Source organism: Zosterops lateralis (assembly GCF_965231275.1).
Source record: "Zosterops lateralis genome assembly, chromosome: 6".
Taxonomy (NCBI): Eukaryota; Metazoa; Chordata; class Aves; order Passeriformes; family Zosteropidae; genus Zosterops; species Zosterops lateralis.
In genome coordinates, this window is record NC_139761.1 from 53,755,460 (window position 1) to 53,884,535 (window position 129,076).

General features: G+C 62.6%; 19 protein-coding genes across 27 annotated transcripts in view; 7 read left to right on the forward strand and 12 right to left on the reverse strand.

The window, feature by feature from the left end:
* Nucleotides 1-2,504: 2,504 nt before the first annotated feature.
* CNTF (ciliary neurotrophic factor) lies at nucleotides 2,505-3,357 on the reverse strand (the record flags this gene model as incomplete). Its single annotated transcript, XM_083862684.1, has 2 exons — nucleotides 2,505-2,996; nucleotides 3,247-3,357. The coding sequence occupies 2 exons, from the start codon at nucleotides 3,355-3,357 to the stop codon at nucleotides 2,505-2,507; spliced, it is 603 nt and encodes a 200-aa protein (XP_083718810.1).
* Nucleotides 3,358-4,099: 742 nt separating this feature from the next.
* Nucleotides 4,100-20,076, reverse strand: ZFP91 (ZFP91 zinc finger protein, atypical E3 ubiquitin ligase; the record flags this gene model as incomplete). 3 transcript variants are annotated; one of them, XM_083863408.1, is made up of 11 exons in its annotated part: nucleotides 4,100-7,703; nucleotides 8,015-8,114; nucleotides 8,617-8,731; nucleotides 9,002-9,080; nucleotides 9,616-9,666; nucleotides 11,186-11,308; nucleotides 11,653-11,745; nucleotides 12,187-12,223; nucleotides 12,433-12,648; nucleotides 17,575-17,600; nucleotides 18,258-18,598. In XM_083863408.1, the coding sequence occupies 11 exons, from the start codon at nucleotides 18,596-18,598 to the stop codon at nucleotides 7,193-7,195; spliced, it is 1,692 nt and encodes a 563-aa protein (XP_083719534.1). In that variant the 3' UTR covers nucleotides 4,100-7,192. The 3 variants fall into 3 exon arrangements, with proteins under 3 accessions (XP_083719534.1, XP_083719535.1, XP_083719536.1); XM_083863409.1 differs by having other exon boundaries at nucleotides 4,101-7,703; nucleotides 11,653-11,742; XM_083863410.1 differs by lacking the exon at nucleotides 18,258-18,598 and adding an exon at nucleotides 19,875-20,076 and having other exon boundaries at nucleotides 4,103-7,703.
* Nucleotides 20,077-21,503: 1,427 nt separating this feature from the next.
* On the forward strand, nucleotides 21,504-24,489 carry LPXN (leupaxin). Its single transcript, XM_083862906.1, has 9 exons — nucleotides 21,504-21,600; nucleotides 22,356-22,459; nucleotides 22,573-22,628; nucleotides 22,843-22,948; nucleotides 23,024-23,173; nucleotides 23,250-23,423; nucleotides 23,491-23,572; nucleotides 23,759-23,907; nucleotides 23,984-24,489. The coding sequence occupies exons 1-9, from the start codon at nucleotides 21,588-21,590 to the stop codon at nucleotides 24,254-24,256; spliced, it is 1,107 nt and encodes a 368-aa protein (XP_083719032.1). The 5' UTR covers nucleotides 21,504-21,587; the 3' UTR covers nucleotides 24,257-24,489.
* Nucleotides 24,490-24,683: 194 nt separating this feature from the next.
* On the reverse strand, nucleotides 24,684-51,780 carry CTNND1 (catenin delta 1). Of its 7 annotated transcripts, none has more exons than XM_083862962.1 (21): nucleotides 51,733-51,771; nucleotides 38,220-38,338; nucleotides 37,155-37,468; nucleotides 36,067-36,138; nucleotides 35,659-35,817; nucleotides 34,946-35,478; nucleotides 31,475-31,938; nucleotides 31,198-31,381; nucleotides 30,823-30,940; nucleotides 30,360-30,513; nucleotides 29,959-29,976; nucleotides 29,643-29,711; nucleotides 28,903-29,030; nucleotides 28,640-28,790; nucleotides 28,210-28,402; nucleotides 28,005-28,119; nucleotides 27,392-27,479; nucleotides 26,998-27,045; nucleotides 26,779-26,876; nucleotides 26,516-26,632; nucleotides 24,684-26,332 (listed from the first exon to the last, which is right to left on the reverse strand). In XM_083862962.1, exons 3-21 carry the CDS (start codon nucleotides 37,347-37,349, stop codon nucleotides 26,324-26,326), a joined length of 2,913 nt encoding a protein of 970 aa, XP_083719088.1. In that variant the 5' UTR covers nucleotides 37,350-37,468; nucleotides 38,220-38,338; nucleotides 51,733-51,771; the 3' UTR covers nucleotides 24,684-26,323. The 7 variants fall into 7 exon arrangements, with proteins under 7 accessions (XP_083719088.1, XP_083719086.1, XP_083719087.1 ...); XM_083862960.1 differs by having other exon boundaries at nucleotides 24,684-26,335; XM_083862961.1 differs by lacking the exon at nucleotides 51,733-51,771 and adding an exon at nucleotides 43,029-43,044 and having other exon boundaries at nucleotides 24,684-26,335.
* A 6,240-nt stretch (nucleotides 51,781-58,020) lies between these two features.
* Nucleotides 58,021-59,332, reverse strand: SELENOH (selenoprotein H). The gene is made up of 5 exons (XM_083862669.1): nucleotides 59,151-59,332; nucleotides 58,670-58,884; nucleotides 58,449-58,594; nucleotides 58,265-58,378; nucleotides 58,021-58,189 (listed from the first exon to the last, which is right to left on the reverse strand). The coding sequence occupies exons 2-4, from the start codon at nucleotides 58,819-58,821 to the stop codon at nucleotides 58,278-58,280; spliced, it is 399 nt and encodes a 132-aa protein (XP_083718795.1). The 5' UTR covers nucleotides 58,822-58,884; nucleotides 59,151-59,332; the 3' UTR covers nucleotides 58,021-58,189; nucleotides 58,265-58,277.
* A 30-nt stretch (nucleotides 59,333-59,362) lies between these two features.
* TMX2 (thioredoxin related transmembrane protein 2) lies at nucleotides 59,363-61,554 on the reverse strand. The gene is made up of 8 exons (XM_083862668.1): nucleotides 61,355-61,554; nucleotides 60,885-60,945; nucleotides 60,610-60,723; nucleotides 60,399-60,475; nucleotides 60,218-60,324; nucleotides 60,065-60,130; nucleotides 59,827-59,956; nucleotides 59,363-59,731 (listed from the first exon to the last, which is right to left on the reverse strand). Exons 1-8 carry the CDS (start codon nucleotides 61,541-61,543, stop codon nucleotides 59,591-59,593), a joined length of 885 nt encoding a protein of 294 aa, XP_083718794.1. The 5' UTR covers nucleotides 61,544-61,554; the 3' UTR covers nucleotides 59,363-59,590.
* Nucleotides 61,555-61,748: 194 nt separating this feature from the next.
* Nucleotides 61,749-63,149, forward strand: MED19 (mediator complex subunit 19). The gene is made up of 5 exons (XM_083862839.1): nucleotides 61,749-61,962; nucleotides 62,310-62,566; nucleotides 62,649-62,745; nucleotides 62,827-62,921; nucleotides 63,038-63,149. The coding sequence occupies exons 1-5, from the start codon at nucleotides 61,764-61,766 to the stop codon at nucleotides 63,098-63,100; spliced, it is 711 nt and encodes a 236-aa protein (XP_083718965.1). The 5' UTR covers nucleotides 61,749-61,763; the 3' UTR covers nucleotides 63,101-63,149.
* ZDHHC5 (zDHHC palmitoyltransferase 5) lies at nucleotides 63,110-81,001 on the reverse strand. Its single transcript, XM_083862838.1, has 12 exons — nucleotides 80,951-81,001; nucleotides 74,788-76,061; nucleotides 69,307-69,428; nucleotides 68,794-68,951; nucleotides 68,536-68,708; nucleotides 68,329-68,431; nucleotides 67,873-67,964; nucleotides 67,659-67,791; nucleotides 67,116-67,239; nucleotides 66,265-66,377; nucleotides 65,241-66,121; nucleotides 63,110-64,945 (listed from the first exon to the last, which is right to left on the reverse strand). The coding sequence occupies exons 2-12, from the start codon at nucleotides 74,889-74,891 to the stop codon at nucleotides 64,780-64,782; spliced, it is 2,169 nt and encodes a 722-aa protein (XP_083718964.1). The 5' UTR covers nucleotides 74,892-76,061; nucleotides 80,951-81,001; the 3' UTR covers nucleotides 63,110-64,779.
* Nucleotides 81,002-81,296: 295 nt separating this feature from the next.
* Nucleotides 81,297-83,462, reverse strand: CLP1 (cleavage factor polyribonucleotide kinase subunit 1). The gene is made up of 2 exons (XM_083862568.1): nucleotides 82,826-83,462; nucleotides 81,297-82,102 (listed from the first exon to the last, which is right to left on the reverse strand). Exons 1-2 carry the CDS (start codon nucleotides 83,429-83,431, stop codon nucleotides 81,431-81,433), a joined length of 1,278 nt encoding a protein of 425 aa, XP_083718694.1. The 5' UTR covers nucleotides 83,432-83,462; the 3' UTR covers nucleotides 81,297-81,430.
* Nucleotides 83,463-83,530: 68 nt separating this feature from the next.
* Nucleotides 83,531-86,236, forward strand: YPEL4 (yippee like 4). The gene is made up of 5 exons (XM_083864035.1): nucleotides 83,531-84,150; nucleotides 84,761-85,065; nucleotides 85,502-85,545; nucleotides 85,651-85,759; nucleotides 86,008-86,236. The coding sequence occupies exons 2-5, from the start codon at nucleotides 84,919-84,921 to the stop codon at nucleotides 86,095-86,097; spliced, it is 390 nt and encodes a 129-aa protein (XP_083720161.1). The 5' UTR covers nucleotides 83,531-84,150; nucleotides 84,761-84,918; the 3' UTR covers nucleotides 86,098-86,236.
* A 140-nt stretch (nucleotides 86,237-86,376) lies between these two features.
* Nucleotides 86,377-90,592, reverse strand: SERPING1 (serpin family G member 1). The gene is made up of 9 exons (XM_083864164.1): nucleotides 90,461-90,592; nucleotides 89,624-89,693; nucleotides 89,383-89,452; nucleotides 88,803-89,268; nucleotides 88,579-88,716; nucleotides 88,310-88,513; nucleotides 88,051-88,193; nucleotides 87,531-87,750; nucleotides 86,377-86,965 (listed from the first exon to the last, which is right to left on the reverse strand). Exons 3-9 carry the CDS (start codon nucleotides 89,449-89,451, stop codon nucleotides 86,718-86,720), a joined length of 1,488 nt encoding a protein of 495 aa, XP_083720290.1. The 5' UTR covers nucleotide 89,452; nucleotides 89,624-89,693; nucleotides 90,461-90,592; the 3' UTR covers nucleotides 86,377-86,717.
* On the forward strand, nucleotides 89,644-91,593 carry LOC310910198 (ubiquitin-conjugating enzyme E2 L5-like; the record flags this gene model as incomplete). Its single annotated transcript, XM_083862644.1, has 4 exons — nucleotides 89,644-90,041; nucleotides 90,750-90,839; nucleotides 91,194-91,380; nucleotides 91,445-91,593. The coding sequence occupies exons 1-4, from the start codon at nucleotides 89,745-89,747 to the stop codon at nucleotides 91,591-91,593; spliced, it is 723 nt and encodes a 240-aa protein (XP_083718770.1). The 5' UTR covers nucleotides 89,644-89,744.
* Nucleotides 91,594-95,718: 4,125 nt separating this feature from the next.
* TIMM10 (translocase of inner mitochondrial membrane 10) lies at nucleotides 95,719-97,323 on the forward strand. Its single transcript, XM_083864228.1, has 2 exons — nucleotides 95,719-95,938; nucleotides 96,448-97,323. Exons 1-2 carry the CDS (start codon nucleotides 95,868-95,870, stop codon nucleotides 96,647-96,649), a joined length of 273 nt encoding a protein of 90 aa, XP_083720354.1. The 5' UTR covers nucleotides 95,719-95,867; the 3' UTR covers nucleotides 96,650-97,323.
* Nucleotides 97,324-97,830: 507 nt separating this feature from the next.
* On the reverse strand, nucleotides 97,831-101,731 carry RTN4RL2 (reticulon 4 receptor like 2; the record flags this gene model as incomplete). The annotated part of the gene is made up of 3 exons (XM_083864037.1): nucleotides 97,831-98,674; nucleotides 99,064-99,551; nucleotides 101,698-101,731. The coding sequence occupies 3 exons, from the start codon at nucleotides 101,729-101,731 to the stop codon at nucleotides 97,922-97,924; spliced, it is 1,275 nt and encodes a 424-aa protein (XP_083720163.1). The 3' UTR covers nucleotides 97,831-97,921.
* Nucleotides 101,732-103,623: 1,892 nt separating this feature from the next.
* SLC43A3 (solute carrier family 43 member 3) lies at nucleotides 103,624-110,226 on the forward strand. Its single transcript, XM_083862565.1, has 13 exons — nucleotides 103,624-103,650; nucleotides 106,265-106,496; nucleotides 106,844-106,973; nucleotides 107,137-107,183; nucleotides 107,267-107,343; nucleotides 107,433-107,525; nucleotides 107,721-107,860; nucleotides 107,973-108,079; nucleotides 108,476-108,634; nucleotides 108,711-108,824; nucleotides 109,034-109,220; nucleotides 109,465-109,588; nucleotides 109,998-110,226. The coding sequence occupies exons 2-13, from the start codon at nucleotides 106,310-106,312 to the stop codon at nucleotides 110,151-110,153; spliced, it is 1,521 nt and encodes a 506-aa protein (XP_083718691.1). The 5' UTR covers nucleotides 103,624-103,650; nucleotides 106,265-106,309; the 3' UTR covers nucleotides 110,154-110,226.
* Nucleotides 110,227-110,371: 145 nt separating this feature from the next.
* LOC310910199 (proteoglycan 3-like) lies at nucleotides 110,372-111,710 on the reverse strand (the record flags this gene model as incomplete). Its single annotated transcript, XM_083862645.1, has 5 exons — nucleotides 110,372-110,430; nucleotides 110,712-110,823; nucleotides 111,109-111,243; nucleotides 111,388-111,479; nucleotides 111,650-111,710. 5 exons carry the CDS (start codon nucleotides 111,708-111,710, stop codon nucleotides 110,372-110,374), a joined length of 459 nt encoding a protein of 152 aa, XP_083718771.1.
* A 1,713-nt stretch (nucleotides 111,711-113,423) lies between these two features.
* On the forward strand, nucleotides 113,424-114,627 carry LOC310910200 (proteoglycan 3-like; the record flags this gene model as incomplete). The annotated part of the gene is made up of 5 exons (XM_083862646.1): nucleotides 113,424-113,524; nucleotides 113,610-113,788; nucleotides 113,863-113,997; nucleotides 114,265-114,376; nucleotides 114,569-114,627. The coding sequence occupies exons 1-5, from the start codon at nucleotides 113,464-113,466 to the stop codon at nucleotides 114,625-114,627; spliced, it is 546 nt and encodes a 181-aa protein (XP_083718772.1). The 5' UTR covers nucleotides 113,424-113,463.
* Nucleotides 114,628-114,940: 313 nt separating this feature from the next.
* On the reverse strand, nucleotides 114,941-122,848 carry TNKS1BP1 (tankyrase 1 binding protein 1; the record flags this gene model as incomplete). The annotated part of the gene is made up of 11 exons (XM_083862650.1): nucleotides 114,941-115,219; nucleotides 115,401-115,467; nucleotides 115,579-115,745; nucleotides 115,911-116,047; nucleotides 116,131-116,260; nucleotides 116,482-116,800; nucleotides 116,920-118,928; nucleotides 119,228-120,460; nucleotides 121,237-121,309; nucleotides 121,992-122,631; nucleotides 122,755-122,848. The coding sequence occupies 10 exons, from the start codon at nucleotides 122,846-122,848 to the stop codon at nucleotides 115,407-115,409; spliced, it is 4,863 nt and encodes a 1,620-aa protein (XP_083718776.1). The 3' UTR covers nucleotides 114,941-115,219; nucleotides 115,401-115,406.
* Nucleotides 122,849-124,920: 2,072 nt separating this feature from the next.
* SSRP1 (structure specific recognition protein 1) overlaps nucleotides 124,921-129,076 on the reverse strand; it is a 6,300-nt gene continuing 2,144 nt past the window's right edge. The window contains exons 6-17 of the mRNA XM_083863176.1: nucleotides 128,884-129,076; nucleotides 128,691-128,794; nucleotides 128,453-128,581; nucleotides 128,072-128,293; nucleotides 127,916-127,988; nucleotides 127,381-127,519; nucleotides 127,243-127,288; nucleotides 126,645-126,768; nucleotides 126,085-126,255; nucleotides 125,769-125,851; nucleotides 125,465-125,645; nucleotides 124,921-125,203 (exon numbers count right to left, since the gene is read on the reverse strand). The exon at nucleotides 128,884-129,076 is cut by the window's right edge and continues 38 nt beyond it. Of these exons, the coding sequence (XP_083719302.1) occupies nucleotides 125,135-125,203; nucleotides 125,465-125,645; nucleotides 125,769-125,851; nucleotides 126,085-126,255; nucleotides 126,645-126,768; nucleotides 127,243-127,288; nucleotides 127,381-127,519; nucleotides 127,916-127,988; nucleotides 128,072-128,293; nucleotides 128,453-128,581; nucleotides 128,691-128,794; nucleotides 128,884-129,076 (1,534 nt within the window). The 3' untranslated portion in view covers nucleotides 124,921-125,134. The remainder of the gene's footprint in view (nucleotides 125,204-125,464; nucleotides 125,646-125,768; nucleotides 125,852-126,084; nucleotides 126,256-126,644; nucleotides 126,769-127,242; nucleotides 127,289-127,380; nucleotides 127,520-127,915; nucleotides 127,989-128,071; nucleotides 128,294-128,452; nucleotides 128,582-128,690; nucleotides 128,795-128,883) is intronic.

Genomic DNA, 129,076 nt, shown 5'->3' on the forward strand with positions numbered 1-129,076 from the left:
TTGAAATTAAACACGTCCATGGGTTGCTTTTGATAGCTCCATCCCTGCTACAATTTGGGAGTGCAGCCCTCCCCCCCACATTCCCTTTCCCAGCAGCACTGCAAATGCCTTCTCTCTTCCCAAAGCACAAAGCTTTGGATGGTTTTGGTGGGTTCTCAGTTTGCAGGAGGCCATTGCAGGGGTTCTCAGAAGCATTAGCCACACGGGTACAACTGTCCTCCCCTCAAACTCCTAATTTCTGATTCCAAAATGAACAGCTTCATTTGCCTTCAGCCACCCGGATCAACTTCCCTTCAATTCATGGCAAAGCAAATCCAAGGGCCTCCTGGCACCACAGGAGCTCAGCTGTCGGGTGTCCCTGTCCTCGCCAAATCACTTCACTGGTGATTCCCTCAGGGCTGCAGCTGAAAAACAGCATTAAATCCCAGCCAGCTCAGACGTCACCGCCTCTGCACAGCATGGTGGGGGCTGGCTGGAGGGAAAGGCCGGGAGCTGGAGCCTCTCTCTCAGCCACAGCGTGGAGGTTTGGATTAATGGACTGCTTTTTCCCATTGTTTCTGGTTAGGGTGGCCATTCCCAAGCATGGTGGCTGCTCCACAAGTGTAGGTGCACCCAGCTGGCAAGGTAACAGGGAAGGAGAAAGGAAAAGCCCAAGGAAATCCCTGGGGCAACACCATCGTCCACCTTGGGTCTCCATTGCTGCTTTCACCCTGGAGTGCAAGGGCAGCACTGAGCTCAGCTCTCTGCCAGCAGCTGGGATCGGATTGCAGCCCTGGCTGGCTCCCGGATCTGAAGGTCACCTCGTACCGGCCTGTGCTGCCGGAGAAGAGAGGTCTGTTCCCACCTGGTCGGGTGGTGAGGTTCAAGGACACACTTCCTGCCCACCCCCAGGAAGGTGAGGAGAATGTGAGCACCCGGCCACTGCTGAGCTGGAGGGTGCAAGGGGAGAAGAGCAAGGTGGCTTCAAGCACACAGCAGCGGGCAAGATAAATACTTGTCAGAGAAGGGACTTGCTTTGACTAATCCTGAAAAAAAAATAATGGGCAATAAATTGTTATTCCCGAGTGCAGGGAAGCATAAAGATTGAAATAATCCAGTCTGAGCTGCAAAGCTGAGGGCAGGCAGTAAGTGGTGATGAGGAAGGTGCACATTTTTCCTCTCAGGCATCACCCATAAAAAAACAAATGCCATCAAATCACCCTTGCCCCAACCCTGCTGACTCCGTGTGGTCAGCGGGGTGGGCAGGATGGCACTGGGGGCTCATCCCCGGCCTGCTCTTTGTGCTCCCAGAGCCCCTGTGCCCGTGCAGACGCTGCTGGTGCTGGGGCAGGCACTGTGCCCGGTGCCGTCCCAACCTGCCACCACAAAGCCGCTTTGTGCAGAGCCGGCCGGGCACATCCCCACCCTCCTCCTCCCTGCTCTGTGACCCCGCTCTCCTCCCATGCTGCCTGTCCTCTCACAGGCCAGGGAAGAAGGCAGGGTGGCACCAGGACAGGGCAGAACCCCAGTGACCCTCCTCATCCTCCCTCCATCTCCTTTGTCTTCCCCACGACCTCCAAGTGGGTCGCATCCCCCCAAACCTCTCACCCCACTGGGATGGTCCCTTGCCTGGAATGGGAACTGGGCAGCCCAGGGTCTCTGGTGAGGTGACTGCCCCACCTCCCCCAAGAAGTACATCACCCTGGTAGATCTCCTAGCCCTTTTATTCACTCGGCAGCCAGCAGCCATCACATCCAGTCGGCAGGAGAACCGCGGCCCAGGAAGCTGTGAAACATCCCAGCACTCCACAGGGTGAACGATGTGGCTGGGGCTGTCAGATTCTCCCATGCCATTCCCAGTCCTAAAACAAGCCTTGCAGGCACTAACCTCCTTGCAGAGGGGCTTCTGAATCACTGCTAAAAGATCCCCTTTCAGTTAAAAGATCCTCTCCATTATCATGTCTAAGCAGTTAAGAATTCCCCTCCTGATTGCTCCCCCCCCTCCCCAAAAAGCCCCCAAGCAGTTAGAGCAGAAATTCAAAGAGCAGCCAACCCAGCTGGGTAGAAGGAGAGTCCACGTGCAGGAGGCCAAGCCTTGTGCCTTGCAGCTGGCGGGCAGGTCCCAAGACTCCTTTCACCAGGTGATGCTTTTCTGTCCCTTCGCTCCTGCCCTGCATCCGCAAGAGCCCCGAGGCAGCATCTGCCTGCCCTGGTCCACATCCCAAAGACAAGGGCAGTGCCGCTGGTCACGGCCTCTAGGCCCGGGGGCAAGCAGCAAAGCCGCTTCCTGGGGGATAATTCAACTGCCCAGCAGGAAGAGCCCAAGGACCCCTGAGGATCCCCGCTCCCTTCTAGGGCAGACTGCAGCCTGTGCCTCAGTTTCCCCACGGGGAGCAGCACTAAAAGCACGGGGATTAATGACACGGTCCCTCCCCTCCACGTCCCCTCCTTCGCCGCCAGCTGCCCTCGGAGAGGGCGGGCTAGGAGCCCCGACGGCACCCAAGACCCCCCGCCCTGTGCTCGCCCTCAGGGGCTCTCGGCCAGGCCGGGGGCAGCGCCGGTGGCCGGGCTGGGCTTGGCGAGCTGCCGCAGGTCCCGCACGGACCTGACGGCCCACTGGGCCAGCTCCCGCAGCACGCCCAGGCCCCGCAGCTTCTGCTCGAAGAGGCTGAGGCGCGGTGGGGGCGGCGGCCCGTCCTCCTCCTCCTCCTCCTCCTCCTCCTCGCCGGGGACCCCGCGGCTCTCCAGCCGCAGCAGCTCCTCGAGGTGGTAGGCGAAGGCCGAGACCTGGAGCAGGAGGGCCGCCAGCGCCCGGCCCAGGCCCGCCTCGGCCTCGCCCAGCTGCTCCCGCTGCTCCTCCAGCATCTGGGCCAGCAGGGCGCGGAAGGCCCGGTAGGCCGCCAGGTTCTGCAGCAGCCGCTGGGTGCCCGTCTGCTCGTCCCAGCGCTCCACCGCCGCCAGCGGCACCCCCTCCACCGCCGCCACACTGGCCGAGGCGTCCAGGCCCTGCTGCTCCACCTGCAGGGTGAGACCCGCCGGCCATCAGCGGAGGCAGGACAATCGTGGGGGGAACCCCCAGCCGAGCCCCGCAGGTGTCGGGGCAGCGCGAACTCCCGGAGTCTCGCCCAGGTGTCAGCAGTCAGATCCAGCAAGAGCCCGTGCCCCATTCCTGCCACGGCTATCAGAGTCCTCGCACCCCAGCGCGGCTGCCCGGATCCCACCAGTGCTCCCAGCCCCGCGGCAGGCGGGAGGAGCGGGGCAAACTCACGTAGGCGTCCAGGAGGTCCAGGACATCCGCACGCATCTTGCCGGCCAGGCGGATGCCGCGGGTGCAGAGGTCGCGGCGCAGGGCGGCGGAGGGGCTGTCTGCGGCCGCCATGCTCCGGGCAGCTGTCACGGCCACCGGGCTCCAGGCGCGGCACCCGCCCGGCCCGGCGAGGACAATCCCTTGCTGAGCTGGTGCATTCCAGCCGGGAGCTCCGCTCACACGTCTGCTGGCCTGGTTCTCCCCCTCTTCCGTGCCTGGGGCCTGGCACCGCGCTGCAAATTCCCGCCTCTGGGATCAACAGCGACAGATTATTTCCCTAATTCCCCCACGCATCGCTACTCCAAGAGCCTTGCCCAGAATTGTCTGGCCCGGCAGCAACAGGCTCCCAGCCCCGGCTGACCCACTCCTCCCTCCCAGCCACATAGCGAGATTAGCGGCACGCTAATCCCTCGGTTCATTCCAGAGCGCGGGAAACCACTGCCGGGAAGAGGTGAGCAAAGCCCGGACATTGCTCAACACCTCAGCCCGGGCAGCCGGCTGGAGCCTGAGCAGGGCTGAGCAAAGCTTCAGGGCAGCCCCCAGGCTGGAGATCCCGCAGCAGCCCCGAGCCAAACTGCAACCCAAATCCCGGCAGAAAGATCTGTGCCAGATGCTTCCAGCCCCACTTTCCCAGAGGGGTCCTGTCCTAAAGAGGGGCTGCAGATAGGGAAAGACATCTCAGCCACCCCAGGACAACACTGGCCACCCCACAGGTGAGCTGCACGCACCGAGACAAAAACAGCCCTTCGGGTTGGGTTGGTTTTTCCTCAGTATGTTTATTTTGGTTATGCATTACCCAGATCAAGAGTGAAAAAAAATCCCAGGAGTTGAAAAGCAGCTTCCCATGAATACCACAGTGTGCCTGGCTGGGGGTTCCAGGGCTGGGGGGTCCCCATGTGCCCAGCAGCTTCCTTGTCATCCCGTGGCTATTGCAGAAGCTGCTGAGCTTGGGGAGCCTCCAGCCACAGCAGCCCCCAGTCCCAGCCCGGTGGCTCAGGGCCCCCAAAGTGGTGCCTGTGCCAAAGGGCCTCATGCCCCCTCCGATCCATCCCCGGGAGGAAATAAAAAAATAAATACAGGGGAAAAAAATACAAAAAAGTTTATTGCAAACTACTACAATAATTTATTGAAGCAAACTGCATGCGAGTGAAGGAGAGACATCGAGGGGAGGAGGAGCTGCAGGAGGGCTGTGTCAGTTTTAGGACTTCAGAGGGGCATGGGAAGGGAGCTACACATCTCTCCTGCATCAGGGACGAGCAGGCTGTGGTTAGAGGACAGACAGGCACCTGGCCACGGCCAGAAAAAGAAAAGGGAGAGCTACAAGAGGTGTCATGGAAGGACAAGGCAGGGAGTGGCAGGGATCAGAGGTGTCCAGGCCGGGAAGCAAAGGAAGTGTTTGATTTTGCATCCCAGAAGTGCAGCCAGGGGCAAACCTTGCTCCACTGGGGCAGACATGGGACATGAAAGCCTTTCCCAGCCCGGTGCCAAGTGCTGGGTCACCAGAGGTGAGCATGCCCTTGGCCCAAAGGCATTTTAGTGCCACCCCTCAACCAACAAACCCCTGAGCTCTCCTTTAGTGTTCTGTGCAAGGCTCTGCCCACCCTGCACCTCCCACAGGCACAAGGGTCTGCAGAGACACAGCTCCAGCAGCACCATGTCAGGAGGACACAGCCAACCTGCCCCGAGGGCCACCAAGTGTCCTCAGAGAGAAGCCCCACACTGCAGGGGGTGAAACCATCAGAGCTGGGCTGAACTGCTGGCCTCAGTGTGCTGCCCCTCTCTAGCCTGCAAGGGGAGGGGACCAGCTGCCGCCCAGAAAGTTTCCTGCTGGAAACCACAGTAAAGCAACCCAAGCAAGACACTGGATCATCTCAACTGAAGGAATTGGTTTAGTTTAACACCATTCCACCATGGACCTGCCACCTGGTGTGCTGGGCCCTCACGTGAGCCAGGCTGCTGCCACAGCCTGAGGACGTGGGATGCCCACACCCAGGGCACGGGACACCCAACACCAGGAAGTGCTTCGACTTGCTCTGACAAAGGTATCAGTGTAAGGGGGTAGGGAGGGGAAAAACCAGGACAAACAACCTGAGAAAAGCCAGTGTGTTTGGGCCACAGCTGGATTTCCAGGCATCACAGGGGACAGAGTGGGTGTTCAGAGTCAGTTTCCTGTTAATCCAATTAAACTCCACATTTTATTGTGGTTTTCCAGACCCCAGGTACCCAATTTCAACAAGCTGCTGTGTGCTACAGACCATTTCAGCTGATCCTGTGCTCAGACAAGATACTTCAGTTCTGCTCCCAACCCCAGAAACCCAACCAAAAAACAAGCAAACAAACAAAAAACCAAGTTATTCTTCACCTCTTCCAAAACTGCTACGAATTCAAGGCCACTGAATCTCCACACAAAATTTCAGAGAAGAGCAAAAAAAAATCCAAGTCTCCATAGCAGACACTTCTTATCCTATGTAAACTTTTCCAAGGGCTCAAAGCTGCCCTAACTACACCAGCAGGCAACACCTGACCTGCCACATTACAGGGAAAGCTGGGGTGTCTGTGCAGAAAAGAGAAGCTTTCAGAACACCGCTACACAATCCCCTCCCCCCAAAATGAGGGCAGGGAGAAAAGCTGACAGCCCCTTAGTCCCACATCAATCTATTGCCTTGGATAAACAAGCCTGAGAAAACCATATCTAGTCCCTGCTAACTTGTCTAGACCTGGAAAGGAGAGGCAGAGTTGGATGAGGAGCACCACATCCCCCAGCAGCAAGTAGCTCACGGCTGTCCCGAGTCACAAGAACAAGTTCCTGGCTAACAACGTCCTTCCCCAAAAGGCTGGAGGCAAAACAGGCATTTAATGCAAGGAGCTCACCCGGAGCTGGGAGGGAGGGAGAGACAGCCCATCACTCACCTCATCCTCCTGCTAACACGCTGCTGCAGAGACTCTCACTGCACACAGGCTCTTCTCCAGGGGCTCTCCCTCTACTCTGGAAAAGCTGCGAGACACATCTGACTCCAGAGCACTGCCTTCACCTCGGCTCTCCCAGCTGCTGGCACGTCGGCACTGGAGCTCCCTGCACCGGAGCCTACTGGGAAACAGCCTGAACCCCTTCCACCCCCGCCCCCTAAGAACAGAACTAAAAAATACCGACCCTTTTTTAAACAATAAATAAGGAATCTTGTTACCACAACACAAAAACGAAGCATGTTCAAAGTGCAAATTACTGTCGTCAAACTGGGATGCTCCTCCTTGCCTCTCCCACGCAGGGCTCCTGTAGCCCCCGGGCCTCTCCAAGCAAACATGATCTATGAGCCAGGGCGTTCCCTCCCTCCACTTCCTGCCAGGGCTGGAGCAGGGGAGCACGGTGGGAGCGGGACGTGCACTGCTGCTTCACAGCTCACCCTGCCGAGGGGCTAAGGTGCCAAACTCCCAGCCCCGGCAAGGAAGGAGGAGACTGCAAGGACCAGAGTGCAGTGGTGCATAGAAGTCGGGACGAGGGGCAGAGAGAATCCTAAGAACTTCTCCAGAGCATGTCCAACGCTTTTTAGTTTGCCAGTGGGGCCACTCCAAGGAGCCAGAAAGGCAACTGCTTTGGGGTAGAGCAAAGGGCTTCAGCAGTGCCCCCTCCCTTGGAGAAATCCGCCACTCAATCCAGCTAGCTCTGGCCAATGGCAGCACGTGCCCCTTTCCACAAAGGGGCCGTGGGAGAGAGAGAAGTGGTTGGGAGAAAGAGGATGTGCTGTGATCCGCGCTGGAGGGGAGCAGACCCTTCAGTTATTTACTAGTATTGTAAGTTTTGTTTAACTTTCCTCTCTTTCAGTAAGTGCCTCCTCCTGTTTTGTTTTTTTTCCTTTTCCTTTTAAATACAGAGTCCCAACTGTCCCAGCACCCAGGTGCTCCCCTGCCACTAGGGTCCAGTGGAGTCTGAATCTTCAATGAGCACCTCTGTGCTGGCTCCCAGCATCTCTGTGTTCATGACCAGCCCCTCTGGGTTCGCGCTGCTGCCGCTGCCCACGAAGAGCTTGCCGTCAGCCACCAGGCTCACGCGCTCTGCCCCGCCACAGTAGGGCTTTGGCATCCCCTCTGGGCTCAGCAGCAGGCAATCTGCTGGGGGAGCACTGCCCAGGGGGTCGGGGAGCAGCGGGAGACCCTGGCCATCTGTGGGCGGCACGATGGCCTCGGGATTAGTGCCCAGGATATCGGTGCTGGTGATCAGGGCACCCGCGTTGGCAGCCAATGCTTCAGCAATGAGCACTTCGGGGTGACTCTTGGCTTTGTGGGCAACAACGCTGTCCTTCTTCTCAAATTTCTTGCCACAGATATTGCAGGAGAACTGGTAGAAGGAGTCTGCATCATGCTTCTTCATGTGCCAGTTGAGGGAAGCCTTCTGCCGACAGGTGAATCCGCAGATCTCGCACCTGGGAGGGGACAACGAGGAGGTCACAACGAAGGTCACATCCACACATGCTCATAGGGACAGTAGCAGCAAGGTGGCAGCCCAGAAAAACAGCAGGGGCTCTCTAATGTCACTGCAGCTCTAGCTCTGAGGGCTTACATACCCCCAGTCTGCACCAAGACACTGCCCCAAGGAGAAGGTGACACAAGTGCGTGTTCAAAGAGAGCTGGGACACCAGGAACAAGCTGCAGCCCCGGCTTCAGAGCTGCTCTGAAATGGGTGTTTCAGGGGTCCCTCAGAGCAGAAGGGCGAGGCACAGGCAGAGGTACTCACTGCAAAGGCTTCTCGCCCGTGTGGATCATCCGGTGCACTGCCAAGTTGTGGGAGCTCTTGAAGGCCCGGGCGCAGTACTCGCAGATGTAATCCCTTTGATCTGAAAGACAACAGCAGTTGCAGCATTGCTCTCCCACAGACCTGTTCCCTTTCCCAAATCCCAGGCGGTGCAGGTAAAGCTACTCAAGAGGGAGCAGAACTACAAGTTCTGTGAGGAAGAGGTGTCCCACAACACACCACAGCCACTGATCTGGAGAGGCGAGGCATGATTAAGACTCTCCTAAGAGCTAATTATCCACTCTGACCAATACTGAAAGACTGGCAAATTGGGATAAATCACACTTTACCTGTAGAGGTTTATTCCTCTACAGAGCCACTCAGTGATGCTTGCCAGAAGGAGAATTAAAACCTCTATATTCTATTTCTTCCATTTATTTAAAAGATGGTAATCCAGAAGACAGTAATACCCTGCTGCTGCTGCTGCAAATCTATGCCACCTGACTTGGCTTCACTCTCCCCAGAAGTCCCAGAGGCCTTTTCATTTTCCCCATCTGTTCACTGACCCGAAGTGGAGTTTGCATGCATTTCCCACTCCCCTGTACCTGTATGATGTTTGGCATGCCGCAGTAGCTGCTTCTGGAGCCGGAAGAGCCGACCGCAGGAGGGATGAGGACACACGTATTTTTTCTTCAGTAAGTGCTGATATTTTATGTGATGCTGGAAAGAAAGAGTGGAAGTTTGCAGACTGTTCATGGCTGAGTGAACAGCTGAGGTTCACCCAAGTTTAGATCTCCACTAGAAAATAAAACACACGTGGACATCCAGCAACCTGACAGACACTCACACACATGGCTGGCCACAATGAAGTCTTCCAAAATGCCAGCATCAGGAAGGGGTGTGCGTGCCAGTGGAGGCTTAGCTGCCTGTTCCAAGCACCCCTTCCCTGCCCTCCCACATGCCACAGAGGAAGTGAACACCTCCACCAACCTGCAGGTATCGCGGGTGAGCCAGGACCGTGCCGCAGCCTTCCATCTCACAGCGGACGTACTGGATCGGAGGCTTCTTCCTGGGAAATCAGCAAGGAGAGGGGCAGAGTGCTTGGCTGCTTCTATGATCAGGTGATTCTATAGATAAAGATTCTATATATATTCTATTTAGAATAACAATTCTCTGTGTCTGCGAAGGGCTGATGTGTCTCATGCCACAAATAACAAGCGCAAGCATAGCAAAACACTATTGCTCCAAAACCCCTGCCTGGGCTGTGACAGAGCTGCTGTCCAAGAGCCACTTCTCCTGCCACTACTTGAGGGCTCTTCCTAGAGCTGGGAAAACCTCAGGAGACCCAAAATCCCCAGAATCTTATTGCTGGGCAGAACCACGGGAAGGATCAACTGAGAAGTGGGGCAAGGGCTGGTTCACGTGGAAGAAATCAAAGCCACACCTATAGGGGAGGGAAGAGCAGGCAGACAAGGCATGCTGCTATTTTTGTTTTTTATTTCCTTTAAGGCAGAGAGATGGCTTTGGGATAATCCTTGTCTGCATGTAGGACACAAGGGAAGCAAGTCTGCAGAACAGAATTGTGTTCTGAGAGGATCACTTACCTTCTCTTGGGCAGCCTTGGGCTTTTGTCATCCTTTCTCCTCCTTCCCCTCCTGTAACAGGGATACAAAAACAGAACTGAGAGAAGCTTCTTTACATTAGCAGTGGGCAGAGATTTTAAGTGTGTGATGTATTGCCTCATTAACAGCATGGTCTAGAAACAAAACTGAGTGCAAGCTGGAGACAGATTCAGAGGACAGAGAATTCCAGAGAAATAAATGCTTCACATGGTTTACTCTATCAATACCTCCCATTTCATAATGCATTTTTCATAAACATGTCATTTCACCAACACAGTCTAGAAATGACAGTGCAACCTATTTCCTCTGCTCTGTTGGGGAACATTCCACACTATGGGAACACATCCACCTGCCTGATCAGGAAGAATGGGATTAATGACCAGCAGCTATTTTACAGGCCTCTGAATTAGCCACAGCGGCTTCTGTACCTGTCAAGACAAAAAATCTAGGCTCTGTCTGAGCAGACCTGTGCTCACATGCAAACTGCAGCCTCCCAAGCCACAGCTCTGCACAGCTCTGCCTGATCCCTTTGCTGCAGAGACACTTGGAGCAGATTGATGGAAGTGTTTTCTAGACTCTGCTGAGACATCTGTATTGATGGCAAGCCAGGAACACACTGAACACGCACTCAGCATTCAAGCCAAGCCTTCAGAAGTGCCACAGGTTTTATTACGCACAAAAAGCAGTGTACTGATTCAAACAACAAAACCTCAAGCCTCAGAAAGCAGTCTCCAACAGACAAAAATGTTCTCAAAATATCAGCCTCCTCACTCCTCTCCACTGTGAATCAGCAGCAGCTCAGGAACAGCAAGAGAAATTACACTACCAGTGTGCAGCAGGTCAGCAGAGGGAGCCCGGGCTGTTCCAACCACTCAGAGAGGAGCTGAGGTACAAAACCAGCTCCTTTTTCTTTTTTTCCCTTCACATTATCCCGAAGAATGGCTTTGACACAGTCACATAAACCAATCTCCCTGTTGCCAGGAGTAATGCTTCAGCCATGAGTTCCACTGACAGCACACTTGAAGGTGTCGGGCCACTGGTGACTGACTGGGTGGCAAAAGTTTGTTGTTTTAGTTCTCAAAAACAAGGGAAAAACAGCTGATTTTCCTGAGCTCTGGTAAAATCCCAACTGTACAAAAAGGACAGTTACTACACACACAAGGTTCTCCAGTGACAAGATATCCCAGTGTGCCCCCAGCACACAGCAGGAATGCTGCCCCATCCCACTGGCTTTCAGAATCCACTTGAGGCATCACAACGAACCCATTGTAAGGACACCCTGAAGTATTTCCCACTGTGTGGTCACACCCAGGGAGACTGACTAACCACAGGATGATGAAAATCCCCTCTACTTAAGCTAAACTCTGATTCTTTTGTGGCTGAACACAGGCAAGATGTGAGGGCACAGGATAAACAGTGCTGCCCCATCATCTCTCAGGCCCAGAGGAGGAGGGGGATGGGGGAACCAACAACAATTAAACACTGTTGTACACCAGCAAGAATGCAAAACACACAGCACACACTGGCATGTGTAACTGCAGAGTTTACTCACTTCCTTGGTGGTTCTTCATCCTCCTGAAACTCATTCTCTTCTTTCACTTCCACTTTAATATCTTTCTGCCTTTCTTTTTCCTCCTTCCCCTTGCTAGCTTTTCTCCTTTGCTTTGGTGCTTCCCTACAAAGACACAAATACAACACATTACTCCAATACTCTTCCCACTGCCTGCTTTTTACAAAGATTTAAATAAAAACTGGGCCCAAGTTCAGGTCTATTCTTCAAGCTCCACTTTCAAGCAGAAGTAAGAACCAGACTTAGGGAACCACCCAGCAGGCAGCAAGGCTCTAAAGGCTTCAGTCCCTGAGAGAATAACAGTTCTGGCCAACGCAGGCAATGTTTAGAACCATTCCACCAGATCAACTAGCACAGGTGCTTTGGGGCATATTAAGCTAATTCAGGTAACATGCCCATTTTTTTTTTTTTTTGGTCTAAACCCCCAGTAAGTACATAATCCAATATACTTCTCTAGGTGGGGCTTGTAGGTCTCATCTCTGGGATCATCTTTGAAGGGAACTTCTTCCTCACTGATGAGCATCTCCTCATCATCATCGCTGCTAGGAGAAAAGAAGAGAGGACTTTGGCAGCAACAGCTTGGCCACCACTGCAAGAATATCTGTGCACCATCCCCCAGCATGGGAAGGACACTATTACACGGCACTTCCTCATCCAGCATGACTGGGACAAAGTAACAGCTTGCACTAACCAAGGAGCACAGTGACAACCAAAACAGGCCAGGCAGTGCTGTGTCCTCTCCTGAATCCACCCACCCACGGCAACAAAGCTACCAGGTGTAACGCCCAGATTAAATCTTACTATCCATTTCTCCACAGTATCTCCTGACATCTGTGCACACTGGAGCTGCAAAGACGAGGGGCCAAAGGAGACAGAACTACTGTCGGTCCCACGGAACATTTTGCACAAGCATTTATTTTCCAGCAACTCAAGCCCACCTTGAGACACTGAATAGGAAGAAACACCACAAAATAACGTCCTACCTGACTCCATCTGGAGACTGATGCTCTTCTGTGACCACTGAAAGGAAAAGTCACCATTAGGTTTCAAAGTGTGTTCGCTGCATTGAGCTCATCTGTCTCACGGTACCTCCGTCGACATTCAGAGCGGGGAGTGCTGGTGGCAGAAGGCACCCGTGACAAGCAGCACCACGCCAGCACCAGCCACACGCCCGGAGTGACACCCACAGCCGGCTCCCTGACTGTCCCCAGGCCTTCCGTGCCACGTACCGTACTCCAGCTGGTCGGCGTTGGGCTCTGACTTGCAGATGAGCTGCAGGGAGCCAGCCTTAGAGCGGGAGGCGCGGGAGTTCTCCGAGTCGCGCTGGCGAGCGGCGGCCGCCGTCCGGCTGCTACGCCAGCTCCGGCTGGGCCGGGCCGTGCCCACGGGAGAGCCATGGCTGAGCGCGCTGGACACCTCCTCCTCTTCCTTCTCTTCTTTGGGAGCTGAAACAGCCGTTGCAGTTTCTTTCATCATAGTACAGAATGCCTAAATCCCGCTATTAAGTCGCACCTTAAATCACAGCAGCCCCTGCCTGCTGTGGGAACCTGCTCAGCCCTCTCTGCTGAGCCAGGACGTTCCCCAGGCCCTCACCTCAGCAAACCTTCCCTTAAAACTCTCCTCACTTTCCCTCTAAGGAAAGACACTAACATTTAAAAACAGCTTATATTTCCCTTGGATAAAGGCTTCTAAGACAATGATTTGCTGGCTCTAAGCACACTCATTAAGCTCAGCAAGTGCTTTATGAAAGGCCAGCTTCAAAGTTGGGCCATGTGAAAAGTCATGTTTAGAGAATCCCCCAAACATATACTTCACTGGAATTGTACACCTGGCAATACCCCTGAGGGATCTGAGCCAGATGTTTCTGGTGCTGTGCTAGAGCAAAAAGCATCACAAACGCTGTTAGCCCGAGGTCTCCACACTTATTTACAGCTTGTACAGGTGGTTTCCTTTTGGCTCATGGATGATCTCCAAACATGCTTTGGCAAGATAACAGAACTGACTGAAATGTCTTGTGAGCAAGTTAATCCCTTAAAAACTATAATTCCCAAGTACGGTTCATTTGATCTCACTTTTTGGTGCTTGCTGTGACACTGGGCCTTCATGAACTCGATGTCTTTTGAAATGTTACAGATGATCACAGAATGGTTTGGGTTGGAAGGGGCCTTAAATCTCACCTCATCTCATTCCAAACCCCTGCCATGGGCAGCAACACCTTCCATTAGTTCAGATTGCTCCAAGCCCCGTCCAGCCTGGCCTAGGATACTTCCAGGGATGAGGAATCCACAACCTCTCTTGCTTCCTCCCAGCCTGCAATCTCCAGTTTTGCATCAAGTCTTCTGAACTGAATGATCCTTTTTCCTCTAGCATGTAGCTTGCTTTGCATTAATCACTGTCTGATCCTTGATTACCAGGGTCAGAATAAGCAACATTTGGCTGGAAAAGCCTGACTGGAATCCTGGATGTGAGGCATCACACTGTGTTGTAAACCATCAAGCTGTTGTCTTGCCTGTATAAACTTCACCATCAGAGCATGAACTGCACCTTTCTGGCTTTCTTTAGCAGATCTCAAGGTGACTGCTGCATGTTCTCAGTCCTCATGGTGAACATCTCAGATTTTTGAATGCCAAATCAAACCCAAAACCACTTAAAACCATCCTCTAGAAATTCCCCCCTCAACCACTACCATGTTGCCAGGGATAGCACACCCCGCTGCTCTGGAAGAGCTGTATTCCCTTGGCAGATTTGGCATTCAGCTGATTACTTATCTTAAAAATCAGCCTCAGACAGCTGAAGCAGACCTGCCTCAGAACATACCTGGACAGAGCACACTCCTCACCCAGCAGCTCTGCTTCCTTCCTCTAAAGTGAAGGTGTTTGATAAGCCTTTTCCCAGGATTTCTCCTTCCTACTTCCTCTGCCTCAGCACAGCTGTCTAACAGATTCAGGGCATTTTTGCATGCTGAGAATACCCTGGTACCTCCCAAACCCCATCCTTAGGAGATGTATCGAGTATTTACTTTGCCACAGAAATCACACTGATACAGACCTGAAAAATCTCCTAGTTCTAGACCCTCCCAACATGGTCCCTGGTCCCTATCCAAGGATCAGGGCTGCACCAGGAAACTTCTGTCTGTCAAGTGTTCAGCTGCAGGAACAGCTGGAATCAGCAATCACCAAGGCCTTGCCCAAAATATGGGAAGTCCAAGATTTGGAATAAATTTTTGTCCCTTTTTTCCTCACAAAAAAATAGCTTAAAATTTTGACTGAAAGCCAGTCCCTGGGAGAAGGGACAAGAAAAGGAAACCTGGAAGAGCACTCACAGTGAAGTTGTGGCTTTGTTTAGGCAACCAAAAGACGAGACTCAGCTCAGCTTTTAACAGAGCTGAACTTTGGTTTATAAGGCATTTGAAAGCTTCTAACTGACCCTGCAGACAATTTCAGGAAACACACATGTGTAATTAAGTGAAAGGAAAATAAACTATTAATTGCTAAGTTAAAAAGCTTCATAAAAATAAATGCAGCACGCCATATGCACACCGTTGAAATTTAAGGCAGTAACCACACAACAGATAAGGCACGAAACACCTGGTTTATAATGGCATGGACAAAAATGAAACTCAGGAAAAATATCCAAGTGCAAAGCTCCATCCAAAGGGCTCTTCCCTGCCACAGCACTGTGGAACTGTACAGATGGGACACAGGAAAATTCTTAGAGGGTTTGGGCCGTCTAAGCTATTTAAATTCAGTGCATTTTATAAGGTTTGATTTTAAGTAATGACATTTCTCTCTCCAAACACTGATAAAGCCTTAAGGGAAAGCAGTCACTCCCAAAAGGAGCATGAAGCATTAAGAATAAAACTCTTAGGTATTATGTGAGTCCTCTCTGTACAAACCCATTTGGTACTACCTGAGCCTCAAAGTTTTCCATCTCTTTTTAAATCTGCCAAACCTGAGTGTTTCCTTAGCAAAACCCCTGGATTTGAGAACGGGCTTCCAGGGAGGTGACTCTCCTGACTAAAATGAAAATTATTCCCAGAAGGATGCAGAGTGCTGTAGGAAGCCAGACATAAATTCTACTACACGGCAACTGTAGCTACACAAATTCATTTGTAAGCTGAGATTAAATGTTCTACTTATGCATCCAATATTCCTGCAGGCACAGGTTGGGAAATCCTGCGACTGCATGACTAAGCAGGCGACAGGGAATAGCCAGGGAACGCAGGCTGGCACTGCAGCTGCCCCCCTGCACGCCACCGTGGTGACAGTCACACCCAGGGCTGTGACACAACACACACACCTTTGGCCCTCATCTCCCTCTAAACTCCCCATCAGGCCTGCACAGCCAGAACTCTCAAGAGGATGTTGGAGAAGCCTGATCCCATGGCTCTGCACCATGGCTATCCCAGGGAATATTCCAAACTGGATTTAGCAGTTGACAGTAAAATACTGCAATGCAAAGAAAAAAATAAAATCAATTCCATGTCAGGGAACACTAGCACAGAATTCCAAGCCTTCACCAGAACCACTCAGCACCTTATCCCAGCTCCATCCAGGGTGAAAGGACAAATGGGATTGTGCCTTCCAGGCTCACGGGGGACTCCTGGCTACCAAAAACCCTCTTGTGCAAGGAAAGCTGCTGCTTGTTTACACTGGTCTGACTCCTTCAAAAACTTCTGCTACAGCCCAAGAGGAGAAGGAAGAGGGAGAAGCCTCTCTCCTGCTCCTACACAAGCTGTCAAAGGAAGACACTCCTCAGCCTGTCTCCAGGTCCTCTCCAACCAGCACAAGGTGCACGAGGGCTCCATCCAGCGTGCAGCCAAGACACAGGAGTGCAGCTTCCTCACTTCTGTAGACTAAAAACCAAACCAGAAACAAACAACCTCCACCCCCCACAGCACAGATTTCCTCTGGCCCGGAAGAAGTCAGCACTTCCCAGTGCCAATTTCCACACAACTATTCCTACCATCGTTTGGGCTGCAAATCTAATCAGGAAAAAAAAAGAGCCCCAGAAGTTTAACAAATACTTTTTCCACCCTCACCTTCCAGCACAGCTGAAACTCTCAGAGTCCAAGTTAAAGGCTAAAATGGTTTGAGTGCAGAGAGCCCCCAAACCTGGGAATTTCATTCTGACAACTTTTACTTCCTGGGGTAAAAATGGGAATATTCTGCCCATTTTCTACCACTACCAATAAATACTTCTCCTTAAACCAAAAAACCAAGCATGACCATTAAAGCCTTAACTTCATACACATATAAAGCTAAACTTTTTTAGACATTTCACCAACTGTGCTTTGACATAAAAGGCTGCAACTCCGACATTACACTACACACCCTTTACACAGTGAGGGGTAAATACACACAAGCAAGATCTGGGCTCAACACAGAGCAGTTAATTCTGCTTCAGTCTGTAAAAACACACCTTCCCAACTGGAACTGTGATGGATTTCCACACCCAAGTGGAATAAAGACTTGTAGGAGGAAAGCTAGAGTTACCAAAACAGGAGAGTAACTGCAGCCTCGGAGACACAACTGCTGGCAAACAAACCCAGACAGCTCCAGCAGAAAGGGGAATTCATCTGCACAGGTGTGTGACCTCCTTTCCTCAGTGCTTCATTCTGCCACAATTCTCTGGTGCCAGATCAAAAACAACACTACACAAAGCCCTTTACTTGGACCTGTTTCAGAAGTCATCACCAGGCAAGGAGCAAAGCCCTCTAACTTTTTTTCTTTTCTTTTTGCGGTTGTTTTTGATTTTTTAACAAAAAATTGTTCAATAGGTGCACGAAGTTCAGAGTGCACTGGAAAACAAAAGTTCTGCTCCAAGTTGCAGATGCCCACAGCTGGGGTTTTTGTGTGGAGACCCTACTCACGCCCCCAGTTCTGAATAATTTTCTCTTTCACCCCTGAAGACATCAGCCTAAAAAATCTGTAATCCACTAAAGCTAAAAAAGAACAAGTGTGAATATCTGAATACTCTGATTTCCACACAACTTTCCCAGGTCTCTCAAGGATCTACTCCTATATTTCTGAGCACAGAACAGAAGTGAACCTGGGATTTGCCAACTACTTGGATCTGCTGTGCAACAAGAGCAGTCAAACCACGGAGCAGGCCAGCCTCACGCTCCAACAGCCATGGAAAGCCCGAGTGCTTTTTGCAACAGTAAGATTTTGCAGGTTAGGCACATGCCAACAGTGGCAGCTTATCACAGTTCCACAGTCTTGAGAGAGATTTAGAAAGAAACTGCACATCACCCAGCGCTAAAACATTCTCTAAAAGGAAGATCCAAAAGGAGGATTGGGCTAACCCCTGGGACAGCCCAGGCTTTCTAAATGGAACACAACACCAGGAGTGAGTAATTCAGCTCTTACCTTTACCAGCGACTTTATCTGCACACCTGAAAAAAAAAAACAAACACAAAAGCAAGTGTAAGAGCCAGCCTCTGTGGGATGGGGGCAGCAACAAGGAACTGAATGACGTGGAGATGAGCCTCTGTTCCTCAAAGTCCCGGTGCCTCTCTATCGGATCATTGTTTTCAACCCCTCATGCCAAGGTGGACTGTTTCAGCCACAGGAAGCTGAGGGGAACTACAGGAATATCCAGCAGCAAAGGCCCAGCCATGCCCAGGATAGTTATGACCGATCCAGGTCGATTTTGTGCTTAGAACAGGGCAGAGCAGCTGCACTTCCAAAGGCCCCGGTGTTCTGTTCAGGATCGAAGGATTTCCCCCGGGAATGCAGACCCCACCGCCTCCCTCACCCAGTCTTTGGGCAGACGGCGCTATCGCCGCGGGGCACCGGGACAGCGGCCGCTGCCCGAGGGCGCTGCGCAGCCGGCAATTCCCGGGACACTGCCCTTCCTGGGAAGGGACCGGCGGGCCGGCCCAGCCCGGCCGGAACAAAGGGGCGGCGGCGCGGGCACCCCGCGGGAGAAGGCGGCCCGAGAGGCCGGGCCCGTCGGCGCGGGTCGGGCAGAGGCGGCCCGCAGCCCCCCGCAGCCCCCCGGCCGCGCTCCCCGGAAGGCGCGGGCGGGGCCCGGCGCTGCAGGGACTCACCCGGCCCGGGGGGCCTTCCTGACCGCGGGCGGCGTCTCGGCGGCGGGCTGCTCGGCGGCGGGCCGCGCCCCGGGGCTGCTCCGCCGGCGTCGGGGATACTCGGCCTTACGGCGGCGGGACGCGGCGGCGGCGGCGGCGGCTCCCCCTGCGGCCGAAGCGGCGCGGCCGCGCTCCCTGCCGCCCCTCAGCACCCGGCTGCCGCCGGACTCCTCCCCCTGCTCGGCGGCGGGCGGCGGACGGCGGCGGCCCGAAGCCGGCGGCCTGTCTGCGGCGGACGGCGGTCCCGGGGCGGGCGGCGGCTCGGCGGCGGCGGACCCCGGCTGCTCGGTGCCCGCCGGCATCGGGGCGGCGGCGGCGGCGGGGCCGGGACGGCCGCGCTCCACCCTCGGCCGGGCACGCCCGCCCCCGCCGCCCGGGGCCAATCAGCGCCCGCCGCCCGCCTTCACGCGCGGCCCCTGCGCCCCGCCCCCTGCCCGCGACCACCAATCCGAGGCGAGACGCGGGGAATAGCCCCGCCTCCTAGGCCCGAGTCCCCCCGCCCGCCGCGCTCACGCCTTTCCCCGCCGCTCGCGCGCCGCCCGGCCAATGGGCGGCCCGGCCGCGGCGGGGCCGGCCCCCCCACCGCCAAGCGACCAATCGGCGCGCTGCCGCCGCGCGCGCCCCGGACTCGCGCCGCCTTTCGCGCAGGCGCCGCCGCGGCCGCTGCGCTCGCGCTCCCGCTCCCCCCCCGGCCGGCCCCGCTCGGCGCCCACTCGAGCGCGGCCCCCGCCGCCGCCGCCCCGCAGGCCCCGCCGCCCGGACCGCCCGTCCGCCGCGCGGCCGCCGCCCGGCCCCCGGCACCGCCGGGCTCCCTACCGCCGCCGCTGCCTGCGCCCCTCCGCCTGCCCCCGGGCCCCTTTGCCCCTCGGGCGAGGCCTGGCAGCGGAAGCCGTTCGCCGCCCCGGCCCACGCGGCCGCTCCGTGCCCCGGGGCCGCGGCGCCGCCAGTGGTACCGGCGGGGCCTGGCGGTCGGGCCGCTTTTGGCTACCGCTTCTCCTTTAAGAAAAAAAAAAACGCCCCGTCGGGCGGCGGGTGAAAGTCGGTGACAAAATGGTGGCCGGCGTAAGGGGGGCGGGGCACACGGCCTTGGCCCCGCCCGCTTCCGTCCCGCGGCCGCGCATGCGCGGTGCCTGCCGGGAGTTGTAGTTCCACCGGAGCTGAGGCCGCGCCGGTTCCCCGTTCCCGGCCCTGTCCCCGCCCCGAGCGGCCCCTGGGCAGGAGCCCCGGGAGCGGCCGTGCGGGGGGAGCCGCCCCCGTAGCCTTCAAGAGCCGAGTTCTTCCCCAAAACAACGTCAGCCGCGCCTGATTCTCCCACGGGAAGTGCGCTTAACACATTAAGCCCACACAAACTCCCAAAACTTGGCCCCCACTGGCGCTGAAGGCGCCACCCGGAAGCGGGTTGTGTCACGGTCACCGCTCTGTTCCTTTCCATCGGTGCCCGGGCTCCTGGGCCTGGGCTGACCCTGCCGCAGTGTTCCCTTGCCCTGGCTGCAGCAGGGTGTGACACCCGGCCAGGACTGAGGGCTTGGCCTGGGGTGTGCTTGCTCTGGAGAGGAGGGCTTGGCTGATCTTACCCACCGCTTTAGGACGGGAGAACAAAGGGTGACTCTTCCCCAGAACAAGGTGCTCCTCATTCTCCCTCGGGAGACAGCAAAAATCGCAGGGGTTCAAAGAGCCCACAGCGTTCAGCTGGAAAATCCTGTTTGCTGAGCTGGTTCCCACCAGTGAGAGGGCTCCAAGTGCCTGCCTGGTGCTTCCTTCTGCTTCTGCATTCCAGGTCCTTCCTGCTTCTTCATTTCAGAGCTCTGGTATGTTCCTAGAAAACAAAAGTGTCTCCAACAGTTGCTGAGAGTGTGCTAATAAACCCCCTCAGTGTGGAGAACCACCTTCCCCTGACCCAGACACTGGGAAGGAGGACAATGTCCTTGCATGACAGTTAAAGAAAACCTCGAGATCCTTGCACAGGGACTCCTCCTGTCCCTGCATTTTGTCAGCCCCATGGCAACCTGTCCCTGTCATTGCCATGGCCGATTTCCCCTCTGCAGGCAGGGCTGGGGGCACTCAATTCTTGTTAGAACAGGGGAGCAGTGATCAGGGCACAGCTCAGCATTTGCCCTCTGGGTTCTGTAAGGACAAGTTTTTAAGAAGTTCCAGCTCCAGATGCTCGTGTTTGCTCGGGCTCACACATCACTGAATCACTGAGAGAGCTAAAAATAGCCCGGAACCTTCCGCAGGCAGGAAGGCTCTGCTGTGGGCAGAAAGGGAAGCGCCTGACACAGCGATGCCATCGCCCAGCAGCCCTGAGGAGTGACACCAGCAGTGCCTCCTCTCAGCTTTGGGAGGCTCTCAGCATTCCAGGACAGCCGGACACAGCAGGTTGATGTCCAGGGGGCCTTTTCCTGAGGTGGGGCTGGGCTGGATGTCAGGAATGAAGTGACCCCTGATGGATGGGCTCAGCTCCAGCCTGCCCCACCCTTGGGGGCTCAGCAGTGCCCGGGAGCAGGGCCAAAGCAGTGCCAGTCTGACCCTTGTGAGTGCTGCTGTCTCCCCACAGAAAGGATGGAGTCTGTTGCTCTTAACTTTTGCTCCCAAGGTTTTTCTGGCTGGACTAAAGAGGAGCCAAGCCAGGACGTGGTGAAGCTTTGGCAGGGCTTGTGGCCAAGGTGATAGAGATGTTGGTTACCTACCAGGTGCTGCCTCCTCCAAACACCCAGAGAAGAGCCCAAAGAACACGCCAAGCCACGTGCACCCACTTCTGGCATTAACATTCCCCCAGTCCCTTGGAGCTGTTTCCACATTCACTGCCTGCTCCCAGCAGTGTCAGGAGATTTCTCTGCCAAAAAGGGATTTGCTGGTACCTGGAAATCGATGACAAAGCTGGAGAAGTGTCCCTCAAAGGCAAGGTTCTGCTGCAATGTGACGGCACTGCTCCATCACGCTGCCACAAATCCATTTCCACCCAGCACAAGGATGCCATCCCTTGTCACACATAGCCAGTGGCTTCTGGAAAGGGTCTGGGTCAGCAGGACATCCACATCTTGCCTTCTGGAGCTCCTTGGCCGGCCCATTGGCCAGTTTCTCCCCTGCGCAGCCCCAGCCTGGGCTGCTTGTGGCTCCCTGTTGCCCCAGCCGTGTCTGACACATGTGGTGCAGCCCAGAGAGGAAACCCTGGGTGACAAACCCCGGCGCGGGGGGCGGAGGCGACACCGGAACAGAGCTGGCGCAGCCTTGACTGCCATCTCAGCACCCCGGGGTGCTGCCCCTGCCCTGGGAGCCCCACGCCAAGGCAGGATGGACGATCTGGGTAAGTTGGGCTTCTCCGGAGCTGATCCTGCAGCCAGGCCTGGCTTGGGGTCACATTTCTGGGACCTTTGGGGAACCTTTTTCTTCCTGTACCTAAGGACTGAGAGGGGATGCTGCTGAGGGGCAGCTGTGGAGTCCTGCTCTCTCCTGTGCCTCCTCCATCCCAAGGGACTGATGGGGCTGGTGGTTGGGCGAGCACTAGGCCAAAAATGGAGCAAGCTTGAGAGCAGGAAATGAGCTGCGGCAGCACTGCAGCTCTGGCTACACCCAGTGGGAGCTGGGAGCCGTCCCTGGCCTGGGGTGGGGGAGCCAGGGCCAGGGAAGCAGCACACTGCTGGGGGCATTCCCTGTTTCCCAGTGTGAGGGACAGCCAAGGCAGAGAGGCAAAAGCAGAAAGGAAAAGAGTTAGGCCCACCTTGGGGGAAGTGATGCTCTGGACATGCAGGATGGGCCCAGAGTGAGCTTTTCCCTGCCAGGGCTTGTGCTGGGTCAAGTTGAGGACTGGCAGAGGTTTGTTCGCTGGCCTGGGATGGTGTGTAGGGGCAGGACCTTTTGCCTCACTTTTTGGGAAGGTGGGCACATCCTGCACCGGGATGGGGGCCTCAGGGAGGGTGCTCAGGGCCCCTCGGGGCACTGGTAGCTGGCCAGCAGGATGTGCTGTGACACTCCTTCTGCTCCTCAGATTTTGGGAATGGTACAAGACCTCAGGGTGGGCAGCCAGTGACTCTGGGGCCTGACCCGGGTGTCTCCGTGCAGATGCTTTGCTGGCAGAACTGGAGCAGAGCTCCTGCCTGGCCTCCAAGGACCGTGCAGTGCAGGGACCAAGCTCCTGCCAGGATGCCCAGCATGGTACCCTGAAGGTAATGCCTGGACACAGAAACCCCCTCAGGTCATGATGGGATGGTGGAGCTGGGCAGGGGAAGCTGCCAGGGGAGCATCCTGAGGGCTCTGCCACAAGGGCTTCTCTTTCCAGGTGCCACTGCCACCTCGAGCTCAGCCTCCAGGAAAAGGTTTGGATTCAGTGTACAGGTAAAAATGGCCATGGGAGGGCAAAGCCATCTAAGGCTGTCCGTGCCTTGCTCGGATCTGCCATCCAGGGTTACCTGGGACAGATTGTATCCTGCATACCTGCACTGTTCCCTGTGGTGGTCGGTGGGAAAGGGCTGTGTTGGCAGGGGTGGAGGGGTCTTGGTCCCTGCCTTGGGGTGGACACCACAGTATCTCCCCTCTCTGCCATGTTCAGCACCCCTGTGCCAGTCCCAAAGCCGCTGCTCCCCTCACCCACACCCACGGAGGCCACCTGGCAACTGGATGAGCTCCTGGCTGACCTGGGCCACACGCAGAGCAAGGTGAGCCTTGTCCCTGGGGCAGCAGGCTGGGGCCCTTGGCCCTCACCCAGACTTCACCATCCTCCTTCCTGGCAGCTGGCAGCTGCAGGGAAGGGAGCCGGGGTGCCCACGGAGTCCTCGCTGGACAACATGCTGGACAGCCTCACCCGGGACCTGCAGGAGCTGGGCATCAAGGCCGCACCTGCTGGCATCTGTGCCGCCTGCCGCAAGCCCATCGCCAGCAAGGTGAGCCCCCACTGCCACCCTGGCACCCCTGGGCAGCCCCTGGAGCTGCCCTCACAGCCCCCATGTCTCCTCACAGGTGCTCACAGCCCTGGGCAAAACCTGGCACCCCGAGCACTTCACCTGTGCCCACTGCGGGAAGGAGCTGGACAAGGGGCCCTTCTTCGAGCAGGGCGGGCGGGCGTTCTGCGAGGAGGATTATCACCAGGCCTTCTCCCCACGCTGTGCCTACTGCGCCGGCCCCATCCGCGAGGTGAGTGCGTCACCCCCCCTGCCACTGCCCGCCACTGTCAGCCCCCTCACCTCAGCTTTTCCTGCAGAAAGTCCTCACGGCCCTGGAGCAGACCTGGCACCCCGAGCATTTCTTCTGTGCCCACTGCGGGAAGGTGTTTGGAGATGAGGGTATGTCCCAAGGAACAGGTGCAGGGGTCTTGCCCCATCCCAGGTATTCCCTGATCTTGCACTTCTCTGAGAGCTCCCCATGGTCTCTCCCTTGCCTCCTATCCTGGGTACCATTGTGTCCATGTCCCACTGTCCCCAGCGTGAGCCATCCCCAGCTGGGTGCCCATCCCAGTCCTCTCCCTACAGGGTTCATGGAGCGCAATGGGAAGCCATACTGCCACCAGGACTTCCTGGCCATGTTTGCCCCCAAATGCCAGGGCTGTGGGCGCCCCGTCCTGGACAACTACCTGTCGGCCCTGGAGGCTGTCTGGCACACCGAGTGTTTCGTGTGCACGGTGAGTGGGATGGCGGGGATGCACGTAATGGGGGCGTTCCCAGGGCCGTGCCAGCCTTCCCCTTTCCTTTCCCTAGGAGTGCATGAGTGGCTTCGCCGGCGGGTCCTTCTTCGAGCTGGAGGGGCGGCCCTACTGCGAGCTGCACTTCCACCAGCGGCAGGGCACCATCTGCCACGGCTGCGGCCGCCCTATCACCGGGCGCTGCATCACGGCCGCGGGGCGCAGGTACCACCCCGAGCACTTCGTCTGCGCCTACTGCCTGGGCCAGCTGCACAAGGGCACCGTCCGCGAGAACGGCGACAAGATGTACTGCCAGCCCTGCTATGACAAGCTCTTTGTTGTAAGCTGAGCCCCAGGCACGGCCTCCCTGCCTGGCTGTCCCCATCAACACACCTGGCATTGTCCCTGCTGACCCGAACGCACCTCGTACCCCACCCATCAACATCTCTGGCACTGGTCCCACTCAGCCAACTATCCCCAGCCTTGTTGCTGCCAAGCCAGGCATCATTCCTTGTCCTCCTCCCTGAAAGACATCCCTGGCATGGGCCCTTGGACCTGAAGCAATAAAATACCTGGTTCTGCCTTTCTCTGCTTACTGGTGGCTTTGGGGACAAGGGTGCGAGGCAAGGTGGGAGGGCTGGGAAATACCACGTGGTTTGTCACACCATGTGATGTGACACCTCTGGGAACGGTAGCGACCACCACCACTCCTGGAAAAGGCACCTGGGCCCAGGAGCAAAGCCAGAAACACCAAAGGGGCAGGCATACATCACACTTTAAAAACTTTATTTATATAAAAAAATCATTTTGTTTTAAAAGCGTTACAAGAGTGTGCACAGGAATCAGACAAGGAACAGCTTGGCGCTTCCCCCTCCTCACCTCCTTGGCCCCCCCTCCCCACCAGGGCCAAGGAGGAGAGAAGGGGGATGCTGGTTTTTTTGGTTCATTTGGAATTAAAAATTAAAAAAGGAATTAGTGTTTTACATATTTAAAGGAAAAGAGAAGAGTTAGATCCCAGAACAAAACCCAACCGAGCTGAGGTGGGGCTGGAAGCAGGGCAGGCCCAGCCAGAGCTGGGGGGGAACTGGGGCAAGAGCAAGGCACCAACTCTGCCCCTGCCACCTCCCCGTGCCCTGAGAGCCCACCCTGGGAGGAGCCCCGGGCTGGGAGGGCTCCTGCTCCAGTTTGCAGCCTCCTACAGAGGCTTCCAGTTGCACAGGGAGCCCCAGGGCGCCCCGAAAGATCACAGCACATGGATGTGCCCCAGCACCACAGCCAAGAGGAGGAGGAGGAGGAGGAGCACATCCCAACTCCTGTGGCAGCCCAGGCCAGGATGCAGATGAGCACCCTGCACCCTCTCAGCGAGGGAAGGGGGTTGGGTTCCCCCCAAAACAGGCTCCCAGCCCCACTGCAGACAGTAAGGCTCCCAGCGGGGAAGGGAAGAGCTCAGCCCTGCCGGAAGCCCAGGAAACTCCCCTTTCCCAGGGAAGCAGCTGGACAGTACGATTCAAAGATCTATTTCACAGTGGCAAAAGAAAGGCACGTGTCAAGAGAAAGTCAGCGGGGCAGCGCTGCAGGATCCCGGCTCCAGGTGCCCGGCACAGTGCGCCCCGAGCCGCCCGCTCTCCCCAAAATCCTGCCACATCTCCTCCCTCCGTGGGGACCCTGGCCCATGGCCCAGCATTGACCCCCTTCCTCACAGAAGGATCCTCCTCACACAGGCAGTGGGTGGGAGCCAGGGCCCCATCCAGACCTCTCCGCAGGATCCAGAGCTGGATCGCCCTTCCCATGCCCCTAAAGCCTCATCTAGAGAAAAGCAAGAGACGTTATTGCTGGTTTTCCTTCCCCTGGCCCCCATGCCTCCAGCTCCTGGACTCTGGTCCTGTAGCCCTCAGGGAGGAGGGATGCTCCTGTTGTCCCCACAGCCCTGGTTGAAGAGTGATCCTGCACGAAAAAATATATCCTATAGGCAACAAAACCAAACCAAAAACAAGGCGGCGGCAAGTGAGGTCCCAGTCCCTGTCCCTGCAAGACACCTCAGAGCAGGGGGAAGGCGTGGGAGAGAAGGCAGCTCCTAGTCAAGGCAGAGATCCAAGTCCTTGTGCAGCATCCACGCCGGCTGATCCGGCAGAGTCAGGCAGGAAGGTTTTACTCTCAGGAGGAAGGAGGTGGTGGAGGACAGGAGGAGTTCTCAGTGGTGGTGTCCCAGAACAGGGAGGTGCAGCGGCCCGGAGGAGACCGAGTGGCCCGGGCTGCCCTGGGGACCCGGCCCAGGCATTTGGCTGGATGGTTGGCACAGAGAGTCCAGCAAAATTCCAACAATAAGACAAGGTAAAAGTCGGTCCATTCCACCATGAAGAGTTATATATTTTTATATATATTATCAACCCAAACGGAGCAGAGGCAGGGAAGCCAGCTAGATCTTCTGCTGTGGAGAGAGAGAGGGACAGGTGTTAAGGCTGGAGCGGGAGTGAGGGTGGAGACAGGATCACAGCACCAGTGATTGCAGCAGCAGTGATTGGAGCAGGATTTGGCTGGCCAAGCACCCCTAAGAGCAGAGCAGGATCTGTCACCACAGTCAGACTGGGCAGGACACCGTGGGACATACCGACATGGGGGAGGGCACAGCAGCATCTTCCTCCACCTCCTCTACCTCAGGCTGCGCCTCCTCTACCTCAGGCTGCGACTCCTGCCCCTCCTCCTGCGACTCCTGCCCCTCCTCCTGCTGCAGACACATGCGGTTAGTAGGGGCCATGGCATGGGGGGTGTTAGTTGTGGGAGTCCAGCTCTCCTCTCCTCCACCAGACAGGACAGTGATGTGGCACTTCCTGCACCCACCCCACTCTTCCCGAGTTAAAGAGAGCTGCTCACCATCAACGGTGCTGCCTTCACCGACTCCATCTCTCCGAGGTCACCGGATCGGTCCAGCGTCCTGCTGTGGTCCCTCTCATTGAGTGTGGAATAGTTGTCTGCAGCAGGAGAGGGGACAGTCAGTCAGTCGTGTCACCTCCATGGGAGGCTGCACCACCCCCACAGGAGATGGGAACTCTGCCCTGCTCCCCACATACCAAGGGGGAGGCCCTCTCCTACCTGGTCCCATGTTGCTCATCTGGATCTCCTCCCGGGAGGATTTCTTGTCTACAAGCATAGAAGAGCACATCAGGGACAGTTCCTGCAGCCAGGAGCCACAGAGGGAACTGCTCCCTGCCCCAGCTGGGGGAGCCCAGCCCCAGCTGCAACTCTGTGACCCAAGGACACCAGAGGACCTACAGTGCCAGCCCCAAGAAGCCATCTAAGGCCCACATGAATGGTTCTGATGGCCAGGAAAGCCACCCAAGGCCCATACTAATGGCCCTGTGTGAGCAGCTGTGGCTGCCAGGGAAGCCAAAGCTGAAGAGCGGGGAGGGGACAAACAGGAGTTGCCCTGAGTACCCACGTGGCAGAGGGATGATGGCAGGCACAGGTGCTGAAGGGAAGTACATACCTGTTTTTTGGTTCCTGTCGATAAGAGGCAAGGTGCTGTCATCAAAGGAGTTGCCTCCCTGGGTCCGAGAGGCATTGCTCAGGTTCACCTACAGGAACACACAGTGACCACTCAAACTCTGGGCTCAGAGGTTCCTTCCTCACCAGCACATCCCATCCCTCCAGTAGCAGCATAAACCAGGACCCCTCCCGTAGCCCTTGAGTAAGGGCCCCAAAGTAACCAGAAGGTGCTGAAGCCCCCACAGCACGCCTGTCAGAATGGGGAGGCCTGCCTGGACCATGGCAGTGCCTGGCCCTCCAGCAGCAAGAGCAGGCCCTGCTTTTGGGAAGGGAATTGAGCCTTAGAGAACCCTGTTCTTCAACACTGCCACAGCAGCACTTAAGAGTGACAAAATTCCTGCCTCATGCCCATGTGGGACACTTTGCAGAGTGTTCCTAGCAGCAACCGCCTGCTGGCCATTGGCTGAGAAACAGCACAGGGACACCTCTGTGGGTGCCCAGTGCCATCAGCAAGGTGAAGAGCTGCAGGGCAGTACTGCCAAGCTCCAGGAACACCCTTCTCCCTGCTGCAGGACCCCACCTACTGCCCTGGCCACCACAGGGCATCCCCACACCTGGAAATCTGACTTCTTCCAGCCTTCTTTCTCAAGTGGCTTCCGCAGCTCCTTATAGCCCCAGACTGTCTGCAAGACAAGGGCGGCTGCTCGGACTTCTCTCTCTGAGCGGTTCCTAGAAAAAGGTGAAGGAAGAGATGTTTGGAAATCCAGAGAAAGTAAAGCCCCTCTCCATCCCTGGCATCATCCCTTGAGCAGAACCTACCCAGATTTGTTGATCAGCACAAGTTTCTCGATCCCCTGTGTTTCCCGGAGCTTTTTGGCTGCCTCAAGGTTGTCCACGATCACTTCGTTGATGGTGTTGAGGATTGACACCACTGTGTCCTCAGAGAGGTTTTTGGCTGGGGTCTGCTGGCCTCCAGGCAGGTTCTTCACTAGGTTGGGGATGGCATGTTTGCCTGGGAAGGATAAAGAGCTGAGCGTGAGCAAGCAGGGAACAGGACTGAAGGGAAAATCACTGACAAGTGACCTGTTTTGCTGTCCCTCTCTGTGGAGTGCAGCACTCTCTACTCTGGGTGAGGGCAGCAGACAGAGGCTGGGCTGACACTGTGCCCATGCACTTCCCCAGCAGCCAAGAGCAGAAGAAGGAAGCTCCTGGGTAGCCTGCAGGGATACAGGGAGCGTGCCGTCCTCACCGATCAGCTCCTTGTTGCGCAAGTCCACAGCCAGGTTGCGCAGGGCCCCGGACGCCGCTTTCACCACGCGCTCGCTGTCGTGGGTCAGGAGGTCTGCGATGGCCGAGAGCCCCTTCTCCTGGCGCAGGGCTGAGCGGATGCACCGGCCGTACTGCGGGGAGGGACACCGTGTCACCCGGGGCTGGGGACACCCCTGCCAGCCCCCACGGGTGGTGCTCCCTGCGCCCCATCCCTGTCACACCGCCAGCTCCGTGGGCACTCACCGTCCAGCTGCCAGCACACAGGTTCTGGATGGCTCCTGCTGAAGCCTCCAGGATAGCCGGAGTTTTGCTTTCCTTCAGGAGGGAGATGTATATCCGCACCACTTCTGGCTGGAAGAGGAGCTCATAGCCTGCCAAGGAGGACAGGAAGGGTTTATCCAAGGGCTCTGCTAACATCTGCCTGATCCAAAGGGGCACTGCTGGAAGCTTCTACCCAGGGGATGGGATCCTTGGCACAGAGAGGGCCAGGCTGCCCCAGGGTACCAGAAACCCCAGCCACTGCTTGGTATGCAATTCACATTCAGTGAGACACTTGTCCCCAGAAGCTTCTGGGAATGACCCTTCCTCATTCTCATGGCTGGGGAACACTTTAAGGCAGAGATTATAGCTTTAAATCATGGCTGTTCTTGATCCCCAGGAGAGAAGAGCAGGCAAGAGGGCAACTGTACTGGCAAGACTGAGATCACTACAGAGGGCTGTGTCACTGTGCTGTCCCTCAGCCCCTGGGGCAGTATTTGCCTCTGAAGCAGCACTGACCTCATCTACGCATAAGATCCTCACAACTACTGGCAGAGCTTATGTTTTAACAGGCCCTTGGGCATTCCTGCTCCAAACCCAGCTTCTGCCCATTGCAGAGGCTCACTTCAATGGGAAACAGCTCCTCTTGTTCACTCCTCTCCCAGGCTGCTGTGGCAAAAGTTGTCCTGACACCCATGCCCTGCATAATCACTCAAGGAGCATACCTTTGGCTGGAGTTGTTCTTTTGGGAAAATCCACTGTGTCAGCACCAGGGTCTTCTGGGAGCTTTTTACCTTTGAAGGGCAAGTGGAGAGGCGTGAGACTCCTCTCCCCACCCACCTTGGCCCAACAGCTCTTTGCCACTTGCAGGAACAAGCCCAGAGGCGAGCTGAAGCCAAGCAACGAGCGTGTCACAGGAGGGGACACTGGGGGCATTAGCCACACTGCAGGCAGAATGTGCCCAGCTGGGGAGGGGGAGGGCAAAGAGAACTGGAGAAAGCACCCAATTAAATCATGGAAAAAGTACAAGAGTGCACTCACCTCTGGAGAACCACTCGTCTATTGGTGAGGCGGAGAGAAGGACAGGAGAGAGGGGAGGCAGGAGAAGAGAAGTGCCGACAGCGTCATGGGCAAATCATTTGGCAAGAAAGCAAAGGGAAGGGGAAGGGGCAACACAGGAGAAAAGGGAAGGTGTGGAATTAGTGGACATGTACCCGTCACCATCCCGCCACCACAGACACCCACCACAGCTTGTATCAAACGCTTTGGGCAAGCCAAGCAACAGCTCCCAGAGCCAGGGAAGCAGGGACCACTGCGCCTCCAGAGAAAGCTGCCCTTCAGGCTTCACATGAGATGCCCAAGTAGGAGCACAAAGACCCCAGACCACCCTCAAGACCCATCTCTGTTCCCCTCTCTCCCTTCCCTGCTGCTGGCACACAAACCTTTGCCTTTCTTGGCCCCGAAGCAGCTGGCATTGTGGGGCCCAGTGTTGTTGGTGGGGACAAGGGGTGTCTCCTGGTAGCGCTCAGCATGGGGGATCTCACGGTGGACTTGGTAGGACAGGTTCCTCAGCAGGCACACACAATTCTCCACCAGCTGCAGAGAGAACCAGAGTGTCTAACTGAGAGACTGGGAGCAGCACTCCAGATCTGTGAGTGAGGGCCTGGCCCAGCCTTCAGCTTAAGGCTCAAGTAAAATTCAATCCAGGACTTTATCCAGGCTGATCTGGAAGCCCCAAGCCAGGGGACAGTGTTGTGAGGATGAGTGACACAACCAGGCCCCTGTTGGGGGGCCAACATTCCTACTTCAAACTGCAGCCTGAGTGCCAGACACTTCCTAGTCCAGAAGTGCCAGGTGCACCCCACGCAGGCTCTCCCTTTCCCAACACCAGTCCTGCTGTAGTACCTTGCTGTCCGAGTCCTTCTGGCCAATCTCGGACTGCACGATGTAGATGAGGGCATCCACCAGCCCGTCACATTCCCGCAGCTTCCGACGGGCCTCACTCCGCTCCGAGCTCACATTCCTGGCAGGCAGAAGAGAACCATCATGGGAGAGACAGCTGAGAGCAGGCAAGGGGCAGCCCACACCCCGCAGAGCTCAAGAGAGAAAACAGCTCCTGTAGCTCCCCTCACTGAGGATAAATGCTTCCAATCTCAAGGTCTGCACCACCAGCAGCTGTCTTACGAGAGCAGCTGCTCTGCAGTCCTCTGGAAGTGCCAGAAACAGCCCAGGAGGAGTGCTGCAGCCCAAACCCATGCCAGTGCTCTGCCAGATCCATACCTAAGGCAGCCAGCAGTGTTGGTGAGCACCGACTCCCACTCTATATGGCGGGGTTTGGAATCCTCATTGGGCTCCCGCTCCCAGCCGGAGCGGGGAATGACCACCTCATCGGTCAGGGCATGTAGTGCGTGATCCACAATGGCCATCTTGATGGAGTCGTGCGAGGACAGGTTCCACAGCGTCCCTGCAATGCCACAAGTGGAATGTGAGCAGCTGGACCCTGACCACAGACCCCACCCCAGGGGCCAGCCTGTCCTGCCCTCCCTGGAGCCACTACCTGTGATGACCTCGGTGAGGTCCATGTCGTGGGCCTTGCGCAGCAGGCGCACCAGCGCGGGCACCCCATCGCAGTTCTTGATGGCGATCTTGTTATCCTGGTCCTTGCCAAAGGAGATGTTCTTGAGAGCTCCACAGGCGCCGTAGTGCACCTCCTTCTTGGGGTGATCCAGCAGCCCCACGAGCACGGGGATGCCCTTCAGCCGGCGCACCTCCGTCTTCACCTTGTCGTTGCGGTAGCACAGGTGCTGCAGGTAGGCGGCCGCGTTGGACTTGACGGCGTCCAGCCGGAAGCTCAGCATGGCGATGACCTCCGGCAGCTCCGGCTGGCGCCAGTTCCCCGGGGCCGGGCCGCCTTTCCTCAGGCTGTCCAGGCTGGCCAGGCTGCCTCGCTCGTGCTGGGCCAGCGGGGCCCAGTAGTACCGGTCGGGGGCCACTTCATCCACCAGCATGTCTTCATAACTCCTAGGAGAGAGGGCAGAGGGCATCTGAGCATGATCCTGGACCTGGGGGAGGCAGTGCCCCTTCCAGGCCACCAGAAGGAATGAAGCTGGATCTTGGTCTCTGATCCCTGCAGAAAAAGGAGCCAGCCCTGGGGCACAGGAAAGAGCCAGCCCCAGAGGCAAGGTGTGCTGCTGCCCTGGGGTCAGGCCGAGTTGGGCACCAAGAGACACACAGGCTCCAGGGATCAACCTCATGGCTCCCAGGGCAGGCCTGGGGAAGAGCCATGGTCCCAGCCCCCTGCCCTGGTCAGGAACAGCTCATCCACGGACTGGCAGCACTGGGAGTGAGCCCAAACAAGCACACAGAAGTTTAAAATGTAACTACTGTCCGTCATGCCAAAGTGACATTTCACACTCCCAGAACATACACCTCTTAAATCCCAGATTCTCCCATTTTTGCAGTCACTGGCACTATAATCCTTCCTCCCCCAGGCAGAGGAATCCAGTGATTTCCAACAGAAATGGATGGGAGGGGAGAGCTCAGTCACTCCTGCTGTGCCAGGACACTAAGGACATTCAAACAAGACCCAAGGAGAGGCTTCTACCTCCACTCCAGCTCACACCTGCCCCCAGGGGCTGCTCAGCCTCCTCCAGAGCTCCTGGATCAGGCACAGGCAGCTCCTGCCCTTCAGTATCCTGACAAGGATGGTGGCAGGTCCTACTTCTGCCACCACTTCCCTTCCTTCGGCCTCTGGTACAGGACTTGCCCAAGCCACCAGCTTTAGAGCCATTTCCACAGTCACACAACCCCCGGGCACTGTGGCACTGCTGTGGTGTGGTGGCAGGCTGCCAGCCTGGCTTCCAGCAGGTCCCAGTGGGGACATGCCCCATGCCTGGCTGCTCAAAGGTGCCGAGGAGCAGCAGCACGAGGCTGGAGCGAGACACAGCCACTGACACTTGCCAACATGGCTAGCAGCTGATCCCACTCCTGTGCCAAGATCTGCACTCCCCAAAAGGGCGCTCCCATCCCACCATGGTGCAGGATCCCACCCTGCAACTGTGGAGGATCCCACCTCCCAGATCCCCTCCAGGTAAGATGGGGCTAGCAGGGAATGGGAAGGACCCTCTTCCCTCCTTCCCTGCAGAAAGGGAGCTCTGACAAGAGCCCCAGAGCAGAGGCCAGAGCTCTCTGCAGCCAATGGCAGCCAGCACACACAGCGTCCCGCAGCTCGAGGTGCTCCTTTGACTCGGCGTGCCTGGCGAGCTGCCTCCCCGAAGGAAGTCGTTAACAGCCCGGCTCCTGCTCAAGACAAACACTGAGGCAGGAGATGCTGCTCTCCCTGTTCCCATTCCTGTGAGCTGGGCGGCCAGTGTGGACGGTAACTGAGAAGGTGGGGGACAAGCCAAGTTCAACAGCGCCTGGATTCCACAGATTGCTGTGATCTTTATCGCTCTGCCCGGGGAGAGGGAGAGCTGGCTCTGGGGCCCACCAACCCATCTTTCACACCCTGAGCCATTCCTGTAACTCCAGAGCTGACCTCCTCCCTCTACGATTCCCCACCCAGTCTCCCACCCAGCTGCAGCTCCTGCACTTGACTCCTGTAACCCCCTGCCTCCAGGACATGGAGGAGCAGGAGCATAGACACCTTCCTGCACAGCAGTCTCAAAGTCTCAAAGGACACCCAAGACGCAGCCCAGGGAATGTACACAAGCCACAGTCTCTGTCTGGATAAGCAGCCAGGGATTGGACACACCTGTGTAACCCCTTTCTGCCCAAGATGCTCCCTGAGGGGGACCTTATGGCCGTGTGTTCAAAACTGCCAACGCTGGCTTGTCCTGGGTTGCCCAAGGAGGGAGAAGCCTGGAGCAGCCCTGCCTGCCCTTCTCCAGCCAGCACAAGCTGCACAAAGCGAGGAGGCCGAGCAAATCCATCTGGGTGAGCAACTGCCCCAACTGGTTCACCACAGCCCAGAAGCACTTGTGCTGGCACCAGCCACAAGGACAGACAAAGCTGCTCCTTCAGTCCCTCCAGCAGTCAGGAGCTACGATGAATTTATAGTGCGCACCTGGACTGGGCAGATCTCCACAGGGGCTGGCAAGAGCCTCCTTTCTCCCATGTCTCTCCCTCTTGCTTCTATTTTATGTCCCAGGAGCTTAGGCTACCTGTGCTGAGCCTTACCTGTCTGCCTGGGCCCACTCTGGAGCACTCAGGAGGTGTTGACACAGTCCCTTCCCCACCTCCAGGACTCTGGCTCAGCCCCTCACTCCACTGCTACCTCACCACCCCCAGAGCCATCCCCCAGCACCTGGCCAAAGCCCTGCTGGAGCAGAGCCAGCCAGGAGCAGAGCAGGAAGCAGTACTTCTGCAGGGACAACTGGCACAAGAGACCAATGGGCAGGAGTCATGGCCTCAGGCAGGTGACATTCTGAATTCCTGGCAGGGCAGGAAGGACCACCAGGACTCTGCTCTGGCCTCCAAGGGCTGTATAGCCCAGCAGGCTGGAGGAGTCACCACAGACATACAAGGGGGAGAAGCTGCTGCCAAACAGGTTGAACAACTTCTCCCTCCCTGCCCTGCAGCAGGGTCGGGCTGTGCAGGAACACTCCCGGGGCACTGTGGGGCCGAGCCCTGCTCACCCCAGCCTGGGCTAAGCTCCCCTTCCCAGGGCTGCTCTTAGCTCGGGGAGAGCACAACCATGGCACTGCAGCTGCCCTTGACACACAACCCACACAAGCACCACTCCTAGAGGGATGTGCCTTGCTGGGGCACACACAGCCCTGGTAGCACAGAGGGAAGGGCCTGGAGCTACATCCAGCTGCCCACTGGATCTCCTGGCTGCAGAATTACTGGCTCAATTAGCACCCAGGTTTAACCACCAATTAAGCAGACAATTAGAAGCGGATGCAAGTTTTCTCCTGTGTGAGCTGCATGTGACTCAGCTCACAGTGTTGTGTCCACGGTCCTCCTTCCTCCAAGGATGGTAAAGTTCAAGGGACCCCAGAGCACCCCAAAGCCTCCTGCCACATACCTGAGCCGCCGCCGAGCATCAGACGGGGTCCCCGCCCTCCTGGCCGTGCCATAGTCAGACATGAGCCCGTAGTCCACGTCTTCAAAGCCCACACTGCGCTGGTCATCCTCCAGACCATAGGGCTCGGGGTGGAAATGGTTGAGGTCCATGTTGCTGCCCCCAACACGCACCTGGGGCTGGGGGCCGTAGATGTCCTGGCGGCTGGGGGCCCGGTAGGTGTCCATGGAGGGGCGGTAGCGCTCGTCGATGCGGGTGACGCGGGACAGGCTGCCATAGCTGTGGTCGCTGCCCGGGTACCCGTCCTCGTAGGGGCGGCCGTAGCCGTCGGGGTAGTGGTAGTTGCGAGGGAGGGTGGCCGTGCCCGCCTGGCCCAGGTAGCTGCCGGGGCCTCCGTTGCCGTTCTTGCGGAAGTTCCTGTCCATGGTCTGGACGTAGTTGCTGGTGACGGGGGACGTTTCCAAAGGCAGCCCGTCAGGCCCCACCGGCACCTGCTGCACCGTCCGTGTGGTCACAGTCTTCACCACTTTCTTCACCTGGGTGACATATGTGCAGGGCACACTCACATCAGGAAACCCACCACGTGCCTGCATCCCCTGGATTCCCCTTCCAGCCCAGCACTTTACTTCAGGAACATTTCACACCCTGTTTTAGCTCATGGCAGAGCACCCAGCTACCAGGGTCCCCCACCATGCCCTGTCCCCCCAGGCCCATACCGTGGTCTCTGTACGCCGAGTTGTCCCATCATCTGATGTCTCCACAGACACGACCGACATGGCCCCTTCTGGGTCCTCCTCCATGGTGTACGTCTCCTCCACGATCTGGCCCGGGTCCTGCATCCTGGGGATTGTGCTGTACAAGAGGTGGCTGTGGTCCTGAGGGGAGAAAGCAACAGGCAGTCAGGCCCTGTCACCAATCTGTGCCTTCCTGGTGTCAGCTGGACGAGAGATCTTTCTTCACAGGGAGCCCTGATAGCTTTTGGAAGAAGGTACTTTTAAGTCAGGATCGCCACATGAGGAGCCCAAATCATCCTCTCCCAGTTGGAATGGGGACACTGGGGCACTGTCCTACACCCTCCCACAGGAAGCAGGCTGCCCACAGCCAGAGGGCTGAGCTCCCCCTACCTGTGGACCGTTGAGCTTCAGATCTGAATACTTCTGCCTTTCCAGGTCAGCATCGCCCAGGAAACGTCCGTTCTGAAACACAGCAGGGCAGCATGCCTGTTACTAAACTGATCTCCCACATACCCATCCTCACTTCCTTGCAGGGCCCGGAGCAGTCCATCTCATGCATCTGACAGAGACATCCATCATGCACCCCATGGGAGCCCCCAGCAGAGGAACACACTCCTTAGGGGTCTGTGCCGCGTGCAGCAAATCTCCTCTGGGTTAGCCCGAGCAAGAGTTGCAGGAGACACCCCAACATCCCAGCTCTCCTGCATCCTCCTGATGGAACAGCCATGACCCTTCCCTGCTCCCCAGCAGGGCCTTGGACACCTTCCACAACCCCTGGCACAAGAGCCACCAGTGACCCCAGAGGCCCCCCTGGGCCCAAGAGAACCACGCAGTGGCCGACCACAGAGTGCTGTTGTTTGACACTTGAACTCTTCCTCTGTCCACCCTGCCCTGCCTCACAGATCCCTCCTGGCACCACCACCTTCCACAGCCGGAAGGGCACCTGGCTCCTGCACACCACCACACACCAGCCCTCCAAGCACCCCTCTCCAAGACTGAGCCTGAGAAAGTGAGGAGACGCCTCAAGCCAAGGGAAGTGAAACCACATTTACAGCCCTGTAGAGAAGATCTCTCCCAGCCCTGGTTTACCCATGTGGGGACAGACAGACTCCAGGGATTTGTCCTTTGTCACACAGAGGGAGACACACACACCCCAGCCCCAGCATTTCAGCTGCCCTCCAAGCAGCCGAGTGGGATGGGGAGCAGAGATGCCCCGGAACCAAGCAGAGCCAACCTCTAACCTTCCCAAAACCAGAGCAGAGCCAACCTGGCAGCAAGACCCTCCAGGCTGGCCCCTCCTCTCCTGAAGCCTCTGTCTGCCAAGGGAGGTCTGCACACCCCCAGACCAACTCCGGTACACCAGTGCCACAAAACGGCCGAGCCCTCCTCCACCTCCCATATCCAAGGAGGGCTGAGGGGAGGCAGCTCCGGGGGCTCCAGGAGCCTGTGCACGCCCCTCTGCCGAGGGGGTGTTTTACCTGGTGCCGCCGGGTGAGCGTGCCGTTGGCCAAGCCCGGGCCGGCGTCCTGTGGGGAGACCCGGACTCGCTCCAGCTGGGCTGAGACATGGCGCCGTTCCTCCTCCAGGGCCCGGGTCAGCTTCTCGAACTGTGCCTCCTGCTCCTTGACAGAGGCAAGGATGCTGGCGGTCGACTCCACTTCCGAGTCGTCCATGGGTGACGGGTGCCCAGGGTGGGCAGGGCGGGGGGCACGGGGAGGCACAGGCAGAGGCGGCTTGGTGTCAAGGTGAGGGTGGGAAAAATGACCCAGAAGGGCAAGAGCCCCTCGTTTCACTGCACATGATTTTGGGGGAGGAAAGGAGGAGAGAAGAGCGGTCAGAAGAGACTGATTTCATTAAGACAGATTTTCAGAACAGGGGAAAAAAATATCTTATGGCATTAACACCCGCTCCCACCCATCACCAGAGAGCTGGCAAGAGGGTCCTGCAGCAGGACTCAGATGCAAACTGTGCCAGCATTAAAGCTTGGAAAACTGGCACTGTGCGGACAGAAGGTCCCTCCAGCACGACAAACAGCTGGGGCTGAGCCAGGTTCAGAAGAGCTGCTGTGGGCTGAGGGAAAACCTCATGGGCAAGGAAAAGCTGTGGGCAGACAGTGCAGGAGGGGAAGGCATGGCCCTGGGGTGGGGCAGGGGACACTCCTCAAGAATGAGAAGTGACCCACATCCTACTGCTTTCTCCAGGGAAGGGTGGAGGGAGATGGCCATGTCACTTATCTGCTCCCTCCTCCCTGGTGCAGTAAGAGATGGGGAGACAGCCCTGGCACCACATCTCCTTCCTAGCCAGGAAAGAGGATGGAATGTGATGGGATCCCCCTAAAGGGGATTCCATGAGTCCCTTTGTCTGCTGCCAAAACTCACCACCCTCCAGATATTCACCAGGGCTCTCCTTCCAGGGATCCTCAGGCCACAGACCTGGGGATGGGCTTCAGCCTGGACCCCTCCAACACCCCCGCCCAAAGGAGAACAGCAAGTGAGCCACAATCAACATTTTGGTACAGAAAGGCAATATTCTTCCATACAGACCTGTCAGAGGAGGAAGCTCAGGTTTGATTGGCAAAGGCACGGGACAGCCAGGTCTAGACGCAGAGAGTCATGGGAGAAACAGCCCAGCCACCACAGTGAGGAAGCAGGAGGGAAGAGAGCTGCAGGGACAGCGGGAGCAGGTCAAAATCACACACAAGAACCCCTAAACGGGAGGTGGGGGAGGCACAGAACTGGGAAACAGGCACCTCTCTCCCACCCTCTCCCCTGAGGGATGGTCTGGAAGGGCGGTGGGGTGGCAAACACGGCGCTGCTCCCACAACAGCCCCCCAGCTCCACGGAGACTCCAGCATCCCTCACTGTTCCCACCGACAGGAGAAACAGCAGAGGCGGAGAGGAGCGGCCAGGGCTCAGCCCTGCACCCCTCCCGCGCAGCGCCGCCGAGTCCCTGCAAGCCCGAGAGGTTTTCCCAAAGCTGAGCAGTCATGGCAGGCATGTGGGGACTCGCTCGAGCCGGGCAGGCAGCACAGAGGCTGCTTTCCCACGGTCTCCAACCCCGGCTCTGCCCACTCCGCTCCCCGGTGCCACCGCCCCAGAGGGCTGATAAGGACGACCTGGGGCTGAGAGCTCGCACAGGCAGCATATCCCTGTTCCCAGCACCTCCTGCAGCCCCTCCAGACCCAACCTGCAGCACATGCTGGTGCACAGCAGGTCAGTAAAGTCTTCTGATCTGCTAAACCTCTCCTCACTCTTCCTGTGGCTCTACTCCCCAAAGCCTCCCTCAGGTACAGGCGCATCAGCCACAGTGGCATCGCTGCAACAGAGCCCAGCCATGCAGGGTGAAAGTTTTCCAAGTGCTTTGGAGGGCACTCACAGCATGTCCCACCATCTGGTCACTGCCACTCTCATCTGCCTTCATCAATAAAAAGATCCAGTTGCTCTACTCGTGCCCATGTGGTGCCCAGCAGGAGAAGGAGCCGTGGCACACCCGGCTCAGCCGCGCACCCCGGGAAGAACATAGCCCACCATCCTCCAGAGTCCAAGCAAGCTTTTGGAGGCTCCCAGACACGACTCCTGGCTCATGCATGCAGCTTTCCACCCCTCCCACCTTGCAACAGGTACTCCCTGAGGCTTTTCCAACACATCAGCTCCCCAAGCCTTGTATGGAAATGCAGGGAAGGCTCTGACCCTTGCTGCTCACCTGCCCTGCAGATTTGCAAGATTCTCCAAAGGAGAGGCCTGGTGCCTCCCAGAACAGTGCTGACGCATCCCAACTCTCATCCCTGAGTAACACTCCCTACCTCTGGTGGGCTACCAGCCACTTTAAGCAGGGACACAGATACTCAGCCTTTCCAGGGCTCCTTGATGGAAGGGGAGCAGGCCCTTGCCACATCCCAGTGTTGTCCATCAGGACATAGAGCAGTCCTATCACCCCAGGCACTCTATGCAATGCAGCATCCAAAATCCCAGCCAGCAGTCCCCCTGGCTTGTTGGGATTTGTTTCCAGAATGGTATTTCAGCAAATCCTTTAAAAGAGGGGAACAGCCCCCTGTGGAGAAGCAAGCCTCCACAGCATGGCCTTGTCCAAGCAGTTGTGCTCCCTGGCTGGCCCTCATCTGTCCTGATGCAGAAGAGGCAGAGTTTTAAGGCGCAGGAGGGCAGAGGCAGCTCCCTGAGTCCAAGGAGAGACTCGGCTGGTCTGGTTTCATGAAGAGGATCATGCCTGCAGCAAGTGTAGACTAGCAGGGTCTAGCTCTGTGGGAAGCACGGACAGGAGAGACAGGAGCCCCAGAAGATCCCTTTGGTCCCACAAGGCTGCCAGGCAGGGCCCATACAGCCCACAGGGATACCCCAGCGCCAAGTCCCCACCTCTGCTCCTTCCCTGGGAATGGGGCTGGGAAACATGGACACTAACAATGAAACTTGCAGGGCTGTTAGGGCCCCAGATAAGGGGACAGAGCAGCTGTGAGGCTGTTTCCTTCCCGTCCCTTCCACAGGGAGTAAACACAACAGCAGGGGAAGGAACAGGACAGGTCCCGCACCCTCTGGCTCCAGTGGCTGTTCAAGGAGGGGCCACCTGGGGGTCCCCCAGCAGGATCAGGCCACGTTAAGCAGAGAGAATCAGTGTTGGGGGGCTGCACTGCCTACACAGTTCATTCCTGCCCTGAGCACTGGACACGGCTCCATAATGTGCAAGAAGTGCCAGCAGAACAGGGTCTCTCCCAGTTTTCCTCCACCACGAAGACAGACCAGCTCCCTCCACCCTCATTCCAGCCATTGTCTTCATTGATCTGGGATTAAAGACATAATTACAGAGAGGCAGTGCCAGGTCCAGGGAGGTCAGCAAGAGCTGTCCCTGCAGACACAGCCAGAACCATCCCAGCTGGAGCACGGCCATTCCCTGGGGTTTGCGCACAAACTCCAAACTCAGCCCTACACCCCTCAGCTGTGAGAAACCTGCCCCACATTCAGGGATAGGACCCCTTGACACATCCCAGTGCTGTCTGGGGCATTCAGTGGCCATCTCTGGAATGAGACAGGGAGGGCAGGAACGGGAGAGCCTCAGCTATGCATCCTGCTCCCTCCAGCCAGTGAGCTACTCGTGACAGTGCAAAGCCAAGTACACAGGAACCCGCAAGGGTGAAATTCCAGGGATCGCTTTGCGCCCACTCCCCCCCTCTTCCCCCCAGCCTCTGAAGATCCAACTACAGAGCATTCTTCTAGAGCCAGACCCTGACCGGCTCTGAGGATGGCTCATGAAAGCCTTTTCATCATGAGAGAGGCACTTGCTGACACACCCGTTACTTAAAAACCCCAGCAAGCCAAAAATATTTCAGCTGGCTCAGTTCAGGGCAAACCAAAAAGCTTAAGGACAAAGCACGCCCTGAGCAGCTTCACCCCAGGGGCAGAATCCTCTCTATCCCCCCAGCAATCAGTACGAGGGGACTCCAGGGAACAATGCAGTGACCCAAGAAGTTTCACACCTAAATCTCCCTGGCCTTATCTCCCAACTTCCTGGCACCAACCCCACCCTGCGCTGTGCCCACAGGTCCCAAAGCCAACCCGGGTCCACCCAAGAGATGTCACAGAGCCTTGGGAGCAGAGCCCACTTGCTGGCCAGGTGGCAGCTGCCAGCCCACCTGTGTGCATGGAGCTTCCCCACTACAACCTTCCCATCTGGATAAAGGCCTGGACACAGCTGGACAGGCACCCCAAACTCTGAGCCTTCCACAGGTCTGCTGCTGTAGCCAGCTGTGACATGGCAGATTCTTCCAAAACCTCTCAACCCAGCTTCTCCAGCAGAACTACCTTCCCAAAGAAAAAATCCCTTGCCTGGAAAAATAAATTTCCAGGGCCAAACCACAGACATACCCACCTAGAGTTCATCTGCACCCTCCTCTGCCAGAGGATGCAGTCCAGGCCTTGAAGGCTCCTGACAAGGAGTGTTTTCCTGGAGTCTGCCACAGAAAGATTAACCCCAGAACTCCGACCAAGCCAGCAGATGGGGAATTGTACTCCACAGGCCAGGGAAAATGGACAAGATCCAGCAGGTAAGATTCAGGCTGGAGGCTTGACAGGCAGCACCGCTGCAGCACAGAGGATCTCTGGAACAGTCCTCTATGTGGATTTTTCCAACAACCTTCTCCAGCCCTGCTCCATGCCCTGATCCCTGCAGAGCTGTCACCCAAAGGTCTTGGGGATCCCTCGGGCTAAGGCTGCTGCCTCAGCACAGAACACTTTGGGCAAAGTTCAACCCAAGCACCTACAAAGTCAGAATCTCCTCTGCCACATCATCCCTGGCTCAGCACCCTGCTAAGGGACACACCAGGTGTTCACTGCCATCGTCCTGCTGTCACCAGGAAGGGGAAACAGAACCGCGTCAGCTCTCTCTGCCATGTCCCAGCCCTTCGCACAGCTTCACTGCTTGTTTGTGACCCCCAGACACCTGTCCAGCACATGGCAAGGTTTGTCACCATGGTCAGACACTCTTGACAGCCCTCCACACCATGAAGCACGAGGAAAGCCCTTCTCCATCTCCATCAGAGCCAGGACAGACACAGCCCCTCATCCAGGCTGGCTGATCCCCTGCGGGGCTCCTGGGCCAGACCCACCTGCCAGGCTGACAAAGAAGGATGCGCTTCCTGAGGAATTTTGCAACACAGTCCCCAACTCCACTCCAATAACTGGCTTTTCTCTCTCAGCCCGAGGGCCTGAGGAGAGCCAGCTGGCTGCCCACTCTCTGAAAGATCTCAGCACCAGACCCCATCCGAGAGAGAGAGAGAGAGGAAGCAACAAATTCTCCTGGTTCCAGCTGCCTATCATGATGCACTTAGGAAAAACAGAAACTCCATCAATAATTCAAGCCTGCAATTGTCCGAGTGCTTGCAGTGCACTTGCTCTGCACAGGCCCACAGCCCTGCTAATTCACCACAGGTTTCTGGTCAGTCTCAATTACCTAAAAAATAAATGAGCCGGCATCCTTGGCATCTTTCCCCATGCCAAGCACAGGGTCCAGGCTCACACATCAATCCTTAGACCTCAGCCTGGCTGAAGCAGCAGGGCATGGGAGGGGAGACCATGGGCCCAGGCTCATCTGCTCCTGTGTCCAGCTCAGAGCACCCATGGCCCTCAGGCCATGGGGAGAAGCAGGACAGCTGATGGTGAGCAGTAGATCCCATATCCCTGCGCAGGTGAAGGAGAGTTTTGGCTGTTTCTCTCCCAATCCCAGAGGCCAGAAGGTGCCCACAGACATCACCTCAGAGCAGCCCACCCTTGAGGGACCCCTGCCCAGGCTGATACATCTTGGATGCCAGGTTGTGTGAGGCCCCTTGCTCCCACTCTCCAGCCTACCTTGGCTTTGCCAGACCCTACATCAGGGGACAGGTTTCCCCACCTTCTGCCCTGGGCTCCAGCTGCCTCCCTGGCTCAGAGGAGGGCTCTTCCTGCTGGCAGGTCACAGAGCACAGTGGACTTCGGGCAAGCTGGCAGGTGGCCAGGAAAGGGCTGCTCCGGCAGCGGCAGCAGGTTGGACACCGCCTTGGGCGCCTGCCTGCCCCGGCCCAGCCCCACCTTCCCCAGAGGGAGCCATGCCCCAGGTGCCAGTCAGGGCAGGAGCCCAGCGGGTGAACACCCAGGAGCGGTGCCGCCGGCAGGGAGCCGTTCCTCCTCCACCCTTCACACCCAACTGGTTGAACTGGCAGTGGGATGGCCACCTGACCTACCTCACCTGCCGCCCCCAGTGCCAGGATGATGGCCACGTAGCCAGGATGGGTTGGGAAAGCCTCCCTTGGGAGAGGGGAGTCACCTGGAGATGCAAGCCCGGCAAAGATCTCACCTTATAAGGCAGCGGGCCGGCAGCCAGGGAGCAGGATGAGGAGGCAGTGATAAGGGGCAGGGTGGGGCTGGAGGGGAGGAAGCAGGAGGAAGCTGGAGCGTGGCTCCCTCAGCCAGAGCAGGGGGCTGAGAACGCAGATACTGATCAGGTCTGCGGGACGGGTCCGGACACAGCGGACGGTTGTGAAACACGGGCAATCCCCTGGAGAAGGGATCTGTCCCCGGCTGCGCTGAGGTCACCAGGCCGGTGCCACTCCACCAGGGCAGAGAGTGAGGCAGCTGAGCACGGAGCAGTGCACAGTCGGCTGTGGAGAGCTGAGATTGTTCTGCTGGAATGCCAGCAATCCTGTGGCAGGGCAGCTGTTCTCCCAGGCATGCCGGAGGCCACTCGCTTCTCTCCAAGCACAGCCAGGACACAGCACGCCAGGAGCTCCTTCCCTCCAGGAGAGCCGGGAAGCTGCCGACCCTCTGCCCCGGCTGGATGGAGCACCATGGCAAGAGGAGGGGAGATGATCTTCCCTTGGCGTTTGCAGGGAGGAGAGGGCCGCAGGAGGGCAGCCAAGCCGCTGGGCTCCAGGCAAAGACTCTGTCCACCCACAGCCCCCAAGCGGCATGGCCACAGGGCTGGAGCCTTCCTGCCAGCAACATCCTGCTGCATCCCACTGCCCACGGACACCTCAGCAGCCCTGCTACCACAGGGCATTGCTGCGAGGGTCCCCACCCTGGGGACAGTAGCAAGCAGGGTCCCTGCCACCCCTCCTGCACCAGCCCCACGGCTCACACCCCCAGGCCCAGGAGATTCACATGTCGGGAGCCCTGCAGCAGCACAAAGGCAGCTCTCTCCTCGCTGTGGGAATTCGCAGCTGAGCGCTCGGCAGGGACAAAGGGATTTCACAGGCACATCCCCAGCCGGCGGCCGGCCTCCCTCCCCCCGGCGTCCCCGCTTCCTGTCACAGTAGCACCAGACCTCGGGGGCGCAGCAGCAAACAAACACCCAGCGCCGGATTCTGGGAATGGGGCCAGAGCATTCCTGGGGCAGGCCACGCTCTGGCTCCTGCTTCACCCCAGCGGCTCCCGGGCAGGGGGAGGCAGCAGCCCCCCAGCTCTGCCACCACGGCCTGAGGCGAGCAGGTGGGATTGCAGGGCAGCCCCCTGCTCCACCCAAGGAACAGTGGCCACCTCGAAGGGGGACAGGAACTGTCCCCACGGCCACAAGGCTCGGTGGACGCTGGCGCTGGGCTGAAGGTCAACGTGGCCCCCCCCAGGCTCCAGCCACGCCAATGTCCCTGCCCTTCACCCGTCCCCCCACCCTCTGCCAGGCTCAATTTTCCCATTCAGCTGCCTCTCTCCTGCAGGGAAAACAAACACACCAAAGATAAGGGCCATATTGGCAGAGTCCAGGGAGCAAAGTCCTCTCAGTGAGATTCGAAGCTGCCTGCCCAAGCCGAGGGCACAGCAGATGGGGGAAACTGCTCTCTCTGGCTCCCCATCCCCGGGGCACATGAACTACTCCAGAGCTCAAAAGTGCTGCTGACTGTGCCCAAGCAGAGAGGCCACACACAGTCTGGTGGCCAGCACTCCCAGCAGGATTAGGGGCAGCCTTGCCTCATCAGGCCACGGGCACAAGCACCTGCACCTACCTGTGCCAGCCCAGCACCTGAACACATGGATCTGGGACCCTTCCTGGGCACAGAGCCCTTCCCACAGCCCTCTTCCCAAGGAAGCCACTTGAGATCATTTCCTGTCCCACACCTGCAGCCCCAGAAACTGATCCTGGCTTCCAGGCCCTGCTCCAACCAGTGGACAAAGGAGCAAGGTCTGGAAGCACAGGGGAATCTCACTGGCACCAGCACAGGACATGCACCACTGGGGGCAGCCAGCACTATCTGCCTTTCCAGCAAGAGCAAATCACTAAGGAACCGCGACCAGGAGTAGGGAGAAGGGCAGGAGACAGAGGCCCCCCAGCCCTCTCAGCAACCTCACATGGGGTCTCCCCATCCTAAGGGTACCCAGGCACCCCTGAGGCAGACAGGGCACCCTCTCCTCTTCCAGGAGGAAACACCCTCCCCTCCCTACACTGCGCAAACAGGTGAAGTAGCGTTTGGTGAGGGAGTGGCCAGAAGGGAATTGCCGAGATTAAGCCAAGCCGGGCTGAGGGAGCGGCCCAGGAGGAGTGAGACCCCCTGCCCCCCCTCGCCCCAGCCAGCCCGGACTCCCTGAGCAGGTAGGGCAGCCACGGGCTGAGTCAGAGCACAAACCACACGGGGCTGGGCTGAAAGCCTCGGCTCCGCTCGCTCGGCATGACCTCATCAGGTGCCCAGCTCTCTAATTGCACGCGTGCGTCTGCTGGAGATGGTTCTGAGGGCCCTGCCAAGAACAGTAATGAATGGGTGAAGGAAAGCCGCTGGAGAAACATCAGGCAGGAGCCAGGGAGTGAATCATGGCTGGAGGTTGGGAAACGGGGGGCTGCAGCAGGGTGACAGCAAGCCCCCCAGAGCGCTCCAAGGCCCCACGAGGTACACACACAGGCTGGCAGGAACGCTCACACAGAGCAGCAAGGGACAAACAGGACAGCGGGCCAGCAGGACTCCATCCTAACCCAGCCCCCTGCCCAAACTGTTTGCACCCCCAACTCTCTCACTGAGAGGCACCTTCCCAGGCTCCTGTGCGAGCCAAAGGGAAGGAAACCTGTGCTTCCTAGTCAGACGGGAGATGACATCGTGGCTTCCCTTTCCTGCAGGTTTCTAAACACGACGTCCTGCCAAGGGCCACTCCCCACTGCTCCAGGCCTGCATTCAGACTATCTGGAACCAGGCTGGGAATGCCAGGCATGGGCACCACCACCAGCCCAGCTTCAGCTGGTTGTGCCAGCCAGGAGGTCAGCATGGCCCACCCAGGAGACCAGAGGCCTGGCCTTCCAGCTTGCTGGAACAGGTCTGCCTCCAAGGAACACATCTGAGAGTTCCTCACCCATAGTGCTATCACATTCCTGTCCAGGGCTGGGAGCATCCTGTGAGGAGAGGGTGGAAGATGTTGTTTTCCAACCCCATGAGGCTCTGACTGTGCCCACCATACTCCAGAGAGATGGGCTGGTTACCTGCAGAGCTACGGCAGCCCCAACACCATAACCCCAGCACAACACCTGCCCCCTAGTCCAGCTCTCCAGCCTCCCTCACACACCTCATTTCCTTGTCTGCACAACTCCCTCGGAGCTCCCTGACACTGTGGGGCTGCCAAGGCTCCTGAAGGCACAACAGGGCTCCCCTGGGAAGCCAAGCAGGAGTCCCCTCAGAGCTCTCATTGCTGTCAGAGCTTTGTACTATAGGCCTATCCAGCTGCCCCTTCACAAGGTGGCTCTTCTTGCTCCCAAAAGGAGAATGGAGAAGGGAAGTGAGTGGTCTCTCACCACAGCCAGCTGCTGGAGACAGACCCTGGGCAGAGATCAGGGGAGAACAGGTGGCTCCGCCACACCAGTGTGTTCTGGAGCTAAAAACAGGCAAAAAAAGAGAAGAACAAGTATGGCACAAAGCCAACCTGGAGAAGGCAGGCTCCCCACATCAGAGAGGATTTCTCCCAGAAACACCCTGGGCTCTGCACCTCCTCCCCCTCAGACCCCAGTGAGCAGGAGGAGGACAACATCTCTCCCCCTGGAGCGAGCCGGCCTGCCCGAAGCCAAGCCAAGCATGGCAAGCAGCAGCCCTGCATGCAGCAACACGCTCACAGGAATGTGTTACTCCACTGGGCAAGGGGCCTGCCAGCAGCATGCAAACAGCCCCAGTGACCCACCCTTCCAGGTCGGAAAAACTTGTCTTTGCAGTTCCACACACTCCCTCCCACCCACAGCAGATACCCACACGCAGCCCAACACCACTGCCTCCCCTTTCCGATTGGGGCAGGACCAGGAGCACCGGGAAGCAGCTGAGAGAGCCGGGGCTCTTCTCGGAACAGACCAGCCCCAGCGCCACACCAGGCGGGGGTGAGAGGAAAACGTATCGTCTGGGGACAGCGAGACGCCTTCCTCCTTCTGGACAGGGCGGGAACCAGTTCCCCACATTCATCCAGTCCAAGGCCATCCAGCCCACACATGGGGCCACCTTGCTCCCTCCCCCAGGTAACCACTCTCCTATGCAGGAGGTGCTTTCACAGTTGCAAAAGCTGAGATGAGGGGAGAAGAGAGAGCTGCCCCCCCACTGCTCACTCCTGCATGCTCTGGCTGCTTTCTCCCCATGCCTGATGCCCACAGCCCAGCCCTCAGTGACCCAGCAGTGGCAGGTACAGCTCAGGTGTGCCCAGGAGGGCCAGTGAACTTTGAGCAGCATTTGCTGTGACCAAGGCCAACGCCCAGAGGAACAGGAGCAGTCAGGGCCAGGACGGAGGTGCGGGAATAGCTCCTGCCCTCACACACGAGACCAGCACTCTGCTGCCACCAACCCCAGCCCACCCAGAGGCATCTCATACAAGCCCTGGAGCTGCAGATGCTTCCAGAGCACCACCACCCTGGCCAGGCTACAGAAGAGCTCTTCCCAGGGCTGGGTCCCGACCCCAGGTTACCTGGACCCTTCCTTGTTTGTGCTGGAAGGCCAGGCACACCTGGAAAAGCACCCCGCCAAGACTGGTACCACAGCAGAAATTCCCCATCCCATCAACAAATATCTGGGCACAGACCTTCTAAAATCAAGCATGGGGTAAGCCTGGCTCAGGTCCTCAGGCTTGCACAGGCATAAGCATTCTTGCAGGGGGTAAGAGTGCTGCAGTGCAAAGTCACCATGGACCTGCAGCATGAGGTTAGGGACACTGGCACAAGTTTCTGGGCACCCACTACTCCTGTCAGCACCTCCTGGCAGGGAAGCACATCTCCCTCAAGGCAGCAGGAACAAGCGTGGAGGGCTGGGCAGCAGGGACCAGTTGTTCCCACCTCAGTCCAAGGTCTGTACACAGCAGATGTTCCACTGCCAACCTCTGACCAGCAGCTGCTCCAGGCTGGGAAGAGCAGACGAAAGCAAAGGTGACAGGCACCCTGGTTAAGGGTTGGCCCATCCTGGCACCACGCCTGTCAGCTTGTGCTCCTTAGTCACTGGTTTGCCCCCACACCCAGCAGAGCCACCTCATCTCACCCCTCCTTGCACAGGCCACCGCAAGGAAGCAGTATTCCTCAAAGGGAAAAGTTGCTTCCTCCACAGGCAAAGGGAAACAGGAGGATCACACACACTGGCAACCACTGCCACCCTAAAGCCCCCAAATGGGCTGAGGACACACGGGAACACAACAGAGCACATTAATCCAGAGGTTGGGCCCTGCATGCAGGAGCCACCAGACAGGGCAGAGGGACAGGCACTCCTCTGCTAAACCAACACCAGCAGCCTTCCCGGAGGGAAGGAAGGCGGATTAGCAAAAAGCACAAGACAGGCAGGAGCTGGATGGACTCATCAGCCTGCTGCTGGGGGTTTCCAGCACAAGAACTGGCTCTAAGAAACCATTTCCTCCTCCAAACAGCCTCCTCAGATGACATAAAGCAAAGAGAAGGTTGTGGCCACCTCAGAGAACTCGAGGACTTTGGTCGAGAGCCCGTAAATCCAACCCCCTTCCGACAGCCTAGCGCTGAGGCACATTCCTGAGCTCCGTGCCAGAGGACAACCTCCTCCGCTGGCCAAGCCCTGTGTCACACAAGGAGTGCCTGAATTGCCCAGGTTCGGGTTTTGTCATCACATCCAGGCAACACCTGTCGTCTTCTATTGACCCAAACCAGCTCCGGGTTCCGCTTCTCTCTGTCAGCGAGGCAGGGACGGGACACAGCCACGGTGCTGCAGATTCATGACTGTTCAGAGCCAGGAGAGCTCTGTACTTCCCTGGAGACAGCATCACCACAGTCTTGGGAAAGGGCTCTATCCTTGCCAGCAGTAAATGAGAGACAGTTATGAGGGGTTGTTGGGAAGAGAAACCAAGAGCTTTACCCAGCACTCTCCCCCTAAGGCCACAGACACTGGTAAACTATTTTGAGAAGCCAACAGCCTTCCAGGCATGATCCAAGCCACACTATTATTTTCTGGATGTCCTAAAGCCACCTCCACTGCAGATACAATGGGCCAAGGTCTTATCTCCGTGCCAGAGGCTGGAGGAGGGAAGAGATGAGAGGCAATCCAGGGACAGACGCCGGCTCCGCGGTCTGGGCTGGACCATTCATCTGACTCCTAGCCCATCTTTAGGGAAGGGATGGCCTCAAGGGCTCCTCAACCACAACCATCAGGCCCTGACCTCTGCGTCGGAAGGGAGGAGGCTCACCCCTCTGCGGCAGCCCAGGCAAGCCCAGCACGCTCCACTGAGCGAGCGCTTTCATCCTCCCACCGCTTCCAGGAAGGTTCCACGCGAGATTCCAGCAACGCTGCACACGGCAAAGGACAGTCTGCACACTCCAGAGTCTGGCCAAACTCAGCCAAGTGGAAGAGCAGATCCTTAAAAACTGCCTTTCTGCTGTTGACAGAGCGTGACCAAACATCAGCAGGTAAAGAACCTGCCTCAAGAAAGCCTCAGGAGCAGGACGGAGCAGACAAGGTAGCCCTGGGGAACATGACTAACCATTTTCCTGCCTAAGCTCTTCCCACCGAACTGGTGGACACTGCCCGCTCCACTGGCAGGAGCCCCAGCAGAGGCAGGAGCGTGGGAGTCACCAGCCACCCGCTGACCCCACCTTGCCACATCCAGGAGAGAGGGCACAGAGTTGGTAACTTCAAACACGAGCTGTGAGCATGGCTTACAGGATCCCAGCACGCCTCCAAAGCTGAGGACAAGCTCAATTCTCCACATTAAAGACCTGGACAGCCAAGTCCAAAAGCATCTGTGCGAGGCAGGGAGGGCATCAGTGAAACCACGGGTAGCTGCAGTTCAATACCATCACAAGGCTCCATGCACCCACATACTCCTCTCTGGCTCACCGGGAGCTGGGCAGAACCCTGGGTGCCACAATCCTGGGAGAGAAGCCTCCAGCTGCTGGTCACAGGACAGCCCAGGCCCCCCAGATAACGCCCCGTGAGCCCCATCGTCACTGGCTCCCTGTAAGGGCAAGGGCACCGAGCCCTTGGAGAGAGAGGGAGGCACTCCAGGAGGTCCACCCCTCTCTCCAACAATCAGAGGAAGCTTTGTTGTCCAGGCTCCTTCGACCAAAGCCCAGGGCCATAACGGAGGTGCCCCACCTCCTTTCTGCAAGCCCGCGGGTGCCTCGCAGATGCCAACAGCCCTCATGACTGAGAGGCACCCAAAACTTTCTCCACCAAGCTAAGTCTCCTCTCTGCAACGCTCCGAGGAGACACAGGAATGCCCTCGGTGCAGGGGAAAGCGATGCCGGGGAAGGTCACTGGAGAAGGCACGACGAGCGCTGGGCAGGGGGGAGACAGCCGGGCCGTCGCTAAATGACAGTGTGGCCAAAGGAGACTCAGAACGAACCGGTGGGGCTGAGCAGATCACCAGGACCGGCTCCGGCACCGTCCTGTCTCCTCAGGAAGCTTTTCGGTGTCGCTTGTGAGCCGGGGCGGACGGGCCTGTCGGGCTGTTTTGAAGCTCAGAGCGATTCCATTAGGAGGAGCCGCAGCCCCACCCGCACACTTGACCCCCCCGGGCACACCGGCCCCTTCCCCGCCAGAACAAAGGCGCGGGCGAACGACACACCGGGCGACGAGCCCCCGCGCAGACCGGCAGGGCCGAACCGGGGTCGGACGCGGAGCCGGAGAACCGGGCCGTGCCTCGGCCGAGACCCCGCGGAGGGACCCGGCCCCGATCCCCGCCCGAGGGGGCCCGCCGGTGCCGGCCGCGGGAAGCTGGCACACGGGCCGCCTTTGTTCCGGGCAGGGCGAGCGGCGGCGGCCCCGGGCGGGGAGGGGAGCGGGGCGGCCGCCCAGCCCAGCCGCCTTTGTGTCGCTCCCCGCGGGCTCCGGGCGCCGCCAGCGCCCCCGCCAGGGCCGGGCCCCGCCGCCCCACCGGTCCCGCGGGGCGCGGCCGCGCCTGGCACGGGCTCCCGGGCAGGACGGGGCTCCCGGAGCCCGGTGCCGACCGGCCCCGGCAGGAAAGCGCGGCCGAGCCCCGATCCGGCCCCGCCGGGCGAGGACCGTCCCGGCCCGCCCCGCCGCCGCCGCGGGGGCGTGTGGCGCCCGGCAGACGCCGGCCCGCACCGGCACCGGTCCCTCCCCTCCGCCCCCCGAGCGGCGGCACGGACGCCGCGATCGGGACTCACCGTGGCCGGGCTCCTCGGCGGACGGGCCAGGAGGGGCGGTCCCGCCCCGCGGCGGCACGGCCGCCCGGCCCGCTCCGCTCCGCGGGTCCCGCCGCGGCGGCGAGGCGAGGAGAGAGGCGGGCGCCGGTGCGGCGGCGGCGCGGGTCAGGCCGGGTCCCGCCGGGCGGCGCGGGGCGGTGAGCGCGGAGCACGGGGCCGGTCGAGTCCCGCCGTGCGCCCGCGCCGCTCCCGCACCTAAAATGGAAGTTGCTCCGGCGGGCGGGGCGGGGCGGGCGCGGGGCCGCCCCCGGCGTCAGCAGCCGCGACAAGGACGGGCGGGACCGGGGCGGGGCCGGGGCGACCGTCCCGCAGGGGTCTGCCCCGAGGATCGCGCGTTCCCCGCGTGCTCTGTCCCGGTGAGATCTGCCCCCGCGGCCCGTGTTCTCCTAACCGGGGCTACCCTCAGATGGGCTCCCCTCGGGGCCGCGCCGCCGGGAGCAGAGCAGCTCCTGCTCGCGGTCCGGGTCTGTCCCGGCACGGTGCGGCAAGGGGCTCTCCGGGACAGCCCCGGGGCACAGCCTCCTCCGGCCTGGCCCTCTGGAGCGGCGGGAAAACAGGTTACCCTGTCCAGGGTGGAACTTGCCCAGAAGCAAGATTCCATGGCGGGATGGGCTGCAGTACGTCCCAGGGAGGTCACCCGGTCCCCTCTGGCTCAGGGGAGCAGGTTCTGGCAGGAACCCAACCACAGCTCATCCTCAGTGATGGAGGGGTTCCCATTCCCTGGGAGGCAGGGAAGTAACGCCGAGCCAGCCCCCATCGCGCGTTCCCGGCTGCTCACCTGGGAGAAGTCCAGGTCCCCCGAAGGTGGCAATTTTCTGCCTCGTCCCTAGTCAGGCACCGGAGAGAACTCTGCCTGCTCCTGACTGCCAGACTCTTGGTGAGATAATGATAGAGGAAAAGAGTTGAGGACGGTTTTGGGTGGGACAGGTGATTCCTGGGGTAAATATGCACTGGGAGGCAGGGAGGATGTGATAACAGCCTCCGGATGGAGGTGTGAGGGAGGTGATCCCGAGCCGGCAGGGGGTTGCTAAAGGTGGTACAGAAAGGTGTTATGGGGCGAAATGGGATTTGATGCATACAAAGGGCACATCAAGGGAAATTATCAGGGCGTGGGACCCCCAAACCCTCCCTGATGTTTGGTTAGTAAAATAGGCCATCCAACCAGCTGGCAGCAGAGGGAGAGCTGGTCTCTCCCCTCCCAGGGAGGAGAGGGGCTCTCCATTCCACAGCAGGAAAGTGGGACCTTCTCTCTGCATCACTTCATCTTCGTTGTCACCCAAAACAAGCAAGCTGGGTCCCCTCTCAGCCTTGTGCCTCGAGTGAGAACTGCTCCCAGATTAGAAATAATCCCCATTTGCCCACACAAGGAAGAAGGGCACATCCTTCCTCTTGGCCCACACAAGGAAGAAGGTGGATACATCCCCTGAGTTTCAGGAACAAGGAGGGAGAAGAAGTGCTCTCAAAATTCCTTCTGGGAGGAAGAGTTTTTGCCTACTTGACACCTCCCAAGGGACAGTTCTCCCTCTGGGAAGAGGCATCGGAAACACCTTGCTCCTCCATCACAGCACCATTGACACATCCTTTGAGGCCTCTGCCTAGGCAGTTGGGGCAGCAGGGTCTAGGAGGTTCATGCATGGTCCCGGCACAGTCACACCCTCCCTCTGCCCTCTTCAAAGACTAAAGGTACTCTTGCAAACACGGCTCTGACGCCGGCAGAGTGCCTCCTGTCCCCGGGATGGAGCTGCACAGGAATTATCCAGGCACTGGCCCTGCCCCAGCCCTGCCCCGGCAGCTGGAACACCCGGCAGCGCCTGCTTACTTTGGAAGGCAGGCTGGACCCCGATCCTCCGGCTTCGGCTCACTCCGCAGCAGATCACGCTCCTGTTTGACTATAACTCCTGCGGCAGAGGAGTCTGCCCCACTGCGTCCTGGGAAGAGGAGAGATGTGTTACTAGCATGGGAAAGTTTCCCCTCTTTTACAGTAATTGCTTGTAATAACATCTTGCACTTCCCCTTTCATCCTACAGCTGATGCCTTTCCCAGATGAGACGCCCAGAAGTGCAGCTGCCACCGGAACGGAGCAAGACAATTTGTTTACAAGGCAGGCTCGTGCCGAGGGCAGGAGGAAGGGGAGGCTGCCGTCTCCGTGTCCACACAAGCAGCTCAGGGGGATGGCCTGCATTGTTCCAGGTCAGGATAACAAGGCCCTTCCGCAGCTCCTTTCCTATGGGAATCCCGACAGGTTGTTGTCCCTCCCCGTAGGAGGGGAAGTGCGGCACCAGGGGGTGAAGCGACTCATCCGTCGGACACCGGTGCTGAAGGAGGGAAGTGGGGCCTGACAGAGCTTTCCAGCTCCAACTGGAAGACACCAGCCCACAAAGCAAGCCTAGAACCCACCCTGACACCTTCCCAGTGCAGCTCCATGTGCTTGGTGTTGCCCCTGCTGCCCACTAGCCTCCCACCGTGCTTGGGCTCTCCCATGCCCACAGACCATCCTGCTTTCAGCCTGGCTGCATCCCACCGTGCCCTCGGGATGTCAAACTCCTGGTACATCGTTTGCCCAAATGTGCAGGTGACTGAAGCATGCACAGAAATCTCCTTCCCTCCCAGCTCCACAAGGATCTATTGCCACTTACAGTCTCTCCTTTCCCAGTGCCTTTCCTGGCCTCAGATCTTGCCTTCATCCATCCCTTTTGCCACTGTGCAGGGTCCAAGGTCCCTCTGGAGAGCAGAGACTCAGAGGCAGGTCCTGCCCTGCAGCATAGGAAAAGGGGCATAGCTGAAAATGATCCTCACTGTGAGACTTGAGATGGGAATTTCCTTTCTCTTACAGAAACTGGCTCAGAAATTGCTGATTTGAGGGCTTGGGAGACACTGGAAAAACGAGATTTGTCCTGTAAGGAGGCCTCTCTTCCTATCAATAGTAGAGAGAGCACAGTTTAGGCCTTGCCTTCCCCTCTGCAGTGAATCCCACCAGGAGATAAGCCCCACTGGACATTCCCAACCCTCTGAGTCACCCAGCACTGCGCCCAGCCACACACCAAGGGCCAAGGACACAGGTCTGCAGCGTCTGAGCACCTGAAGGTGGACAGAAGGATTCAGGGTCTGACACATTTCGCAGTGAAAACTGCAATCCCGTACTTTTTTTTCCCGGAAAATCTGGCAGCATAAATGGAGAGAGGGGTCAATGGGACAAAAGGCTGCTGGTGATTTTTCAACTCTATGTTATTTGGCTTTGGATACTAGTAAAAATGACACTCATAAAAGGTCTCTTTTGTGTACCTGGAAGTGGTTGCTGGGGTGCCAGTTCAAGTATCAGTGAGTTTTAAGAGCAGACGAGGCCACTGAGGGGAGAGCAGCGCTGCAGCTGTTGGGGTACAGTGGAGTGGGGGCTTTGCCTGACAGGGATTAGTGCTGAAACATGAAAACCCCAACACCCCAGTCCTGCTTGCTGGAATGTGGCTGCCCTCTGTTCCACTGTGGTCCCACTCACTGTCACAGGGCACTCCACAGCATCTGGATCCATGTGCTCCTAGTGAGGTCAGGCTTTCCAGGCGGCAGCTCTGATCATTGTAATTCCAAAGGATTGCAAGGGGTGGGGGAGGAAACATCTCTATTTTCCTTCTATTTTTACGAACATATGATAGCACTTTGATATGAAATTACTTGTTTTGCTGCATCCCTCAGTATTCCAGGCTGGGCTCCAAACCACCCGGGGGCAGTGACAGACTGCCAGTGACCTCAAAGGCCCAGCACCAGCCACTTTCTTCCTTGGTTTGTGTCCATTTTGCACACAGAAAAAACAGAGAAGAAAAACCACTCTCACATGTCCGACCAGATGAAAATCCCTCTGCAAGACCACATTTGAAGACTTCGTAGAGTTAAACTCTATGGCGACATTCAGGCTCCTGTCCTTCTGCAGCTCCTGAAATTTCCTCCCACTTGGGTTGTTTGTAGGAACAGCCACTGTCTCCAGGCGATGGAGATGGATTATAATCTTTGTTCGCGTATGTGGAGTGACTGACGCAGATGTTTGTACAATGGGTGCTTTATAAAGTGACAAAATACTTTCAAACTAAGTGGGCAGCATCACTTGCTTGAAGGATGGCTTCCAAAGTACCATCAATCCTCCCCTCCAGAAGCTTGGGGCACGAAAACACTGTTTCTCACATGCGAGGGCACAGTGGAGTGTGAAATCCAAACCAAGGTGCATCGCAGGGCTCTGAGCTCTTGAACCCAGGGCTGCTCCAGAGAGGATGAGCCCCAGGCAGCACCGTCCCCACTATCGACCTCGTGTTCTTCAGTGCCACCTCTGCGGTGACCACGAGCAGCCCTGGCCTGGCTGCCGTGTCCGTGGGGCCATGAGGATCAGGGTGGGATGAGGGGCAGGCGGTGACCGCACCCAGGCCGCCCTCAGCGCCGCCGCCATCACACGACAGAACACGGGCCGTGCCTGCAGCGCCCGGACAGAGCAGGGGTACCGCGGCTGGGGCGGGCTGCGGGAAGGGCTCGGTCACAGCAGGCGGGTCCCGGTCCCGGTCCCGCCGGTGCCGCCCCCAATGCTCCGCGCCGTTCCCGCCACGCCGCCATTGGCTGCCGGGCTGCGATTGGCGGAGGGACGGGACGGGACGGGGCGGCGGGCGGGGCGAGGCCGCCGCGACACGTGAGGCCGAGGGCGCGAGGCGAGGCGGACAGGGCCCCGATCTCGGTCACCGATCCCCGCGGCCGCTCCGCGGGTTCGGGACGCAGCCCCGGGGCGCTTCGGCGGCGGCCCGCGGCCCCCTGGGCAGGTAGGCGACGAGCCCGGGGCGGGCGGCGGGGCTGGGCCGGGGCCGCCTCACAGCTCCCGCTGGGGCGCCCCCTGGCGGACGCGCTGAGGGCGGTGCGGCGGGGCTGATCCGGGCCCGGGCGGACACCGGGACCGTGCGGGGACAGCGCGGGCTCTGCCCGGCCGGGGCTCTGCAGACATCGGCCCCACCACATCCCAGCCCCAAACAGTATGGGACAGGCCGAAGAGGGCAGGCGGGCGCGGGTCCCCGAGTCCCCAGCACGATGCTGTCTGTCCCCGCAGGACGCCCATGGGCTCTCCCACAGCCGCCCCGCAGCTGCTGTACCGCAGCACCCGCCTGCTGCGCACCGCCTTCCAGCACCTCCACCAGCAGCAGCAGCGAGCCGACGTCTTCTGTGATGTGGTCCTGTGGGCTGAAGGTGAGCGGGCAGCATTGCCGAGGGAGGCCAGCACGCCTGGGGAGCTGCAGGCAGGGTCTCTGCAACCCCCTAGGAAGGACTGGGGTGAGCAGGAAGGGTTGCCGGGCAGTGACAGCCACTGTTGCTTTGCAGGCGAGGCAGTGGTGGCCCACTGCAGTGTTCTCTCCGTCTGCAGCCCCTTCTTCATGGAGCAGCTGGGCCGAGAGCTGCCCCCCCAGGGTTGCAGGGTGGTGCTGGAGCTGGCAGGGCTGAAGATTGGGGTGCTGCGCAAGCTGGTGCACTTCTTCTACACTGCCGAGCTGGAGGTGACACAGGAGGAGGTGCACGAGGTGCTGGCGGCCGCCCGCCGCCTCCGTGTCACCGAGCTGGAGTCGCTGCAGCTCTGGGGAGGACGCCTGGTGAGACTGGGAGCCCAGCGGCAGCTCGACCGCTCCTGCCTGCAGTCCGCTCAGGAGGTCTCCACCGTGGCGGCACCTGACACAGCTGAGCCTGCCAGTGCCAGCTCTGGGGCGTCCCCCCAGAGGCAGCCACAGTCTCTGGGGCACGCACAGCCCAGCCCCATCGGGCGGATGAGGCTGCGGAAGGTGGAGAGCTGGGGGTGCTGGGAGGTGGTGCGGGAAGTGCAGCCCTGCCCCACGCCTCGGGCAGTGCTGGTGGGTGATCTGGGAGTGACAGAAGCACAGCCCCCTCAGGATGTGGATGCACGGGAGCAGGTGAGTGAGTTCTCCCCATCCCAGCAGCCTGCCAGTGCAAATGGGATGCAGCAGCGTGGGGACTCCCCTGTGTCCCAGCATGGCTGCCAGCAGGCAGTACCCCCAGAGACCCCTGGAAGTGACACTGAGGAGGAGGAGGTGGATGTGGGGACATGGGAGCTGTTCCTGCCACCTGGCACAGTCTGCCTCTGGCCTTGTCCCTCATCTGAGTCAGAAGAGGAGATAGATGTCCTCACCTAGAGGGGGTTGCCTCTGCCTCTCCCCCCACCACTGCCTGCACCCGTTGCACTGTGTGTCCTTGGAATAAAGGGCTGGAGTTGTACTGTGGAGTACTAAACTTTATTGGAGATTGGGAGGACAAGAGGGTGTGGAGGGAGCCAGGTGTCTGGCAGTGGCAGAGCTGCAGCATCAGGGACGAGACTGGGGCTGGCAGGTGCCCCCCACTTGGTCTCGCCTCTTCATGGATGCTCGTGCCGCCTGCGCCGGTCCTGGCTCGGCTGTGGAGAGAGGGAAGTTGGTCCCTGTTGGTCCCAACCTAGTCCCTGTCCCATCCTAGTCCCATCCCCACTCACCTGGCCAACACCTCTATGCCAAGCTGCTCTTCAGGGCTTCCACTACAGTCTCCGGCTGGGGGAACTTCAGCTTGCGGGGGGGCCCCTTCCCGATACCGCTCCACAGCTCCACGGCTGCAGAGATAAGGGGGATTATAGGATCAGGGGTGCGGGGAGCCCTGCCGCCCCCCAGCCCAGCACTTACTGCTGCCGTCCTCCTTCACCAGGGACACCTCGAAGCTGTTCCTGCGCGGCGGCCGGGGGTTGATGTCCACGGGGAGGTGGGCCATGGCCCCGCGCAGGGCCTCGCTCACCGCCGCCGCGTTGCGCCCGTACACGCGTCAGCTCTTGCTGTGGGGACACGGCGGTCAGCGACCCGCCGGGCACCCAGGACCTCACACCGCCCCCGGCACCTCGGCTGCTCACCAGTGCTCGATGACGACACGGGGGCCCATGTCCCCGGGGCTGCCCTCGTCTTGAGCCTGGGCCCGCGCCCGCTTCTTCGGGGCTACCGCTGTCTCCGGTGCCTCGGCCGCCGCCGGCTGCTGGGCTCCGCGCTTCCTCCCTCGGGGAGCCATCCTGGGAGCGCCGAGGCGGCGGGGCCTAAGCCGGAGCAAGAAAGGGGCTCCCGGAATGCCGCCCTGGGGTGAGAAGGGGTCTCAGGTACTCCGCTTTCAGGGGAGTGAAAGGTGGGTCCCTATGAGGACACTGCTGGGCCAGGAAGGGCCAGTCCCCGCTGATGCGCCACTGGGGGAAATGACGGTCCCCGCTGGGATGCTGCTGTGGAGGGCGGGAAGCGGCTCCCCAGGGATCCCGCCAAGGTGTGTGGCTGGGGAAAGCAGGGAAGCGAGGCCCCGGGGAAGGGAGGGGACAGACGCGGGTCCGGAGCGGCCGCGCCGCCTCCTACCTGCCGCTGGCCACGTGCCGCGAGCGCGCACCGCCGGGGGCGGAGCCGGAAGAGGCGGAGCCGAGACGGGCACCGGGCCCCCCTGCGGGCTCCGCTTCCGGCAGCACCGCCCCGGCCAATCAGAGCGCGGGGGTTCAGAGGGGCCCCGCCCCCGGTAAGCCCCGCCCCTATACGCGGTCCGGGACAGGGGACACGGAGACGGGACACGGGCACGGCACGGACCGTTTATTGTCAGCGATGGATGAGAGCGAGCGTTAACCGAGGCGGGGCCCCTCCTACCGCCCTGCTCGCACGGGGCTGGGGGGCACCGCTGCATTCCCGGGGCTCAGCCGGGAAAAGTCCCCACGGAGAACGGCTCCGGGCAGGGCCGGGCGGGCCCGCGGGGCCGGTGCCACCAGGCTAATGGTGACATAGTGATGGGTGACAGTGCAGGGCAGCTTCTACTTGTCCTTCTTGGTCTCCTCCTGAGGCGCAGCCGCTGGCACAGCTGGGGGCTCCTCAGGCCCCTCCTCCCGCGGCTTCGACTGCTTCTTGGCCTTCTGGTAGAGCTCGTTGAGATTGAACTCCCGGATCACATTCTCCTGTGGCCAAGAGGAGCATCAGCACCACTGGGACCTCGAGCTCTCCCCTTCGTCCCAGGCACAGGGTGGGCAGGGGAACAGAGGGTCCCACCCACCTCGGAGAAGGTCCAGGACACAGCCCGGCCCTTCTTGTCAATCTGCGGTCGCCGCATGATCTCTGTCCCACCCTGGAAGAGGATGAGGGTGGGCAGCTGCTTGGTGAGAGGCGAGGTGCTGACCTTGTACCTGTGTCAGGACAAGCCAACAGTGACCCTCAGGCAGCCTGAGGGAGCTGGAGGGTCACAGGGACGGCCCCAGAGTGGGCCCTGCTTGCCCAGGCTGTGCTCTCCACACCTGGTGCTGACGTCTGTGTACCGGCCAACATCCACCTTCCCAAACTGGAGTCCTGAGCAGTTGTACCTGGGCAGGATGGGGACACATGGCTGTGGGGGACACAGGGGACCACAGGCCCCGTTACCCACTAAGATCCCACTGGGTGCCACTCACTTGAGAGAGAGGTCAGCAAAGATTGGGGCAAAAGACTGGCACTCGCTGGACCAGTTGGCAAAGAACTCAACAATCCACGTCACCCGCTTGTCCCTCTCCAGCTCCTCCTGCCATGAGGGCATGGGATTAGGGGGGAGTGGGCAGAGCCCCCCAAAACCCCCAGGGCTGGGGAGATACTCACATCGATGGTCTTGTCACTGAAGTACTTGATGTACTCAGGGCCCATGTAAAGGGGTGGCTTGCAGGTCATCAGGAACACTGCAATGACAGCACCCTGAGCCCCCCAGTGCCAGGAGGGCCAGGCTGGGCCTGGGACAGAGCTCCTCTACCCCCAAGCAGCAAGGGGGAGCCAGGACAAGGCAAATCTAGGGCAGTGAGACATCCAGGCTCACCTATGCAGAGCGTGAGGTAGAGCAGCCCCATGCGGATGTCGAGGCGGAAGAACAGGATGGCGTTGGCCACTTTGCTGAACATGAAGATATTCCCAATGTGCTGCTCCACGGTGACTGCAATGCAGAGACAGGGATAAGGGATGGGGCCAGATTCTCCCAGAAAGCTAGGGGTAACTTCAGGGAGGGCTGGCTCTGGTTGTCCAGATGCCACCCCATTCAGCTCCCTGGAGGAGGCCCCATAAGCAGCCCCAGCCCCCCACGTCCCCCTGACTCACTGGAGCGCCGGTTCTTCATCATGACAATGGCACTGAGAAACATGAGGATCTCCACCTCCCTCTGGCATAGAGAAGGGACAGCATGAGCTGGAAGTGCCCAGGACACCTTGGAGCCACGCCTGGCCTGGCCTGGCCTAGGGGCCTGTGGCCATACCAGGCCCTACTGGCCCCAAGGCCCTGCCAGAGCCCAGAGCCCTCCTTCCTTCCGGGGAGAACAGCGAGGAGAGGGGCTGCCCCGCGGCGATGGGCTCGACCAGTGCCTGGGAGGGCCTCTCGGCTGTAGGGGGACACCGCAGAGCAACGCCAGGGGCTACCGGGCATCCCCTCCCTCAGGCGGGCCGGGGTGCTGGGTGAGCAGGAGGGGAGGCAGGCAGGGCCGGGGGTGCGGGGACAGGCCGGGGGACAGGCCCGGGAGGCAGGGACAGGCCCGGGAAAAGGCGGGGGTGCGGGGACAGGCCGCGACGCCTCACCCAGTCAAAGTCACAGGGGTTGCCATCCTCCCGCTGCGAGGGCAGCCCACGGCAGAGCGGCGGGACCTTGCGCACGAGCAGGAAGGCGGCGGCGAGCAGCGCGGACAATGGGTAGTAGGGCCGGGCGAGCCATCGGCAGAGCCCGGGCAGCCCCCACAGCAGCGCCAGCAGCGGCGCCACCACCGCCATCTTCCCTCCGCCCCGCTCACTGCTGTGGGGGCGGGGCCTCCCCGCGCCTGCCAATGGCGAGCGGCGAAGTGGGCGCGCCCCTGCGCCCGCGGGCCAATGAGGGGAGGGAGAGAGGTGGCCAATCAGAAGGCTGGGACGAGTCGCCCTTAGCAACGGGGAGCAGGGGCGGAGCTCGGCCAATGGCGGGGCGGGGCGGCCCCGCGCAGGGCACGACGGGAATATGGAGAACTTCTCGGCGCTGTTCGGCGCGGCCGAGCCGCCGCCCGCCGCCGCCGCCGCGCTTGGATTCGGGCCCGCCAAGGCTCCTGGCGCCGGAGCTGCACCACCGCCCGCCGCTTCAGCCGCCGCGCCGCCGCCGGGCGAGGACGCAGCCCGCAAGGCCGCCGCCGGCCCCTTCTACCTGCTGCGGGAGCTACCAGGTGCGGGCGGGCCGCGGGGCGGGGCGGGTGCCGGGCTCGGCAAATCAGCGCGGCGAAACGCGGCCTCGGGGGGAACTGACGGCACCATGAGCCAATGAGCATGCGGGGGCGGGGTCAGGCACGGCGCGGTCCGGTGGGGAAGGGGGCGGCGGGGGGTCTCCGGGACCGGCCATCCCGACACTGAATGGTGCAGGGGCTCCGGGGGCCTGGACACGGTTGGGGAGAGGGCATGGAGAGCCCGGTGCTTCGGGTGCAGGGGGTCCCGGAGCCCAGGCGCGGCTGGGGAGAGGGGCCTGGGGTGTTGTTGGGGCGTTTCCCCTTGCCCATCTCGTCCCGCGGCCTCACAGGCACTACGGAGCTGACGGGCAGCACCAACCTCATCACACACTATAACCTGGAGCACGCCTACAACAAGTTCTGCGGGAAGAAGGTGAAGGAGAAGCTCAGTAACTTCCTCCCCGACTTGCCCGGCATGATCGACCTGCCCGGCTCCCACGACAGCAGCAGCCTGCGCTCGCTCATCGAGAAGCCGCCCATCTGTGGCAGCTCCTTCACCCCGCTCACGGGCGCCATGCTGACCGGCTTCCGCCTGCACGCCGGCCCGGTGAGCCCCGGGGCCTGCAGCCGGAGGGGGGGAGGGAGTGGGAGGGGCCCAGCCAGGCCTGACCACCCCCTTTTCTCCACAGCTGCCCGAGCAGTGCCGGCTGATGCACATCCAGCCGCCTAAGAAGAAGAACAAGCACAAGCACAAACAGAGCCGCACACAGGACCCCGTCCCCCCAGGTAAGGGCTGCTGCGGCCACCCCCCTCTTCCCCTTCAGCACCAGCAGAATATTGGCTCATCAGGTGCTTCTGCTTCTCCAGAAACCCCCTCGGACTCCGACCACAAGAAGAAAAAGAAGAAAAAAGAGGAGGATCCAGAGCGGAAGAGGAAGAAGAAAGAGAAGAAGAAAAAGAAGGTGAGTGGCAAGTCCAGTGCCTAGCCCATGGACTCCTGAGGGGCTCTGTGAGTGGCCATTCTCAAGGGGCTGCTGCCCAGCAGCTGTTACAGGTTCTGTCTATCCTTCTCCTGCAGAACCGGCACAGCCCGGAGCACCCAGGGGTGGGCAGCTCCCAGGCCAGCAGCAGCTTACGGTGAGGCCACGCCGGTGACGCCCTGGGGATCCCCCAGCCCACGGGAACAGCCCCGGCTGACCCCAGGGACACTGGGGCTGGCCTGTGCCCCTGGCTAAGAGGACACCTCTGCAGCCCCCCAGGACCAGGGGCACGGACTCTGTGGGTGCTGACCTCAGCCTTTTGTACCTGAAGAACCTGGAGCATCAAAGCTTCTTTTTTAGTCACCTTTTAAAGTCTGCTCTGAGGAGGGGCTGGTGGCCGTGGCTGCTGTGACCCTCAGCTGTAACGGAGGAGCCCAAACCAAGTTGTCTCTGGAGCGTGTGGCGTGCCCTCCTTTGGATCCCAAACCTCACCAGCACCTACGACACCTTCCCTGGAGCGGCATTTCCCATGCATCCTTACCTTCTGTGGGAGCAGAGTTTGTCTCAAGGTGGTGCCTCCCCAAAACTGGGCCAGGCTCAGCTCTTACCAGACCCTGTTCTCTCTCTCTCTCCCTTGGGATGGGCGGGAAGGCCGAGACCCTGAGGATCAGGAGCCCTGGAGGGGCTGCTCCATCCCTGGACGCCAAACAAAGCACACGCACGGCCCCGGGGTGGCTCATTAAATATCCTTTTATTCCTCGTTTTTAAAATGGCTGATAATAATAAAAAACCCTGGCGTGGCTGTGCGGGGCCACGGGAGCTATTGCTGTAGAGAAAGAGTCCGGTAGTGCCGGCAGGGCTTTGGGGACGGGGAGCACAGAGCTCCTTGGCTGCGCTTTTTTGGCATGTGATGAGAAAATATTGCTTTCCGGGGATGCACCTGCCTCTTCCCCGAGCGAGCGGAAATAAAAACACCCCTGCGACAGCGACAAACCTCCTCGGAATCATTAACAGAAATAAAAAAAGGCAACAAAACCAACAACCCCCCTCCCGCCCTCGACCCACAGCCCCTGGGGAAAGAGAACAAAGAGCAAAAATTGCAGGTGGGGGACGCTGGGGCCTCTGCACCAGCTCAGGCTGGGGGTGTGGGGGTGCTGCCCCCACCATGCCTACTCCCCGGGCCCCCCAAGGGGGCTGGAGGCTGCAGACACCACAAATCTGGGAGGGGAGTGTCTGAGGATGGGTACCTGGCACCCTATGGCCCCCTTCAGGGAGGGAACAGTGACACCCAGCAGATACCACTGCTCCTGCCATGGGTGCAGGAGGCAGCCCTACGTCCCTCCTTTGGGGACAGGGACAAGGTGAGGGGGGGCGGGCCCAGGCCCTGAGCAGGGTAGTTTCTTCCTCTCTCTGGGTAAGATATATAATTTCTGCTTCTTTTTTTTTTTTTAATATTTATATTTATATATATAGATATTTATATATACACACACCTGGTAACTCGGAAAGAGAAAAAAAATAGAATCCGTAACAATAATAATAATAAAAAAAAGTATTCTGGTTTAAAAACAATCCGTTCCTACCACGCCAGGCGAGCGGGTGATTGCACAAGGCCCACAAGTGGCTGGCGCAGCCGAGGCGGTGCCGGGGCTGCGGCCGCCCCCTCCCCGAGCCCTCCCCGAGCCCCCCGCGGGTGTGTGCCAGCCCCCGTGGCCTGGGGGGCAGAGGGAGGAGCAGGGGCGGCCCCGCCCGGCTCTCCCGGGAGTCCACAAGCGTCTGGCTGCGGGGCGGGGCTCTGGGGGCCGCCGGGGAGGAGGGGAGGGGGCGGCAGCTCTGCCCCTCATACCGAGATCTCGTAGGTCGTGCCCCCCACGCCCGAGACCTTCTTGACACCTCCGCGGGTGGGGCTGCTGAGGGGCACCGGCCCCGAGCCCGGTGGGGCCGAGCCCAGGCTCTTGGGCTGCCCGTTGGACTTGCTGTAGGCTGTTCTCATCTGCACCTCATCCCTGCGGGAAGGAAGCACAGACATGGAGTCAGGAGAGGGGACAGGTCACTGGCACTCAGCATTGCCACAGCCCTGCCCTCCCCAGGGACCACCAACTCCCACTCCAGATTATGAGGGACTCATGGGGTGACTGAGGAGGTGTGGGGGGGGCTGTTCTGGGAGGAGCAGGAAGATTTCTCTTGCTCTTCCTAGCATCTCTCCCCAGGGAGGGGTGTTCTGCTGCTCCAAGGGCTTGGAGAAACACAGAGCGAGGGTCCCCCCTGCCCAGGCCACAGACGCCCCTGTGCTATACTCACTTTGGTGCCAGTAAGGGCTGCAAGGCCACCTCCTCAGTCTCGGGGCCGCCGGCCTGAGAGGCTGTTTTTTGGCTGCTGTAAGACACGGATTTGCCCAGGTGGGGGGCGGCGGGCTGGTCGGGGGAGCCCAGCGAGCGCACCCGCAGCGCCGGGGGGGGCTCGGGCTTGCCAAAGCGGGGCAGGGCCGGGCGGGTGAGCGGGTTCTTGCCCAGGGGCGAGCGCTTCGAATCGTCCGAGGAGGAGCTGGTACGGGGGGCGTTGCTGGAGCCCGGCGTCGACTGGATGCCCGAGTCCGCCAGCCCTGCGTCCTCCTCCCGGCCCGGGGCCGGTGGCTGCTGCAGCAGCTTCTCCCGCTCCTGGATGGAGGCCACGATGTGGCGGGAGAGATTGTCATAGCGCACGGGCGAGGGATCGCGGGGCGCCGCGTGCTTGGGGGAGGCAGCGCTGGCGAAGCGGCCGTGCAGATCGGTCTCTCGCTGCTGGGCGATGCGGGCCGACAGGAAGGGCGAGGTGTAGCCCACGGGCGGCTCGGGCTCCGGGCCCGCCTGCACCGACTCGAAGTCGGGGCTGTCGGAGGGCGTGAGCAGGCTGTCGTACGAGAGGCTGCCGTTGCGCGTCTGGTTCACCAGGCTCTTGTAGGAGGTGGAGGTGGTGCCCTCCGAGCGGATGGATTGCAGATGGCCCGTCTCAAAGCCCGTGCCCTGGGCCGACTTGAGGCTAGAGGAGCGGGAGCCACTGGAGAGAGGGTCAAAGTGGAAACTCTTGCCAAAGGTGGGCGAGCGGAAGCTCTCAGGTTCCAGGCTCGGCTCCGAGCGGTAGCTGGGCTTGTGGCCGCTGTCACAGATGGAGTTGGGCTCCTTCAGGCTGTTCACTCGGCTCAGCTGAGGGGCAGAGGGGCAGCAGTTACCCACAGAATGACCATGGCGCCCCTGCAGAGTTCCCAATGCACACCCTAACCCTTCCTACACCAGGAAAGGGGTGGCATCCCCTCAGGGCTGGTGCCCTGCTCTGGACTCAGCCTTACCTTGGCACTGGTGGAATGGGGCAGGGCTGCCGAGCTGCTGCTGCTGCTGTAACCGGGCCGGTACTTGTACATGGTGGGAGTGGGGGGGCTGTCCTTGCCTAGCAAGCCGCTGTCTGCGCCGGGAGAGAGGGGCACACTAAGCGGGGCTGTGGGCAAGGAACGCGCCGAGCCCTGCCCTCCCTGCCTGAGAACCGACTCCGAGCCTGGGGCAGATGGACCAGGGGGGAGGGATGGGCAGAGGGGAGGTACATGGGGTGGGAGAGACAGACCAGGAGGAAGGGTTGTCCCCACAGCCACATGTGTGGGGCTGGCACTTCCCTGCCCCTGTGGCAGCCCCGGCTGGGTGACATCCTGGGGGTGCACAGCACGGAGGTGTCAGGGCACTCAATGGGACACACACACACCACAGCCCTCAGCGGGCAGCATGGCCAGGCAGCAGCGCCCAGGCATGGCCAGGAGAGCTGTGGGGTCTCCAGCTGCTGCAGAAAGCAGCTGCCACAGGCTCTGCCCATCACATCCCACCTCTGGCCAGGCCCACACAGAGCCGGCCACAGACGCTCTGCGCTGCTGAGCCAGGCCCGCCACCACTTCGCCTCCTCCATCCTGGCAGTGCGGCAGCTGCAAGGCACAGCTCCCAGTGGCTCCAGACAGCGCCATGCTGGCTTGGCCTCCGGCAGAGCAGAGCTGACTGTGAGCATCCCGCAGGCTTCTCCAAGTGCAAGGGGCCACATACACCGGCCCAGGAATGCCGATGTGCTCCAGGTCTGCCCTATGGCCCTGGCTCCTGGCCTGCCTGGTGCAGCCCTGGGCTCCCCTCCCAGCGGCTGCCAGAGCCCTGATGCCCTCCTTACCCTCAGTGGTGGCCAGGGTTAAGTGTGTCCTCAGGCCCGTGTAGCGGCTGAGGTCGGGCTTAGGTGGGGGTGGCGGCTCGGCGTCAGCAGACTGGCTCTCCGTCACCTCCAGGCTCCCCTTGGACTGCAGAGACAAAGCGCAGGAGGGGTCAGGAAGGGCCGAGGCCTCAGCCACCCCGGGCTGGCAGGGCATGGACAGTGGCACTGGGGGCTCCCATTGCCTCCCAGGCCATGCAACAGAACAGGGGGCAGTGTGTGCCCCGGGTGGGTGCTGGAAGTGCCAAGGAGGGGAAACCTCCAGAGGGTGCTCCGTGGGGAAGGATGGAACCAGTAAGGGCAATGGAGGGGACAAAGCCTCATGTGGTCACTGCCAGATGGGAAGGGGACAGTTCCCATCCCGCGGGGACATAGAACAAGACGACACGGAGGGGGACAGGGAACGTGACCAGGCTCATTCGGTTCTCTACTCACGGATGCAGGCTTGCACCCCTGGGCTCCGTGGAGGGCCCCAGCGCAGACAGCGCTGGTCCCCACCTTCCTCACCTTCGTCCTTTTCAGCTCTGTCTGGATACCATTGTCCATGATCTTGACAGTGATCTGACCATCTGACACCTCAGGCCGCAGGAATGGGGGTCTCACCAGCACTGTCTGCTCGGCCTTCGGGCGACCGAGGTACCTGGGGAAAGGGTGGGAGGAAGGTCATGGCCTGGAGCCCAGGATGGAGCAGTTTTTCTAGGGATGCAGAGGCCAGGCTCACCTGGGGGCTGGGGAGCTGCAGAGGACCCGGCTGACATTCTTACAGCAACCGTTGGTGAAGGGGTTGACGCCTCCCCGGAACTTGCCCGTCACCTGCAGCACAAAGGAGTGTCACAGCCAGCCATGCCAGCTCCCTCAGGACAACCACCCAGGATGGAGATACTCTGAGATCCTGCTCCTTTTCCTAGTCCCTGTTTCAGTGCTCAGCTTGATGGGGTAGGGTCGCCTCAATTTCACCTCCTGGGCCCCAGAAGTGCCCGCCTAGCTCCATCCTCTGACTGCACCCGCATGGATGCAGCTGCCCTTCAGTCACCCTGTGCTCTACCCCTCCAGCTCAGGGGCCTCCCCCAGCTATAATCCAGCCCATCCACACTCATGCTCTCCTGGGAAATCCCAAAATGTATCCATAGGTGGCCTGGCCAGGCCGGCCATCCCCCCCATAGACCCCCAGACATACCTGTTCGTTGGTAGTGCGGCCCCTGGCCACGAGCACCACGTGGAAGCCCGTCAGGCCAGCGACAGGAATGAAGAAGAGCCCAGCCACACACATCACCACCATCCTGCCACAGCCAGCTAAGGAGCAGCCACAGCCCTGTGCTCAGCACTGCACCACCCCCAGACCCCACCACCCCCCCATGCCCATTCCCACTGCCCAGGAGGATACGTGACGGCCATGCGGACACCGGAGAGCTCCTCCACCTGGTACAGGACGTAGAGCAGCCCGAAGCCGAAGACGCCCATGATGTGCGTGGTGAGCGACAGCAGGAAGAGGAAGAAGTAGCGGTAGTTGCGCCGCCCGATGCAGTTGTTGACCCAGGGGCAGTGGTGGTCAAACTCCTGCCGGGGATGGGGCACGGTGAGGGGGTGCTCGGGAGGCTCCCTGCCCCGTGGGGGGCTGGTGGAGGCCCCGGCAGCTCCTCACCTCCACGCAGTTGTCGCAGACGCTGCAGTGGGAGCAGCGGGGCGGGCGGTAGAAGCGGCAGGTCGCGCACCACTTCATGCGCACCTGGATGCCCTTGATCTCCACCGTCTTGTACAGCGGGGCCCGGAAATCGTCCTCCTTGTCCTCGTCCTCCTCAGCTGACAGGGACACCCCAGCGTGGCATCAGGGCCCAGCCAGACCCTGTCCGCCCAAGCCGAAGGCTCCCAGCATCACCTTCCTGTCACCCGGCACAGGGACACCGAGGGACCCCCAAACACAGGCCAGGGGGTGCTCTCCCAAGCCCTGCCCTGGAATCCTGACACTGCCTGAGCCCCAGGGACCCAACATGGGGTGCTGAACCCAGAGCTGCCATCTCTGTAGCACTTGTCACTGCCTGATCCCACTGGGCAGGGCGAGGAAGGCTCCTAGCCCACCTTTTGGAACCCTGAAATTTCCTTTACCTCCAGGGAAGGATGCAAGGAGGCAGCTCTTCCCAGCCGGAGCCAGACTCACCTCGTGGGAATATGCCTGGGTCCATGAAGGTGGCCATGCTGAAGTTGGCCAGCACGAAGAGGAAGACGACGGCATTGTAGGCGGGGATGATTGGGGACACATAGAGACTGAGCCCTGGGCACCTGCAGGGACAGCAGCCGTGAGACCCTTGGACCCTCACTTGTGTCGCTCCCGCCGCCTCCCACTGTCCTGGGGGCTCCCAGCAGTACATCCCACACCCAAACTGGAGCCACTTCTACAGCACATCCCGACCCTGGCCTGGGGAGCACCTGGGGGCTACAGTAGGACATGCTCCAGGCATTCATCAGGGAGCAAAATTCCCCTTTAGGAGGACCCCACTGGAGGGTTCCACAGAGCTGTGATGCTAGGAAAAGGGAAAACCAGGCAAATGACATGGGGGGCACCCAGGGGACCTGCCAGAAAGCACATGGATGTGGTCCTCCCTCTGCCCCACCAGCTGCTCAGGGGCAGAGAGGACCTGTGGGGGGACATGAAACCAGCACCAGCTCCAGTACCTCCAGAGCCACTCATGCTCCTCACATTCCAGAGACAGTTCCAGCAGGACATGGGGACCCTGGCCAGCACCCAGCTCCTCCAAGAGGCCCATGGGAGCACAGTGAGGGAATCACCCTGCTCCCTCCTACCCCAGCAGGAGGGCACGGGACAGCGGGCTTCCCCCTTGCAGGCGCCAGCATAATTCCCTAATCTGCTTTGCTGCTGGGATTTAATCCCACAGATCTAGGGCAGCATCTGTCCCTCTCTTCCCCCCACCGGGCTAAGTGCTGATGGATTTAGGTGGCCGGAGCAGCGCAGGGCTGGGCGGGCAGGGTGACATATGGTGCCAGCACTGTAATCCCCCACGAGGTTGGGGTGAAGGGGCAGGCACTGGCCCTGTCCCCTCCTCCACCACCACCCACGGGGACAGGTCCCATTGCTGGGTGAGGCAGTCCCGGGAGCCATGGCAAGGCTCCAGCTGGGAATGAGCCCTCGGTGCAGTTCAGGGCCCTGAGGAGGGCAGGGGGGCACCCCCGGGTGAGGAGCAGCAGCTGTGCCTGGTGGGACAGCCCCGGGCAGGGCAGGAGAAGCGGGCACACCCTTCCAGCACACGCCTGGCAACACAGAGGGTGAGGCAGGCAGGGCACTCCCAGCACTGGGCACTGCTCCGTGCCCCAGGGAGGGTGAGAATCATCAGTGGGACCTGCTCTCACAGGCCAAGGCTGAGGCTGTCCCCATCCAGGCACAGGGATGAGAGCAGGAGGGAAGACTTTTTGGGTTTCAGGACATCCCTGGCAAGTAGCACAGCATGGCCAAGCCACCCAGCACACTCTTCTTCTTCCTACTCCTCTCTGGACCCTCCAGGCCTCACACATCACACCAAGCTTCTCCTGCAAACCACTTTCCTCAAAGCCTCTTCCCCGCATCGTTGCTCAGGAGCCGCCCTGCTGGGCACCCTGGGCGCTGCCTCCCTGCTCCCTATCAGGCACCTCCCAGGATGGCACCTCCCGGCCCAGCCCCCCGAGCTCTGCCCCGGGCTGGGGAGTGGCTCCTGGAGCGGCACCGGCCATGCCGGCCCTGCCGCCTCCACGGGAAGCCAGCCAGGCGGATTCTCTGCAGCTGGGACGGGCTGGAGAGGAGTCGTCCTCTCCAATCTGTGCCCCAAAACCCTCCGGAGGGTAGTGCTGGAGAGGCAGGACCTACGTGACAGCACCTGGCCACAACCTGAGCAAGGGAAGAATCAGAGTCATGGAATCACAGAATTGTTAGGTTGGAAAAGCCCTCCAAGATCACTGATTCCAACTGCTTCCCCAGCACTGTCAGGGCCACCACTGAACCATGTCCCCAAGTGCCACAGCCACATGTTTTTTGGCGACTCCGCCACTGCCCTGGGCTGAACAACCCTTTCCATGAGGAAATTTTCCCTAATATCCAAACTAAACCTCTCCTGGCGCCACCTGAGGCTGCTTCCTCTCATCCTATCACTTGTTTCTTGGGAGAAGAGCCCAACCTCACCTGGCCACACCCTCCTGTCAGGGGTTGTAAAAGATTAAGGACTCACAGGAACCAAGGACCCCATGTCCCTGAGCTGAATTCCTACTCCACTTGAGAGAAGCCTCCCTGGCTCTGCACTCTGCTGGACTGAGAGGGCCAGGGGGCTCAGAGCAGCCCTAAAAGTAGGAAATGTCCTTCCAGAAACCCTATGGAAGCAGCTCCTCTTTCCAGGAAAGGAAATCCCAGCCCAAACCTTTGTTTGAAAGAGATGGAGCGGAGCCAGAAAGACCCAAGCCCGGGCAGCCATCCCACACAGGGAACAGCCAACAGCCAGGCTGAGCCAAGCACACAGCCTGGATCCTGAGAGACAGAGCCCAGGGAGGCAGGGAAGGATCCAGCTGCCTCAGAAAGCTCTGGGGCAGGCAGAGAGGGAAGGACCAGGGAAAGGGAACACTTCTGTGCTGTCCGGGCAGCCAGCCCTTCCTGAAGGGACACAGAGCTCCTGGGTCAGGACAGCACCCAGCAGGTCCCTGGGCTCAGACACACTGACAAGACCCCCTGGATGGGATTCACAGGCCAGGGCAAACACAACACCCTCCCTGGGGAACTCCAGGACTTGCTGCCTTCCTGTCTCCCTCACACCCAGGGACTCCTAGGCTGTGGGAGGTGGGAATCCCCACGGAGCCAGACCACCCAGTGGGCACTGTGCTGGTGACCCCAAAGCCAGGGAGTCACCTCCTTGGACCATCCCCACACATGGGAGGGATCAGGGTCCTCTGAAGGGAGCAAAGGTGCTGCCCATCCCCCAGGGAACCTCCTTATCAGGAGAGTGATGTGTTCCTGCCTTTTGCTCTCCTGAAAGGTGAGTGCAGGGCTGCAGGCCCTGCCTCGACCCCGGGGCACACAGGGCAGGAGGGGCAGAAGCAGGAGGAAGGCTCCTCCCCACCGCAGCTGGCCACGCAGGTCCCGCAGCACCCATCGGGTTTTCCCCTCAGGATCGGGATGCAACACGCTCACGGCCAGGGGAGCTGTCGGGACTTGTCCCTGGCAGCACATGAGAGGACTTGGGGAACCTCGGGCACCGTGAGTCACACCGGGATGCAAGACGGGCTTTTTGCTACCAGTCATGCCCGGAGAAGCCTGTCCTTCCCTGCTGGTATCCCCTCCCCAGCCCCTCATCCCCTCCACTCTCCCAGGCACAGCCTTCCCTCCCTGCCTCTTTCCCAGGACTATGACCCACAGGCTCTCCAGCTCTCCAAAGGCCTTGGCACAAACACAATCCCTGCTCGCCCTGACCCTCACACAAGTTTGGATCTGACTGGGAGCAGGCATGACACTGTGTCCCAATGGCACTGCCAGCCCCAGGGAGGGGACAGGGAACCTGAGAGCCAACTGCACCAGGAGCTGAGATCAGCCAATGGGGAGATGCAGGAATGGACATACAGACCCCAAGGGGGAATTTCCATCCTAAATCAGCACCTGACTGAGAGCCCAACAAGCCTGGGACGCCCACTCATCCCATGGGGAGGCAGGAACATCCTCTCTCCTTCTGCCCCTCCCTCCAGTGCAACCAGCCTCATTTCCACGGCCACAGGCTCAGCAACAGCTCCTAATTAAATTAATCAATTAAAAAGAGTTCTTGGCCCAGAGATACAAATCCTGGATGGACCAAAAAGCATCCAGTGGATAGGTTGGAAGCAACACAATTGGAGCCTTAAGAGCCATGCTGACCCCTGGCTGCTCCCTGCTTGGGGGAGGCCTCCCAGAGCCTGTCCTCACAGCTTCCATTGCACTTCCCTAAGGACAAGCCTTAGGATGGATGCTGACAGTGGGAAGGGGGCGAGCAGCCAGTGTGCAGCTGACCAGGTGGGGAAGGGGCACAGTGGCCCCCAGAACCACACAGGAGACAAACCTCAAACCCCATGTCCCTTCCAACCTGCTCCAGCACCAGGCAGACGCTGCCCCAAGGGACCCATCCCGCTGGGAGCAGGGCAGCTCCCTCATGGCCAAGCCCCGTGTGAACGCTGTGCCCGGGGTTTAATGGGATGTTCTGAAGGTGGATAAACAACATCGCTGACCTGCAATTACAGCGACCTGCCCAGGTGTTCCTGCCCCGGCCAAACCTGCTCCACGGCGCCGGCTCCAGCACTGCCTCTCACTGCCCGCTGATAAGCGGCTGCTCCCGACACTGCCCAAACCCGTGGCTGGGATGGGCTCGGAGTCCAGCTGTCCGGCAGCCACTGTGCCAAAACAGAGCCAGCCTGTCCCCTAAGGTCACACATGGGGTGGCACACTCAGCCTGGAGGGCACCGCCTGCTCCCTCTGCGTCTCCTTCATCCCCCTGGCACAGGAGCAACAGTCAGCGACTTCCACAGGCATCTGGCAGTCCGGAGCAGCCAAGCCCCGAGCCTGGGAGCCTGGTGATGGCTCGGTGTCCCAGCAGGGGACGGCCACACGCTGCTGAGTGACACTGACAGCTGCACTGGCGCTGGACAGGGCCAACCAACCCCGCTCCCCTCTTTGGTCGTCAAGTTCCTCTGTCCCTGCCCAGTGGCTGCCAAAGCCACGGTGACCTTCCCACCACCAATGGCTCCTTCCCAGGGAGTGGCAGCAGCCAGGGCACCTGTCCCTTTGGCCTCCCGCAGCTCCAGCTGATTCCTGTGGCCCCAGCAGGAAAACCCCAGGGAGTGGGAGAGGCTCCCTGAAGCAGAGGGTGCATGACCCTGCCAGGACCCCAAACACAGCCCCGCTGAGACCCCAGGAATGCCCTGCAGGATTTGGTGGCCATTCCAGCTGCCACGCTCTGGCTTTCCTGCCAGGCACACTGTGCCATGGTGCCAGCCCGGCTGAGCCACTCTCTGCCCGGCTCCCTCAGCACCTCGAGGTTCTGCTCCCCACCCTGTCGCCCCCCTGGGCACGTCACTGAGGCACGTGTTTCCAGGCAGGGGAGAGCAGCAGCCCAGGGATGTCACCATGCCTCTCTAGCACCCCAAACCACCTCCCAGCCCAGTGGGTCCCCCAAGGCCCAAGTGACCTGCTGGCCATTTCCCTGGGGCCCTCTCCAGGGACATGGAACCCTTGTTGCCCCAGGGCAGAGGACAGAACACCACTAGTGATCCGCACAGGGGTCAGAGTTCTCCTCCCTGAACTTTCCTTTGTGGCTCACAAATCGATTACGAAACTAAAAATAACACATGTCCTGCCCCAGCCCACCAATCCACCTCGCCCGGCTCCAAAGGAGAAAGTGATCCATGCGTTTTCCACCCACAGGTCACAAACCAGTTCCCAACCTAGCTGACCTGGAGTTGAGCGGTGCCTCACCAGGACCACCAGCATGCAGCTTCCCCTGGGAAAACTCATAGAGTGAAATGGCTCCCACTGTGGCTGCAGCACCCAGAGCACAACATCCCCCTTCCCCCTGGGAGGAAATCCCAGCTCCTCTCCCCTGTCCTGGCCAGCCCACCCCGCTCTGGCTGAGCAGCTGGGACTCACGTGAAGGCGAAGAAGAGGGTAGTGGCTCCCACTAGGAAGATGGCAGCAGCGGAGACCGGGACGTACTTGCTGGGTTTGAATCTCTTTCCAGAGGCTGCTGGCATGTTGGAGCTGTGGTGGGGGGTCCGCCCCGCAGCATAGCCCAGGCCCCAGGGGACTCAGAGCAGGATGAGAAGGGGAGGGGGACAGGGACTGACCCCTACCCTGCCCCCGCACCTGCTCCTGGGGCAAGTTCCGACCGGGGCGGAGAGTCCGGAGAAGGGTCTGGAGCAAGAGGCCCAGGAGAGGAGCCCACTCTAAACTCTGCCCCGAGAGAGCTCACAGGCGCAGGGAAGGAGGGTTAAAAACATTAAAAATTCACAATAGAGAAGGGGATTTGGGTTTAGGACAACCGTTGGAGCGGGAATGCTGAGAGCCCTTCCAAGCCTCAGTCCAGGCAGCAGCCCACAGGGAGCAGGACTCCTAAAGGCAGGCTCTGAAGGGAGGGAATTCCCCAGGCTCAGGCAGGGCGCTTCCCACCCAGCCAGCACCACGAGAAGAGCACAGGATCAGCAAACTCCTTGCAAAAAAGCCACTCCGGGAGCCTCAGGGAAGCCACTGCTCCTTTTTAATCCACCTCTGCTGTGCCACAGCCCCCGGTGCTGCATGGGAGGAGGGGGTGGTCTCCAAGCAATCCCAGCTTCCTCACGGAGCTGCCGTGCCTCCTCCTCCTCTCGCTGGAGGGGTCACGGAAACAACTCTCCCTGATTTCACCAGGATCTGGGGCTGGCTGGCGGTGGCTGTTTAATTTTATTTATTTCTCTCTTGTCTGTTAAAGCCGAGGAACAGCTGGTGCAAGGTTGAGCTGTAAATCCTTTCTTTCCAGGGGGGCGGAGGGGAAGGTCTGGCGGATTGTGGGTTTTCCTACTTGCTCCTTTCTCCTGACCCCCCAGGCCCTTCCATGGGCTCAGTATCCACTTGGCAGTTGGGGAGCAACAGGAATTTCATTAAATCTTCTCTGCAGCAACCATTTCCCAGCAGGTGAAGAGGAAGGGGGTGTTCAGGGAGTGTCTTTACAACCCCAGCAGACACCAAAGGGTGGAAGTGGTGCTGAGCAGCTCTGTCTCACCCATGGCCCAGGTGGTGTCAGGGGAAACCTCAGTTTGTTCCAAACAGCTCCATTTTTTCCTCCCTCTTCCTTTGTTAAAAATCTTTCTTCATTCATCCATCCATCCACCTTTTAAAAAAAACTACATCAAACCATTAAAACTCGAGGTCTGGTAGCCACAGCTCACCTGTGGAAAAAACAACAGAAATTAGCATGGCGAGAGAAGGGATGGAGCCGGCTGTCATTAGCCACAGCAGCCTGGCCATGGCATCTCCCATTCCAGCCCAGGGGCATTGGCTGCTGCAGGAACTCCAAGCCACCCCCTCTACTACCGAGAAACCCACCCCAAGCCCTGGAAGGACTGGAGAGACACCGTGAATTCCTTCCTGCAGCTCCAGCTCAAATGCCAGCACCGGTGAGTGCTGGCTCCCTGAGGGGCAGGGGCTGAGCAGAGGCTCCAGGACTTAAGGGTGGAGACCACAGGAGGAAAAAACATTCAGGAATCTCACCCCCTTCCCTGGAGAGTAGGAGACAAGGAGAGGCCTATGGAAAGCACCAATCCCATGATCGGAGGTGGCCTTTGCAGCTCTGGATTCATCAGGAACTGATGTGCCAGGACAAGGAGTGGATTTGAAATGACAGAGCTCAGGATTAGATGGGATATTGGGAAGAAATTCTACCCTGTGAAGGTGGTGAGGCCATGGTACAGGTTGCCCAGAGAAGCTGTGGATGCCACATTCCTGGAAGTGTCCAAGGCCAGGCTGGATGGGGCTTGGAGCAACCTGGGATAGTGAAAGGTGCCCCTACCCACAGCCCTGACCTGCCCCAAGCAGCCACAAGCCCAACATTCATCATATCCCCCCAGTTTCCTGCTGCTACAGCCTCCACTCCTCACCTTGTCACCGTCTGTCACCAACCCTCCCTTTGCTGCCTCCATGGCACTGCAGGTCCAAGTGGAGCTTTACAGCTCACTCCTTTCTCCCTTCAGCTTTCTCTGCCTCCCCAATTTCTCCTTCAGGGTGGGCAGGGAGCTCTCCAGCGCTGACTAAACGCAGGTGAAGGTTGGGAGAGCTGCGGCACCCAATTAAAGGCAGGTTTAATGACAAGGATGTGTTACCACCAAGTGGGTTCAGCCCCGGCTCACGGCGTCAGCCACCCTGCCTGACTCACCCAGGAGTGAGGCCTCTGCAGGACTGAAGCTCAGCTTCCCACCCCTAGGTTTCCCTGCCCTTGGGAGTGAGAGGAAATGTGGGGCCAAAGCTCTGCCCAGCTGGGAATGAGCAGGTTTCACCTGGCAGCAGCTCCTGAGTGGAGCAAATTGAACAGTAACACCAGGGAAAGCTGTTTTCCATAGTAGGGACAGAGTTCCCTGGAGAGCAGCAGTCTCCCAGCCCCGTTCTGCCTATTCGGGGAAGAGCCCAACACCCCACGGAGCCGAGCCCAACAGCAATTCCAGGGATGGGCTATCGGAAGTCCAGGCCTGACATCACGGCTGATTGCTTTAGCAGGAGCAATCTGCTCCCAGAGCACCCGGCCCTTTGAACGCTCCGCCACGGAGGCACGGCCACACCTCGGGTTCAAACAGACGCTGCCAGGCAGAAGGAGCTGTTCCCTGATAATTCCTCCTCCGGAGATCCCCACCCTGCCCTCGCAGGGCGCCATGGGCATGCATCTTGTGGCCCTGCTCTGCCCCAGCCCTTCCAGCCAGAGATCCAGGCACTCCAGCCCTTCCACAGGGTGATCCCTGCAGAGCTGTGTGTGCCAGAGCCAGCTCCCCATGGAATCAGGTACCCATGGGACAGGCCTATCAGCAGGGGGAGAGCCCCAGTGCTGTCATTAGTGACATCCCAGCAAGAAGAGATGCAAATGCATCCCTGCTCCAGCCCCTGTGCCCAGAATAACTCCACAACTCATCAAACAGGAGGCTGCCGAGCCCATTCCGGCTCCCAGAGCCACCACACTGCTCCTGGGAATGCCTCTGGCGTGCTGAGATCCCACAGGATTCCCCAGCCCCAGCCCTGCTGCAGAGACTTGGGCAGAAGCTGTCAATGCGCAGCACAGCGTGCCGGGATCTCTGCTTGGCAATTCTTAAGGGATCAAGGAAAAACACAAGGAAAATCCAACCCCAAATTCCCACAAATTACACTAATTCAGGCCCCAATTCTCCCAAACATGCATATTCTTTCCCAGCCATCCCTTTTCCCAGCCCTACAACCTGCCCACCTCTCATCAACCGAACGCTTCCTTTCCCTCCACCTCTGCCCCAAATCCTCTGTCTCTCCGGCCACTTTGTCCCTATCCACAAAGGCCACTCACAGACTTCCCTGCTCCAAAGAGCCCCCAACTCATCTGGCTTACCTGTGGCCTACATGGGCTCTGCTCTTGCCTCCCATTCCCTTCCCTCTGCCAATTCCAGCCCAGCAACTCCTCCTCTCCTGCTGCTCCTCCAGACCTGCCCTGCTCCTTCCTCCTCCAGCGCCTGTGTCACTGCTCACTCCCCCTTCCCTCTCCCTCAGAAATTCCACCTGGTTTTCCCATCCCAGCACCTCCTTTTTGAAGCACTTTCCCAGTTCTGCTCTGCTCAGCCACCTTCAGAGCAGTAATCTCCACTCTCCAGGGTTTTCCTCTCCTCATACAGGGGAGCTGCTCCTGTTTCCTTCATCTCCATTTCTGGGGATTTCTTTTAATTCCAAATTCCCTCCCTTGGGAGATGTGCAACCACGACTGCTGCCATCTTCCATTTCTTTGGGCCTGTGTCTCCTTTTCCTGGGTCAAGGCCCCGTAAAGCCTCACTGATTTCCTCCTTTTACTCCCCTCCCCGCCCTGTGCTCCTCCTTCCCTGCTTCCTACCCCACTCTGCTCATCTGCTTCAGCCCCTCTCTTGCCTTTCCACACATAGCCAGGTGCTCCAGGGCTTGTCCCTTCTGGAGCACGAGGCCCTCCCCACCTCTACTGGGATGGGGACACACGTGTCTCCAGCTCCCAGCATTCCCTCCTCCCTCACTCTGCTTCTGTCCAGGAAGGAGGAAATGCACCTGGGCATCGACCATGTGGCTCCTGCCACCCCTGGGATCCACGGCACAGGCAGGACAGAGTTCCCTCCCGGTTACCGGCTCCCAAACCTGCGTCACTCACTGGGATCCGCAGCTCCCAACCTGCCCCGATCCAGCCGAGTTCCCATAGCGCAGGGCAAACACACAAACAATTCCTTCCATGTGAGGCAACTCCCAGACAGGGCAGATCCCAGGCTGCAGAGACGGGATGTGCTTTACCTGTTCCCACTTTGTTTTGATCTGCTGCATCCCAGAGTTCCACAGAGCCATTCCAGAGTTCACCGCCTGGCACTCAGAGAGAGCCATCCATGGAACAAGGAATTCTCTCCTCCCTCTGCAGCTCCCTCTGCTCACCCTAGCCTTGCACAACCAGCTAACACTTCACACTCTAAAATCCACCAGAGAAAGTGCAAATTTTCCCAAACCTGGCACTGAGGCCAGAGCAATGCCAGTGTGAGATCCCCACTGGTCACTGCCCTGTGACCAAACAGGAGCACCTGCCCCAACAGGGCAGTCTGGGGACACTTCCCCACTCTTAACTCCAAAGGAGGCTGCACAGCAACATATGTTTGGCTGCCCCTCGGTTCCAGGTGCATCCCACACACTTGCCTTTCTCCCACATGGATGTACAGAAAGATCAACACAGCACATGGAGAAATATTCCACTGCAGACAGCCAGAAGGCTGGAATCACTCTGTGCTTATCTCCTGCCCGAGTCTTACACCACTCCCATCCTCCTTTCCCAGCCCATCCCGCTGGTTTACATGGGATTAGCCCCATTTTATGGGCAAAGCAGAAGGAACAATGCCTCATCCATTGAGGCCACGTCCCAAAGGGCCCCACAGCGAGCAAGGACAGCGCCAGCCTCTTGTCACTGTGTTAGGAGACACCGAGCACAGCGACAGGTGGGAATGTCCCCAGACAAGCCCCTCACAGGGCAGTTCAAGGTCTCCTTGGACCCACCCAACCACCACCCCCTCCATTCCCAGATGGGGCTCCTGGCCTCGGGAACCAACGGGAATAAACGCCCGCTAAAGCAGCGCCTGGGCCCAGCGGAGGGACGGTGGTAACTGGATTAAGCTCAGAAAGAGGCTCCAAGATAACTCTGGCTTTGATCGAGACAAGGCTGTGGTTGTACTTTCCATGCCCCAAAAACCCGAGCAGCCCCTAGCGCAGAGAATCCTGCTTCCCTAATGCCCAAATCCAGCTCTGCGCCGGGGCGGGAGCCGGCAGAGCCGGGGGAACCACTTCCCAGAGCCACGGGGAGCACAGGGGCAGCCGATCCGCTCCCGAATGGGCGCGGGGAGGGGCTGGAACCCGCACAGCTCAGGGGTTTGGGGCTCCGGGAATTCTGAGGCCAGGCCGGGCCCCTGCCATGCCCCCAAGCCGGGAGCAGGGAGGAACTGTGCCGGGAGGAGAGGCCGTGCTGTAAGCGGGGTCTCCCCTCGGCCGCGGCACAGGGGCCGAGCTCCGGTGCCACAGAACGGCGCGGGGACGGCGCTCCCGGGGCACCGGGGCCAGGCCGGGCGCGGGACAGCGCAGGAGTCCCCGGGCGCTCCCTGGCCCCGGGCGGGTTCCGAGCCCCGCTCCGCTCACCCCGCACCGTGCGCAGGGCGGCCCCGGCCCGCGGGGCACCGCTCCCCGCCGGCCCCTGGCCCGGCTCCCTCGGGAGAGAGTCCCAGTGGCGGCGGGGCCCGGACAGGGCAGCCGGGGCAAGAGGAAGCGGCGCTCCCGTGTAGAGACACCGCGGCCGCGGGGCAGGCGGCCGTGCGGAACGGCGGAGCGGGGCCGCGGCCGGAGGGGCGGGCCGGGCAGGGGTCGGTGCCTGCCGGGGCGCCGGGCAGGAGGGTTCGCGGCCCCGTGGGGGGACACCGGGGCACGGCCCGAGCCGCGCGCGGGGGGAGCCGCGGGGGCAGCGGCGGGGCGGGGGCGGTCGCGGCCGGGCCCCGGCGAGGGAAGCGCGGGGCCGGCGGGCCGGGGAGGCGGCGGGGTCGCGGCGGGCGGCGCGGCCCACGTGACTCACCGGCAGGAGGCCGCGCGCGGCGGCGGCTCCGGGCTCGGACGGCGGCGGCGGCTGCGGCGGGCGGGACGTCACGCGCGCGCGTGCGCACCGCGCCCCCCCGCGCGCCTCCATTGGCCGCCTCCTGCGGGCACGCCTCGGGAGCGGCGGCGCGCATGCGCGGGGCCGCGGGGAGGGCGGGCGGGCTCGCGCCGCGGAGGGCGGGACCGCGGCCGGGGGCTCCGCGCGTGCGCGGGACGTACCACAGCGGGGGCCGGAAGGGGCGAATGGAGGACGGCCCGGAACGGTGATCCCCGCTCCTCTCGGGGACCCCCCCACCCTTTAGCAGACGCTCACTAGCGGCAAAGGCTTCCAGATTTAATATCAAACTGTACAAAAAGTATAAAACCAAAGGAGGGGTGCCGCACCGGCGTCACACCGCACTGGGGGAACCGGGAGGGGGCGCGGGGAGGGCGAGGAAGAGGAGCACATCCCGCCCTTCCCCTACTTGAGGTCCATGAAGCGAATGTCCATGATGAGCAGGAAGTTCTTGGGGAGGGGCCGCGGGGCCGGGGACAGCACGGTGAAGACCTGGCGCTCCAGGTCCACGCCGGTGACCACGATGAAGCCGGCCACGCTGGTCTCCGAGATGTTGTCGTCGGGGCTGTCGGCGGTGCTGACGCTCAGCAGGTGGTGCACCATGTCCCGCCCCGGCGTCACCGGCACCAGCTTCAGCTGGTTGTCCTCCTGCGACATTCCCAGTGGCAGGCACGAGTCCGGGATGGTGGGCGCGCCCACCTTGTAGATCTTGACGTCGGAGAACTTGACGTCGAAGGCGTGGGGGTAGAAGCAGCCGCGGAAGCCGTAGAAGTACTCGCGGATGCGCTCGTCCCGGCATTCCCGGCGGAAGTCCTTGGAGCGCTCCACCACGCCGCCGGACTTGGGCAGCAGCACGGTGCGCACAAAGTGGGGCAGGTCCCGCTTGAGCTCGTTGTAGAGGCGCTCCTGGTCCAGCACCACCACCACGTCCACCTCGAAGGCGGAGGCGGCGTGCACCAGTGCCTGGTAGCCCGAGCTCTTGACCCAGCCGCAGGTGTTGATGACGCAGCCGCTGACCGACGCCCGCCGGTTCACCTCGCAGCGCTGGTTGAAGACGTCGGCCAGGCACGACGTGATCTGCGGGAGTAGGGGTCACTCAGAGCCACCCGTGTCCCCACGCCCCGCCCAGCACTGTCCTCAGCTCCCTCGGAACCCTCAAGGCCTCCATTCTGGGCGGCCACCCGAGGCAAAATCTTGGGACTGTAGAATGGTCTGGGCTGGAACAGACCTTAAGCCCCATCCAGTTCCCTGTGCCAGGGACATTTTCCACCAACCCAGGGTCCTCTAAGCCCCATCCAACCCGGCCTTGGGCACTACCAGGGATGGGGCATCCCCAGCCTCTCTAGGCAACCCTGAAGGGCCTCACTGTCCTCACAGTAAAACAGCTTCTTCCCAATATCCAGCCTGAATTTCTCCTCTCACTGTGAACCCATTCCACCTCATCCTATCACTCCAGATCCTCACAAGAATCCCTCTCCTGCTTCCCTGTAGCCCCTCAGAATGGAAAAGGCTGCTCTGAGGTCACTGCACAAACTTTCCTTCTCCGGGCTGAACTGCCTGTTTCCATAGGGGAGCTGCTCCAGCTCCCTTAATCAACTTGGTGTCCTCCTCTGGACTCCCTTCCCACCCTGATCTGAGAGCTGGCAAGGGGTGACTGGCTGTGCATGAGGCTGCAGCTGTTTTTAAAACGTGTTGTGCTGTCCCCAAACAGCAGCAACAGCGGGAGCTCCCCGGGGGTTCAGAGACCTCGCGGCGTGGGGAAAAGCCTCCGGGGCAAGAGATCCAGCCCTCCGTGCTCACCTTGTTGTAGAGCTTGATGTTGGTGCCGGGCGTGGTGGAGCCGAAGTGGTAGACGAGGGGGGCCTGCAGGGAGAATCCCTCCTCCACGTCGGCCGGGCGCTCGATGTACAGCGCGCCCATGGTGCCGGGGATGGACACCGAGCCCTGCCCCACGTCCAGCTCCACGAAGGTGGGCCGGCGGCCCAGGCGCACGGCGTAGTTGAGCAGCAGGCGGCACACGGTGGTCTTGCCCACGTCGGTGGGCCCCACCACCATGACGCGGGGCCCGCGCTCGTCCTCCCGCTCGGCCTGGCGCCGCATCTGCTCCAGCGCCGTGTGCGTGTTCAGGTACAGCAGCATCGGCGTGTCCCGCGACACGTAGGCCACCTCGGTGCGGCCGCTGAGCTGCACGGTGCAGCCGTGCCACGTGAACACGGCCACTTTGGCGCCCGCGTCGAAGGTGAACTTCTTGTTGCGGGTGAGCTCGGTGCCGAACACCTCGGCCATGCCGGTCAGCAGCTCCAGCTGCACCGTCTGCGCCGCCTCCACCTCGAACCGCAGCTCCGTCTCCCGCTCCAGCTCGAACTTGGCCACCTGCTTCTTCTCCTCGCCGCCGTCGTCCGCCATGGCGGAGCCGCGGGGGTCCCGGGCCTGGCGCCCCCTGCCCGGCGCGGCCGCGACGGAAGTGACGTCAGAGCGGCGAGCCGGAACGCGGTGGTCGCGTGGGGTGTTGCGTCACGGGGGGCGTGTCCTGTCATGTTCCTGCGGCTCGTTTGCATCTAATTTGCATATCGCCCGCGGCCCCCCTCTGGTTTGCGGTCCAAGGCAGCGGGGCTGCCCCTCTCCCCCCGCCCGAGCCCTCGGGATCAGCCCCGGGCCCGTTTGCATGGCGTTCGCACGGTGTTTGCCCGCAGCCCCGCGCCGCTCCCCCCGCCTGATTCACATCCCGCGGGGGTGACACGGGGGACATGAGGGGACAGGGGGGACAGGGACACACGGAGGGACACTGGGGACAAGGCAGAACACGGGAACGGGGGAGACATGGGGGGACACGGGGGGACACCGGGACACCGGGGACACGGGGGCCGGAGGGCCGGGGCAGCCCCGGGGGGCCATGAGGGCCCGGAGGTGCCCCGGAGGCCGCAGCGTATCCCCGGCGGCCGGGCTGACGTCGGAGGGCCGGGCGGTGACGTCATGGCGGCGGTGGCGGGCGGTGACGTCACGGCGCGGGATGAGTCACGGTGCCGTGATGCGGCTCCCGGGCACGCAGGGCCCCCCCCGAGCCCGCTCCGGGGACAGCGGCGGCGGGGACAGCGGCGGGCGGTGAGCGGCACCCACGGCACCCGGTATCCCCCCCCGTTTCTTCGTTTATTCGGACCCCCGAAGCCCCACGAGCCCCCGCCGTGTCCCCGGCGCTCCTGACATTGCCCCCCCACGGCGATACCCCTGTCCCCCTTCACTGCCACCGCAAATGTCCCCCCAGCCCCCTCTCCCCTCCCGGGGACCCGCGTCATCCCTCCGGGACCCCCTTAGGACCCCCCCGGGGCCCCCATCATCGCACCTTGGAGCCGTCACCAACCCCCGTGAGGACTCCCATCATCTCCCCCTTGGGACTCCCATCATCTCCCCCTTGGGACTCCCACCATCCTTCCTCCCTTTCCCTATTCCCTCCCCACTTGGTACCCGCAGTTTTCCCCCTCGGGACCCCCATCATCTCCCCGGGGACCTCCCACTCCCCAAGGACTCCCAGAGGCTCCGAGAAGAGACCCCAGACCCAGCCTGGGACGCCCCCCGCCTCTCGGGCCCCCCTTCCCTCCCCCCGCTCTCCCGATGTCCCCGGTGCCCGTCACTCCTGCGGTGACCCGCCCGCTCTCCGCCGGCTCTGGACGTGAGGCTCCCACAGCTGGGACACTGAGGAGGGGGGTTTTCCCTCACCGCCCCCTTCCCCCTTCGCAGGTCGCCCCCCTTTTCGGCCTCCTTCTGCCGGGGGCCCCCGGCGGAGCCCCCCGAGCCGGGCGGGCGGGACGGCGGCTCTGGGCGCGCTGCTGCGCTGCTTCCCCTGCGAGCGGCTGTGCGGGGGCTGCGCGGTGCCCCCCGGGGCGCTGCCCCCGGCCATGCCGGCCCCGGCCCGCCGCCGCCTGCCCCCGGCCGCCCGCCTGGCCCCGCGCACCTTCCGCAGTTACCTGCCGCGCTCCCACCGCACCTACAGCTGCGTGCACTGCCGGGCGCACCTGGCCCGCCACGAGGAGCTCATCTCCAAGGTGCCGCCGCCGCCCCCGGCCCGGGTGGGGACTGGCACCTGTGTGCCGGGACAGCGGGAGTCCTGTCCCGGGTGGGGGGTGGGACAGCGGGTGTCCCTCCGCCGTGTCCCCAGAGCGTTGAGTTTCTCCCCACGGTGCCCCCTGTGGTGTCCCCAGGGTGGTGAGTGCTCCCCCTGCGGTGTCCCGAGATGAGGACATGCCCTCAAGGCAAGGAAGCATTCCCCCCCAACATCCCCACTACGGTGTCCTGGGGGGGCAGGTGACCCGCACGGTGCTGCCATGGCGGTGACCATCTCCCCCTCAGTGTCCCCGAGCTGGCAGGTGTCCCCCTGCAGTGTCCCCAGGCTGCACAGCGGCAGGGACATGGCTGCACATGGAGGGAGGGGCGCCGGGTAACGTGGGGGAGCCACCAGTGACACTGGCCGTGTCCCCACAGTCCTTCCAGGGCAGCCACGGCCGTGCCTACCTGTTCAACTCCGTGTGAGTACTGGGGGCCCCGGGGGTGGCAGTGGGGAGGGGGAGCCCCGGGGGTCCCCGGGCTGGGCGTGCCGAGCCTGTGGGACACCCCACTCTCGGTGAACGCAGGGTGAACGTGGGGTGCGGCCCGGCTGAGCAGCGGCTGCTGCTGACGGGGCTGCACTCGGTGGCCGACATCTTCTGCCAGAGCTGCAAGACCACCCTGGGCTGGAAATACGTGAGTGCCCCCCACCTGCTGCCCACAGTGCCCGGGAGCCCCAACCCCTGTCTGGGCACTCCAGCCCCTTCCATGGGCATCCCCCAGCGCTCCAATCCCTGCCCTGGGCACCCCAACTCCTGCCCTGGGCACCCCAATCCCTGCCCTGGGCAGCCTCGGGCACACCAAAGCTTTGCTGGGGACACCCCCAAGCCCTGGGGAAGGCAGCGCCCATAGGGGCATGGGGGGCTGACACTGTGCCCCCCCAGGAACAGGCATTCGAGAGCAGCCAGAAGTACAAGGAGGGGAAGTTCATCATCGAGATGTCGCACATGGTGAAGGAGAACGGCTGGGACTGACGCGGGGGCACAGCTGGGACTGGGGGGCACAGGGGGGTGCTCTGGGTGACCCCTCCTCGGCACCTTCCCCGTGCCCCTCGGTGGCCCCTGGGTGGCACCGCGGGGGCTGGGGGGCTTTTCTAGGGCAATAAAGGCTTTTTTTTTTAGGAAGGTGCTGGTTGTCACCTTCCCCCGGGGCTGCCACCACCCCACTGACCCTGGCACACGGCCTGGCACAGAGTGGGATCCCTGGTGGCCCCAGCTTGTCCTTTCCCCTCATCACACGCAGGAGGCGGGAGGTGGTTGGTGCATTTATTGGGACCCCGAGCTGGCGGGGAAACTGAGGCACGGGAGGGGCAGGGACCCCCTGGTGCCCTGGGGAGCTGGGCTGTGTGAGGGGTGAGGAGATGGGAAGGGAAAGGGGGGAGATAGGAGAGAGGGAGGGAGGAAGCAGGGAGGGAGGGACGGAGGGATGAAGGAAGGGAGGGAGGGAGGGAGGTGGAACAAGGGAAGGAAGGATGGGAGGAGAGAGAGGAAAGGGGTAAAGGAGAGAGGGAGGGAGGGAAGCAGGGAGAGGAGGAGGCAGGGATGGGAAGGATGGAAGGATGGGAGGAGGGAGGACAGGGACGGGAGGGACAAAGTCAGGGCTGGGGGTCGCTGAGACGGCCCATGAAGACGGGGAAGTCGCCGGTGTTGTGCCAGAGGACGAAGAGGAAGGGGCGCAGCGCCTCCAGCACCAGGGCCGAGCGCGCCACCGAGGTGGCCATGGCCGCCGCCGCCTCCACGCCGGCCTCGTCCAGAGCCAGCACCGCCCGGTGCCGCGCCGTGTCCACCGCGGCCGGGCCCCGCGCCAGCCCGCACAGCTCCGCGTCCAGGAACAGCCCGAAGTCTGCGGCACCCCGCCTCAGCGCCACTGCCCCGGCACACGGGGACACCGGGGCGGCGGGGGCCCAGGGGACACCGAGGGGACCCGGGGACAGCAGGGATCCGGAGAAAACCGGAGGGACAGGGACATGGAGACGCAGGGACAGCAGGGACGGTGGGGATAGAGGAGACACCGGGACACGACGGGGACACTGGGGGGCGCCAGGGGACACTCAGGGATCCGGGAACACCGGGGAGATGGGGGACATTTGGGCCGCTGGGGGCATGAGAGGCAGCAGGGATAATTTGGGAACGCTGGGATGTAAGGGGACATTAGGGGCGCTGGGGGGAGCAGGGCACATCTGGGGCACTGGGGACATAGGAGACACCAGGGACACGTGAGTGAGGGGGGACTCAGGGGAAACCAAAGGTAAAGGGACACCATGGACATCGTGGTCTTTGGGGACCCCGGGGACAGTTACCCCCAGGAGAGGGGGGTGACACCCTGCAGGGGGTAACGTCACCGCCCAGGGAGTGATGTGACCCCGCAGCCCACCCGGCCCCTGTGGTGCCACCAGAGGTGTCCTTACCCATGTCGTGCACCAGAGGCACCACGTCCAGGCTGAGGTCGAGGCGCAGGCGGGGCAGGGACAGCGCGGTGGCCCGGGGCGGGGTGCGGGCCGCCCGCCGTAGCAGCGCCAGGAAGGTGGGGGGATCCAGCGCCCGCTCCAAGGTCTCCAGAGGCTCCAGGGGTCCCCGTGGCATCATCACCACGAGGCTCAGCCCCCCATTCAGCTCCAGCCGCCCCACCTGTGGGGCAGACCCCCACCTAAGGGCCACTGCGGGGACCCCATGGACTGGCACCCCACAGCGCCACCAGCGAGGTGCCAGCCTGGCATCCCTCAAAGCCCCAGGGGAGCGAGGTCACAGCCTGGGCCCCTTTCAGTGCCAGAGGAGTGACATCAGCCTGGCATCCTCCTCGAGTGCCGCAGGAGTTATGTCCCAGCCTGGCGCTCCTCCTTAGTGCCACTGGAGTGACATCACGCCGTTATCCCCCCAGCAGTGCCCCCAGAGCCCCAGCACCGGGCGGCCGCTCCCGGCCAGGGATACCTGGACCTGCAGGCGGGAGTCGCTGAAGGAGGCCACGGGGTACTTGGCGCTGGTCATGGTGGGCACCTTGCGCGGGGGGCGCCCGGGCCGCAGGAACGGCAGCAGCACCGTCTTCTTACGGTCCAGCGGCGTGCGCCAGGCGGCTGTGGGGACACGGCACGGCGGCTGGGGGGCGGGGGGCACCGGGGGGGGCACAGGGGGTGGCCTCAGCCCCGCGGCCCACGCCCCACGGCCGGTGGGGGCCCGGTGGGGGCCGTACCGCGCAGGTGGACGGCGCTGAGCAGCAGCAGGCTGGGCTCGGGGGGCAGCGCCGACAGCAGCGAGGGCAGCAGCCCCTTGCTGGCCTCCCGCACCCAGGCGTTGATGCGCTGCAGGTCCAGGCTCTCGTTGCCGCTCAGGGCGTGCGGGCGGGCGCCGTAGAAGCGCAGGGAGTCGTTGAGGAAGCGCGGCCGGAGGCGCAGCTCTGTGGGGTGTCAGTGTCAGCCCGGCTGCCCGGCCCGGCCCGCGCCCCACCGGTGCCCGCCTCACCTGGGCTGTGGAAGATCTGTGCGGCCGAGAAGAGGCCTGGCGCGCTGGCCAGCTGCTGCAGGGCGCCGTGCACGCAGTCCAGCCCCGGCGGGTACGCCAGGAGGGCGGCCAGTCGCTCCTGGGTCTCCCCGCGGGCTCCTGCAGGCACAGGGGAGGCTCAGCGAGGCGCCCCGGCTGGGACAGCGCTGACACGGCGGTGCCGCCGCCCGCGGGCCGCCCCTCACCCAGCAGCAGGTGCGACAGCCCCACGGCGACGTTGATGGGCGAGAAGAGCAGGTTGGCGTCCGGCTGGGCAGCCTCTGCCATGCGCTGGTAGAAGCGGAGGGCAAAGGTGACCAGAGCCTCGGCCACGGCCGCCCGCTGCTCCCCCGTGGGCTCCCCGCAGGGGTCGGTGGGCTCCCCGTCCCCGGGGCACGGCGGGGCGCTGGTGGCAGCAGCGGTGGGCGCCGCCGTGGTCCCGTTGGCCGCGCTGTCCGGCTCCTCCGGTGCTCCCTCCGGCGCTGTGGGGCTGGGGACATGTGTGACACCCCAGGCGGGCAGCCCCTCAGGGTGGGCGCTGGGGGTGGGAAGGGGCAGGACGGAGCCCCCCACGTCCTGCGAGGGAGGCGGGGTACGAGCAGGGGGCACAGCCGGTGTTGGGGGGTCTCCGAGCGGGGTCATCCAGCTGGGGGAGGCTTCCAGAGTGAGCACCTGGGCACAGGGACTTGTGTGAGGGGGCACGGGGCACCCGGCTGGAGACTCGGGTGAGGGGGTATAAAAAGGGGTGTCGGGCACAGGGAGCCCGTGTCCCCGGGCCACACTTACCGGGGTGACAGTGACCATGGCTGTGGCCGCTAGCCACGCCAGAGGCAGCCAGAGCGTCCCGGTGGGCATGCTGGTGACAGGGCACAGGTCAAGGGCAGGACAGACACCCAGCACCCCCACCCCGGCACCCCGCACCACCCGAACCCCCACCCGTGCAGCCGCACCCCGGGGTGCCCTGGCTCCGTTCCCCCCCCAGGGGACCGGCTGTGCGGGGTGGGAGGAGGCGGCACCGCGGGCCCACCTGGGTGCCCGGCGGGTCGGTCCCTGCGTGTCCAGCGGGCGCCGGGGGATCTGGCCGGCTCCGACCGTGCCTGGTTAAAAATTAAGGAGGTTCCCGTAAATCAGCGGGGACGCGGCCAGTGATGCGGGGGAGGCCGTGGGGGACGGGCAGGGGGGTGCGGAGGCGGCCTGGAAGCGACCCCGCCTCCCGTTTTGCTCCGGTCCGGCACCCTCTGCGCGGGGCTCCGGCTCTGTGCCACCCACCGCCCCGGGAGCCCGCGGTGACGGGGGTCCCCGGCCGCCCCGGGCCCGTCTGTCCCCTCCCACCCCCGCCGGGGGCGCGGCCGGAGATCTCGTCCCTCCCGCCCAGAGGCGTCACCCCACGGAGCCCATCCCCGCCGCACCGGGCACCCATCGCCATGGCCCGGCAGATCGCCAAGGTGGGCACCGGGGGCACCGGGACGGGACCGGCACCGGCGCGGGGGTCCCGGTGCTCGCACCGGAGCGGGGGAAGCCGAGCTGGCGGTGCGGGGGTCCCGGTACCGGGGGGCGACAGGGGGTTCTGGGGAGTGTTAGTGCCGGTGCGGGGATACCGATACCGGGGGGCGGGAGAGGCGGTGCTGGGGGGTCCCAGTACCGGGGAGAAGCAGTGCTGGGGGTGTCAGTACTGTGGGGGGGTCCCGGTAGCGGGGAAAGGCAGTGCTGGGGGATGTCAGTGCCTAGTGAAGGGGTCCCGGTGCCGGGGAGAAGCAGCGCTGGGGGTGTCAGTGCCTGGTGAGGGGGTCCCGGTGCCGGGGTGCGAGGGAAGCAGCGCTGGGGGATGTCAGTGCTCGGTGAGGGGGTGCGAGGGAAGCAGTACCGCGGCGGAGGGTCTCCGGTGCGGGGATAACAAATTCCCCGGCACGTTTCGGTTTCGTTTCCCCGGCGGGGCGGTCCCGCCCAGGGGTGTGCCGAGGATGGCGGCCCCGTCCATAGAGGTTGTGCCCGGTAATTAAACCCTGCCCGTTAGGGCGTGGCCCGAAGTGACCCCGCCCAGGGGCGTGTCCAGCTGGAGGATTACCCTATGCAGGGGTCGCTCAGGACTCGCCCTTAGGGCGGAGGTGTGTCCCGAGCGGCCCCGCACACACCTGTCCCCCCCTGTCCCGCAGGAGCTGGAGGAGGTGCGGTGCTGGGAGGGCGCCCGCGATGTGCGGCCGCTGGACGGGAACGTGCGGCGCTGGACGGGGCTCCTGCTGCCCGTGCGTGGGGACAGGGCACGGGGGATGCGGGGAGCCCTGGGGAGCGGGGGCTGTGGGCGGCCCCTGCGCATGGGGGACATGCGGGGTGGTAGGAAGGATGAGCCCCTGGGGGCATGGGAGGGACTGGGGATGACTCTTGGGACCGGGGCTGTCTTAGTGAGTGAGGGTCCCACTCAGGACAGAATTGGGGGGATCCCTCTGAGGACACTGCGGACCCTGGGCTGGGGGTGCTGCGTGGAGGGTCCCCTCGGTGGGGGTCTCTGCGGGGAGCGCTGGATATCAGGGCTGGGCAGGGCCCCCTCCCGCATAGACGCTGTGGCAAAGGGGGCTGAGATGCCCCCCATATCCCGGCAGAACAACCCCCCATACAACACGGGCGCCTTCCGCTTCGAGCTGACCTTCTCCCCTCACCACCCGCTGGAGCCCCCCCGCGCCGCCCTCCGCACCCCCATCCACCACCCCAGCGTGGACCTGCAGGGCCGCGTCTGCCAGCCCCTCACCACCAACGCGCACTGGAAGCCCACCACCCGCGCCATCCAAGGTGGGTACCGCGGGGACAGGGGCACGGTGCCGGGGGTGCCCCTCTGACCCCCGCGCCCCCGCAGTGCTCCAGGACCTGCTGCTGCAGCTGGACAGCCCAGACCCCCAGCGGGTGCTGCGGCCGGACGTGGCCCGGGAGCTGCAGGAGCGCCCCGAGGAGTTCCGGCGCCGGGCAGAGGAGGACACCCGGCTCCACGCCGAGCCCCGCACATAAAGGCAATAAATTCTCTCCGTCACCTGCTCTGGCTCCGGGGTGCCTCACTGGGAGGGTGAGGGGCTCCAGGAGTTGCTGCTCCCCCGCGTGCCAGCCCTGGGGGATGTCACCCTCCTGGTGGCTGTGCCCCAAGCTGGTGACAATGCTCAAACACACACTTGGTGCCAGCGTTCCTCTCTCCAGAGACGGGGCCACCACCGCCTGGCACCGTGGCCTTTACTGCTGGGGGAACAGAGCAGGGGACAAAGAGGGGGATGACACAGGTGGGGGGCTGTTGGGGACCCCCTCAGCGCTTCTTGGTCTTCACGAGCCCCTTGGCCACCAGGCAGCGGTAGAGCTCCTGCACGTAGGTGTACACGCACTTGGCGTCGGGCACCGGCAGCCGCACCATGTCCTCCACCTCCAGCAGCGGGGCACAGCCCGCCCGCTCCCTGCGGGGAGGGACACAGCGGTCACCGGGGCCCGGGGTGGCCGGGGGCACCGAGGGGCCGGGGCTGTGCTCACGCACTCGGCGGTGGCGAAGGCCAGGGCGAAGTTCTCCCGGCGGGCGTTGGGCTCCAGAGAGGCAAAGTCGAAGGCGTCGGGGAAGAAGCTGTGCAGGAGGGCGCAGAAGGCCAGGCCGCTGCCCCAGCTCCCCGAGAAGTTCTGCACGTCCACGTGCTGTGCAGACACGGGGGTCAGGACACCCCAGGCCTCACACTGGACCCTCCTGCCGCCCCCAAAGCCGCACTCACCGCGTAGCCACGGGTGCGGGCGCGGCACCACTCCAGCAGCATCGTCTTGACCGTGGCGGCACCCCCTGAGCGCCGCAGGTGTGGGGCTGGGCCCTTGGCAGCCCTGGGGGGACCTGGACTGTGGGATCCCCACACCCCACCATCCCTCATAGGGACCCCCAGCCCCTCCGTGACCCCATTGTCCCGTGACTCTGGGCCCCCAATGTCCCATGGCCACACAGCCCCCCCACCCCACCCCCCACACTGCCCTGTGGACCCCTCATTCCTTCCTGTACCCCTCATTGCCCCCCAATATCCCCTCTGTCCCATACCCTCCCTCATTGCCCCATGTCCCCCCAGTACCACCACTGCCCCACAGACACCCAGTTCCCCTATGACCCTATTGCCCTGTGGCCCCCAACACCTCCACTGTCCCATGTACCATGTACAATTTCCCCTGTACCTCCCAATGCCTCATGGCCTTCCACCACCACCACTGCTCCATGACCCACCATCCCACTCTCCCTGGCTGTCCTATACCCCCCCAATCCCCCGTGTCCCCCAATCCCTCAATGCCCCTCCTGCCCCCCACCACCATTCCCCCCATGGGGCCAGGCCCCCTCACCCTCCAAATTTCTCCAGGATGGCGGAGCGCCCCTGTGCCCGGGACCCCACTCGTGGGCGGCCCCCAGCCCCCTCCAGCCTCAGCCTCTGTCCCGCCGAGCCGGGGGCTGCCTTGTCCCGTGTCCCGCCCGCTGGAGCAGCCCTGCAAGCACACACGGGTGGGACAGCCGTGAGCAGGGGGCTGTGGGGTGCCACCCCTGCGGTGGGTACTGTGGTGCCACCTGTGGGGACACACCTCTTGCTGCCCCCTGCGTCCTCAGTGGCGCCAGCTGCAAGGAGAGAGTAGGGGTCAGAGGGGTGGAAGAGGGCACCCACACCCCCCCTGGACACCCCTGGGGCTCAGGGTCCTTTCCCATGGGGAGGATGGACACTGTGGGGCAGCAGTGCCACAGGACACTCGGGTGCCATTGTCCAAATGGCTCTTACCTGTGGGGGATGCCGGGGACGTGGGAGTTGTGGGGGATGTGGGGGACACAGGGGACATGGGAGATGTGGGGGATGTGGGAGATGTAGGTGACGTGGGGCTGGTGGCCCCCTCTGGGGACGAGCAGGGAGGGAACTCAGGCCACAGCTCCTCGTCCTCGTCCTGAAGCCAAGTGGGTTCCTGTGAGCAACAGGCAGAGTGGCACTGCCAGCACGGGCAGTATCACTCACACAATGTCCCTGGCACTGTCATCCTGGCCTTGGCACTCTCATCCCGCTCCAGTAAAGACACCCCTGGCCCTATCCGTACTGCAGCTGCCCTCCCCATCGCCTCCTGCCCTGGCCGTGCCACCACCTCCCTTCCAACCCCTCCTCACCTGTCGGCGCCGGGTGTTGCTCGCTGCTGCCGGCGCCGCTTCTCCGCCGGTGCCCTCCTCGGTGCCCTCCTCGGTGCCCCCTGCGGTGCCCCCGGCTGTCCCTGCCTCGGCATCGCCACCGCCATCCCCGGCCTCGCCCCCGGCACCCTTGGGTGCTTCTGCCCCGCCATCCCCGGCAGCCTCTGCCCCCGCGCACCCCCCTGAGCCCCCCGTGTCCTCTTCTTCACCCTCCTTGTTCTTCACTTCACCCTCCGTGTTCTTCCCTTCACCCCTCGTGTCCCCCCCATCGCCCCGCGTGTCCCCCCCATCGCCCCCCGCTTCCCGAGCTTCCTCCCCACCCTGGGGAGTGGTCGCCTCCCCACTGCCCGGCCCCGGCCCCGCGGCGGGGTCAGAGGGGGTGTCCGGGGTGGGGGTGCCGGGGGTCGGGGTTTCCGAGGTGGGGGTGCCGGGGGTGGGGGTTTCTGAAGTGGGGGTGCCCGAGGTAGGGGTGCCAGGGGTCGGGGTGTCCGAGGTGCGGGTGCTCGTGGCGGGGGTTGCCGAAGTGGGGGTGTCCGAGGTGGGGGTGTCCGAGGTGGGGTTTCAGCGTCCCCCAGGTTCTCCATGTTGCTGCGGTCACTGCTGCAGGGGCACAGGGCTGTCACTGGGGTACCCCCCGATCAGCTTGCCCGTCCCCCGCCCCTAGTCCCCCAGTCCGGCTCACCCCCCTCCTGTCCCCGTGCCCTCCTCCAGCCCCGGCATTCCCACGCTGGGCACCCCAGTTGTCCCATCCCGGTTCCCCCGTGACCCCATCCCGACACTGCACCAGCACAGCCCGGTCCCTTCGCGTTTTCCTACAGCCCCCCAAGCCCCAAACCAACCCTCCCATGCCCTCCTGCCCCGCTTTCCCTCTCCCCCCATGCCATATGTCAGCACCCCAGTGCCCCTTCCTGCCCCCCCGCCCCACGTCTCCTCCCGACCACCCCCTCTCCCACCCCGGCCCCGCCATGTCCCTCTCCCGGCCCCACGTGTCCTCTCCCGGCCCACCAGTTCCCACTGCCGGCCCCCTGTAAGCCCTTCCCGGCCTCCCTCGCTGCCCCCCGGTTCTCCTCTCCGGTGCCCCCCGGCCCGCACCCTCCCGGCCGCTCCCCGTGACCCCCCGCCCCGTTCCCCCGTTCCCCCCTGGCCCGGTACCCTCCGGCTGCTGCCGCTCCGCCGCCCCTGCTGCGCCCCGGCCCCCCCGCCCGCTGCTATTTTTACCCAGCGGGGCAGGTGCCGCCTTCACTCACCGCCCACCCGCGGGGCACGCGTGGGGCCGGGCCGGACACCCGGGCACGGCTGGGAGGGGGAAACCCCGACAGTCCCGCCCGGACAGCGGCGACACCCCAAAGCAGCCCGCGGGGCGGGGGACAGAACACGCGCCGTGCGACCCGAGGGGCACAGGGGACACGGACAGCCGGGGCAAGGACAGGGAGGCTTGGGGGTCACAGGCACACGGGCGAGGCGGGGAACACCGACAGGCGGGGGGGTACGGGGCACACAGAGGGGACACGGGCACACGGGGGACGTGGGGAACACGGCGGGAGCAGGTTCTCGGGGGGCAATGGGGGCACGGACACGTGGGGACAGAGGTCACACGGGATAGCCCGGGCAGAACACCGGGACACAGGAGGACCCAGGGAGAGGAGGAGCGGGGGACACGGATGGGGACACCGGGAGGGAGGGACCCGGAGCCCCCCGGCCGTGCCGGGCCCCGGCGATGGCCACGCCCCCTCCTGCTGACCACGCCCCTTTTCATCAGACCACGCCCCTTTGTCTGACCACGCCCCCTGCGGGGCAAAGGCCGGGCAGAGCGCGCGCTCGGCCGCTCCCCTCCGCAGGGCCGCCGCGGCCGCCACGCCCCCTTCTTGCGACCAATCAGCAACAGAGGCGCACCTCTGATCCCGCCTATCCCTGCACACGATTGGTCGGCGCCGGCGGGGGGGCGGGGCCGCTGCGCGGGTAGGCGGAAGCGCGGCGCCCACGTGGTTCCTGCAGGGAGCCGCCGCCGGGTCCCGGACCGAGAGGGACCGTGGGGGTCCGACCGGGCGGATCGGAACGGGGTCGGGCCCAGAGGGACCGTGATCGGGACCAGGACCGAGCGGGGCCGGTGCTGGCCGCCATGGATCCGCTGCGGGCTCAGCAGCTGGCGGCCGAACTGGAGGTTGAGATGATGGCCGACATGTACAATCGGTGCGGGCCGCCGGAGAGGGCATTGGGGTGCTGGGGTACCGGGGGGTGTCCGTGGCTTGGGGGCACTAGAGGCTTTCAGAAGCACTGGGGGACCCTGGGGCGCTAGGGTTGTAGGGGAGTGCGGGGTGATCGTAGGAGACACCTGGGAAATAGGGGTGGGGGAACCTGAGTTGCCTGAGGATGGGGGACGGCGAGAGGTCCTAGGCGTGCCCGGTTGGCGATGACGGGGAATCCTGGGCTTGTTGGGGTGAGGAGGCCGGGGTCCCGGTCGGTGATGCTGGGGTACAGGAGGGGTTGGCGTGCAAAGGCTGGGGGTGCCGGGGATGGCGATAACGGGGGTACGGAGGGTGCTGGGGTGCGGGGCTGGGAGCCGGGGGTGGTGGTGGCGGGGTACGGGAGATATTGGGGCGCAGGGTCGGGGTGCCGGGGGTGGCGGTGGCGGGGTACGGGGTGTGCCGGGGCGCGGGTCCCGGGGGGCGCGGGGCTCAGGCGCGGTGCGCTCCGTGCAGGATGACCCAGGCATGCCACCGCAAGTGCGTTCCCCCGTACTACAAGGAGTCGGAGCTGTCCAAAGGGGAATGCGTGTGCCTGGACCGCTGCGTGGCCAAGTACCTGGAGGTGCACGAGCGGATGGGCAAGAAGCTGACGGAGCTGTCGCTGCAGGACGAGGAGCTGCTCAAGCGAATGCAGCAAGGCACCGGCACCGCCTGAGCCCCCCCCGCACCCCAATAAACCTGGGGCGTCTGCCGTGCCCCCCTCGCCCCCCAAACCCACCCTGTGGCCGTGTGTTTGGGTACGTGGTGCCCGTGGTTGCTCCCTTTGCTGTCCCCAGCTGCCACGTGCCGTGTCCTTGTGGGGGGCACCCCTGGGTGCCCCCCCTGGCTGAGCCCAGCCCATGTAATCCCCCGGATTAGGCAGAGCTGGGCTGAGCCCCTTGTAATCCCCTGTGGGGTGGGACAGGGCTCAGCCCCTCCCTGTCTGTCTGTGCTGGGGGTCACCAGAGGGGACAGCTGGGGGGTCTCTGCACAGGGACACAGCCCCGGAAGGGCAGGGCACAGGAACACCCTCACAGGGACACCCCCAGGACACCCAGCCCCGGCTGAGGATACACAGATGGGACCATGTGGGGACAACCCAGGGACAGACACCTCTGCCTGGGCAAAGAGCACGTGGGGACAGCCAGAGACCACAGGGGAGGGGGCATGGGGACACCCATGTGGGGACATTCTGCACACACACAGACACCCCCACACACCCCCGGGGACAGTTGGAGGGGACGAGGCACTCGGGGGCCATGGACACCTGGGGAGTTACACCCGCTGAGGGACAGCCCACGCCGTGTGAGGGACACCTGCCATGTCGGGCAGCCCGGTGTTGACACACACCCGGAGGGAGGGAAGGCAGGGGCGAGCCGTGTCCCCGCGCCCACAGCCCGGCAGCGTGTGCTCCATCTGCGCGCCGGCGCCTGCGGGAAGTGGGTCAGGCTGTGCAGGGCGCGGGTGACGGCGCGGGGGTGGCTCCGCACCCTGAGGCTCCCGTGACACCCGCCAGCACCCTGCAGGGGGTGCGGGGTGTCAGCGTCACAGGATCCTGCGTGTCACCGGCCCCGGGTGTGTGCTGCGTGCCGGGGGTTTCCATCCATCCATCCATCCCCCCCCCAGCGCCCTGCACGCCTCGCTGCCCTGCCACCCGCCGCTCCCATCAATATTTCAGGAGCGGCAGGCGCTGACCTGGAACGGCAGTGGCCCACCCACAGCAGCCAGGCCCCGCTCTCCCAAAATAAGACCATTTTTAATAAATAATTTCCCACCTTTTGGTTCCTGTTGGGGGTTTTTCCCGCTCAGGATGGGAGAGGACCCCCTTCTGTATCCTCCGGCCCCCACCCGCCGGCCGTTCCCCACAGTTCTTGAGGCCTCCCCTGGGGAGAAGGGGGTGCGCGGGCACCCCGAGGAGCCGGGACCCCCCTGGGGCGCCGAGGGGGGCTCAGAGTCGGGGCAGGATCAGAGCCAGGAGGGGCACGAGGACGGGGGCCCGTCGGGGCGCGGCAGCGGCCATGGGGGCACAGGGGTCGTGGGGGCAGCCGGCGTCCTCGGGGGGCCCGCGGGAGTCGCGGGACGGGGGCGGCGGCCGGGGCTGGGGTCCCCGCAGGTCGTGGGGGGGCAGCCCGTCGCGGTAGAAGGCGGAGGGCGGTGCGGCGGGCAGGGTGCCGGGGCGACCCAGCGCCCGCCCCGGGGTGCCCATCACCGCCACCCCGTTGCCGCCGCCGCCGTTGCCGTTGCCGTTTCCGTCTTCCACCTCCTCCTCCTCGTCGTCCTCGGGGCAGGCGTCGAAGTCGCGGGGGCGGAGGTGGCGCAGGTCGGTGCCGCGGCGGTGCGGGGGGCTGGCGCAGGGCACCGGGGAGCTGGAGACGCGCGTACGGCGGAACCAAGCCCAGAGCGGGCGCGCACGGCAGTCGCAGGCCCAGGGGTTGGCGTTGAGGCGCAGGAACTGGAGCGAGGGCAGCGCCGCCAGCGGGTCCCCGGGCAGGGCCACCAGGCTGTTGTTGAACAGGTAGAGGATGGTGAGGCGCGCCAGCCCCCCGAAGGCGCGGCGGTGGATGGCCGCCAGCCGGTTGGCGTGCAGCAGCAGGCGGTCCAGGCTCGACAGCCCCCGGAAGACGCCCTCCGACAGCGCCCGCAGCCGGTTGCCGTGCAGGAAGAGGTGGCTCAGGTTGGCCAGGTCGGCAAAGAGGTCATCCTGCGAGGAATGGGAGAGGGGTGGGCGTGGGGTGGGGATCCACGGTGCTGGTCTGCGGCCCTGCCTGGTGGGCATCGCCTGGAGAGCCACCGGGATGGGCCCCGCAGAGCCCTGCCGTGTGTCCTAGTCCTGCCAGCATCATCCAGCACCCTCTCCTGTGTCCCTGCTCATGGGAGCACCATGCAAGACCTTGTCTCGTGTCCCTGCCGTGCTGATGCCACCCATGGTCCTGCCCCATCACTCTGTTTCCTCAGCATCTCCTGTCCCTGCCCCGAATTCTGGCCCCGCCGGCATCACCCACATCCTGTCTCCATGTGTTGTCACCCGCCACCCTGCCCGGCGCCACCTCTGTGCCCTGGAGGCGTGGCCCAGCAGCCCGGCTCACCCACCTGGAGGTAGAGCAGCCCGTTCTCCTGCAGGTAGAGGTACTGGAGGCTGCGGAGGCCGCGGAAGATGCCGCTGGGCAGGCTGGCCAGCCGGCACCGGTACAGGTGCAGGGCCTGGAGGCGGTGGAGGCCGTGGAAGGTGTCGGGGGCCAGGGCGCGGAGGTGCGGGTTGTCACCCAGGTCGAGCTCCTCCAGGGCGGGCAGGTGGCGGAAGGTGCCCGGCTGGATGGAGGAGATGTTGTTGGAGTAGAGCCAGAGGGTGACGGTGCTGGGCCCGAAGGTGCCCGCCCGCAGCGCCCCGATGACGTTGTTCTGCAGGAAGAGGCGGCGGGCGCCGGGCGGGAGCCCCGCGGGCACCGAGGAGAAGTTGTTGGCCTGGCAGCTGACGGTGGGCGGCGAGACGTAGCAGGTGCAGAGCGCGGGGCAGGCGGGAGCCCCGCCGGGCACCCACACCAGCGCCGCCAGCAGCAGCAGGGCCGCCGGGCGCCCGCCTGAGGGCACAGCGGGGCGTCAGCGCGGGGCACCGCGCCTCCCCGACCCCGACCCCGGCCCCGGCCCCGCGCCGCCCGCCCCCCGCCGCCCACGGAGCCTCCCGGGGCCGTGCCCACCCGCCTGGCCTTGGCACTCCAGGAACGCCTCTTGGAGTCCCCCAGGGCCGTGCCCACCCCAGCAAACCATGGTTCCTAAGGAGAGTCCTAAGGTCCTGATCGTTCCGTAGGGTTGGGAACCCCAAGGAGGACCCCGGGACTGTACCCGCCCTCAGGCCACGGTTCCCCGGGAGAGCCCCAAGGTCATGACAATCCCATAGGGCTGGGCACTCCTAGAAGCCCTCCAAAGCCACGCCAGCCCCACAGGGCCATGGTTCCCCAGGAGAACGCCAAGGTCATCACTGCCCCGAGGTGGGGGACTGTGCCCACCAATAGGGCCAGGGCCCCCAGAAGCCCCCGGAGGGCCATGCCTCCCCAGGGACCCCCCAAGGCCATGCCCACCCACACGGCCATGGTCCTCTAGGACCACAGGCCCCTAGGAGAATCCCAAGGTCATGACCACCCAACAGCACTGAGTGCCCCTTACAGCCCCCAGACCCACGTCAGCCCACAGGACTGTGCTCCCCAGAGATCCCCCCAGGGCTATGCTGCTGCACAGCACCAATGCTGGGCACCCCAAAAAGTGTCTGTCCACCTGCGACCCCCTGGGGCTGTTCCTGCTACTGGGGCCACGCTCCCCAGGGTCCCCCAAAGCTCCCTGACCCCCCCTGCTGTGGCCACACTCCTGCGGGACCCTGCCTGCCCCACGCTCCACCAGAACCCCTCGCAGGGTCACAGACCCCCGGGACCCCCCTCACCCCGGCCTGGGGGGGGGGTCCGTGCCCCCTCCCCAAACGGGGCGGTGCCACGTGCGCGCGTGCGGCGGCCACGTGTGGGGCGGGGCCCGCGTGGGCGCGGGGCTGACGACACGCGCCGCCGCTCCGGGTGTGCAGCATCCCCCCCTTCTCCCCCCCCACCCGTGTCCATCCCCCCCTCAGGCTGCAACCCGAGAGCTTCATCCATAATTCAGCCCGGCGGCCTGGATCCACGCCCGGGGATGCGTGGATGCGCCCAGTCGCCGCTGCCGGGGGAGGGGAGAGGAAGGAGGGGGGCGGCGGGACCCTCCGGTGCACCGGAGGTCACGCCGGAGATGCACCGAGGGGTCCCGCCGCCCCCTTCCCTCCCTTCCCCTCTGCCGGTGCTCCACGAGTTGGGGGGGTACCCACCCCCCAGCCACCCACGGAGGCGTCCGGCGCATCTGCTCAGCGCCGCCCCCCTCCCCCGGCGCCCCGTGCCGGCGTGCGCCCCCCACCCGCGTCCCATCTGTCACTCCCCCACGCCGCGGGCTGACTCAGTTGGGAGCTGAAGTCACCGGTTCTCAGCTTCCCCCCCACCGGGTGCCAATCCCCCCAGCCCGGTAGTTGCGGGTACCCCACGGACCCGCGGCCCCCACCCGCGGGGTGACCCGGGCGCTCCCAGGCGGTGCCCACACTGTGAGCTGTGGGGCGTCTCCGCGCCGGGCTGGCGGTCCGGGGGTGGCACCGCGGACCCTCTGAGTCGTGGGGCACACCCCGCTGGGGGACCGTGGGGCACCCACACTCCGGGCTGGGGCTCTTGGGGTGGCACCGGGTACCCCGTGGATGGTGGAGCGCCCCGAAGGCGGGCAGCGCACGCCGGTGCTGCGCAGGGTGTGCCGGGGATCGGGGGGCACCCCCACGCCGCCCTGGGGGGCCCGGGACGGCACCCAGTGCCCACGTGTCACGGGGCACCCCCAGGCCGGGCCGGGGGTCCCGGGGCGGCACCGGATGCCCTGCGGGTCATGAGACAGCCGCACTTCGGGCTGGGCTGGCGGCAGGCGCCGCGTGGGTCGGGGGGCACCCCCGCGCCTGGCAGCCGGGGGTCGCGGGGGACGCAACCTGGGCTGCCCCGAGACTGCGCCCCCGCGCCGGGCCGCGCCTGCCGGGGCGCCCCGGGGTCCCCGCGCAGCCGGGGCTCCCCACGCCCCCCGGGGCAGCCGCACCCCGGGCGCCCCGAGCCGGGACCGAGGGCTCCGGGCGGCACCCCGGGGTTCCCCCGACACCCGCGGGACCCCGCCCGACCCCGCGCCTACCTGGGGGCAGGTCCCGAGCCGTGGGGGGCCGCATGGCGGGGCGGCCGCTCAGGCGCTGCCCACCCGCGGGGTCATGGCCGGTGCCGGGGGCGCCGCTCGCCCCCTTCGCCCCCGCCGCGCCGCCGGGAGCAGCAGCCGCCGCCGCCCCGGGGCATGGCACGGGTGGGCTCGGGCTCGGGCACGGGTGGGCTCGGCGCGGCGCTGCCCGCGGCTCCGTGGGGCTGAGCCCTCCCCGCGCCGCGCCTTATCCCGGGGCGGCCGCTCCGCCCCCCGCGCCGGCCCCGCCGCTTAACCCTTCCCGGGCCGGCCCGCCACGGGCGGGACAGGGGTGGGCACAGGGACTCCCGGCGGGGACAGCGGGGACAAAGCGGGACGCGCTGCGGGCGCCCACGGGGGACACGCCCTGCGGGATTGACGGGAGGGACTCCCAGGGGGGACACGGGGCTGCGATGGGCTCCCCGCACGGGGAAAGGACGAGGGGCTCGCGTGGGGAGCTGTGAGCGCGGGACGCGGAGGGTGCTCTCCGTCCGTCCTTCCGTCCGTCCGTCCGTCCGTCCGTCCGTCCTCCTATCCGTCTGCCTTTCCGTCCCTCCCTCTGTCCCACGGTATCCCCGGACGGGCGGCGGGCTTTGGTGCCCCCACGGGCGGCGGGACCTCTCGGGGGCAGCCCCGGGGTGGGCGCGGCGGGGCCGGGGGTCCCGCAGCCGCCGGGAGGGCGCGGGGGGCGCGCACCCACGCGGGACCGCGGCGCTGTTCGCGGTGCCGGCCCGGGGCGCTGTCCGTGGTGCCGCCGCGGCTCTGCCCGGCCCGGGGCGGTGCGGGGCGGTGCGGGGGGCGGCGGTGCGGGACGTGCCGGCCCCGCCAGGGCCCCACGGCGGTGCCGCGCGTGGGGGGGACGCGTGGCCGCGCGGGCTGCGGCGGCACCGGCACCGGCTGGCACCGGCGCGTGTTTGCGGCGCCGTCTCCGGAGAGCGAAATGCCACAAGCTGGTGCGGCGGCACCCGTGGGAGGGGGCGTGGGCGGCGCGGGGCTGACTCAGGGGCCGCCATCCGCTCCCCCCGCCCGTGCCCCCGGCCCGGCCCCGGAGCCCCGGCCGGACACCGCCGGTCTGGCCCGGGGAGGGGGAGCCCACCCTGGGGGGGCTGCGGGTGCTGGTGCCCACCCGCCCAGGGAGCTGAGAACAGGGTGGAGAGGGAGGGGATGGACGGACGGACGGATGGAGGATGGATGGAAGGAGGGGACAGATGGGTGGACAGAGAGGTGGTGGATGGACTGATGGACAGGTGGACACAAAGAGAGAAGGACAGATGGACAGACAGATGCACGGAGAACATCTGGAGATGGGGTGGACGAATGGAGGGATGGGTGGAGGAAGGAAAGGACAGAGAGATGGACAGGTGGAGGGAAGGGCAGGTAACGGGCAGCTGGATGGTTGTGGGACAGATGGATGGGATGGATAGAGTTGTGATTGGAGGGGGACAGATGGACAGGTGACAGACAGACGGATGATGGACAGATGGATGGGTGACAGACAGATGGACGGGTGATGGACAGATGGACGGGTGATGAACAGAAGGGCAGCTGGCAGAACAGATGAGTGGCTGCAGCAGCGGGGACAGGCGCGGACAGACAAAGCGGCCGCAAGCACTGGTGGATGGACAGGGGGACAGAGGAGAGGATGTGGCCAAGGGCAGGGTGACAGGAGGGGCAGGATTGTTTTGGGTGGGGCGAAGGCAGGGGCTGGGGGCCCAGGGACAGGCAGGGGACACAGCAAACACAGCGGGGTGGCGTGGGAATGGCTCTGGGATGGCACAGCTGGAGTGGCCCAGGGATATCAAGGGTCGTCCTGGGGTGTCCAAGAATGGCCTAAGGGGTGGCCCAAGCACCACTGAAAACCCCGGAAGGGCGATCCAAGGGTGGCCCGAGGCAGGAGCCACATCTTGGGGACACCAGGTGAGGTGTCACACCTGGAGATGCCGGGGGGGCACCCGCGGGGGGCGAGGGGCGGCACGGGGAAGGGCTGGGTGCCGGGCCGGCCCCCCCTGGGCGGCCCCGCGGGTGACCGGAGCCGCTGCCCCCAGGCCCCGCCCGCGCCCCCCCGATCCGCCGCGCCCGGGGGCGGGGCCCGGCCCGGCCGCTCCGCTCCGCCCGCGCTGCCGGGGGGGACGGGGGGCGCGGCACCGGGGGCGCCGGGAGCAGCGGGAGCACCGGGAGCGCCGGGGCGGGGAGAGCCCGGTCCCCTCCCCGCGGGCCGGGCGGGAGGCGGGTGAGCGGCGCGGGGATGCGGCGGGAGGAGCGGGGGGCGCGGAGGGGCCCGGATGGACACGGAGCGGCGGCGGGAGGGGGCTGTGACCGGGGCGGGCGGAGCCGGGAGAAGGGGGACAGGGGGACCGAGGGCCCGTGGCCGGCGGGGCTGGGCTCGGCGTGGGCGCCCTGCAGCTGTCCGGGGTGTCCGGGGCGGTGCCGCGGGGGAGCCTGGCGGGCCTGCGTCAGCCCCGGGGCCGTGGGGCGCGCTCGGGGGACCGGCACGGCGGGACCGCGCCCGTGTCCCCCCGGCACGCGTGTCCCCCCGGCACGCGTGTCCCCCCGGCACGCGTGTCCCCGCGGCGGGAGCTGCCCCTGCCCCGTGGGGCGCGGGTGGTGCTCACCCAGGACACCCAAACCAGCGGGGGCAGCGGGGTGGGGAGGGACCCAGCCCTATGGCAGCCCCCAGAGGTCCTGTGACCCCACCTGCCCCCTTCACTGCCCGGGGGGAGCTGGGGGGACACAGCGGGGACAGAGTCAGTGATGCTGTGGACTCCTGACCCGAGCTGGACCCTCCTGCTCTCTCATGGAGGGCTCACCAGGCAGGGGGGCTCAGGAGTATGGGGGGCTCCCCAGTCTGGGGGGTCACTGCTATAGGGACTCACCAGTGTGGCTGGCAGAGACAGCATGTCCAGGACACCCCAGTAAGGCTCAGTGGTTGACACCCCTAGTGGGTGGCTCGGGGTGCCCCAGGCATGGCCCCCATATTGTCAGGGTGCCCCGGTGCCCCTCAGCTGATGCCACAGCCCCAACCCTCCACCCCCTGAGTGGCTAAAAATAGTACATCTCCCCCCAGGCCGGCCCCCCCCGGCTCTGTCCAGGTTAATCTTTAGCTGCTGGTCACTGTAATGAGGCCTCATTAGCCGACATTACGGCAGGCAGGGGAGCGAGACAGAGACAGGCTCTGGACAGTGACATGGTGACAGGGCCTGGTGCAGCAGAGCCAGGCTGTGTGTGGATGAGCGAGCTGGGGGGACACAGAGGACAGTGAACTGGGGGTGACGTGGCCTTGGTGCCCTTGACACCCAGCTTGGGTCATGGGAGAGTCCCAGCTGCATGTGTGGGGTGACCTGTTGTCAGTCCCCAGCACAGTGCAGTGCAGTGCTTGAGATGATAGCATCCCCAGTAAGCATATCGTGGTCCCCAGCAGTGTAAGGGGACTCCTGGAGACATGACAGGATCCCCCAGGGGGGTGGCAGGGTCCCAGGGATGTGACAGTGTCCTTGAGAGCCATGTCAGGGTCCCCAGGGGAGGGCCCCAGGGGCTGTGCTGGGGGCCCAGGAGTGTGGCACTGTCCCCTGCAGCGTGCCTGTGTCCCCAGGGGCTGTGCCAGAATCTCCAGGGATTGTGCCAGTTTCCCAAGCACTGTGCCAGGCCCCGGGGGAGGAGGTGTTAGTGTCACCAAGGGGGTGCCAATGTCCCCAGGGGCTGTGCCAGTGTTGCCAGGAAGAGTGGCAGTTTCCCAAGGCGTGTGCCAGGTCCTCAGCAGGGTGCTGGTGTCCCTGGGGTGAGGTGTGTCACTATGGTGTCCCCAGTGCTCACACCAGGGTGTGCAGCAGTGTGCCAGTGTCCCCAGGGTTGTGCCAGGTCCTGGGCCAGGCTGGCTCAGGACAATAGGGACAGCACACGGGGTGGTGGCACAGTGGGGGGCCCGAGGTGCTATCAGGGGGCTCGAGGCACTATCAGGGACCAGAAGCCCGGGGGACCCACGTGTGCTTCTGGGAGATTAGGGGGGGAGTCAGTGAGGGTGCAGAGGTGCGTCCCAGCCACATTGCTGGGGTTCAAACTCCACGGCTGTGGGGAAGGTGACGGGGACAACAGGAGAGCCTGGCCTCATGCAGGTGGGTGAGGGGTGTCAGCAGGCATGGTCGTGTGTGCAGGTGTGCATGCCTGTAAACCTGTGTGTGTGTGCACGCAGACACGTGTGTGTGCCTGTAAACTGGTGTGTGTGTGCTTATAAAGGTGTGCCCATAAATCTGTGTGTGCACCTGTAAACGCAAGTATGCACCTGTAAATCTGTGTGTGTCTGTAAAATGTCAACAGCTGTCCCCAGGTGTGTGAGCCCTGGCTTCTGCAGGGCCCTGCCCTGCACCCTGGCACATGGCAGGACACTGGTGCCAGCCGCTGTGCCAGGGACAAGGGGCAGAGCCGGGGCCTTTGCCTAGGTGGCCACGTGCTGCCATATCCCCCTGTGCACCCCAGGTGTCCCTGTGCCCCCGGTGGGTGCCAGCGTGGTGTGATGCCTGGCCTTTGTCACCCACAGGCTTGGTGAAGACACCCCAGGCTGGTGCCAGCCCGGGCGGGGGCCATGGCGGGGGGCGCGGGGCTGGCCAAGCGCCTGGGGACGCTCCTGTCGGGGCTGCTGGAGTGCGGCGCCTTCTGCGGCATCATCTTCGGCTGGGCCTCCCTCGTCTTCGTCCTCAAGGACCTGGGCTACTTCGAGGGGCTGTGCCAGCCCTCCGCCACCCCCAGCCCAAACCTCACCCTGGGGTCTGGTATGGACCTCCAGCTGTCCCCTGGTCCCCTGACTTGTGACCCCACTGTTCTGATGCCCCGTGCTGCCCCGTGTCCCCACTGTGCCTGTGCCTTTGTCTTTGCTCTCTGCAATGTCCTGATGCTCCGCAGTGTTCCGTGTCCCCACCGTCTCCAAGCCCATGTGCCTGCTGTCCTCCAGTCCATGTCTCCAGTATCATCATGTCTGTGGTGTCCCCACATGCCCAGTGTCCCCTGCATCTCTGCTGACCCGTGTCCCTGGGTGCCTGCGTCCCTGCACCCCTGGTATTCCCGGTGTCCCCATGCCCTTGTCTGCGTGTCCCCATGCCCCACTTATGGCCGTCCCCAGACTGCAGCGGGCAGGATGAGCAGTTCTCTCTGGTCTTCACCATCGGCTCCTTCATGAACAACTTCATGACCTTCCCCATGGGCGTCATCTTCGACCGCTTTGGCACCACAGCTGCGCGCCTCATCGCCATGTGAGCCCTGTGCTGAGGGGACACGGGGGACGGGGCTTGGGCTGAGGGCTACTGGGAATGGGGTGTTGTTATTGGGGTGGCCTGGCTCCCAAGGGGCTGGGATAGGGGAATCACCTGTGATTCCCAGGATCCCATCTCCACGTGTCACCACTGTCCTTTTTAGCTCCCTCTACACTGGTGGGACCCTGCTCGTCGCCTTCTCCACCCCAGGTGAGACCCTGTGGCCAGGGGATCCCCAGCCCTGGGGGGGAGCTCTCGGTAACCCCTGTCCCCGCTGACCCCTGTGTCCCCAGAGATGTCGGTGCTGCTCTTCCCGGCCATGTCCATGCTCTCGGTGGGCGGCATCCTCCTCATCCTCACCAATATGCAGGTGGGTTCCCCTGGCACCCTGACACCACATGGTGGCAGGACAGCTCTCATGGAGAGCTCTGATGGCACACAGCGGTCTCTCGGTGCCAGGTGGGCAACCTGTTCGGGAACTATCGCTCCATCATCATCACTCTCTACAACGGGGCCTTCGACTCCTCCTCCGCCATCTTCCTCATCGTCAAGGTGGGTGTGAGGGAGGTGGCAGTGGTGGCAGGGGAGGACAGAGCTGGGAACAGTCGGGTCACATGTATGGACATATTGGGGACACAATCTGGGACACAGCTGAGTCACTGCTGGGGCCACACATGGGGACAGACCTGGGGCCTGAGCAGGTGGCCGGTGGCAGCCTGTCAGTCCTGACTCCACCCTCATCCCCAGGTGCTGTACGAGCGCGGGCTGTCCCTGCGGGCCATGTTCCTCTTCCTGGCAGCCTGCAGCGCCTGGCACTTCCTGCGCACCCTGTTCCTGATGCCGCGCACCCGCATCCCCTACCCGCTGCCTCCTGACTACGACTACGGGTACGGGGGGCTGCCTGCGCCCCAGGGGGCTCTGGGTCCCACCCTGTGGGCAGCGGGTCCTGTCCCCTGGGCAGCTCCAGCCCCGCGCAGGGTGACACAGGCGCTGCCGCAGGCTGCAGTGCCGGGCGCGGGCCCGCTCCTACCGAACGCACAAGGACAAGCAACCTCCGGGAGAGGCCGGACCCGAGGAGACACCCCTGGAAGCCCCCGCAGCTCGAGGTGCCGGGAGCGGGAATCTGCTCCTTGGGGGTGGGGCTTATATTTGGGGAGGGGCTTGAGCGAGTGGGCGTGGCCATAGCTGGGCTATGGGCGGTGCCATGTAAATGAGGGGTGTGGCCTGGGGGGCGCTCCGTGTGCGGCTTGGAGAGCACCATGCGTATATGCAAATTAAGAGGCGCGGCCTTTCTGATGATGGGCGTGGTTGGTACTGGGCGTGGCTGGAGTATAGGCATATGCAATGAAGGGGTGCTGGGTGTGGCCGTGTGTGGGCGTGGCCAAAGGGTGGGCATGGTGACACATCTGAACAGGCAGGGTTATACGGGTGGCTGGCAGGGACAGGGTGTGGGTGTGGCCTGGGGGTGTGTCTGTATGCACCGCGCCCTGACACCTGCACAGGCGGGGACACCCCCGGGACGCCGTTCCGGGCCTGCGCCTGCTCGTGGCTCTTCGCCTGGCACGTGGCCTGGCTCTCGGTGATGCAGCTGCGCCACTACCTGTTCATCGGCACCCTCAACCCGCAGCTCGAGCACCTGGCGGGCGGGGACCACGCCCTGGGTAAGGCATTGCACCGGGGGGACACGGTGGGGACCCCCGGGGCCGGCCCCGCCCGCCTGACGCTGTCCCCCCACAGTGAGCACCTACACCAACGCCTTCGCCTTCACCCAGCTCTGCGGGGTGCTCTGTGCCCCCTGGAACGGCCTCATCCTCGACCGGCACAAGCGGGGAAAGGGCCCCCGCCCTGAGGGTAACTGTCCCCCCACCCCACGGGCAACTGAGCCCCCAGCCCCATGCCCCGAGGATTATTTACACCCACGGCCCTTCACCCCAAAAGTCCTATGGTCCCTGTCACCTGTGCCCTCATTGCTGCCACCACCACCGTGCCCGAGCCCACAGCACCCGGAGAAGGGGCACAGAGGGGGCTGTGTCCCCATGCCCTGACCCCCATGCCCGCAGGGATCCTGGCCGCGCTGGCAGACCTGCGGTCGGCGGTGCTGTCACTGGTGGTGACAGTGGCACAGTGCCTGCTGTTCTCCGTGTTTGCCGCCGTGCCTGTCCTGCCCGTCCAGTACGGGACCTTCGTGCTGCAGGTCATCAGCCGCTCCTTCCTGTACGGCGGCAACGCCGCCTTCCTGGCCATCGCGTGAGTGGGGACAGCCACGGGGGACAGAGGGCTCAGGGTGCCAGAGGGCGGGGACACGGTCATTGTGGGTGTGGCAGGGGACAGGGTGGCAGGGGATGGCGGTGGGGCTGGAGGGTGGCAGGCTACATGGTGGAGGTATCAGGGGATAGGGTATCAGGGTGGGGCTGACAGAGGTCACGGTGCCAGGAGGGCGCCAGGGTGGGGGTGGCAGGAGATGCCCGTTGGTGACATGGGTGCCTGGCAGGTTCCCTCCACAGCACTTTGGGAAGCTCTACGGGCTGGCCATGGCACTGTCGGCGCTGGTGGCCCTGCTGCAGTACCCCTGTGTCGCCCTGGTGCAGGGGCCACTCCAGGGGGACCCCTTCTATGTGAGTGTACCCTTCTATGTGAGTGGGTCCCCCGAGGGAGAGGTGGGTGGGCTGCTCCACAGGGCTGCTCCACTCCCTAATGGGAGTCCTACCCTGGGAGGGGAGGGGTTTTGCCACATGGGGAAATGGGGGTCTCATCCCATGGGAAAAGGGGGATCCTGGTCCTGCCCGTGGGAAAATGGGTGTCCTGCCCCATGGGGAAATGGGAATGCTACCCCGGGGGGGATGGAATCTTTCCCCCGGGAGTGATGAGGTCTTATGGCATGAGAAATGGGGGTCCTGCAGCAGAGAGGGATGGGTGTCCTGCTCCTGGGGAAATGGAGGTGCTGCCCCAAGTGTCCTTGCCTAACACAGGGGATGGGGGGTACAGCCCCCCAGCCCCCTGCCCTGACACTCTTCCCCTCCACAGATGAATTTGGGACTCATTGCCGTGGTGCTCGTGGCCTTTGTCAGCCCTGTGGTGGTGGCCCACGAGTGCAAGCGGCGAGCCAAGGAGCTGGGGATGGCTGGCACACCCTTGGCAGCCCCTCCTGGCACTGAGATCCACGCCGAGACCCCACACTGAGCCCCAGACCCAGCACACCATTTTTGTACCAGCCTGGGGGTGCTGTGCCAGTGGGGTGGAGGGGTTGGGGGTAATAAACATCGTTGCCCCCTCCACTCACTGTGGTGCTCCCACGACCCCCCAGCCCTGTCTCCAGCCCCCTGACTCACACAGACACAGCTCAGGGCACCTCTGCTTTACTGGGAAGGGAACTGGGGCACCATGGCAGCCCTGGGGGCTCAGTACTGGCAGATGAAGGGGCGCAGCTGGAGGCAGATGCGGCTTCGCCAGAGCCCATCTGGGGACAAGGACAGTGTCAGGGCCATGGGTGGTTCCCAGAGCCCCCCAGTACCCTGCAACCACTTTCAGTGCCCCCTGTATCTCCCCCCTTAGCTCCCTCAGTGCCCTATTACCCCTCCCAGTACCCCTCCCAATGCCCTCGGTGCTCCCCTCAGTTCACTCAGTGCCCTCTAGCCCCCTCTCCACAGTACTCTCCCAGTGTTCCTCCAATGCTCCTGTAGCCTGTGCTCTCCTCCCCAGCACCCCCCAAACCTGGACACGGTGAGTGGGTGGCCTTACCTCGGACGCTGAGAGTGGTGCAGGTGGTGACAATGTGCAAGGGCTGGGTGGGCGCCCAGTTCGCGTAGTTCCAGGGGCTGGAGTCCTCCCAGTAGGACTTCCACTTCCCTGCCTGTTGTACTAACACCTCAGTCCCCAGTAACAGCTCCTACCACTCCTACCCAGCCCCTCGACCCCAAAAACCAGCCCCAGCAACCAATACCCAGCCCCTCATGCCTCGAAACCCAGCCTCCAGCCCCAGCGCCCCATACCCAGGCTCACCCCCACAAAGCTGCCCCAGCACCTGGCACCCAGCACCCTAGACCCAGCCCCTCACCCCCTAAAGCAGCCCACAACTGATCTCCTGGCCAGCACCCAGCACCGCTTTGGCAGGCCCTTGTCCCTGGTGTCCCCTCACCTTGCAGCTGGTGACAGCTCCAATCCAGGGTGAGATGAAGGTGTTGTAGGTTCGTGCCAGTTTCTGCAGCTCCTGGTTGCGGGCACTGCTGTGCACCGAGGCCAGCTGGCCCCGGTACTTGTCCTGGCAGTAGCCCTGTGGGATGGGCACGGGCTGGCACCAGGCACTCACCTGTGCCCACGGGCACCCCTTGGCAGTGGTGCTATGGCATGAGCATGGCCCAGGGTCCTGATACCCCTGTACCCCCCTGGTACCCCCCACACCCCCCTGTCCCCTCACCTGGGCGAGCGCATAGGTGCGCAGCTTGTTCACGAAGGCGTAGCGCCGCTGGGGGGTCTCACCAGCGGGGACCCCCTGGAGCTGGAGGGGGGCTGCAGGGCAGGGGAGAGGGAAGGTTGGTACCACGGGTCCCTCTGCCAACCACTGCCAGCCCCAGGCATGTGGCATCAGTTGTCATGGCACTGGGGTGGCAGGGACTGAGGGTGTCCCCAGGGTGTCCCCTAGGTGTGGAGGGCACTCACTGGGGCAGGGGGACACTCACCAGGGTGGCTGGCAGGGACAGTGCCCAGGAGGGCCAGAGCAAGCAGCAGGCAGGGCCACATGGCAGTAGGACATGCAGGGACACTGGGGACACAACCACCACCCTCTGGAGATGTCGCAGCCCTGTCACCCTTGGCCACCCCCCACCACGGTCCAGAGCCCCTCTGCCACCCTTGGTAACAATATTCTCTCTGTGGCCCTTCTGTCATTCCCCATGTCCCCACTGTCCTGCCACCACCAGTTCCACCTTGTGTCCCTCACCCCATCCTGCCCCTCTGTGCCCCGTATTGCCAATGTCCCTCCACCATCCCCTCTGCCACTCCCATGTACTCTTGGCATCCCAGAGACCCCCCTTGTCCCCTGACACCCTCATCCCAGCCTCAGGGACGCCCACCCCTGGTCCCCACCCCAGCAACCAAGGGCTGAGCCCACTCTGATGTGCCCTTGCCATATCCCTGTCCCCATCCCTGCTCCTCACCCTGGGGGCTGAGGGGAGCTCTGCCCGTTATCCCCCTTATAAGGGGTGACACGGCCACATGTCACAACCACAGCCTTGTGCCACCCAGCCTGTCCCTGGGGATACCATGGGGACATTAGAGTGACACTGGGGGGGGCTGGGGGGGTTGTTCCTGCCCACAGTGGGACACACATGGCCCCCAGGGAGGAGGGCTGTAGCTGGGGGGTGCATGGGGGTGCCCAAGGCAGAGAGTGGGTCCTGGGGGGGTGAAAGTGCTGTAGGTGCAGGGCTGGGGGCTGCTCCAGTTTGAGGGGTGCAAGGTGGGTGTATGGGGTGTAGCATGTGCTGGGATAGGGGTGCTGGGGGTGCAGAGGGGATGTTGGGGTCCTGATACCATCTCCCGCCAGCCATGCTTGCCCAAGGGCCATTTCCTTCCCAACGATCGTGGGCCCCTGGGTCCAGCCTGGCCGTTTGCCCACAGACCACCTTGAGCATCCCCCTAAGCCTCCCATTCCCCTGCCCAGCCCCCCCAGCCCACAGCTGAGTGCCCACAGCTCCCCACGGGGACTCTGCACCTCAATCCTCATCTCCATGCCCTGTACAGCACCCCTGTAGCCCAACCTCTCCAGCCCCTGTACTCCAACCTCCCTGAGCCCCTGTACTGACAACCTGCACTCCAAACTCCCACAGCCCCCTCCACACATCCTCCACCCCAAACCACCACAGCTCCCTCTTCATGCCCACACATCCCCTCCCCCGGACCAAGCACACCCCAGGCACTGGCTGGGCAGGGTGCTGGCACAGCCCCCCTGGGGTGTCCCTCACTGTGTCCCCAGCAGTTGGTGGTTGGGGGTGTCACAAGGCTGTGGTTGGGGACACGTGTATCTGTCACTGATATAAGGGTGGCAGTGAGCAAAGTCCCCCAAGACCCAGGTGAGGAGTGGAGACAGGGACATGGGGGTGGGCTCAGCCCTCAGCTGCCAGGGTTGGAGGTTCCCGAGTCTGGCACTGGAGGGCTCTTGGGTGCCAGGGGTGGAGGGGGCATGGTGGGGGACAGAATGGCACAAGATGCCCAGGGGAGAGAGTGACCCAAGGGCTGGAAGTGAGGAATTGGGCACATGGTGGGCACAGGAGGGCTGGCATCTGTAGGGATGGTGGATGGCACTGGGGATGGCAGAGGGGTGGCACTGGGGATGGTGGAGGCATGGAGATGGTGGGGATATGGAGGGGTTTCTGAGGGAATGTGGGGAGGACAGGGTGATGCTGGGGGTGGCAGACAGCCTGGGGGGGTGTCCCCAGGGTGACGGGGCTCTGGGATCTCCCAAGGGTGCTAGTGGTGTCCCCAGCGTCCCTGTGCCATGTGGCTCTGCCTGCTGATTGCGCTGGCCCTCCTGGGCAGAGTTCCTGTCAGCTGCTCCGGTGAGTGCCCCCCACACCCTCACCTGCCCGCAGGGATATCCCAGGGACACCCCTGATCCCAGGGTGACCCAACTGGTGTCCTCAGCTGTCGCCAGCCCTGCGGTGGAGGATGAGGAGGATGTGACAGAGCTTGAGATGCCCGAGGAGTACAGTGGGTGTCTGGGGGCCAGTGAAAAGCAGGCACTCGGTGTCTCCAGCATGCCGGGCACCGCAACCTGCCGCTACGTCCTCATCTCCCGCTGCCGAAGCTTCTACCATGCGCAGGTGGGATGGGGTGGGTTGGGTGGGGAGTCAGAGTGGGGGCACCAGTGCCCCCCGTGACAGCCGTGTCCCTGCAGCGCATCTGTGCCCGGCGCTTCCATGGGCGCTTGGCCTCGATCCACGATTCCCGCACCAACACCTTCCTGCTGCTCCTGGCGCGCCGGCAATGCAGGGCCGGCCAGGTCTGGATCGGTGCCGTCAGCCAGCCCGCCGTAAGGACCCCCACCACGCACCCACCACCCTGGCCTCAGGGCACCCTGTCTCCTCCTAGTGTCCCCAGTGCCCACCCTGGGTGTTCCAGCCTCGTCCCATGATTCCCAGTGCACAACCTGGGTTCCCCGAAGCCATTCCCAGTGTTCTCAATGCCCACCAGGGTACTCCAGCCTTGTCCCAGTATCCCTAGTGCCCACCCTGGATGTCCCATTCCCATCCCACTGGCCCCAGTGCTGGGGCTCCCCACACCCTTTCTCTCCTGGCAGATCCCATTCCCGAGCTGCCACTGGACAGACCGGAGCCCCTGGAACTACAGCCAGTGGGTGCCTGGGCACCCTCTGCCCGGCCACCGCTTCTGCACCGCCCTCTGCACAAACAGTCAGTGGGGGCTCTATGGGAGGGCTCCAGGGGGGCTCTGGGGTAGTCCCTGCCCATGATGGGGGGAGGGTGCTGAGGGACTCAGGATGGGGAGGTGACACTGGGGGGCTGGTATAAGGTATCTGGGGGCTATCCCTGGGGGCTGGAGGGGGTCTGGTGGGCGATGGGCTGATCCCCTTCTTCTCTCCCCAGACGGGCTCTGGAGGAGCGTGCGCTGCAAGAGCCGGCTGCCCTTCATCTGTGAGATATGAGGGGCTCAGCCCCTCTGGGTGCCCCCAGGCCTCCCTTACTGCTGTTCCCCCACGGGGGGCCGCACCCCCTCCCTCAGAGTACAATAAAGCCTTGGTGTCAGCAACCATTTTGTGTTTGGGCAAGGCCAGGAGGCCTGGCTGGGTGCACCCAGGGTGGGCACAGAGGGGTTTTGGAGGTGTCGCTTGTTTCCTGCACATCTCCTCCTCCACAGTTTCTTGCCCACTCCACAGAGTGGGCAATGGCAGTTGCAGGGTCCCCTCTACAAGGGGATCCCCACCCAGGGCCCAGGAGAAGAGGCAAGACTCTCTGAACTGACCAGTGAGGTTTTATTGTCTGTGGCAGTGGCACCACGAGCCGGACCCGTTGCCCTGTGTCCGGGCCATACATGAGCAGGGGGAGAGGGGAAGGGGGGGTTGTGCCCACCCCCAGCCCCTTGGGGACCAAAGACATGGGGTGCAATGGGGGGATGGGGAGGAGCTGTTGAGAAGACAGGGACCCTGCGAGCTCATACAAAGTGCATAGATGTGTGTCTGTGTGTGTGTCCCCATGGGAGGGGACAGCGGGCCGTCAGCTCAGCGTCGGGGAGTAAGCCTGGAAGTGACACAGGGGAGAGGGGGTGAGGATCCTGCAGGGTCCCCCCAGGGCGACCCAGCCCGGGGAGAACACAGCCAGAGCAGAGAGGAGGGAGGGAGCTACCCCTGGCAGTGCAGACATGGGGAAGCTCGAGCTGGGGGGGGGGTGTCCCCAGCACTGGCTCAAATCCTACACTCACCCTTGCTCAAGGCTTCTTCCTTTTCAGCTTCAGCGCCTGCAGCCAGTGTGGGGGAGAGGCCTCAGATCTGGGGTATTGGCAGAGTTTCAGCATAAGCCCTCCAAAAACAGTCCCAGGAACCAGACTAATCCCCTCAGCCCCCCTTTTGCCTCCATGAGGATCCTGGCCCCACACTCACCCTGAGGATTTCTCTGGCTTGGGGGGCAAGGTCGGGGGTTTCCCACTCATGCCAGGGATCTTGCAGGACTTGGAGCGCTGCACATGGGGGTCTTTAGGAGGGGTCCCCTTGCTGTCTCCTGATGACGTCCCCTCCTCGGCTGAGCGGTTGCGACCCCTCAGCTTAGCCTGGGGGCAGAGAGAGAGGTCAGGGAGAAACACAGTGCTCTGCCCCACAAATCCCCTCACTGCCTCCTCCCTGTCTTCAGCCAGACCCCAGCTCCACCCTGCCTGTTTGTTTTCCTGTGTTTCACCCTCCCTTCCACCCTGCAGCCAGGAGTCCAAGAGACTCACCTTGATAGCAGAGGCACTGAGGCCGGGAAAGAGCGGCACCTTGACAGCCCTGCCTGAGGGTGAGCCGCGCATCCGCCGGCTCCGGGGCTCCTCTGCTGCCTCCTCATCGGAGGACGGTGCTGGGGCTGGCCGGGGCTCTGTGGGGACACAGGGACAGTGTCACCACCACAGTGTGGCAGGATAGACACCCTGCTCCCATCCCCATCCCCGCTGGGCTTACCTGTGGAGTCCCGGAAGATCCAGCTCTCCCCCTCAGTGGCGGTGGGGCGCAGGGATGGTGCCCGGTGCTGGCGCTTGCGGCCCAGGCTGGCCTTGCAGCGGAACACGCTGCTGTCCAGGAGCTCTGTGTCCTGCCGAGCCCGGGGAACAGGTCAGAGCTGGAACAGGGAGCCCAGGGACTCCCAACCCCAGCCAGCACACCAACATCCCCCACAGCAGTGCTGGGGGTCCTTAATCCATGGCTGTCTCTGAGGGCAGCAGGGTCAGAGAGCCCCATTGACAGACACGTCCCGTGACAGCCAGGCAGTCCAAGGCCATACAGGGTGATTGGAACCTCCCCACTTTCACTCACCTCCAGAAGTGGAAATTCCTGCCCCTGCTCCATGGACCCCTCGGCCTGGGGGGTAGCCAGAGAGAGCCGCTGCTCCCCCCAGCTGGAGGAGCTCTCCCCATCTGGGTGGTCTGAAGGTTGCTCCTCACTTCCTGTGTCCACTGGGATCCCACTGGCAGCCTCTGGCAGCAGAGGGGTGGGCCTGGGGCTCTGTGGGGCAGCAGCTGTCTCAGAGGGATCCCTCTCCTCCTCAGAGGGGCTGGGCAATTCACTCTGGGGGAGCTCCATAGCTGGGAGATCAGCTGAAATGACACCCATTGAAGGGATGGGGGCCGACCTGCTTGGGAGACAAAACCCCAGAGTTACTCTAGGCCCAGATAACACAAACCCTGCCCCATACCCCTCGGTCTGCCTGAGGGGAAGCTGCTCCCTCACTGCCAGCACTGGTGCCCTCCTTACCCGTGCTCTGTGCCGGTGTCTCCTCCCAGGCTCTGCTCCTCCACACCAAGGTCCCGGCTGCGGGCGGCACAGCGGGCACTGAAAGCACTCGCCCACTCCTGGCGCCTGGCCTCAGCATCCTGTGACTCCACACTCCAGCTGTCCAGGTCCTGGCTCCAGTGGGCATTGCCCATGTCCAAAGAGAGATCCCTGTGCAAGCCTGCCTGGGGCTGTGGCAGGACCCCGGACATGGAGCCATCTGAGGCTCTGGCACCGCAGGGGTCTGGCACCCGCTCTGTCCCAATGACACCAAATTGGTGCTGGCACTCAGCTGCTTTAAGTTCCTCAGCCCAGTCCCTGCTGCCAGAGCTGTCACACTCCTGCTGGTGGGCACTGCCCGAGGTGGGTTCCTGGGCTGGGGGATCGGGGTGGTGGGAGCTGGGCATGTCCTCCTCACCAACCCTGACCAGCCCGGTCTGTCTGACGCTGCCCTCACCGGGCCAGCTCAGCCGAGCTGGGATCAGCTCCTGCTCTTCCTCCCTGGGTGGGACGGAGCTGTGGTGCCCATCCCGGGCTGCTCCACTGGGGCTCAACCCTCTGTCCTGGGCCTCCACATCCCTGGTGCTGGATCTGTCATCCCAGACACCTCCACTGGGGCTGAACAACTCCCCATTCCGGGTCTCTGTGTCCCCAGTGCTGTGCCTGCTGTCCCTAGTTGCTCTGTTGGATGTGAATTCACTGTCCTGGGTTTCGAGGTCTCTGGTGCTGAATCTGTCATCCCAGGCTGCTCTGCTGGGAGTGAACTCATCCTGGGTCTCTGTGTCCCTGGTGCTGCATTCAATGGCTTCAGCCAGCCTGCTGGGGCTGAACTCCTGGTCCTGGCTCTCCATATTCCTCATGCTGAATCTGTCATCCCAGGCCGGCCTGCTGGGGCTGAATTCCCGGTCCTGGTTCTCTGTGTCCCTGGTGCTGGATCTGTCATCCCAGGCCGGCCTGCTGGGGCTGAATTCCCGGTCCTGGTTCTCTGTGTCCCTGGTGCTGGATCTGTCATCCCAGGCTGGCCTGCTGGGGCTGAACTCCCGGTCCTGGTTCTCTGTGTCCCTGGTGCTGGATCTGTCATCCCAGGCCGGCCTGCTGGGGCTGAATTCCCGGTCCTGGTTCTCTGTGTCCCTGGTGCTGGATCTGTCATCCCAGGCTGGCCTGCTGGGGCTGAACTCCCTGTCCTGGCTTTCCATGTCCCTGATTTCACCAGTCCAGGCTGGCCTGCTGGGGCTGAATTCCCGGTCCTGGCTTTCTGTGTCCCTATATTCCCGAGTCCAAGCTGGCCGGCTGGGACTGAACTCCCGGTCCTGGCTCTCCATGTCCCTGGGGTTACACCTTCTGTCCCAGGCTGGCTGGCCAGGGCTGAGCTCCTTATCTGGGCTCCCAGCATCCCCAGTGCTGGATCTGCCAGCCCAGCCCAGCGTTAAATTCTCGTCCTTGCTCCCAGCATCCTGGCTGCTGTATTTACTGGCCCAGTCTGAGGTGAGCTCCCTGTCCTTCATCTCTGTGTCCCCGCCGCTGTACCTGCCTGCCCAGGTGTGTTGCTCAGAGTGTGGCTCCTTGTCCAGCTGCCGGACGTGTCCCGTGCCAAGGCCACTGCCCCAGCTGGCCTGCCTGGAGCCAAGCTCCTCTGTGCTGCCATAGCCCTGGCCCCACTTGGCTGTGCTGGAATTGAAATCTGGATCCTGCGGGCAGCTCTTCCCAGTGCCAAGGGACTGGGACCAGTCGCTGCAGCCCAGTTTAGTGTCCCCCATCAGCTCTGTTGCTCTGTAGTCACCACTCCAGCTCTCCTGGGCAGTGCTGTCCTTGTTGCTGTGGGTGCTGTCCCAGCTGGAATTGGTCCTGAATTCCTGGTCCTGCTTGGTCTCAACAGGCCAGTCTCTCCCCCTGGACACACTTGGATGGCTCCAGTCAAAGGTGCTGTCCTGGCGAGGGTGGCCAATGCCGAACTCACTGCACAGGTCCTTCTGTGACCAGCCCAGGAGGTTCTGGTGGAAAAAAGGGGAGAGGAGTTAGAGGGGGGGAAGGAGGTCAGAAAGAGGAGTTTCAGGGGTGCGCTACCCTGGCACCCACAACAGCAGACCTGGAGGAGGGAAACACCTTGGGGATACAGCACAGCAGGGCCCATCCCAAGGTGGGGCAGACCCCACCACCAGACCCTCAGCCCACAGTCCTGCTCAGCCTCCACCCACCCACCCGCCCATCCTGTCCCATCCCACTGCTCAGTGAAGGGCAGGGAGGAGGAGCCCAGCCCACACCGACCCCACAGAGCCCCCATGCCCCTCACCTCTGGAGACCTGCGGACCCCAGGTGACGCCAACAGCTCTGTCAGCCAGCCCGGGTCGGCGTGGTGGTCGGGGTCCTGCGAGGGCCCCTCAGCCTGGCCTGGGCTCCCAGGACCCTGCAGGCTCTTGAGGCCATCACCTGCCCGGACAAAGGCAGCTGGAGCAGCTGGATCTGGAGGGGCTGGATCCAGGGGGGCAGTTGTGGTGAGGCTGGGCTGGGTGGGGGACTCAGGCTCAACTGGGTCCTGGCCAGGCTTTGTCACATGAAGTGGGGAGAGGGACACAGGAACATCTTGCTCTGCCTCCCTTTCCTCCTCTTCCTCGCCCTTAGCCTCTCGCTGGGCCGTGGGACCCCCTGGGCATGGAGCCCCCTCTGCCTGCTGGCTGTCAGGTCCTTCAGACCTGCTGTCCTTTGGAGGGCTGGGGGCTGCAGCCTCCCCATCCGACTCCCCCTCTTCAGAGAGCCCTGAGTCAGGTGTCTCCCGGATGGGGGAGCGGGGAGGGAAGGCTGGCAAGCGTGGCCCCCGTGATGGGAATGTCCACTCAAAGGACTGGGAAATGCTCCAGCTGGACTCGCTGCCCAAGGAGGGCTCTGACAGGAGGTCTCCAGGCCGGGGCAGGGCACTCAGCGAGCCCCCCAGCTCCCCCAGGCCCTGCCCCGTGGGCGGGGGCCGCAGCACCCCCTCTGAGGAGCGCCGGAGCCCCACATCCCGGGGAGGGGGATTGAAATCAGGACCCTCATGTGACCGTGGGGACACTGCAGAGTCATCAGGTCCCTCTGGGGAGCCTGGGGGACGAGAGGCTTTGGCAAGGGGCGGACTTGGGGGGCCCAAGTATTCGGCAGCAGCCTCAGGAGAGCCAGGGGGGCAGGTGACTCGCGGGGGCAGTTCAGGAGTGCCAGGGGGACTGGCGGTGCCAGGAGATCCCTCTCCTGGAGTGTGTGGGGAGCCGGGGGAATGGGAGACTCTGAGCTGGGGTTTGATGACTGAGGGAGCGCCCGGGGCCTGGATGGAGGTGACGGGGACCTCGACTGGAGGCCGAGGGGGGGATTCGGGAGAACCAGGGGGCAGTGTGGGGGAGTCAGGGGCGAGGAGCTCAGCGGGGGCATCAGGGGAGCCAGGGGCTGGGGCAGAGGGCTCAGCAGGCTGGAAAGGAGCTCCTGGGGCTGGGGGTGGGCAAGTAGGGGGCCTTGGGGAGCCTGGAGGTCCGAGGGCACCCAGCTGTAGAGTGGAAAGCTGTGGAAAAAGCCAGTAGGGGGTCATGTCACTCAGGAGGTACCTCCAAACATCATCCATCCCAAAGCCAGCCCCCCAAACCTCTGGAGGGTCCGTCCCTCCAGTCCTGCTCCCCTCCCTGCACCCAGGGCAGGAAGTGCCCATGGTGCGTGCCAGAACCAGGCTGCTCCTGAGTGACTCAGCCAGGGCGGCTCCCGGCGCCCCAGCCCTGCTCCCTGCCCAGCCCCCTGCTGCCCCCAGAGCACCTGGACAGATGGAGAGAAGAAATGAAGCAGGAAGAAGTCATAACCCCCAGCACAGCCCCCTGCCCTGCCTGTGACTGGCATCCCCCTGCCCAGCAATGCTGCTGTTTGCCCCCTTGCTGGGGTGACCTGGTGCCGCTGCCCAGGCTGCCACCAGCAGTGTCACCGTAGCCCAGTGTCCTGGTCACCGCCCCGAGCAAGCACGGCACGGGGAAAGGGGCTGGCAGGGTGCCCGCAGGGCCTGCCCTGCCACATACCTGCCAGGTCACCGAACCCCAGCTGGTGACTCACAGCTGCTCCCTGCCCACGCCTGGCACCAGTGTTGGCACACTCCACCCCCACACCCCAGGCCCCACACTGGGCCCTCGGCACAGGCAGCACTGACCCCCCCAAGAAGGGGCAGCCAACACCCCAAGGAGAAAGGAGAGACACGCACCCCGCAGAGAGGGAGCCCCGGAGGAGACAGGAGAGCCCCGAAGGAGAGAGCCCAGGAGCGGAGCCGCCATGGCGCCGGAGGGCGAGGCCAGCACTCACGTCAGGAGGGGATGGCGGCCTCCGGCGTCCGCAGGGGTCCCCGGCACAGCTCGGCCCAGCTGGGGGGGAGCTGCTGCAGAGAGAAAAGGGGAAGGGGGATAAATCCTACTGTGTGCCTCAGTGTTATTCTCCCACCACCCATGAAGCACCCCTGCCCCAAACCACCCTTCAAGGACACAGAGTACAGGGCTCAGGCCCTGCCACAGCTGCACAGTCTCTGACTTGGACTGTGAAGGGAAGGAGGCAAAGCGTCTCCAGCTCCCCTTCCGGAAAGTTTTCGGTCCTTTGGGAGTGAGTTTCTCACACTCTGGTTCAGAGCAGCCCCCGCCCAGCTCTCCCTGAGGTGCCCGGCTCTCGGGAGTGTGGCCAAGCCCTGGCCCTGGCCCAGCACATCCTGCAGCTGCGAGTCCCACTGATCTGACTGTTCCCTGTGCCCTGGCATGGCCCAACAGGGAAAAAATAGCAAGGCTGGAAAATCAGGGGCATTTCCCAGGGGAGCGACCCCCTGCCTGTTACTTCCAGCCCAGGGGCTGGCTCAGAGCCCGCCCACAGGCGGCTCCTGGCCCAGGACAGCCCATTCTGCGGTTGGCACCGGCTGCCCTGGCCTTCCCACGGAGGCAGCTCGAGGCACTGCGGCTCGGGAGGAACCCAGGACCAGACCTCAACTCCGTTACATTCCCAGCCCTGGGATGGCTTAGAGTGATATCCCCTGTTGCCACCACCACTCCTCCCAGCGTCGGTCCCTGTGCCCTCACCTCATTTCAGCCACAGGGTGTCCATCATCCCCCATTCCCAGCTCGCCTGCCGCAGGTCGGGGCATGTGGGGGGCTTCACTGGCAGGGTCTCCATCTGCCTCCCCACTGGGACGCTTCCGGAAGGCAGTAAAGGTCTTGGAACCAAAGCGGGAGGAGGGTTCGGCGCAGAAGGGTGAGAGCCAGGCCCGGTCTGGGCTGCCTGGGCCCTCCCTGCTGTCCATCTTGGCCAGGATCTCCTCCACGGTGGTGCCCGGGAACCGCTCCGGCCTGGCGGCCACCGGCACCGGCGTCACCTTGAAGGGCGCCGGGCCCTTGCGCGAGGGGGTTGTCGGGGCCGGGGGCACCTCCTCCTCCTCGGTGCCCGTGACCGGGGGCGACGAGAGCCCCTTCCCATTGTGGGTCTCGGGTGACCTGACAGTGAAGGAGGGGCGCCGGAGGGGCCCCCCGGTGCCTGCCCCGCTGTAGGGCTGGGGCCCGGCCAGGCGGTTCATCTTCTCGGCCGAGGGCAGCTCGGGCCGGGGGTGGCGCGGGCCCGGTGCGGGGGGCGGCACCGGAGGCGGCACCGGGGGCTTGGCGGGCACGGCCGGCTTGGGCAGCACGCGGGGCTTGGGCCGCACCGGCGGCTTGGGGCGCACGCTGCCTGCAGAGAGCGAGGGGGGCACGGGGTCAGCAGAGTGCTGCGGCCCCCCACAACTGGGAACAGCCCGCGGGGGGCTGCCCCACCAACCCCTCTGCCCCAATCTCCCCAGCCCGGGGTACTGACCTTTATCGGGGCTGCCGGCCAGCCCGGCCCCTCCGGTGCCGGCAGGGGAGGTGCAGGGCACGGCGGGGTGCAGGGGCTGCGGCTGGGAGGCCATGGCGACACGGGAACGTGGGGGGCACGGCACGGGGTCAGCCCCTGGGGGAGAGGGAGAAGAGTTTTGGGGAGCGCCCCAACCACCCGGGGGGCCCCGTGCCAAGCCTGTCCAGCTGTGCCAAACGGTGATCACACCGTGCTGCCACCCTTAGTACATCGGCCCCGGTCATCTGAGCCAGCCTGGCCCCGGCAACAGACCCAGACACGGCCCCAACCTGCCCGTAGCCACAGGACCCCACACTACAACCCCCAACGCCGTAGGGCCCCTCCTTTACCTGTCTGACCCTGCGCTAACCCGTCCCAACACACACGTGTCACTCTCACCGACCTTCGCCAATCCCCCAGCGCCGATCTGGCCCCCGGTTTGCCCCAGTCCCCGCCTCAGCTCCCTGCCCAGGTCACCCGCGCCCCCGCCGAGCCCCCGATAGCCCGGGAGGCACCGCCCGGTCCCCCGAGACCCTCGGCCAGCCCCTCTCAGGGGCCGCGGGTGCCCCACTCACCTTCCCCACATCAACCTCATGGTCGGGGGCGGGCCGGGGACACACGTGAGGGGCGCAGAGCGGGCGAGGAGGAGGGGTTACTGTCCCCACGGGTCTCACGCTGCTGCTGCCGCCGCCTCTCCCGTGACTCACCGGGGCTGCGGGGACAGGAAAAACCCGCTCGGTGCCTCCTCCCGGCCCTGCCCTCTCTCTCCCCTGCCCTGCCCCCCCCCGCCCTCCCCTCCTCGCCTCGGTCCCTCCTGCCCCGGCGGGGTCCACCCTTCCCAAGACCCCCCTCCTCTCGCCTTCACGGCGAGCCGCCGCCACAACCCACATCTGGAAACCATCGGGCCCGTTTCCCAGCCCGGGATGGCGGCGGGGCCCCGGGATGCGGGTCCGGCCCCCCGGGGTCCCCCGCCAGCGCGGCCCAGCCTCGTTGCCGCGGCAACCAAGCCTCCGATCGAGTGGCTGAGAAGGCCGCGACCGCGGCCTAGCGCCATCCCCATGACAACGAAGCCCCCCACTCAATTCGGAGGTCCCGGACCCGCGTTGCCCGTCGGTGCCGAAACAGCGTGGCCCCTCGGCGGGCGCCACCGCCCCGGGGGGATCCCGGTTACCCGCAGCCCCATGCCGGCAGAGAGACCCCCTACTCACCCTCCGCCGGCGCTGCTCATGCATATTCATGATCCCCGGCCACGCCCCCCTGGGCACAAAGGGGTGGGGCAGAGCGGCGCCGCGTGGCGGGCGGACCATAGAGAGGGGCGGCTAGAGAGTCCTCCAAAATGGGGGTGGGGAGACACGCCGGAGACCTCCAGCACCCCCCAAGTCACCCTCGGGAGCCGGAACAGCCGGGCACAACCCACTGGACACCCCATAAAGCTCCCCGCAGTTGCAAATTATCCCATTCCCGGGATCCTCCAACCGTGGGTCTGCTGCCCGAGGGGCAGTAATGCGTGTTTCGGTGGAGGTTGCTGTGACAATAGAGCCCCCCAGCCATTTGGGGCATTTAGGGTCCCTTGTGCCCACCGCGGACCGCGGCTTCCGCCCGGGGGGGCTCCTGCTTCCCCGTAGCCCCATCCCAGCGGTGCCAGTAAAGGCAGTGGAAGGAGGGGGGAACAGGCAGCCATGGGCTCCCCTTGGGGCTGGTTCCAGACCGGGAATCGGCTGCAATCAACACCGGAGGGGAAACAGGCCTTAATCGGATCAACCCCCTCATGAGGGAGGCAGAAAAACCCCCAAATGGCATCAGGATCGAGCGAGGGGCTGTAATTAGGTGCCCTGATGGCTGAGCAGGGGCTGGGGGCCGCTAATGGAGGGTGGGGAGAGAGTGAAGTCAGCTCTGGAAGCCGTTCAAGGAGGGGAATGAGCTCCCGGATGGCTGCAGGAAGGAAGGAGGGATGGGGGAGCCAGCCCCACACCCACACAAACACCATCAAGTAGGGTTTTTTTTTTATTCAACCCAAGTTGCCATGTGAACAGACCCAAAATACAAAAAAAAACACCAAAAAAAACCCCACCAAAAAACCCAAACCAAAACAAAACAACAACAACAACAAAAAAAAACAACGAAGGAAGGAAAGAAGAGAAACCCAAGTGTTTAGAAAAAATAAATTGATGGGATACAGAGGTGAGGGACTGAGGAGCCTCTGGCACTTCCTGCCACCACGGGGTGCTGGGGGGACAGGGGAACCTGGCCCTGCTCCCAGGTGGGAGCCATCCAGAGCCCAGGACCCTGGTCCTTGCCATAGGGCCGGCCCACCCAGTCCTCTCCCGACCTGGGATCCAGCCTGGAGCCAGCTAGGATGGGGCTAATCCGAGCCGGATGCAGAGTCTTCTGAGCTGGGGGCTGGGCTGGCAGCTCCCTCGTCCTCTGAGTCCTGCAGGCAGGAGACAAAGAGGTCAGCAGGGGACAATAAAGGCAGGGCAGAATCCCCCCTTACAGCAGGGACAGGGTGATGGTGGTGACTTGGGGACACCTCGAGGGATGTCCAATTACCACAGACATGAGGTATCAGAAGGACCTAGCCTCTCCAGCAGAAACCACTGGGATGTTACCCAAGGAAGAGGGGCTGGGTCCCTCCCAGATAGCTGCTCCCCAGGAAAGAGGGACCAGGACCTCCCCCAGTTGTGACCCCCACCTCCTTCTTGCTCTCTGCAGAGGAGCTCTCATCGCTAGACACGAATTCCTTGCTCTTGAAGCTGTCACTCATGCCCTTAGCCGGGGACTTGGAGGATGCAGACTTGGAGGTGCTGCCTTTCTTGTCGCCTTTCCCCTTCACCAGCTTCTCCTGCTTCTTTTTCTTTTTCTTTGACTTCTCCCTGCGTGGGGTTGGGTAGGCAGAGGGGAGAGGAGTAGCGTTACCTGGCTGGCAGTGCACTGGCCCTGGGAACAGCCCGATTTTGTGGGGCCAAGCCCTGCCAGCCCCTTGCCAGCACACTCACCCCCTGTGGCTGTCAGCCTTGCTGTATTCCTTCATGGCCTTCTCATAGTCCCTCCTGGCATCTTCTGCCTTCCGATCCCACTCCTGCAGCCAGAGCACAGGGTCAGCAAGGCCCCCTCTCCTCCTCCACCATCCTCCAAGCACCCACCTGCTCCCCACCCTGCTCCTACTTCTGATCACCCAGCTCACCAGCCCGAAGATGTCCCCACCCCTTCCCAATTCCCCATTTGTGCAGCTCCAGGCTCCCAGGAGCGAGGAAGAGTCTTGCATATCCAGCCTCCCCTCCCGTACCAGGCCCAGCTCTGCCCATCCCTCACCTCCTTCTTCTCCTTGGACATGGCCTTCCAGAGCTCCCCAGCCTTCTTGGACAGATCAGTGATGCTGATGCCAGGGTGGTCTGACTTGATCTTTTCCCGGCTGGCATTCAGCCAGAGCATGTAGGCTGACATCGGGCGCTTGGGAGCGTTGGGGTCCTTCCCCTTCTTGCTCTGGGAGGTGGAGAACACCCATGGAATCCCAATGCACCCCTCACCCAACACCTCAGAGCAGGCTTTGCTCGCCTTGCCACTGCAGCCCCCAGCAATCCAGCTGCAGCCCTGGGAGAGTGAGGGGCTGAAGGGGGGTCACATCTGGGGATCAGGCTGCTGGAGAACAGCCAAACGACAACCAGGATAGGCTGGCCAAGGGAACAACATGCCCTTGGGAGAGGCTCAGCCTGGACCCATCTGGAGGCAGTGACGCCAGGCCTGGACAACAGCTCTGGCCAGGGCACTGGTGAGTGCTGCAGAGACTGAGGTGAGGCAGCTCAGGTGGGGCTGTGGCCCACCCGATCCCAATCCAGGAGCTGGTCCTGCTCCCCTCACCAGCAGCCCCTCACCTCTGGCTGCTTCTTGCGGGGCTTGCGGTCCTTGACGATCTTGGCCTTCTTGGCCGGTTTCTTGTCATCACGGTCGCTGTCGCCATCACCGCTGGAGGAGCTGGCTGAGGCGTTGCTGTCAAACCTGCAGGGGCCACCAGCCTCAGAGCTGCCCCCCAGGCACCACAGCCCTCAGGCTTCCTGGGCTGGAGCTGCCCTGCTCCCGTTAACAGCCCTCAGGGGAGTGGCCTTCCACGAACACGGCCCATCGTGTTCTGCTTCCTGGATATTTGGACCTCTCGTGGTGCCAGGGCTCAGCTTCAAGCTCCCCCCACAACTCCCAGCCATCTTCACCCCAGCCTGGGGCTTTAACCCTCCTCCCAGCTGTTCTCTTTCCTGAAAAGTGCAGCCAAGGCCTCCCCAGGTGCCCTTCCAGAACTCTCTCATACTGCCTAATGCCATTACAATGAAGTGAGACCAGAACTGCCCCAGCTGCCCAACATTCCCAAATCCAGGTGATCCCAGTCATACTTGTGAGCGTCTCTCAATGTTCACACAGCCCTAGAACAGCACATTCCTATAGGGCTTTTGGATAGAGCCCTGCCTGGCCTCTACTCACTCTTCAGCCACGTCATCATCCTCTTCTCCAGGGTTGAAGGACTCATCTGGAGGAGAAAGCGAGGGCTCAGTGCTTTTGGTCATCACGGGGAGCAGAAGCTGGAGCACCAGGGCAGCCCCTCACAACCCCAGCCCTCACCTGTCTCCTCTCCAGAGCCATCGCTGCTGTCATTGGCATTCTCCTCCCGGATCTTGCCCTCCTCTTTCATCCTCTCCAAGTAGGCATCGTGCTGGTCCTCATCAGAGTCGGCATATTCATCATAGCTCTGCTTCATTCCCTGCGGAGAGGCGGGATGAGAGCTGCTCCCTGTGTTCCCCGCTGGAATACAGCGCTGGGTGAGCACAGCCCTGGGCATGCACAGGGCAGGGGACAGACATGGCCATGTCCCCTCCTTCCCCCCTCAGAGCCCAGAGAAAGGGACAGAGCAGTTATGGGGGTTATGGGGGCCCTCGCACACCACACTGGGGGTTACTGGGTTAGTCAGAGACCACCACAGCCATGCACAGGAAACCTGCACCCGGAGGAGGAAGAGGAGGACAAAGAGGAAGGGATATCGCACGGACCTTTTTCCTCTACAAGGGCAAGGAGAGAAAAGAGAGGTGAAAAAAAGAGGGAAAAGCAGCTGGATTCTGGAAGAAGGCAGCGCTAGCGCCAGCGGGCGCGTGGCTGATACCTCCTTCAGCCCCCGGTTCTTGATGTTCAGCTTCTTGGCATTGACGAAGTCAAAGAGCTTCCCATACTCCTCCCTGTGGGAAAGGGCACGGTTGGGCCAGGGGTGCTGGGGAGCCCTGGTGGGCACAGCCAGGCAGGCCCCACAGCCCACACCCACCTCTCAATGCTGCTGAAGGTGTACTGGGTGCCCTGCTTGGTCTCGATCTCGAAGTCGAAGGAGCGGGTGGTGGTGGTGCCGCGGGCGAAGTTAACGAAGGAGATCTCGTCAAAGCGGATGTGCACGGGGGGCTTGTGCACGTAGATGAAGCCCCTCTCCAGAGGGTACAGCAGCCCCGAGCTGGCCTTGTAGGAGCACGTGATGCACTGGGCTCCAGAGTGCCTGCAGGACAAACACTGCTGTCCATTGGGACAAACACCCTCCCTGTGCACAGCCCTGGCAAACAGGCCCTGTTCCCTGGCATGAATCACACAGAGAGCCCTTTCCGCCTGGCCATGGGAATGCGGTGGAAAGAGAGGGACTGGCCCTGCAGCTGCTCACCCCTGGAAGTTTCCGGGCACGGTGATCTTGCGGTTCACCAGTGCCTTCATCACCCGGCTAACCATCTCGTAGAGGGACCCTGACATGTTCTTGGTGAGCCGCCCCTCAAAGCGCTTCTCCACCTCCTCCCTGTATGGAGGAAAGAAGGGCAGGGGTGAGAACAGGGTCCGGGGGGTAAGTACTTCCCTCAGGATTCAGGGAGGAGTCTGGGAAGTGGTGTGGCATCGGGGGAGCTCACTCATTCATGTTGAGGGTCAGGGAGATGTCCTCATCCTTGGAGAAGAGCAGGATCAAGAAGTGGTAGCGGGTCTGGCCCTGCTTTATCGGGGGGTCCAGGCTGATCTGGAAAGAGAAGAGGAAGTGAAGACACAAAACCCCCCCAAACCACCCTTAATGCTCTTCCAGGGGAGGGCTGAGCCACTCCCACTCACCACAAAGAACATCTGGCGCTGGTCCTTGTGCGGGAGCAGGAAGAGGCGCAGCACGGTGGTGTAGGGGATCTTGTAGTCGAAGGTCTTGCCGTGCAGGTGCAGGAAGGTGGGGTAGATGCGGATGTCGTAGCGCCCGCGCGGCGTCAGGCACTGCAGCTCCCGGAAGATGCAGATGGCATCTCCGGTGGCCTGG

What these genes read in the sequence shown, in the direction of transcription:
- CLP1 (XM_083862568.1), bottom strand. Translation starts at nt 83,431, where the DNA reads ATGGCGGACGACGGCGGCGAGGAGAAGAAGCAGGTGGCCAAGTTCGAG. An exon ending in ACATCAAGCTCTACAACAAG is followed by an intron (nt 82,103 to 82,825) that starts GTGAGCACGGAG and finishes CTACTCCCGCAG; the next exon opens with ATCACGTCGTGCCTGGCCGA.
- YPEL4 (XM_083864035.1), top strand. Translation starts at nt 84,919, where the DNA reads ATGCCGGCCCCGGCCCGCCGCCGCCTGCCCCCGGCCGCCCGCCTGGCC. An exon ending in GCCTACCTGTTCAACTCCGT is followed by an intron (nt 85,546 to 85,650) that starts GTGAGTACTGGG and finishes CGGTGAACGCAG; the next exon opens with GGTGAACGTGGGGTGCGGCC. An exon ending in CCACCCTGGGCTGGAAATAC is followed by an intron (nt 85,760 to 86,007) that starts GTGAGTGCCCCC and finishes GTGCCCCCCCAG; the next exon opens with GAACAGGCATTCGAGAGCAG.
- LPXN (XM_083862906.1), top strand. An exon ending in GGTTTGGATTCAGTGTACAG is followed by an intron (nt 22,629 to 22,842) that starts GTAAAAATGGCC and finishes TGCCATGTTCAG; the next exon opens with CACCCCTGTGCCAGTCCCAA. An exon ending in GCAAGCCCATCGCCAGCAAG is followed by an intron (nt 23,174 to 23,249) that starts GTGAGCCCCCAC and finishes GTCTCCTCACAG; the next exon opens with GTGCTCACAGCCCTGGGCAA.
- TIMM10 (XM_083864228.1), top strand. Translation starts at nt 95,868, where the DNA reads ATGGATCCGCTGCGGGCTCAGCAGCTGGCGGCCGAACTGGAGGTTGAG. An exon ending in ATGGCCGACATGTACAATCG is followed by an intron (nt 95,939 to 96,447) that starts GTGCGGGCCGCC and finishes CGCTCCGTGCAG; the next exon opens with GATGACCCAGGCATGCCACC.
- SERPING1 (XM_083864164.1), bottom strand. Translation starts at nt 89,451, where the DNA reads ATGCCCACCGGGACGCTCTGGCTGCCTCTGGCGTGGCTAGCGGCCACA. An exon ending in ACAGATCTTCCACAGCCCAG is followed by an intron (nt 88,514 to 88,578) that starts GTGAGGCGGGCA and finishes GACACCCCACAG; the next exon opens with AGCTGCGCCTCCGGCCGCGC. An exon ending in GCCTCTGGTGCACGACATGG is followed by an intron (nt 86,966 to 87,530) that starts GTAAGGACACCT and finishes GGGGTGCCGCAG; the next exon opens with ACTTCGGGCTGTTCCTGGAC.
- SLC43A3 (XM_083862565.1), top strand. Translation starts at nt 106,310, where the DNA reads ATGGCGGGGGGCGCGGGGCTGGCCAAGCGCCTGGGGACGCTCCTGTCG. An exon ending in CGTCGCCTTCTCCACCCCAG is followed by an intron (nt 107,184 to 107,266) that starts GTGAGACCCTGT and finishes CTGTGTCCCCAG; the next exon opens with AGATGTCGGTGCTGCTCTTC. An exon ending in GGGCGGGGACCACGCCCTGG is followed by an intron (nt 108,635 to 108,710) that starts GTAAGGCATTGC and finishes GTCCCCCCACAG; the next exon opens with TGAGCACCTACACCAACGCC.
- MED19 (XM_083862839.1), top strand. Translation starts at nt 61,764, where the DNA reads ATGGAGAACTTCTCGGCGCTGTTCGGCGCGGCCGAGCCGCCGCCCGCC. An exon ending in CCTGCTGCGGGAGCTACCAG is followed by an intron (nt 61,963 to 62,309) that starts GTGCGGGCGGGC and finishes GCGGCCTCACAG; the next exon opens with GCACTACGGAGCTGACGGGC. An exon ending in ACAGGACCCCGTCCCCCCAG is followed by an intron (nt 62,746 to 62,826) that starts GTAAGGGCTGCT and finishes CTGCTTCTCCAG; the next exon opens with AAACCCCCTCGGACTCCGAC.
- CTNND1 (XM_083862960.1), bottom strand. Translation starts at nt 37,349, where the DNA reads ATGGACGACTCGGAAGTGGAGTCGACCGCCAGCATCCTTGCCTCTGTC. An exon ending in TGTGTGCTGGCAGCTGGACG is followed by an intron (nt 28,791 to 28,902) that starts GTGAGTGCCCAC and finishes CCCTCCCCGCAG; the next exon opens with TACGGCCGGTGCATCCGCTC. An exon ending in GCGCAACAAGGAGCTGATCG is followed by an intron (nt 28,403 to 28,639) that starts GTGAGGACGGCA and finishes TATCCTTCCCAG; the next exon opens with GCAAACATGCCATCCCCAAC.
- TMX2 (XM_083862668.1), bottom strand. Translation starts at nt 61,543, where the DNA reads ATGGCGGTGGTGGCGCCGCTGCTGGCGCTGCTGTGGGGGCTGCCCGGG. An exon ending in TACACAGACGTCAGCACCAG is followed by an intron (nt 59,957 to 60,064) that starts GTGTGGAGAGCA and finishes GTCCTGACACAG; the next exon opens with GTACAAGGTCAGCACCTCGC. An exon ending in TGTCCTGGACCTTCTCCGAG is followed by an intron (nt 59,732 to 59,826) that starts GTGGGTGGGACC and finishes TCTTGGCCACAG; the next exon opens with GAGAATGTGATCCGGGAGTT.
- ZDHHC5 (XM_083862838.1), bottom strand. Translation starts at nt 74,891, where the DNA reads ATGCCAGCAGCCTCTGGAAAGAGATTCAAACCCAGCAAGTACGTCCCG. An exon ending in TCTGCGACAACTGCGTGGAG is followed by an intron (nt 68,709 to 68,793) that starts GTGAGGAGCTGC and finishes CATCCCCGGCAG; the next exon opens with GAGTTTGACCACCACTGCCC. An exon ending in AACCCTGGCCACCACTGAGG is followed by an intron (nt 66,378 to 67,115) that starts GTAAGGAGGGCA and finishes CTCCCGGCGCAG; the next exon opens with ACAGCGGCTTGCTAGGCAAG.